This window comes from Gobio gobio (assembly GCF_949357685.1).
Source record: "Gobio gobio genome assembly, chromosome: 6".
NCBI lineage: Eukaryota > Metazoa > Chordata > Actinopteri > Cypriniformes > Gobionidae > Gobio > Gobio gobio.
The window spans coordinates 27,614,025-27,742,166 of NC_137102.1; the positions used below are offsets into that span (position 1 = coordinate 27,614,025).

The 128,142-nt window shown below is 39.1% G+C and overlaps 1 protein-coding gene across 4 annotated transcripts; it reads right to left on the reverse strand.

The window, feature by feature from the left end:
* Nucleotides 1–11,074: 11,074 nt before the first annotated feature.
* tnk2b (tyrosine kinase, non-receptor, 2b) lies at nt 11,075–118,162 on the reverse strand (the record flags this gene model as incomplete). Of its 4 annotated transcripts, none has more annotated exons than XM_079820281.1 (14): nt 117,975–118,162; nt 74,245–74,422; nt 66,349–66,419; nt 58,526–58,738; nt 44,833–44,985; nt 44,251–44,528; nt 43,810–43,936; nt 35,462–35,703; nt 28,736–28,930; nt 26,204–26,292; nt 18,064–19,460; nt 16,697–16,792; nt 12,912–13,039; nt 11,075–11,752 (listed from the first exon to the last, which is right to left on the reverse strand). In XM_079820281.1, exons 2-14 carry the CDS (start codon nt 74,405–74,407, stop codon nt 11,746–11,748), a joined length of 3,159 nt encoding a protein of 1,052 aa, XP_079676407.1. In that variant the 5' UTR covers nt 74,408–74,422; nt 117,975–118,162. The 4 variants fall into 4 exon arrangements, with proteins under 4 accessions (XP_079676407.1, XP_079676405.1, XP_079676408.1 ...); XM_079820279.1 differs by lacking the exon at nt 117,975–118,162 and adding an exon at nt 87,977–88,231; XM_079820282.1 differs by lacking the exon at nt 117,975–118,162 and having other exon boundaries at nt 74,230–74,258.
* Nucleotides 118,163–128,142: the final 9,980 nt, after the last annotated feature.

The window sequence follows — 128,142 nt, forward strand, 5'->3', positions numbered from 1 at the left end:
ATTCTGCCGATCGCCGAGGATTGCGGATGCCCTAAAAGGCCAGGGCTCAGGTGATCTTTTGTATTATTTTGGCTCATTTGAGTGAAGAGGCCATTTGTTGTTTTCTAGGCCCCAACGCTCCCCAGCAACGTTACAGGCCTGCAACGGGGTGGGTGTGTGTGTGTGTGTGGGCCCACATTTTGTATACTTTTGTGACTGTCCTCTATTGGTTCTCTCTACTTACCAGTAGTAAGTGAAGTTTGGCGTTTCTTACTGTTGTTTGGTGTTATTGAAGCGTACTAAGTGTGTTATGGGGTTTTGAATTCTTTTCCTCATCTCTTTAAAACAGTGTCTGCTGTTATTTCATTTTGGTATTTAAGTACTATTTGATGTGAAAGCCCATCATTTGGGTTATATGTAATTTCCCTGAGATTGAAAAGTCTTTATTGAATCATTTAATTCATTTATTTAATATTTTCCATTTTTTGTATAAATAAACCCCATTGTTAACTTCTTTAAACTTACTTTTTGCCTTACTTGAGGTTATTCTGGGTTGGTTTAATTTCCACTCTGTTTAAGAATATTATTTTAGGAGCATACATATATTTAATCTGGTTTACAGTAGTTGTATAGGGTAATAGGAGGAATATTAATATATAGTCGGGAGACATCTGTCAGAACCCGGTGCTCCGCCTTTTTTATGTTTTATGGGGGCGCTACACGTGTTTACACGGATATGTTTATTATGTCATGATTAAGTATATCACTTCCAACACACAATTGTCTTCTTTAAAAGAAAGGTTGGGAAAATTAAAATGTTAAAAATAATTACGTGTTACTTGGTCACTCTGCACTTTTTTTTCACTTTAAAATAATGGTCCAGATCACTAGTAGTTGTTGAAGAGTGATAGTTGAACACAATTAATTAGTGATGCATTTTATGACCACGTTGAGAGTAAAAAAAAAAAGACAATTGCTCACATCTCAAAGACAATAATGTTATGATTAGTGATTAGTAATTCTTTCTAATTTGTCGGAGTGAGTTATTAGTTCTTAATGAGGCCAAAATCATACAGTAATTATTGATTACCTAATAAGGACCTATCTCAGTACTAAATTTGATATTACTTACTTATTGGTTAATCTTGTTTCCATATTAGTAAATAGTAAATTGCATCCGGAAAGTATTCACAGCGCTTTACTTACACATTTTGTTATGTTACAGCCTTATTCCAAAATGGATTAAATTCATTATTTTATGCAAAACTCTACAAACAACACCCCATAATGACAACGTGAAAGAAGTTTGTTTCAAATCTTTGCAAATTTGTAATTTAAAAAAAATCACATGTGCATAAGTATTCACAGCCTGTCATGACACTCAAAATTGAGCTCTGCTGCATCCTGTTTCCACTGATCATCCTTGAGATGTTTCTACAACTTGATTGGATTCCACCTGTGGTAAATTTAGTTGATTGGACATGATTTGGAAAGGCACACACCTTTCTATATAAGGTCCCACAGTTAACAGTACATGTCAGAGCACAAACCAAGCCATGAAGTCCAAGGAATTGTCTGTAGACCTCTGAGGCAGTATTTTTGTATCGAGGCACAGACCAAGACCCCGATAGTCATGACAGCTCCAGCGTTTCTCTGTGGAGAGAAGAGAACCTTCCAGAAGAACAACCATCTCTGCAGCACTGCACCGATCAGGTCTGCATGGTAGAGTGGCCAGACGGAAGCACCTCCTCAGTAAAAGGCGCATGACAGCCCGCCTGGAGTTTTCCAAAAGACACCTGAAGGACTCTCAGACCATGAGAAACAAAATTCTCTGGTCTGATGAAACAAAGATTGAACGCTTTGGCCTGAATGGCAAGCGTCATGTCTGGAGGAAACCAGGCACCGCTCATCACCTGGCCAATCCCACCCCAACAATTTACAGAGACATCCTTGATGAAAACCTGCTTCAGAGCGCTCTGGACCTCAGACTGGGGTGAAGGTTCATCTTCCAAAAGGACAACAACCCTAAGCACACAGCCAAGATAACAAAGGAGTGACTACAGGACAACTCTGCGATTTTCCTTGAGTGGCCCAGCTAGAGACCAGACTTGAACCCGATTGAACATCTCTGGAGAGATCTGAAAATGGCTGTGCACCAACGCTCCTAATCTAACCCGATGGAGCTTGAGAGGTCCTGCAAAGAAGAATGGGAAAAATTGCCCAAAAATATGTGTGCCAAGCTTGTAGTATCATACTCAAAAAGACTTGTGGCTGCAATTGGTGCCAAAGGTGTTTGGCAACAATGTATTGAGCATAGGCTGTGAATAAGTTTTTTATTTTTAATAAATTGTCATTATGGAGTATTTGTAGAATTTTGAGGAAAACAATTAATTGAATACATTTTGGAATACGGCTGTAACATAAAATATGGAAAAAGTGAAGCGCTATGAATACTTTCCGGATGCATTGTAGTAGCTAAAGTGTTAATGTAGTACTACTCATTCGTCCTGCATTACTTCTTGCATCGTGTATTAATGACGGACCTTTATTCTAAACTGTTATGAGTTTTTATGATAGTGTACGTTTTTAAATTAAAGATAATTCAGTAGCTAAATTTGCTTGCAAATTACTGAGCTTGCTATTAGAATTGATTGACAGAGGGAAAGTGAGATTACACAAGTCTGTTACCACTCTCAAAAAATGCAGAACAGCAAAAACTTATTTCTCAGGGGTTCGTCTGGGCATTCTGCAAATAAGATGGTTTGTGCATGCTGTAATAATCAGGATGACAGGTATTAATAATTTGCTGAGGTGTTGGGACATTGGACAATAGCCCAGAACACAAAGATGAATGGTCTAAGGCTCTGAGAGTTTGGTCAAGAGCAGCCAGAGCAGAATATGAACAGAAACAAAGAGCAGAGAAAAGGCTGTCTGCTACAGATGCATTTTAAAGGCCGTTTCATACTTCATGTGGGTTCTTCTGTTATGTACAGTGTCAATCATACAAGTATTGATTTCTAATTTCACAATATTCTTCATAAATACCAGTTTTTCCCCGAGGATTTGAGCAGGAATTTACGATAAATGCCACAAAAGTAAAATGGTATGCTTCATACAGCATGTTCTTTACTCCAGTGATCAATGGCTATTTGTTTTAAAGGCATAGCTCACCTAAAATGTAAAGGTAAAAAACACAAAAGGAGATATTTTGAAGATATTTTTGTTTAAAGGGGGAAAAATATGAATAAAAAGTATTTTCATTTGTGTTGCACAGAGGAAAGGAATTCCTACAGGTATGGAATGACAGGGATGGGTCAATGATGACATAATATTAATTTCTAGGGGGAACTATCCCTAAGACCATCAGTTTTCTTGAGGTTGTGTGTTGTAGTGACTTGGGGCTTGAAATCAAAACATTGGTTTGAGCCATGAAACAAGCAACATGAGCAACCACCATTGCCCCATAGCATGAAATCAGAATCGACCCTATTCACTTTGATAATGCACATTACTAGTCTTGTGGTGAACTATTCAAAAAGTTGTAGATGAACTTTGTGATAATAGGTTTAATGTGTGTTTTTCCACAACCTTAGAACCAGTTACATTACAAGTAACTTGAGTTACGTAATAATATTACTTTTTCACGTTACTAGTAAAGTAACGCATTACTTTTCAAATTTACAACAAAATATCTGAGTTACTTTTTCAAAAAAGTAACGCAAGTTACTTTTTCACATTTATTTGACTGACAGCTCTCCTGCCCCCATGTTGTGAAAAATAAGTGGAAAGGCGTTGTGTGTAAACATGATGGTTATTGTAGTTCTAGACTAACTCGCACAATAAAGATTCTGTACTCCTCAAAATGAATAAAATCAGTCAACAAAATCAGAGTACTCAAAACTCAAATATATAAATGTTAAATAGAACAAATATTTTTATGCATTTAATCTACCTCTATTGACCAATGTCGTGCTGCTGACCTTTGATGATTCAGGTAAGCCATGAGCAAAAATTACTAGATCTTTTGTTTTTTTGGTAAGACGTTTTTCTCCTGCGTCCTATTCTTCCATAATCCAGAATGGCAGCACATTTATACCTCAGCCTGAGGCCTATTATTTCAATTTTGGTATGAAGAGGTCTTTACATTAGCACAAAAAATGACTTTTTTTGCTATTAAAAAACAAAACTAAAAAGCAAGCCCAGCCCAGGTGAGAAAAAGTAACGCAAAAGTAACGCAACACATTACTTTTCTTAAAAAGTAACTAAGTAACTCAATTAGTTACTTTTTAAGGGAGTAACGCAATATTGTAATGCATTACTTTTCAAAGTAACTTTCCCCAACACTGCTTAGAACACCTTTTCTCCCTCTAGTCTCAAACATTCGGCTCCCATACATCTATGAATGTGTTTTTCTTTTAGAAATCACATGGCATAGCATGAACCACAGAAAGAAGGGTACATCATGGAAATAAACACTAACAACATGTAAAATGTTCTCCCATCTACTATAAACACAGCAGGCTGTATGGGCAATCAGTGTGGAAGTGTGGCTTGGACACTCTTCCTGATATCTAGCGATATCTACCTGATATCTAGCGACCAGTGGGGCTTGTGAGTCTGAATCCTCTTACCTGGACTGTCAGTGCTTTGTGGTGACGTGTCACATCCATTTTTTAAGTGTCATGTGGCACCACAGCACATGGCCTTGCTTGAGGTTCTGGAGATATCATGGGCACAGATGTAGTAGTGGTGGGATAGTTTGATTCAGTTGTAAAAGGTGATGGCCGTTCCTTGCATAAGTCTTACCATTAGACTAGACAATATAACGGTTGGGTTGGAAGGCCTATCCAGAAACTGTGGCCAATTTGTCAAACCGACAGGCAGACTCCATCCTTACTGTCTGCCCAGGCTCCAGAGGCAATAGGCTTCTGGCAGATTTGTCATGGCTTAACTTTCCTTTTCGTCTGAGTGCGAACAAAGCAGCCTGAACATTAGTCTCAACTCTCGGTGTGAGCTGGGATTTTACCATGGAGATCAGGGTCCTGGTGTGTCGTGACAGAAAACGTTGTGCTGGAGAATGCATGCCATCCCTAAGTGTGTTGCGCAGGTTGATCAAGGGTGCGTAAATGTCAGAACCATCACGTGTATCAAGATACAGTGATAGCGCTGAAGCTTGAGCATCATTTGCTGGATGCGTACCCAGGCTGTGTGCAGAGGCTTTCTCAGTATGACTATTTCAAATGGCTGTCTAGAAAAGAGCTGTTCCATAAATCTCTGAAAGACTTCACATCCAGTTGAAATCCGATCTGGCATTTGTAAAAATGTGTACCTTCCGAACGGGGTTCAGTCAAGTCAAGTCACCTTTATTTATACAACTATACAAATGAACCAAAAATCCATCAGGTGATAGAATGGAGAGAAAAAAACCTTGGGAGAAAACAGGCTCAGTCGGGAGGCCAGTTCTCGAAAACCAGCGAACGAAAAGTGCATGATTATGAATTAGGCAACATTACCGGTCAGAAGTCAGATTGGATCGGAACATTCAGAATGTTAATCCAGTTCCATCTGGTTGAAGATCGGAGTCATCACACCGGAGATGGGTTTGTTGAGGATCAGTGCCAATGAGGCCTTCACAGGGCAAAGTCTAGTTGACACAATCTCTGCTGACACTTCAGGGATGCATTGTGGTCATGTCTAGGCGCAGGTCTACCATCTGATCTGGATACGGCCCGGATCCAGCTCACTATATCATGCATTGTGGTCTCGTCTAGACGCAGGTCAACCATCTGATCTGGATACAGCCCGGATCCGGTCATAAAAGTTGTGAGTTTCGATGATTCCTCATTCAGAAGGATTTGCCAAAAAACACACTTTGCATCTAGAATGCTAAAGATCTTTGCCTGTGGCATATCAGCAATCACTTGTTCTAAGGTCTTTAACTGGTGATGAGGCCTCAGGAGAGCCTTATTAAGATGCACAGGGTCAATGCATATGCGTACATCCTTTTTTGACTGAAGCTGCCATGGCAGACACCCAAGGGGAAGCCTCCTCCACTGGAGAGTTCGAGATAATGCCCTGTCTGGTCATCCTTTTGTACCATGTCTGTTCATTATCATGTTCCATATTGCATCACATTTTTTGAGTAACACATCAGGATCCTCTTTGTCTTGAAAGTGAAATGATTGAAAGTGAAAAAGTGAAGTATTGATCTAGTGCATCCCAACCAGTCCTACTCGACCCGCTCCAGGCGGGATTCGAACTGCCATCTCCAGCTTGGGAGGCGGGCAAGCTAACAAGGACGCTAAAGACCACAGCCTCTAGCGTCAGTCGCTAGAGCACCTCTTGTGGCCAAGGGAGTGAGGTTTAGATGCACAACTCTTACTGGCTTATGTCAAGTCAAGTCAGCTTTATTTATATAGCGCTTTTAACAATGTAGATTGTTTCAAAGCAGCTTTACAGTGTTAAACAGGAAAATAATGCAGCATAATTTTATTCAGCTGTATAGCCATTCTGGAAAAAACGCTGATGTCATCAGTTCATTTCAATTATCATACAGTGACAGTGTGGGTTTCCATGATGTACCCTTCTTTCTGTGGTTCATGCTATGCCATGTGATTTCTAAAAGAAAAACACATTCATAGTACAAGATGGAAGTACTTAGATCAATAATTAGATCAGTAATTTAGTTTAAATGGTTAATTTAGTTTATTAATTAGATTTATTTTGATGTTTAGTTGAAAAATGTAGTGTCCCCAACTGAGCACGCCAAGCCAGAGGCAACAGTGGCAAGGAAACCAAAACCCCATTAGGTGACCTAATGGAGAAAAATAAACCTTGGGAGATACCACGCTCAGTCGGGGTGCCAGTTCTCCTCTGGCCAATTAACAAACAGCGTATTATTATTATTCTGGCAGCTTTAGAGCTCAGAGGTCATAATAGATCGGAATATTTGAGGGACCGGGGGTAACATGCTGGAGACGGGTTTATTGAGGATGATGTTGATTAAATAATTATTAAAGTGCAATATTGTCCGCCACTGGACTCTAGGGCAGTGGAGAGGTGTTCTCTGAAGTGATGAATCACGCTTCTCTGTCTGGCAATCTGATGGACAAGTCTGGGTTTGGTGGTTGCCAGGAGAACAGTACCTGACTGCATTGTGCCAAGTGTAGTTTGATGGAGGGGGCATGTTTTTCAGGGGTTGTGCTTGGCCCCTTAGTTCCAGTGAAAGGAATTCTTAATGCTTCAGCATACCAAGACATTTCGGACAATTTCATGCTCAAACTTAATGGGAACAGGTGGCCTCTTCCTGTTCCAACATGACTGCACACCAGTGCACAAAGCAAGGTCCATAAAGAGATGGATGAGCGAGTTTAGTGTGGAGGAACTTGACTGAGTCCTTACCTCGACCCAATAGAATGCCTTTGAGATTATTTAGAGCAGAGACTGTGAGCCAGGCCTTCTCATCCAACATCAGTGTCTGACTTCAGAAATGCGCTTCTAGAAGAATGGTCAAAAATTCCCATAAACACTCCTAAACCTTGTGGAAAGCCTTTCAAAGCATTTGATCTTCTCAAACCCGTCAGATCGTCTGTTCTATGTTTTGATTAGATTTCACGTGACAGACGGAACCGTTCATGAACGACTCATCACTATGGCAACATAACAAAAAGGTTAACGAACTTTCAGTCTTCAGTTTTTCTTAATTCTCTCAATACCACCATGGAGAAAAGTATAATTTGACATTTAAGCTGACAGTTGTCAAATTTCAAGCGTGGGTAAAGCTGGATACGGAGCGGCTGAAAAATTCCTTTAATGCTTGCGCGCAGACGTGCGCGTTTGTTTGTGTGTGCGAGGGAGAAGGAGATATATTTCATTAACTTCGGGATGTTATCCTTAGGTATGTGGCCTGACAGTAGCTTCTGATGGAAGCGAGGATCACCTTATCCATTGTTTCAAAGAGGGAGAGCCGTGCGCATCTGGGCGGGATCTGTTAGTGCGAGCAAGGCAGGCAGAGTTAGCGGAGGCTGGAGAGGGAGAAGTGGAGGAGAGCGACGAGAAGGAGGAATTCGCCCATGAACTTGTAATTGAGAATCGCGGGGATGATGATAGTGATGAATAGAGTAATTTTCTATCACATGATTGCAGTTGTTTTACAGGGTAGCCTCCATTCTTTCTTGTTGATGTGTTTCGGGCAACAAGTTCATACGCTCAATGGATTTTAGCGGTGACTTATATTGTTCTGCCCATTGCTGTTTCATCGTTTCGTTTTTTGTGCTGCCAATAATCTAAGACATTTCTTACATTAAATGATTTGTTAAACACATTCGAATTAATTATAAATAAAACGTAATATAATGTGGTAACCTCCTACCGTCATGCTTGAACATCTCAACACTAAATTAAAGGCCTGTCTCTTATAGACGCCCGTTTCAAATACAAGCCGGTGCAGTTCGGTGATTTGGGTAAATAGAAGCCCGGGCAATTATTTGAAGTTTTACGGTAAATTAACAATTTAGTGTGAATTCTAGTTAATGCATATATTTAACAGTATAATCAATATACTTGTTACACCAGCTAAATTGAGAAGTGTAAGCTTGCACCTTTTTTGGATTTGTCCTAAATTCCTGTTTTGCTGTACACGTCCCATTCCCTCTTGAATTGTTAGCGATGTCGTCATCAAACACAAGCGGTCCTATGCGTCGTAGATTTTGAGCCGGACACTATGTAGATGTGCCAAAAAAAAGTGGTTGATGATGCTAGATGAAATTTATTTTTCACATTAGAATTACAGCTTGTTGCTTGATCTGTAGATGTCAGACACTGTCAAAAAAAAATTGCAGTCTACCTTTGGTCACAAGACTGTGACAACGGGAGTCTTTGAACCTTTTTCACTGTATGATGTAGGACCACCGTTTAGGAGCCACGACCACAGAAATCACCATGATTGGTCATCTTTCATCTGGGACAGCCCAAACAATCTGACAATGTTGAGCTCGGTGAAGATGACAGATGGAGAGTGAGGATATTGTATTAAGTGTCAATATTTAAATATATTTCAAAATGTATTACTTCCTCCAATATTTATTTGTAGATAGTTATGTTTCACAGGGTACTGAATTATCTTAGATAGAACCTCTCAGCTAGCACATAAATTGTTAGTATATATTTATGTCTCATGTGAGTGACAAAAAAGTTTCTGCCTAAACAACTATATCTAGGAGCAGGTCCAGGTGGTATCTACCAACTTTCTTTTTTGATTTTGGAGAAAACATTTTTAGAATGGCTTTTAAAGGCAAATAACAGAGATGGAAGTACTACAATTCTGTCCGGACCACTTAATTTTCGGAGTGAAAAAAATCTTTAGAATGGATTTTAAAGGCAAATAACAGAGATGGAAGTACTACCATTCTGTCCGGACCACTTGATTTTGGGGAGGAAAAAAAACTAATCTTCAGAATGGATTTTAAAGGCAAATAACAGAGATGTAAGTACTACAATTCTGTCAGGAACTTCCAAGATGATTGACATTTAGCATACAGTTTCGATTGAGGGTATGGTTCTGTTCTGGGAAAGAACTGCAGCGATAACCCCCTTAGGGTAAACAGAAAATGTATTACAGATATCATTAATGTTTAATAATTTAATGTACAACATTATTCAAGAAAAAGAGGAATATAAGTAGGCCAAGTCCTGACTGTGGATGAGAGGAGGAGCTGGGGGTGGAGGAGGCCAACTTCTCCTGAGCAACATGATAAAGCTGCTGATAATACTGAAGACCTATATAGGGATGCTGTGATAGGCGTCATATTCCAATAGGTAAATTTGGATCAGCTGAGAGTCAGCTGATGCGAGCTTGACTGACATTACCTGCCAGAACTAACACTACGCTTGACCTCTGGGATCTGAAAGCATTAAAAAAAAAAAACTTAAATGAACACACAAGTGACATGGGATATGTATAACTGCAAATGCACAGTATGGACTGAATTATGAATATGTTTTACTCATGATAGAATATTTATATAGACAGCTGCCCACATGGGCATTAGAAAGCAAGTCAGTTTGAATACACAGCCCTGGTGCAGGACAGATCGACATACTTTCTAGTGCAGGGGGTTTCAAACTAGAGTTGGGTGGGCCATGAAAAATCCAAAATAAGGCTGTCAAAGTATAAGTATATATTTAGTGCCTTAATATTTTGGTATTATTTGGTATTCTTTTGCATCACAATCTTTGAAATGTGTTCAAGAGAACGAAAGAAAGAACATATGAAGACACTTCCATAGAAAAAGATAAAAAATAATCACTTTAATAAAAAATACATTTATATATTTATATTATATACTATAAATTTTGCATCATTATGCTTTTTACACAATTAGGATACCAATGTTCTAATTTGTAAAGCTATTTGGAAAAATGGAACTAATGAACATGTGAATGGGAACACAGGGTTATCGGGGCAACTCACTTCAGTCTTCCTAAAACTACAACAGCATAAACGTAAGACTAGGATTACCTTTCACTCTTGACTGAATCTTCAGATGATCAGCAGCAGGGTGCAGAATGGTGTTCCATCATGCACAACACAGAATTTGCCAGGGTAACAAATACTATAAGTCCCGTTCTCAGATTGCCAGGACAGAAGAGAGGAGAGGACAGTGGACAGCGTTCCAAGATGAACACAGAAGCAGCATCTACGTGATACCCACACATAAGATACGGAGCATTCACCAAGTAAGGGTGCTACAGTCAACACACAACACAGTTAGACTGCCATTCAGTTGTACAGGAAAAAAGGCTGTCTTACACTTTTAACATTGCTGTGGACTCATTTGCTGGTTTTGTGTTATTCGTTGGTCACTGTTCAAGCCGATCTATTTATGTAGACAAGCAGTTTAAAAAACCTTATCATGGACGTAAGATCTTTTGCATCTGATTGTTATGATGCAGAAAATGCCACAACATCATTCATCAAGTCTAGTGCTTTGCCAACCACATTGAAACCAACATGTTAACAGGTGTGCTTCGTAAAAAACGAACAAGAAAAGGTTCAGTCACTTAATTGTGCTTTGGAGGTCTCCTGATGTGTTTTCAAGTGTTTTGTCTTTTACTTTCAGATTGGAAGCATTGTGCAAAATCAACAAAAACAGTTTTGTGACTTCACTGATGACACCAGCAAAATCAATTGGCTTAAAATTAGTGATTCACCATACAAAAATAATAATACTAAAAAAAGGCAGAGAGAAGGTCTTAAGTCTGTCAGCATGGGGGACAGAGGATGATGGTTCAACATGAAGGGCTTTAACATATAATACATCAATTCAACATACTGAACATACAACATTTGAAATAGGTCGGGTTTCAAGAACTTACTCTGTAACAAGGGACCCACACAAAACAGATTAAATTAAAAAAGCAAATGTAAGAGAAAGAACAACTTGAATCAGATGCACATGTATAACCAAAACATCTGACAATATATACATACGTACGGCTTTTATAAGTTTATAAAATTATTATGAAAAATGACCAGCAGCACCTTGTTTTCCATCTGTTGCTATCAACTGGAAAATAAAAAGCGGGTTCTTTAAAATTTGACCTGTGAACTGTGAAGTATTGCACCCTAGAGAGATTTCTGGAGGAACACAGTCACACACACGCATGGTCAGATCTGGAGGTAAAAATGTACTAGGATAGAGTCCTGGTTGGCCCTCAGCATCCCCTCTGTGCTCTCAACAGTCTTTTAGAGGCTTTTCCAATCCATCATCGTCTGCAAAAAAAATAAATAAAAAAATAAATATATATATATATTTATTTGAGAAAAACTTAAATGGGTAGCAAAACTAATGCACAGGCAAGAACAATACAGGACTTCAATATGATATAATAAAAAAAGGGAGATGAAAAATAGACATTATAATTAAAGGGTTAGTTCACCCAAAAATTTAAATTAGCCCATGATTTACACACACTCAAGTCATCCAAGGTGTAAATGACATTCAGGTGTATATGACATTTATTTCAGACGAATAAAAATCACTTTTTTGGACTTCAAAAAAGATGTAACAATTCACTGCCATTATATTGCTTGGATTAGCCAGGACTTTTTAAATATAACTTTTTAAATTTTATTTGTCTGAAAGAAGAATGTCATATACACCTAGGATGACTTGAGGGTGAGTAAATCATGGGCTAATTTTAATTTTTGGACTAACCCTTTAAAAGCTACACAAAAAAAATGCAAGGAAAGCAACTTGAAATGCAATCCTGCAGTAGTGTAGTGAAGTAGTGAAGGTCTACACCTTCTTTTTACAGGCAGCAATAAAACAAAATGTGCTGACTTTGGAATAATACACACACACACACACACACACACAGGCGCGCACACTGATTTTTTTTTTACAGCAGAAATATCCAGAACAGATGGAAATTGAGGATAGGTAGTGAAATTGATTAAAACTAGGATGAGCATTCCCTGGGGCACAATTGTTACATTTAAGGTTATTGACTGAAATAAATTTAGAGTTAATTAAACATCTCTGTACAGGTATCAGAAAACTGCTCGAAGGCTCAGCGAACAAAATTTTCCCTATCCTGGTTGGAGGGGCTGATTTCACCGTAGTCTGACCACAACACACTCAAATGTTGTAACTAACGGCGCATTAATTCCATGAACATTTTTAAGCAGCAAGTGACATGATGTTGGAAAGCATCACAAACTGTTTGATGAAACAGAATGAGCAGTTGTGAGGTGAATTAAATAGAATAGGCCTGGCCCATCAGGAAAATATAATCAGTGTATGGCAAATTAATTTTGGTCATCTGCTCAATGGAAATGGAAGAGTTTGGAATTGGGTAGTATGGACAAAAGCTTTCAGCTTTACCAGTAGGGGGCGGCACAGAACAATAAAAGAGAAAATCTGTCCTACCTCAGCTTGACTGAGCCATAGGAGTCCAACAGTTGTGTACTGGCTAACTCCAGATTCCAGTCATACATCTCTAGAATCTTATGACACTCCACCCTCGTCTTCAGCCCCAGACAGAAGAGCTGCTCCACCTAGGCACCAAAAAGGGAAAAATGGAAAAGAGTCATTTAAGTCTTTAGGTTCTAAATAAATGGACTATACTTTCCTAGCTCTGTGTTATAAACATGCCAAAGACAGAGAAGAAGTGTCTTTTTGTGCCCAATTACTTATATTTTCGATTACAATTAGATTACAACTAACCAGCCAGTGAATAATCCGTGTATCATTCGTTCAGTCGATTTTTTATTGAGTATTGAAAGTTGAAAAATGAGAAAACAGCTTGTTTTTTTTTAGAAAAACAAAAATTTTCGCAGCATAATAAAAGTCCTGCACTGCTACAGCTGTAGCCTACGGATTCTTAACGCGTTTATTGCAGCTATATTTCATATTTTTTCTCATCAAACAACCAGACTAACGAATGGCTCGACACAACCCGTACCGGGGCGGGGCAGAGCCTAGACAGGGCTTTCGTCTGTCTAGACCAGCGGTTTTAGTCCAGGAAAGTGCAAGGGTTCTGTGAAATAATTTGCTATATCCTACCGTATTTACCGTACTGTAAAGTCACATTTTTTTCTTCTGTAAAGTCACATGCAGTGATTTATTCCAAAGTGACTTATATAATGCCTTTAACGTCAAATAATCGAAATGTTGACTTTTTAAAGTAGACGCGTCCAGTATTCACTGTATTTTAGTTCATATTTCTGTTGTGCGTCAGAGATATGTTCATATGAGACAGAGACGCGCTAAAGCAGCGCATCCTGTTGGTTTCTTAATTTTTCAAAGGCATGACATTTTGTAGTAATTTTAAATGTACACAAATAAAGTGATAGCGCCGGCGACTCGCAAGATCACATAACGTATCAGTTCTGGCATCGCACCTGAGACCAAACATATAAAAAGTTTGGTTTAATTTAATTTGTCTGCTGTACAATATTAAGGCTGTGCAAGTCAGTAGGCTACTTGCTGTTATTCCAAACTCATACCTCTGCATGTGAAGTTGCCGATTTAGCCTATATGCGTATGGGACTGGACTGAAATATGAAGCCTTCTTTACATAAATAGTATAATAGCATCTAAATGTTACATTGCAAATATGGAAACTTTTGACCGAATGAAAGATGCACGAGCGACGAGCCCAACGACGATATGTTTCAATTCAAATAAATTAATTTAGGCTTGGTGTTTAAACTAAATGTTGTTTGTAATAAATGGCATAATATATAGGCTAGGCTTCTATGTATATTTTTATTATATGGCTACTTATATTTTTCATTCTTGTTGTTTTCTGAATAGGCTACCATTAATTTAAGGATTTGTCACTGATGGGAAGTAAAATAGCTTACACATAGCATCCGTGTTAATAGTGTTTATAATGTTAGGCCTAATGTTGTATTTTATTTACCGGTATTTTTCTGAATTTATGCCAATAATAAAATGCAGATTTTACTACAATGTAACGTTCGCATGTTTCTTTCTCAACATGACCCGGCGTCATGTGAATTACACGCGTTATAGGCTATACACTGTGTTAATTATCCCCACCCACAATAACTTTGGGCTTAATCACTGTAATGTCCTGTTCGCATTTGCTCTTTTTATTTAGGCCTATTTATTTTTTAAAGTGGATGCAAATATATCGTAACATAGCCTAATCCATATATGCAACTCGTGCTATATATTCCAAGCGCTCTGAAGGTATACTGGTTTGAGAAACAAACCGAAATAGCAAGTTATTACAGGCTTTAATGAAAATCTTTTGAGATCAATTTTAATTAAACATAAATCATAAAAAAAAGAAGAGTATGTTTTCTGGTTGCAACGCATTATTCTTTCCTTTTTGCATTAGTGTTTTATATAATATTTACTTAAAATAGGTAGGCTATGACAGCCGTCATATACTGCCAGCTGATGCAAAGAGGTGAATTGCACAGACGAAAGCCCTGTCTAGGCTCTGCCCCGCCCCGGTACGGGTTGTGTCGAGCCATTCGTTAGTCTGGTTGTTTGATGAAAAAAAACATGAAATATAGCTGCAATAAACGCGTTAAGAATCCGTAGGCTACGGCTGTAGCAGCTCAGGACTTTTATTCTGCTGTGCGGAACTGAGGAAGAACCGATTAAAGGGGGGGGGAAACACTCAGTTTCAGTCAGTCTCATGTCAATCTTGAGTACCTATAGAGTAGCACTGCATCCTGCATATCTCCGAAAAGTCTTTATTTTTATTATAATTATAAAAGAAAGATGCGCTGTTCCGAGTCTTTCCGGAAAAAGCCGTGCGGCTGGGGGCGTATCGTGTGGGCGGAGCTAAAGAATGTCGAGCGCGCGCCGCTGTTACTGTGTTGAGTTCGTCTGAAAGCTGCGTCATCCCTAAAAGCGGGGAAAAACTTTATTCAACATAAAAAATGGCTTTTAATCGGATACATCCATACATCTATGATCCGGAATCAGACCCAGAGGCTGAAGTTGAACAGGAGCAGCAGCAAAAACGACTAGAGCAGGACGTCGACTATGTGGTATAAGTTACACTAACTATATAATATGTTTAGCGGCTTGTGTTATTTAGAACACCATGTCAAGCGCGAGTGTTACAATGTGTGTGTGTGTGTGTGTGTGTGTGTGTGTTTACGCGTGGTTTGTGTAGCCATGATTTGTAGTAAGCGGACTGGTTTTGCGCGTCAGGCTAGTGTTTACATAGAAAGACATGGAATAGTAGCGCATTTGAATGAAGAACCGCGCTTATTTAGTTCAACATATTTCCCCATTCTTTGTGTATTGTTGTTTGGAGTGCTTTTACAATACACAAACATACACATATAGTGGCCAGCTAAACAAATGTACACACACTATACATCGCATGCTCCATTGATCAATACGTGATCATGTTTGGGCTACTTGATGGGCATAGGCAAAAACAGACATTTGAAGCAGTCAAACCTGCGGTTCCAACGTTGGGACCTTTATCGTTGGGACCGCTCCATCCTTCAGTATTAGCGATCTGAAAATCCGGCGTCGAACTGGGCCTTGTTTATAAAACAATCGGCACCGAAATGCAGGGAACAGACATAAATATTTGCGCAACTCAGTTGTTGATCCGGAAAAGCAAATTCCATCTGTACGAGCCAGCGCTTTGATGGGCGTAGCCTATTGCTTTCACGCTCTCTCTCTCTCTCTCGCGCGCGCTCTTCCGGTAGAATTGTCCGTACGGCCCATACAAGGAAATTCAGCCCTGTTGACGTCAAGCGGACCCATGATCGAAAAAAACTTTCCGAAACTTATGACTAACAGGAAGTACTAATTTTGGCAAAGAAATACTCCCATCAAACGTCCACCTTAGCTTATGAAACGGTGTCCATGTTTAGCATGGGAATCCAAGTCTTTAACAGTGCAAAAAGATCAGTATGCATGAAACAGCATTTCACCCCCCCTTTAAGGAATTGTTTGAACTTCGGCTGACCAATCAGCAGAAAGGGGCGTTTAATTCCCGCCCACGTGTAGAAATCGAATATTCAAACTGTTTATTCATTTTTCTACCTCTGAACGAAAAATTTATTTAGTCAAAATTTCGTTTTTCTAAAAATAAAAACCCGAAAAATGAGCTGTTTTCTCATTTTTCCACTTTCAATATTAAATCAAAAATCGACTGAACGAATGATACATGGATTGTGAATCAAGGCAGCTGTGATGGCTGTTACCTTCAAGTAGTGTACAGCCTTCTGTACATTCCAGCTGTGATTCTGTAAAGCCGCCTGACATTCTTCAATTGTTACTCCATGGACAGCCTCCTGCACCTAAAGAGGGCAAATCCAATCTATGACTATAAATACATAGATGAATAATGGGAGCCTAATTCTAGTTAGTAATTGTCTAAAAACCTATGAACTGCTTTTCTGTACTACAGCCTACACTGGCAGACACTAAGGCCATTTCACGAGTTCACACTTACATATAATCAGATATAGTATAAAATATGTGTATTGGCGTGCTGTCCGAGGAGAGGGCTCTGAGCTCGGAATTTGGCCCAAACCCAGAGCACTCTCTCCCCATCCCTAGCTGGGATAGGAATAATCGAGAGTGATGAGTTGGGGAGGACGAGAGATGCTGGAAAAAGGTGGAAGGTCGTGGAACAGAGGTAAGTCGGCTCTATATATAAGCCTCCTCTAATGCTGATTGGCTAGATTATCTGAACGTGCTCCTGCCAAACCTTTTAAATAAAACATCAAGTAACTGAATCAGTGACAGATGTGGAACACTATTTTAAAACAAACTAATTCTCACAAGCACAGGAGACTAAACTCAAGGAAAACTGACTGCATTAACGTTTAACATTAGCATGGCTAAACTAATGATGCAACATGCAAAACAATACACATCAAAACAAAATCAAAATTAATTTAAATAAACTTGCTTACATCAATAGTGGGTATTGAATTTAATAAAGTAGGTTGTATTTACACTAAGTGCAAATAGCTTGCCTCATTGGCAAAGGCTATTTACACAAACTCTGCTCACCATTGTCTGGTTAGGACAGACAAAATAACAAAGAAACTAGTTTGACCACCGGTAGAGTGGTGTGAAGAGTAAAGACTGTATTTAGCTTTTGACTCGAGTTGGAATCTGCACGTATGAATACTGAACGCATACAGCCTCTTCTTAAAATATAAATATCTTCTGCTGTCTTGAATACACTTTCTCATGGAGCTCACTGCTATACATTCTGGGATTGTCTTAGATTGATATCTTAGATTTTGCCCTAAATAAGCCTTCATGATGGAGAGTTTTTTCCCCTTAATTAAGTTATCATGTAGAAAACTCACTAGGTTTTGGAACAGAAATATAGGCCATCTGCATGTGGCACTATAATAAGAGAATAATTACTATGGTCAAAAATCAAGTTCCTGCAATTACAACCCCACAGACAGCCCAAGTCACTCATGAATCACTATTCAGACATATAAAGAACATGACTGCTTATGTTGGAAGCACACAACCTTTTCTGAAAGTTCTGAAAGAAAACCACTAGTAATAAAAAGGATGCATTTATGATCTCCAAATCTCTCACCAGTCTGACTCTGTCGTGGTTGCTTGTGCTGTCAGCCCTGTTAAATGAGCCATCAGAGCTTACTCTGCACAAGCTGAGAGAGTTCTTCAGCCCACCTCTAAATCCAGAGCCTGCCAGGCTGCTGTTGTTATTGGAGGAGAAATTGGACTTGAGCTCCCCTTGTTGATGAACCATGGGCTTAACAGTGGCTGTGTTTATCTGCTTCTTCTCCTCGCCGCTCTCTGCCTCTTTGAAGAACTTATCGTAGCGGTCCAGATACGGAGGCCTCTCAGGCAGGAGGTAGTAGTGTGTATTGCTGACCTTCTTGCCGTCACGTACAATAGGCAGAATGCAGGGCCCTTTGGCTTGCTCCTTATCTTTGCCCTGTGCCTGGATAACCTTTGGAGCAGCATATTTAGGATCGGAGGCGAAGCTCTGAGTGGTTGGCATGAGTTTAGCAGGTGAGGTGGAGAGGTAAGATGGGCTGTAGATGGAGGCGGCTGAGCAGAGACTACTGCGAGTCTGAGGGGAGCCCACGTGTGGACTTGGTGTGCGTGAGTCTGGCTGAGAGAGGGGGTCTCGTGGGGGAATCTGGGGTGGACGCTCCTTATCCTCAATTCCTGAGACTGGGGACAGCTCACCAGACCAGCGGGCATAATCACCACCTGCACGCTTGACTGGACGGGGTGGTATGGGGATGCGTGGTGGTATCTGGGGTTTGTCTTCAGAAAACGTTAGGACAATCTGGCGGTGTGGCTCCAGACCAGGGCTGGTAGAGTTCACAGGTACATTGAGGTGCCTCATACACTCCTGCTGCAGCTCTTGGAAGATCTCAGCAGACTGCAAGAAGGTGCAGGCATTACTCTGCCTGCAGGGCAAAAATAAATTGTCTTCTACATGAGGTTTGCACTCTCCTGTTGGAGTGTAGGGCGTACGTGGAGAACATGGTTCATCAGCTCCTTGTTCCGCACTGTTGATAGAGCTCACTTCAAAGTCATCTTCATCTTGTGCTACATCGTCATAGGCTGGGGGTGGAGGAAGGGGCCGGGCGTCCCAGTCCACCACTGGGGTCGGGTGAAGGGGGCAGGGTAGAGAGCGTGAGGGGCTCTGAGGAGCAGTTCTATCCAAAATGTTCTCCGCTTCAAGTGCCATTTTAGCAAGGGTTGGGATCTGGATTTCCATCACAGGAGAGGGTGAAGGTGTGACCGATGGAAACTCTTCTCCAAAGTCTATGAGAGAGACTTCTGTGGGAGTGCTGCCCCCTGGAGTCTGCCCACCATATGTGGAACGATCACCTAATTTGGTAGCAGAGACCCAGGCGGCTGGTTTGAGCTTAAGGCCCTTCTTCTTCAAAGAGAGTAGCCGCAGACCTGATGAAATTTGGTCCTCGTCCTCAGCAACAGCGTCATAGCAGGGTTCTGGTCACATGACAAAAACACAAACAAATGTCTATATGATTTGGTGAGCTTGAAATGTAATTTAATGTCAGAGGAACTGTAAAACTGTTACAGAAAGATAAATACTGAGCATACATGATGGACAGTCATGAAGGGACAGTATATCCCACATTTCCTTCAGAGAAACTAATGAACACCAACATGTCTCATATCCCTTTTTCACCAATATTTGGACAGGAGCCAGCACTAAGCGATTCTACCAAGGGTCTAGGTTTTGCAGGTTAACATTGTCTTGTTGCACAGGTTCCTACATAAAAAAATGGCAGTTATGTGCTGAAAATATCAGTTCCAAAACGAGACCAAAGGTGGTCTTAAATCAGTAATAAAAAAAAACTAGGACCAAATGTAATGCACATTCAGTCTTCATTCCACCTGCTTTTTGCCACATCTACTCCAGACACATGTTCAATTTACAAATTATTATGCTTAGTAATAATATATATGAATTCAGGGCTTTTTTTAATTATATATTTAATGATGAACGGCTGTTACAGCAAAGCTTGTGATGGAATTACAGCATCTTTATGCCATTTTTTTCAGAACTAGGAGTTCTCATAAAAACGGGCCAGGTCAACACTAAATACTTTTTTACTGGCACGGTCAGGCCAGTGGTTCACATTTTTACTTGCCTTGTCAAAAATGTCAAATATTTACACCACATAAAAGTAATAAATAAAATAAAATAGTTGTCTATGAACCATGTCACCTTGTGTTCTAATAAATAAGGTTATGATACCAAAATTTTAGATACCAGTGAAATTTCACAATTCTTGATTCCAATTTCGAGAGATTTACAGATCCCCCGTTGAGCACCAGCTCCGTAACCAGCATTATTTTGGTGAAAAATAGGTATCATGGGATCAAACGTTTCCCAAAAGTCATATAAACATGAGACCACAGCAAATACACAAACAGATAAAAACTAACAAGATGGAGCAATTGGGATAGCAGAGGGAGGAAAAAGAGCAACAAAAAAGCATACAATACAGATGTGCTGTACCTTTGAGGAGGGGTGCTAGCAGTGAACAGAGAAGGTATAAGCAGTGCTTAAACTAAACTGAGGGTCCACACTTACTCTTAACCAGCAAAGATGGCTGAGGGGGCCGAGGGGGAGGCTCCTCTGTAGAGCAAGCAAGCAAGTGAAAGATAGAAAGCATATGCAAAGAAATTTAGCAGGTTGGAAAAAGTAAGTTAGAGTGCCCAGGACGTGAGAGGATGTGTATTAAAAGAAGTTAACTTAAAAGAGAAAAAAAAAATTTGTTTGCGAGTTTGAGAATTGAGTTATTTTAGATTTAATATTTTTTAAGTAGGTTTTTGGATTATTAAGATACCGCTTTTTAACCAACATAATTCTTTCTAGTAATTTATGATTACTGGATAAGGATTTTTTTTTAAATTAGAGACAAACTGATACACCAATAAACCATTCAGATCTGTTTATGTGCTGCTTATGTTCTGGAGTTAAGCAGAAGATTTCATTGCTTTCCGTTTATCACTATTTCTATTTATCTGTTTGAGTGGTAATCAGGGCTGCATCTGGAAAAACAATACTGCACCTGTTTTACAGTAGATTAATTTAAAGGCGTTTGTTTTAATTATGAACTAGTGATGTACTGACCCACAGATTTTGTAGGTACTAGGGCTATTGGTCATTCTTTCTGGCTTGAACTGCTTCCTCAACAAGAGCAATTTCAATTTCACAAAAAAACATTCGAGAGTTTGCTGAAAATTGAGGTGGTCTCATTCAGACTTTTGGTGCGGATGCGAGGACAATTGCTGTGTTTACGTATGCCTACACAAAATTGAAGAACACGTGCACACACACTAGTCAAATTGTCCACACAAACCAAGAGTGAAAATGCTCTCAGACCGATTTGTGAACCAGATTGTTGAAGACCAGACTCAAAATAACAATTTTCTCCCAAATTGTACATTAGAATGGATAACAAAGTAGTTTTACTCTGAACACTATCCAGCCAATGATTTGTTTGTGTGCAGAGCATAATAAAACAACAACAAAAACAACAACCTTCAAATGTTATGGTTCAAATGTTGGTCGAAGTCTTATATGCTTACCAAAGTAGAATTTTTTTTTTATTAAAAATACAGTAAAACCAGTAATATTATTAACTATTATTACAATATAATATTAATATTTAAAAATAACAGTATCCCATTTCAATATATTTCAAAGCGTAATTTATTCTTGTGATGGCAAAGCTGAAATTTCAGCAGTCATTATTCCAATCTTTAGTGTCACATTATCAGTGTTAAAAAAGTTGTGCTGCCTAATATTTTGTGGGAAACGATACTTTTTTTAATAATTTTTTTGTTAAGGTCTCTGATGAACAGAAATTTAAAAAGAACAACATTTATTTGAAATAGCTATTTTTTGTAACAATGCAAGTCTTTACTGTCTTTACTACTGGGTGGTTGCCCTGCACTCTTAATAAATTAATTCCAGCTGGTCCAAAATTCAGCAGCTAGAGTTCTTACCATATTAGCCTGGTTCTGTCAACACTGCATTGGCTCCCTATTAACCCCTAGAGGTCGGTGGTCGCACCGGTGAAACCACCTCACTTTTTTTCTTATCAGTGCGAAAGAGACTCAAAACACTCAGTCGATTTTGGTCATACAGAGAAGTGTTATACATAATTTGAATCTGTTAAGTTTCTACTTTTATTTGTGTACACTCACAATAAAAATTAAATGTTCTTTTTGCAAAATAAAGAAAACAAACATGATGCGCGATCTGCCGCCTCTCTCTCAATAAAGTCCATTCTGATACTTGTCAGAAAATGAACTGTAACTTAGCGAATACTTGTCACACAAACATGACACATATGTCTAAAGCAGTGGTTCCCAACCTTTTTTCCTCGAAGGGCCCCCTCCTCTCTGAATCAATACTGCAAGGACCACAGACACCGCCAACTATATTTGTATCTCTTTATACCAACGATACTATATCTCGTGCCACGAGATCTTGCGAGACTAAACTGTGACAAGATTTATCGTTGAGGTGAAAAGATGTCTCGTGTCATATTGTCATGACCTGGTCATGCCGGAGTGTGAGGGTGAAGTTACGATATAATATGCCAACGCTACGTTTACATTACGCCTCCACTGTAGTTTTGCTTTATAAAGAAAAAAAAACAATTTATTTCAGGTGGATAACAGTCGCTTCAATTCCATCAGCTCTCATCCAAAACGAGTTTACCTAGTGCGCAGCACTGCCAATGATCACATGACAAAAAGACATTGAGCGCGTGTTATGAGTGTGTGTTAGTGCAGCGCTCGCATTGAGCGTGTGTTACGAGTGTGTGTGTTACATGTTAGTGGACTGGACCGTGGCGGTCTGGCGGAGGATTCATTGCACAGCAGACTTATGCGTTAGACTTATATTTTAAATGCGCGTTCAGCTCCCTATTCACAGAGTACGCACGATCGCAAAGTGAAAAATAAACGGGAGCGCGCATTCAAGCACGTATGCAATATGTTACTGCTGTTTGAAAACGGCTCCCTGAGGCATGCAAATATCTCCTAATATAAAAGCCATCTCGTTGTAACCATCTCTTAGCTCTGTATCATGCTCGAAGAAAAATTCAATTGGTCTCTATATGCACTTTGAATATTGTGTAGGCTACTTTGATTATGGTATTATGGTTATTGTTTGCACTTAATATCTATGATCAATTTGTGGGAAGGAGTTCAATTAGGAGGTCAAAAGAAGCTCATGTGCAGTTCTAAGGTCTGAAGAGACAATCATTCAAGAGAGAAGCCAGTCAGTTGAGTTTTTGGTAAAACCTTTACAGTGCTTGAGTATTGTTGTCTTTTACTGCATATGATAATTCATACTCAGAAAGTAGAACTAAAATGACATGCATTACAAGATGATGAGTTAAAACATTTCAAATGCACCTGCAAAATGTTTTCTGGTCATGTATTTCATCATTGAGGATTTCTTAAAAATACTATGTAAAAATCTTGTCTCATCTCGTTCTCATGAACCCAATCTCGTGAAATGAGTGTCTCGTCACACCCCTACAGAATACGTACGAGAGAGGTGGTTCTTTGTTGTAATTCATATTTTTTTTATTTATATAATTTAAGGTATCAATAATACAATTAATGAATTATATTAATATATTCAAATTAATTTTAAGTTATCTCGCGGCCCACCCAGAGGATCACTGAGGCCCACAGGTTGGGAACCACTGGTCCAAAGAAACGTTGAAATGTCAGGTTTTAAATAATGTAAATCAAATCGAAAACAAATATTCTCTGTTTATGTAATCTGTTTGAAAAGAGAGAGATGTTAGTTGTTCGCGAGCACCTTCATTATCTGCTAATGCGCCCACGCCCACGGAGAGCGCATTCTATTCAAAGGCAAATTCTGACAGGGTCCATGCAAGTATATCACCGCCCACATCAACTTGAAAAAAAAAAAACTCATCAAGTTTATTAAGATTCATGTACTTTGCAACGTTTTCAGATGCGGTAAGGAGTAATCCTGGAGTCATTTTGAGTGGCAAAGGATCCAGCCGAGGATTGTGGGGCACGTTTATACTGTAAGTGTCTGTTTAAATATGAATCCATTTAAAATCATGGTTTTCTATTTTAATATACTGTAAAATATAATTTATTTATGTGATGCAAAGCTGAATTTTCATCATCCATTAATTAATCCTGAAAGAATCCTGAAAAAAAGTATCACAGGTTATAAAAACATTAAGAAGCACAGCAGTTTCCAACATTGATAATAGAATGTTAGAATGATTTCTGAAGGATCATGTGACACTGATGAATAATATTACATTTGTTTCTGTATTTTTGATCAAACAAATGCGGCTTTGTGAGCATGAGACTTTTTTCAAAAACATTGAAATGTCCAATCTTTTGACGGGTATTGTATATAATTTAAAATATAATAGGCGTATGCAAAATTTTGTATTTGTATTTTTTGGCTCTCACTTTATATGGTTATTCTAAGCAAACTTCAATTTTTATTTTGTCTTGGTTTGTCCTCATTTTTTTTCTTATAGTTCCCTCTCACATACCTGACTCAAAGGCTCATTCATTATGCGTTTCTTTGTCTTCTGAGGTGTGAATCACAGCATTATTCATGATCATTCACGACACTTCACATATGGGCTTTGTAAACAAAAAAGTGTCTTACAAAATTTAAATATATGTGAATGAGTAGGCACAATGCTTTTCACATCATCTTGAAGCAAAAACTCTAGGCAACATCATTAGTCAAAAGTCTTGTGAACATATATATATATACATTTTGTGGCCTTATTTCTGTGACTTACATTTTTTTGTTTTTGCAATAACCACTCATAAACGTTATTCTCTCAAAAATACAAACGTACATACATGTCGCTGACATACTATGGTAGCCCAGTTTGTGTTGAATACAGTGCAATGGCACTTACACAACAAAAAACCCCACAAATGTCAGAGCATGTCAAAACTTCTAAAGGGCCCCAAAACTGTCTCAGACCTGTAGGGGTTAAACATTGTATACATTTTAAATTACATTTTAATTACTTACAGAGCACTAAATGGTTTAGCTCCCCACTGCTCGAACAAGCTCTTAAGGCATTAAAGTGCTTTACGTCTATTGCGATCTCAAAACTCAGGCCAGTTGATATTACCTAGAATATCAAAATCAACTGCAGGCGGTAGATCCTTTTCCTATTTAGCACCTAAACTCTGGAACAGTCTTCCTAGAATTGTTCGGGAAGCAGACACACTATCAGTTTAAATCTAGACTAAAAACACATTTTTCTTTAACCTGGCATATACATAGAACATGATCAATTTCTATTATTCAAATCAGTTAAATGATTGTTAGGCTGCATTATCTAGGTCTCTCGGTTTATCCCAAGGTTTACAGTAGTCTGTTGGATCCAGATCAGATATTGGACCTGAGCCAAGACACGACCACAATGCAGCCCTGAAGTGTCATCAGAGACCATGTCAACTAGACTCTCCCTTGTGAAGGCCTCCTTCACTTCTCCTCTGTACAGATTAAAACATTATCGGAATTTTCGAAACTACTAAAAAACGCTGTATTATGCAATGCAGCAAAGTAATTTGGTGGTCATTTCGAAAAATAAAGACTACGCGCCTGTGCACATTTGTATTCAGACGTGCTTGCCTATAGACTAAACACGTAATGCATGCCGTCACCGTTCTCACAGACTCACATTTTTGAAGTTTACATGGAGATGAGAATGGCATCGTTTCAAAACTATTTCAAAACCATTTCAAAACCTGTTTCGGAGTTTGCATTCTCTGGGCTCCGGCCCCTGTTGCCATGCGGATGAGCGCCCGGAACGCATTGAGAGTTTTCTATTTTGGTTGAAAATGCTGTTGTGTAAGTGGCCCCAAAGTAAATAACTAATGTTTATTTACAACGGAAATTAATCAATCAAAAACTTACTTTAGCTGGACAATAATTTTTTTGATGTAAAAAAGTTGAGCTGAAGTACAGCCAGAACAACCTCTCTTACATACGTTTCCTATTAATCACTGTAAAGCTGCTTTGAAACAATCTATATTGTGAAAATCACTATATAAATGAAAGTGACTTGACTGACTAATGTACAATTTTGGAAACAATTTTAAAATGTCTTGACTGTGGAAACCCTGTTTATTAATATTTAAACTTTTCTAATAGATAGTCATTTGCTTACTCTTACGTCCAGGGAGTTGAGTTGGTCTGGCAGAGTTCAAATGTACTCCTAGCACATCTGGAGGATCCATGGGATTCCCGAGATAAAGACTGAAAAGCAAAGGAATGACAAGCATTTAGCAGCCCATCAGTGTACAGGTGCTGGTCATATAATTAGAATATCATCAAAAAGTTGATTTATTTCACTAATTCCCCAACTAAGTATTGAGTGCTGTACAAGATCATACTTTTCATGTTCATACTTTTCAGTAGGGCTGAACAATATATCGTTATCGTATCTATATCTAGATATGAACTTTCAAGATATTACTATCGAAAAAAGCAATGATATAGACGATATAGATTTCCCCTCTCCGCGCTCGCCCTGCATACAACTCTGGCAGTCACAACAAACATCAGTTTTACGAGCCCTTGAATGCACCGCTAAAGCCAGCGCGCACACACTACCAGGGACGTGGGAACTATATTGTGAGGGGGGGGGGGGGGGCGTTTCCATGGTGACACGTCATTGCTTGTCACGTGACACACCGCAGCAGCAACAGCGCTGAATGAATGATGATCTGCTTTTATGTCATTTTTTCCTTTTTTATTCAGAATATTCACAAATGTGTTAGCTATGGCATGAAATATCTGATATTCCGATTGTCAAATACATGCAAGTGGAAGTATATTGTTGTTTAAACACCTTTATAACGATCGCGTTAGTTGAGCTGTATGCGCGATGGGCGCCGCCGTGTTAGTTTGTGCCGCAGACGCAGTTCAGAGAATCGGATCTGTTGGATTTACAACCTCTATGTTTACAACACGTGAATTCATCCACTTCTCCCGAAATACTTAAAAGTAAATGGCTGGTGAACTGGGAATAGAATAGAGTAAACTATGAAGTTACTTACACAATGTGTATCTGATATGAATAAAACGTGTCGAATTATAATGGAAAGGATTATTATTACCTCTTCCATAGACATCAGTGTGTATTTTACAAACTCTAAATGTATTTTTTTTAGTACTTGTGTGAATTTATATGTTTGAAACCTAAAATAAACAGTATGTGGTTGAAAACACTGAAAAGTTGTGATATAATATGACAGCTCTGAGCGCGCCTGTCTCTGGCTAAATTCAACATTTGAATTTAGCAGTTGATCATGTGATGCACTTGATCATACGCTCCAGGGACCAGCCTAGACTGATTACACCTGTGTGATCGTACGTGCGAAAGGCTTAAAAACAACACTTTGTGAAATGTAGGCTCAAATCAAACACATTTTAAATCAGATTCTGGTTTTCACCGAACACGTAGTCATATCGCATTGTATCGATATCGAGATATCTGGCATGAAAATCGAGATATGAAATTTTGTCCATATCGTTCAGCCCTACTTTTCAGTTGGCCAATATCTCTACAAATCCTTTCTTTGTATTGATCTTAAGTAATATTCTAATTTTCTGAGATACTGAATTTGGGATTTTCCTTAGTTGTCAGTTATAATCATCAAAATTAAAAGAAATAAACATTTGAAATATATCAATCTGTGTGTAATGAATGAAAATAATATAAAAGTTTCACTTTTTGAATGGAATTAGTGAAATAAATCTACTTTTTGATGATATTCTAATTATATGACCAGCACCTGTTTATACGAGACCATTTCTTAAATGTAAGTTCACAAAAAAAACAGGCTCTAGAACCCTGCCAAAAGATGATTTAATGACACTGTATACCCAAAGTTGTAAAGACATTTCAGATTTTAACAGCCACCCTTATATTTCACTGGATGTTTTATGGCGGTATTTACAGCAGTGATATCAGTTAATACAGACAAGTTTATGTTAGAGACCGTGTACAGAAGTTGTTTTCTACTGCCACCTTGTGCTGAAGCAGCAAAGTGCTTATATGGTGTCATCATGTGCAAAAACATGGGCAGTGACTCCGTCTAAGTGAATGTGGCACTTTACTTTACTTATTGACCATGACAGAAGCATCTGTTATCCAGCGTGTGATCTGCAAGGTTTCATCTTTGCAACTTGAGAATTTACACTCAAGCCCACTAAAATCTAATGAGTATTATTTCCTCATTCACTTTAAGGAGCCTGACAGATCTATATTAATGTAGCATTCATTAAAATGTGATGTGGTTACGTGAACAGCTATAGTAATGAAAAGAGAAGCATGATTCTGTGGGAGGTTAGCAGAACATGAACCTATTTGGTAAGAACACTGAATAAAAATACATAAATAAACGTTGTCACCGTGATACAGACCAACATTTACACTGTCCCAATTAAACAAACCTAAAACAAAGCCGATAATCATATCTGTGTGGCCAATTAATAAATGAGCTCCCCAAAACTTGAGAGCTCTCCAAAACATACATCATAGGATAAGAATAGAGTCTAATCTTTAAATAGTTATATAGAAACAGTGCCTTTTTAAGCCATTGGGGGAAAAAACACTGGATAATCACCTATTAAAATGTATATTTCAGAGAAAACAACATTGAGAAAATAAAGGGTGCACATTTGAGAGACTTACTCATCAATCCTGTCAGGAAAGCCCCAGCAGCGGTGAGGATTGGTGTCTCCATGGCCTGTGTGAATGAAGCTGTTCTTCAGTGGACGGCTTATGTCGTGGGCAGAGAGACCTGCAACTGACGTGACAGTGTTCCTGGGAAATTGACCAACATTTAGGGTACGCTTGTTCTGACCTCTCCACCAGTAGTTCTCTGCCCTGCAGGACACACAGAGACTATTTTTAAGACAAGAACTGGAAAGCTCTCATATTTGGCTGCTTCATTAAAGAGATGCAGATAGGCTTGGGAACCGAGAACCAGTTCTTATTTCAAGTTTATTTTAAAATATTAGAACCAACTGTTGATGCAACTGTACTGTGTACTGTCTGATTCCTGAAAGAGTGAATCATATAAGCAGATTCTTGTTAGTAAATCAAAACATTTATGAATCAGTCTGAGAAGTTACTTAAAGGTCCCATTGCGTGGATTTTTTAAATTATTTTATGTTTCCTGAGGTGTACTTATATTGTTAGTATGATTTTTACATCATAAAATGTCATAATTTAGAAATAATTGGCATTTTTCTATTCTGATATTAGCCATCTGGCTTGAATGCTCTGTTTCAAGGGCGTGTCTGCTGTGAGGCTTCAGTGAAAGCACCCATTGTTGTGATTGGCTGACATCTTTGCATTTGAAATGAATATTAGAACTTGTGGCGGAGGGGGCGTGGTTTAGCGATGTCTGCAAGCGCTGCCAGAGAGAGAGAGACGGACTGGGCACTTGTAGACCAGAAAGATGAGAGCTGGAGGAAGATTGCTGAGAAAAGTTATATTTTACTGAGTTGTTGAGAGCACAAGTTTATTTTGTTTGTATCTGAGAGTTCTGAATAAACACGAGTCCCAGCCCTCTCGAATACTTTTACTAAGTTTTTTACCATTACAGCTGTCAAGCTTTATTTTTAGATCTTTTCCAATCACATGAAAGGCTGCAGTGACAAGCATTGAGTACACTGACAGTCTGTTGATCGCGTGAATGCTGTGATCTCGTCATTGCAATGCGTTTTCTCTCACAAAATGCTTTGACCACAACTAACAGCAAACACAACATCGATATGAATACAGTAAGAGCCTCGTTGTGCAGCATAACAGCGTCATTCATTATGACGGCAGTTTGGACAAGAGTGCAGATACACTCGCAACGTGTGATTGACAGCTCCGAACATTATAAAGAGAGTGTTCTTTGATTGCTAATCTAGCATCTAAACACAATTTAAATAACAGATTTGTTTCATGCTACTAAGAGAAACGATGTGAAGTTGATCGTTTAGTCAATGGCTTGATTCATGGACGCATAAACGATTTAGAAAGAAAGTCTGTGTGAACTTGAATATTTAGCTACACATCAGAAATCACTGATCACAGATCAGATTAATTAACACTTTTACTCACTGTTTGTGGCGGTGCTGTCGAATTCATATCGTAAAAGCCTGTGCTGACATTGCGAGTAAAATAAACAATCCATTTTCTCCTAATTCTCTGGGCGGGCAAAGCAGAGGAAGGGGAGGTAACCTTTCCCCGTATGACGGCATACAGGGAAGATTCCAGATCGGCTCATCTGAGCTCTCATTTTCTCAAAGGCAGAGCAGGACAGCCAGAACTCGGTTTACACCTATTGAAATTTCTAGCCACTTGGGGACCATATACAGGCTAGGTGAACTCATATTAAAGGGTTAGTTCACCCAAAAATGAAAATTCTGTCATTAATTACTCACCCTTATGTCGTTCGAGACCCGTAAGACCTCCGTTCATATTCGGAACACAAATGAAGATATTTTTGTTGAAAGCTGATGGCTGAGAAAGGCTTCAGTTAGGCCTCCATTGGCATTCAGTACACTTATACTCCCAAGACCGATAAAAGGCACTTAAAATGTCATTACAAAGTCCATCTCACCACAGTGACTCTACAATAATCTTACGATGCGACGACAATAGTTTTTGTGCGCAAAAAAAAATCAAAATAACACCTTTATCCAGCTTGTTATTGCCTTCCGCGTGTGCCTCCACGACGCATGCGCGAGAATATGACGTAGCGCCGGGGCTCGGGATTCCATGAAATGCACACTCTAACCCCATTTTGAGCACTACGCCGAGACCTAAAGCACGATCAATGTAGAATCCAACAGCTGAGATACGCGCGTCTTCCTCTGATTGTAAACAAATCACTTCTGGGTCATCTGTCCGAACGCCGGATCTGCGTCATATTCTCGCGCATGCGTCGTGGAGGCACACGGAAGGCAGTAACAAGTTGGAAAAAGGTGTTATTTTGATTTTTTTTGCGCACAAAAACTATTGTCGTCGCATCGTAAGATTATTGTAGAGTCACTGTGGTGAGATGGACTTTGTAACGATGTTTTGAGTGCCTTTTATCCGTCTTGGGAGTATAAGTGTACTGAATGCCAATGGAGGCCTTTCTCAGCCATCAGCTTTCAACAAAAATATCTTCATTTGTGTTCCGAATATGAACGGAGGTCTTACGGGTCTCGAACGACGTGAGGGTGAGTAATTAATGACAGAATTTTCATTTTTGGGTGAACTAACCCTTTAATGTTAAAAAACCTCATAAAATGAAATTTTCATGCCATGGGACCTTTAAAGCCCACTGAAGTGCCTTGAAACACGCAGCATTATTCAATGTGTTGACGTAATTTCCCCCGAAAAGGCTCCAGCTGTAAGCAGCTCCTCCCCTTTTTTAAAACAGCCAATACAGGGTTTTTCCTGGGTCAAAAATGGTCTTCGGTGGTGGCTGACAGTCATCCATACACACATACACACGCACAGTAAAAAAGTACCCTACCCACGTGATCTGCAAGCGCAATACTGACAATACATTTTAAATAAATTCAAAAAAAGTTAGTAATTTTTGCTTATCTTATTTTGATACCTTGATGTTTGTTTTTGTTCCTAATTTTTACACTATTTACAGATAATTGTTTTGGTATATAATCATATCAATATTAAAAAGTAGTATTAAAAAAATGAACAAATAGCCTAATTTTCTGCCATTTACAATTTCATAAAATTATCAGCTAGCTAATAACAACTTTGTTCTGGGTTCACCTCACTCCAGTCTAAACTAAATGATTTATAGGCTATTTATTTTACTACACATTGTGAACATAAGTAAGCTGAAATACTGTTGATAATTAAAACTAACTCTTACACCCACTCTTGCTAAATTGGGTAAGCACACTTGTGTTCTCATTTCAGAAGTGTTCTGAGTAAATGATTAAACTGATTCGTGAGTTCAGTGTTGGACGGATCAGTCGTTTTAACCAGTCGTTAAAATGATTCGGTTCAAAGGAGCCATTATGTCGCAAATCGGACATTAGCAGACGCGTTGTGTGCAAATCCCGTCTGTTAGAACATCGCAAAAGATTTGCCAACACACAAAAAACACTTCATAACCAGATAGGATTTGTTTCCCGTTTATTGAAAGTATGGTTTATGTCAGCTGGTCAGAGAAGAGTCAATGTTTTTTGAGCGCAATTCACACTCAGCAGTAATGAAAGGAAAACATTGTCTGATAGCACCACGTGCAACATGGATTCGGTCTTCCCACCTTTTGATTTTGATTAACGTAATATGTGAAATATTAGAAAGCTAAGAATGCTTATTTTGAAGAAAGAGAGAGTGCGAGCGGGGGAGGAGCTCTCTGATCGTTCTCTCTGTCACTCAGTTAAATCTATTCTACATCACTCATAAATCACAATAACTGATCAAATAAGGCTTTGGCGGGACAAAAATTTTATTTGGCGGCTGCCAAAAAATTTTCAATGTAGGAAAAACCCTGGAATAGAGTTTCGTTAATATCACAGTTTGATTACAGCCTTTCTGTTTAGTAAAGCCATAGTTTCCTCCTAATCTCTAACCGTTTATCATCATAATCTCCTCCATATCGCTTTGAAATACAGCATTCTGTGCAGCATTTAAATGTGTCCGATATCTGCGCAGACTCGCGCATATGATCCGATCTGCGCTCTCGTGTCTCTAGTCTAGACCAGAGCCGTGTGTGTGTGTGTGTCTGTGTGTGTGTGTGTGTATATATGTATGTGTGAATGCAGCTGCATTGTGCGTGAAACTAACGTGACACTAGACTTCATTCACCTCAACTGAAAGCAAATTTACACTGTCTGAATCATTTCCTATCGCATATATAGTCCACTATGTGCCATTCACCAGGTAGAAAATAGTAAATGTGTGAACAACTGACCGATTTCACAGCAGCCTCAGTGTGTATTTATAGTGTAGGAAGGGGGGTGGGGCTTCAGATTCTAGAGAGCATTTGGTTGGACAGATTTGATGAGAAGGTGCGATGATGTCATAAAAATCTGTGATCTATTTTAATGGAACTGAGAGACTGTACATTTTGACTGCTTATATCTCCTAAATGTGAATTTTGTCATTGTTTTGGAACACACCAGCTTATTCCTAACCTTAAGGCTAACATAGTCATACTAAAAGCTAAAAAATTCCAGGGGGCCTTTAACCAGAACATTTAACCCCTCCAGGTCTGCACGGTTTTGGGGCACTTTTGAAGTTGACATTTGTGCTTTTTTCAGTTGCTTATAAAAATATCAAATGGCAAAAGTGTCATTGCACTGTATTCATCACAAACTGGGCTACCATAAAATGTGAGCAACATGTATGTACGTGCTTGTATTTTTGAGAGAATAACATTTATGCATGGATTTTGAAATAAAAACAGAAATGCAAGTCAATGAATTAAGACCCCAAAACGCACAGTAAATATGTGTCCAAAAGACTTTTGACTAATGGATGATTTTGTTGCCTAGAGTTTTTGCTTCAACCTGATGTAAGAATCATTGTGTCTACTCGCTCATATAAAACAAAGATGTTTGTTTACAAAGCCCATGTGCAAAGAGGCGTGATCGATCATGAATAATGATATGATTCACACCTAAAAGAACAAAATAACACATAATGAGCCGCATAATGAATGAGCCTTTGAGTCAGGTATGTGAATGAGAAAAGATTGGACACATTACTATTTTTAATGTTTTTGAAAGTCTCATGCTCATCAAGCCTGCATTTATTTGATGAGAAATACAGAAAAAACATTAATATTGTGAAATATTAATACAATTTAAAATAATGATTTTCTATTTTAATATACTTTCAAATATCATTTATTTTGGTGATGAAAAATTTTTTGCGAACAAAAGCTTTATTGATGTGACATTAGGCTTTTTTTCAGTAAACACTTCATAATCTGTCCAAAACAGGCCAAATAAATCTTGTCTTACGTCTATGACTTTTTATGTTGCAGCAGGATTCATACCTCTTAACCTGCACCCCTATTTTTGAGAATTTTCTGAAAACGACATACCCAAATGAAAATGTCTGCAGCTCTTAACCCCTATGGTCTATATTCATGAATCTGGTCTTATTTTAAACTAGACACTTGAAATGTTGCTACCCAAGAGTCACAATAACTCAAAGTAATATGGGAACAGAGTAATATGCATGTAAATATATATAAACTTATTTTATTTTATTTATTTATTTTTTCACTTAGGGAAAAAAATATGAGAATTTAATGTTAAGAGCCTGAAAATAACTTAAATATAAAACTGAATGTCTAATCATGTCATGATTCAAATATGAGGATGATTCTCTCAGAAATGTAGCTTCTGTAAGCTTTTATGTCAAGAAAAGTCTAGGCGTCCTTTCAAAAATGCCATTTATTTCAGAACATTTGTAATTGTAAAGAGTAGTTTTTCATTCAAATAAATCTGCAATAAACTGCAAATTATAATGGATAAACAGTTACCGAAAAACTAAAGCAACTATTTACAGAAATTAAAAAGTGTAAAAAACTAATTTAGATGATAAAAAGTGTCAGTCAGTCTGCGCGCTCCACTGCAGTTTCTGCCCCGAACACTGGCATGCGCGCGCCGGTGTTATGAAAGCCTAAGCACATTACATAAAATGTGCAAGATAATGCCTTTTGATTGGTTACTAAGTCCATCAATCAAACCTTTGTTGGAAAGGCATTGGCTAGGCACGAGTGCCTTTATCCAATGAAAACCATGGGCGCAATGATTGACAGCTCACCAAGCCTGTAAGGCGCTTCCTCTATATGATGCATCACAGGAGAGACTCTGATTGAAGGAGAGAGACGAGGGAAGGTTTATATTACGGGGAAGAGACTATTCTTGCAGGGGGAGTTTGCCAGAAACGGATTAGAATCGATATTTCATTGAAAATGGACATGATTGATTACTCTAACTCAGAACTCTCTTGCAAACAACAGAGGATTTTTTGTTTTTTCCCTATTTTTTTGTTGTTTTGGATTAAAAAGTGGGATGCATTTTGAAGAGTGGACTCTTACACGGACATGTATGCTGGTGTTTTTTGGATTCGTCCGATCTGATCTGAACGACAGGGGATGAAAGAAGAGTACTGCGTTTATTATGCTAATGTTTACATAGTCGGCCTTTAGCATTTAATTTAACCCTTTCCTCTCTGGTGTATTTATTGCAAAAACAAGTTCAGAACATGAATCTTGAGTGTTTTAGCTTTCAAATGATGCATAGTTTTTAGATAGTTGATTGAATATTTTGTATAAAACAAAAGTAAATAAAAGTACAGACACGCCCACTCACGCCTTTCTTATTTTAATGCACCCCCTCAAACTTTTTTTATACATTATATGGTATAAGAGCTCACCTGCCCTCTATGATGGTAATGACATCATTCATCTGGATTTGAAGCTTGTCAGGTTCATCAAAGTCCTGCAGGGCCCTCATGTCTGTAGGCATGGTTTCCACTAGAAATTCCCTTAGAGCCACAAAGGTGGGCCTGTCATCTGGTTTTTGAGCCCAACACTGCATCATGACATTATAGATGTCCTGAGGACAGTCCTCTGGTTTAGGCAGCCTTTCACCCTCCTTATCTATTTTGTGGAGGATCTGTCAAAAACACACATTTGATTTTTTTGGTGATTGACCTAGTAAATGAAATGCAATAATGGCAGGGTTACTATTAAGAAGTAAATCTAATATTAGGCTCTCTAAATATCTGCTTTTTGGGGTAAGGGCTGTGTGATGAATTGAAATCGAGGCTTCCAACGATTATGAAAATACAATCATCAAGATAAAACAATTATTGTGCCCCAATCTGTCTCTTTCCAGCGGCATGCTTTCACTCCTTAAAATCCCAAACTTAACATGCAAATCAGTAAAATCATGTAACGTGACTTTCACAAAATGGGACGTGCTTAATACTAAAAAGAGTTATTAAAAGCGCAAAAGAGAACTCGCACTGTTCCTCAGGCTTCTTTTTGTGGTCGACGGAGCAGAACACAAACAATGCCTAAACAGTCAAATACATACAAAAATATGTCAAAATGTCAGGCTTTGCGAGTATTCAATTAAACTCAGTCGGTTATGTCCAGTGTTTCCCACACATAGACTAATTTGGGGCGGTGCGCCACAGAATCAACACAGGCCGCCACATATTGCGCACATATTTTTTTTAACGCTATTTAAAACACGCAGCGTATTCGTTCAGCTGCACTTCCTTTCCCTGCTCACCCTCCGTCTCTCTGTCACTCACGCGCGTCTCTCACCTTTCAAATGGCCAAACCTGCTTTTGTTATTAAACAAATTTTTTACGTTTTAATATGAAATTCAAACAATAAATAGTGTTTTGGCGCTAATGTGGCATAACAGTTAAAGGGTTAGTTCACCCAAAAATGATAATTCTGTTATCATTAACTCACCGTCAAGTCGTTCCAAACCTGTATACATTTATTTGTTCTGCTGAACACAAAGGAAGATATTTGGAAGAATGTTTATAACCAAGCAGATAGTGCAACCATTGACTACCATAGTATTTTTTCCCTACTATGTTAGTCAATGGTTGCTCTATCTGCTTGGTTACAAACATTCTTCAAAATATCTTCTTTTGTGTTCAGCAGAACAAAGAAACTCATACAGGTTTGGAACAACTTGAGGGTGAGTAAATGATGACAGAATTTTCATTTTTGCGTGAACTATCCCTTTAACCCTCAGGTATTACTTACTAATTGGTCACACTCATACTCATTGGTGGTCAAATGTGACCATATACACCTTAACTATTTTTCAATTAAATACTAAATGTTCTATATTTTAGTTTAATAATATTTATTGAATATTTTGAGGAGATCTTTTGGCACTAAATAGGCCTACTATTTGTGCAATAATTATGGTTCATTAATGACCATTTAATTAAAATATTTTTCTTCTAATATTTTTATTATTTATATTACAATTAATGTAGTAATTAAGGTTAAAATAGAGAATTCCAATGCAAAGAGGCAAATTAGAGTAATTTTGTGGCTGGAAAAAGAATACATTTCACTTGTAATGCCATTACCCACTATAGGTGCCTGTATGGCTCTTTAAATATACATGTATCTAGTTGCTCAGATCATATTAAGTATTGCAGATCATAACTTCTTACTTATTTTTAGGTTTTGCATTTGAATACATTTAGACATGATCAAACACTAGATTTCTTTAATTGTGAAATTTTAAAACGTTAAAAACTTACATCCTAATATTTTTAATGATACTTATATAAGCACACACAAGTGAATATTAATGAATGCGAGCAAATGTCATTTAAAATAGTTTAAAATAGAGCTAAAAAGGCAAACTTGTTTTTCTTTATATGTACAGTAGGCTACATATGAATTGATACTGAATCAAGATCTAATTCGATATTTGTGCCAATCACCAACCCCAAATACCCTACCCAACCCCCGCCCGCCACCACCACAAATTGGTTTCTAATCTGTGGGAAACACTGATGTCTTAAGTGAACGTAAACAGTTGGGTAGGGTTGCCACCTTCAGTGTGGCAAAACACCCATTCACGACAATATAAAATATAAAATGTTATATTATTTTACATTTGATTATTTAATTTATTTCTAAAGAACTCTTTAGTAGCCTATTTGGTGCACTTTAAAGGGATAGTTCACTCAAAACTAAAACATTCTGTCATCATTTACTCTCCCTCATGATGTTCCAAACCTGTATGAGTTTCTTTGTTCTGCTGAACACAAAAGAAGATATTTTGAAGAAAGTTTGTAACCAGGCTGCTTTGGGGGCACCATTGACTTCCATAGTAGGAATGAATCTTCCAATGTGTTCAACATAACAAATAAATGTATACATGTTTGGAACAACTTGAGGGTGAGTAAATGATGACAGAATTTTCATTTTTGGGTGAACTGTCCTTTTAAGCAGTCATTCTGAACCAGTAATCACTTTTTTGACAATTCTGAAATTCAAAAATGTAAATTTTATTAATTTACTTAAATTATGACTATATTATTTTGTAATTCCATCCATCCATCCATCCATCCATCATCTTCCGCTCATCCGGGGCCGGGTCGCGGGGGCAACAGTCTAAGCAGAGACGCCCAGACTTCCCTCTCTCTAGCCACTTCCTCCAGCTCTTCCGGGGGAACCCTGAGGCGTTCCCAGGCCAGCCGGGAGACATAGTCCCTCCAGCGTGTCCTAGGTCTTCCCCGGGGCCTCCTCCCGGTGGGACGTGCCTGGAACACCTCCCAGGGAAGGTGTCCAGGAGGCATCCGAAATAGATGCCCGAGCCACCTCAGTTGGCTCCTCTCGATGTGGAGGAGCAGTGGCTCTACTCCGAGTTCCTTCCGAGTGACTGAGCTCCTCACCCTATCTTTAAGGGAGCGCCCAGCCACCCTACGGAGAAAGCTCATTTCGGCCGCCTGTATCCGGGATCTTGTCCTTTCGGTCATGACCCACAGCTCATGACCATAGGTGAGAGTAGGAACGTAGATTGACCGGTAAATCGAGAGCTTTGCCTTGCAGCTCAGCTCCTTCTTCACCACGACAGACCGGTACAGCGACCGCATTACTGCAGAAGCTGCACCGATCCGTCTGTCAATCTCCCATTCCATCCTTCCCTCACTCGTGAACAAGACCCCAAGATACCTGAACTCCTCCACTTGAGGCAGGAACTCTCCACCCACCTGAAGCGGGCAAGCCACCCTTTTCCGACTGAGAACCATGGCCTCGGACTTGGAGGTGCTGATTCTCATCCCAGCCGCTTCACACTCGGCTGCAAACCGTCCCAGTGCACGCTGAAGGTCCTGGCTCGAGGAAGCCAACACGACAACATCATCCGCAAAAAGCAGTGACGAAATCGTGTGGTCCCCAAACCGGACACTCTCCGGCCCTTGGCTGCGCCTAGAAATTCTGTCCATAAAAATTATGAACCGAACCGGTGACAAAGGGCAGCCCTGCCGGAGTCCAACATGCACCGGGAACAAGTCTGACTTACTGCCGGCAATGCGGACCAAGCTCCTGCTCTGGTCGTACAGGGACCGAACAGCCCTAAGCAGGGGTCCGCCGACCCCATACTCCCAGAGTACCCTCCACAGAATGCCACGGGGAACACAGTCGAATGCCTTCTCCAAATCCACAAAACACTTGTGGACTGGTTGGGCAAACTCCCATGAACCCCCCAGCACCCTGGAAAGGGTATAGAGTTGGTCCAGTGTTCCACGACCGGGACGAAAACCACACTGTTCCTCCTGAATCCGAGGTTCCACTATCGGCCGAATTCTCCTCTCCAGTACCCTGGCATAGACTTTCCCGGGGAGGCTGAGAAGTGTGATCCCCCTATAGTTGGAACACACTCTCCGGTCCCCCTTCTTGAAAAGAGGGACCACCACCCCGGTCTGCCAGTCCAGAGGTACTGTTCCCGACCGCCATGCGATGTTGCAGAGGCGTGTCAGCCAAGACAGCCCCACAACATCCAGACACTTGAGGTACTCAGGGCGGATCTCATCCAACCCCGGTGCCTTGCCACCGAGGAGCTTTTTAACCACCTCGATGACTTCAGCCCGGGTGATGAACGAGTCCACCTCTGAGTCCCCAGCCACTGCTTCCTCAACGGAAGACATGTCGGTGGGATTGAGGAGATCCTCGAAGTATTCCTTCCACCGCCCGACGATATCCCCAGTTGAGGTCAACAGGTGCCCATCTCCACTGTAAACAGTGTTGGTAGGGCACTACTTCCCCCTCCTGAGGCGTCGAAAGGTTTGCCAGAATCTCTTCGAGGCCGACCGATAGTCTTTCTCCATGGCCTCACCAAACTCCTCCCAGGCCCGATTTTTTGCCTCCACGACTACCCGGGCTGCAGTCCGCTTGGCCTGCCGGTACCGGTCAGCTGCCTCCGGAGTCCCACAAGCCATCCAGGCCCGATAGGACTCCTTCTTCAGCTTGACGGCATCCCTTACTTCCGGTGTCCACCACCGGGTTCGGGGATTGCCGCCTCGACAGGCACCAGAGACCTTACGGCCACAGCTCCGAGCGGCCGCAGCGACAATGGAGGTGGAGAACATGGTCCACTCGGACTCAATATCTCCAGACTCCCTCGGGATCCGGTCGAAGTTCTGCCGGAGGTGGGAGTTGAAGATCTCTCTGACAGGGGGCTCGGCCAAACGTTCCCATCAGACCCTCACAGTACGTTTGGGTCTGCCGGGTCTGTCCAGCTTCCTCCCCCGCCATCGGATCCAAGTCACCACCAGGTGGTGATCAGTTGACAGCTCTGCCCCTCTCTTCACCCGAGTGTCCAAGACATATGGCTGAAGGTCTGATGACACGACCACAAAGTCGATCATCGACCTCCGGCCTAGGGTGTCCTGGTGCCACGTGCACTGATGGACACCCTTATGCTTGAACATGGTGTTCGTTATGGACAAACCGTGGCTAGCACAGAAATCCAATAACAGAACACCGCTCGGGTTCAGATCAGGGGGGCCGTTCCTCCCAATCACGCCCCTCCAGGTGTCACTGTCACTGCCCACGTGGGCGTTGAAGTCCCCCAGTAGAACGACGGAGTCTCCAGTCGGAGCACTTTCCAGCACCCCTCCCAGAGACTCCAAGAGGGCCGGGTACTCCGCACTGCCATTTGGGCCGTAGGCACAAACGACAGTGAGAGACCTATCCCCGACTCGAAGGCGCAGGGAAGCGACCCTCTCGTTCACCGGGGTGAACTCCAACACATGGCGGCTGAGCTGGGGGGCTATAAGCAAACCCACTCCAGCCCTCCGCCTCTCACCATGGGCAACTCCAGAGAGGTAGAGAGTCCAGCCTCTCTCAAGAAGTGTGGTTCCAGAGCCCAAGCTGTGCGTGGAGGTGAGCCCGACTATCTCTAGTCGGTACCTCTCGACCTCCCGCACAAGCTCAGACTCCTTCCCCGCCAACGAGGTGACATTCCACGTCCCTAAAGCCAGATTCCGTGTCCAGAGATTGGGTCGCCGGGGGCCTCGCCCTCGACTGCTGCCCGATTCACAATGCACCGGCCCCTTACGCTCCCTCCTGCAGGTGGTGAGCCCACAGGAGGGCGGCCCCACGTCACTCCTTCGGGCAGAGCCCGGCCGGACCCAATGGGGGGAGGCCCGGCCACCAGGCGCTCGCATACGAGCCCCAACCCCGGGCCTGGCTTCAGGGTGGGGCCCCGGCTGCGCCATGCCGGGCGACGTCACGGTCCTTGGTGTGGTTGTGGACATAAGGGTTTGTGAACTGTTCTTGGTCTGGCCCGTCACCAAGGACCTGTTTGCCTTGGGAGACCCTACCAGGGGCATATAGCCCCAGACAACATAGCTCCCAGCATCATTCGGGTACTCAAACCTCTCCACCACGATAAGGTGACAGTAATTGTCATTGTTTTTATCTAAATATTCTTTTAATAAATGTCAAACTTTATATGGCAGGATTATTTATTATGTATGATTAAAATTATACATTAATAATAACATTAATTAGGCTATAATCTAATTAACCTGTCAAAAAATATATAATAATTATGTCTGCCAAGCTCTGATAATGTATGGAATATTATATAAATATATTATCCATTTAAAAAAACAATAGGCCTATATCTTTAGAAGCACGGATGTGTGTGTCACCGCTGCTGCTTTAAGTCAGCCAGTCTAAGCAACTGAAATGCTACTCTGCAAAGTGTGCAGTTCGCCTGAGGTTCACACGAGTTACTGGACAGACCCATTGATACCTTTTTTTCTATTCAGCCCTATATATGGAGATCCTCTTGCGTTCAAATGGTGGACGCGACGCACGCTCGATATGTTTTTAAAAAAACGTGCAAGTTTACAGCGCATGTTCTCGAGACTCCGCCACTATGGCAACAAAGCCGCTAAAACGCAACCACGTGCAAATTAACTTCTCTACTACTTATTGTGAAATTGATTTCTTTATATTTGCTCTCAGTATTTTCCACACTGCAAAATCCTTGTGTTTATTGAACTATGTGTGGACCTGTGTAAAATACGGGACAAATCGTGTCCCGTATTGGTTTGATACGGGACGCGTCATTTTGCTTGTAAATACGGGACGGGTGGCAACCCTACAGTTGGGAGAAAATAGAATGTTTAGATCTGTGCATTTTGGTCTTAAAGTGACAGCAGCTCAATAAACCTGCTGCCGTCTGTTTTCTTCAGCTCAAAGTATACTTCGGTTTTTACACGTATGAGAGGGTAAAGTGCTCGTGACACAAATTTCATCACCAGAATTGTATGTGTGCCGTGCACATGCACATTGAATTGTTTTGCATTAATCAGTTGTTCCTCAAGGTGGCAAAACTGTCCCGGGCCATTGACTCGAAAGTAGAAAACTAAACTAAAGAACAATGAAAACAAATAAATACCGGAGACTGGAGACTGTTCACAATAAATGAACAAAACAACCAAAACAAAAAAAGTGCACTTGAATAAACGGCTGGAAAACTGCAACGGATGATTGTGTTTTAGATAGTGCTGGGAATCGATTAAAAAAAATTAACTAATTAATAAAAAAATGTATTCTGTAATTAATCACGATTAATACGTTTTTAATGTTTTGATATTGTAATAATTTCAGTTACTCTCCAAATTAATGTAGAAACAATTTATTGACAGCATATTTTAAATGTGTTGTATTGTCATGTTTTTAATGAATGAAGGCCAGTATTACTGATAATGTCTCTATGAAACATTAATGACGTTACATTACAGTATAACTGAAAGCTACCAATTTCAACTTTTATTAGGCTTTAAAAAACAACTTTTAATTTAAGTGAACTTAAACAATCTTTACATAACCCCATTATAATAAATGTTATTTTTACCCATGGCCTTCCCTGATAGACATATACACCTTTATTAACTGAATAAATAATAAATTAAATATAGATTAATCATCATTAAAGCTACAATTTTCTCTGTTCCTGTTGTTCTTTGATGAACATTAATGACAGGCATCATCAGTGCTCCGGTCACTTTAAGAACAGCTCTGCCGAACATGACGCGGATCTCACGCGCTGTCCCGCACATCTCATTTCCTCACAACTATTTAAGTTCATTTAAGATGTATTTAACTAATTTAAGACTCCTAATATGAGAATACTCAAAATTCTCTGTGTTGTTGTTATTGTTTGTTTATGAGCAAAAGAGAACTCGATGTGAGCAGGAGACTGACGCGAGTCTGTCTGTGCGTCAAGTGTGTGTGTGTGTGTGTATCAGAGTGTCCCTCGATTAGCTGACATGAGACACAGCCACACAGACAGGACATTGACATACAGCGCATTCTCTTGTGTCTTGTCGCGCTTAGAAGCATTTACATGTATAAGAGCGTGATCATATGATGTAACGCTCAGCAAAAATGGATATAAAAAAGGATGCTGGAAATTATCGCGGTCGTAAAAATTATCGAGCTCATTTTTTTTTATTGTGCGATTAATTGATTTATTGACTATCGCGACAGGCCTAACTCTCGTTAAATAAATTACTCATAAGGTTTCGGTCATGTGGCCCACTCATAATTGTGTTAAATAATCATGATTACAATATTGACCAAAATAATTGTGATTATGCTTTTTTTGCCATAATCAAGCAGGCCTATTTGGGGTTATTAGTACATATCTGTCCGAAAGCTAGATAGATGTTTATTATGACTAACTGATACAGATTGTATGAGGTGGGGGTACCTGACTACCATTTAGGCCCAGCCAGGGCTCCTGACCATAGGTAAACATTTCCCACAGTGTCACACCGAACATCCATGTGTCTGTGGCATGAGAAAATGTGCGTGTCTTCAGGCTCTCCGGGGCACACCTAAGTGGAAAGAAAAACACACCATGCATAGACATTTGGTCAGTAGAATAAAATGCCTTTAAATTAACAATTCACCAAGGGGCTAAAATGAAATGAGGATCATGCACAGTTCATTTAATCAAAATAAGGGCCACAAACAATGACCTCATTTAAATTCACTCTTAATCCTGGGCTCTGGCGTGTCACTGCATATAAACAAAATCAACCAAATCATTTAAAGCTCTCCCTATCCCTTCTCGATAGATTCAAACCACATGCAAACACAAACTCTTCCTTAGAAATTATATCCAGCCTCTCCAACCCTTTCCCCTCACCAGGCGAAAGGGACTTTGCGATGCTCTTGCATGACATAATGGTCATCGTTCTTAGGCAGTGCCCTCATCAGTCCGAAGTCTCCGATTTTGATCTGCTCACTGGAAGCCAGCAGGATGTTTCTGGCGGCCAGGTCTCTGTGGATGAAGCGTTTGGACTCTAGGTAAGCCATGCCATTTGATATCTGGATGGTGTACTGACACAAGGTGGAAATGAGGAAATGGCCCAGGGTCTTTCGCAAACGATCCAGCATGGAGCCGAGAGGTGCAAGCTCAGTCACCTTAGAGAAAGAAAGGTGATTAGGTGGGTCATTCAGGCAGGGGGAGAAATGGGGACAATATTAAGTTTCATTTCATAACAACTGAAAACGTATTCTGACAAGAAGCATATTGCCACCAGAGACAATGAACACTGCCAATCAAGAATAACTTCAGAAGTCAGTGTCAGCAAATAATGAGTCTGAGAGAGCATGCAAATGTCAGGCCTTATTTTAGCCCACCCCTCCCTTCTTAAGACCTTGATACTTTAGCACCCTGTCTTTGCCACCAATTTGATTTGTGATGTAAACACGCACACTCACTCACCATCTTCATGGGGTGTGTGAGGACGACTCCGTAGAGACGGATGAGGTTCTGGTGGTCGAGGGAGTGCATGGCATTGACCTCACAGATGAAGTCGTCCAGAGCATCTGGCTGGTTGAGCACGTCTGTCTTCAGACACTTCACTGCCACATTAAGCTGAAGGGGACATGTTGAAAGAACAACGTTGAGGGCCAACACATCTGTCTTTGCTGGGGAGAGCTCACAGCAGCTGGACTGTTGCTAGCCAGTACACATAATAATCCCACAAAAATGCTAATGACCGCCTCTGAGACCTGCGTCTACACTGTTGCTGGTCATCACTGAAGTTCAGAGCATAATCACAGAGCAACATTATTCCATGTGCACCTGTTTAAACTCTGGTGGAAGTTCCATCTTATGGAAAGAAATCATGTAACATCTGAAATTACTCAGACTGACTAAATTATGACTAGGCCCATCTGCATTGCTTCATGAGTTTATTTTAAATAGATCTTTACATTAATCAGAAAGAATTGTATGTGGTGCACTTAAATTGAGTCCATCGTACACCTGAAGTTCAAAGTAGGTGTCAGTCCAAAATTATTATCTCTCTCAGATCAGTTTGTGCAAATTTTCTATAGGCTACAGGTTTTATTCAAACGAAACCAACTGTCAAACAAAAAAAGACAACAGAAATTCCCTAAACTGTCTATAGACCAGTGGTTCTCAACCTTTTTGACTCAAAAGGCCTCCCACCAAAGAAATTTCAACAACAAAAAAAGTCCACGCTTTCTAACCCTTCTTAAACCTAAAATGCCACATGGGACACCCTACGGTCTTGTGGACATGTGAACCGACACACGCACACGGCAACCATTGTAAGTCCACAAGTTCACATGAAGTGTACCATTTGGGATAGGGCCCAAGTGGGCCCAAGCCCCCTGGTTGAGATCCACTGATATAGTCTCTTTTTTATCAAGTGTGTCCTTTAATAACTATACATTTAATGTAAAACTGAGTAGCGCAGAATATATTTGATCAGACCCCAACATTGTAGCTAGTAGAGTTTCTGCAGTGTGCGTACATTGTCCATTGATCATTGCGTACAATTTCTTGTCTATCCACTTTAATAGTCTGCCAGGTGAAAACTGTCTGATGAAGTCTGATCTGAAAAGGTCTGGAAAGGAATAGCCCTTTCCTCAAATCACAAGTTTTGAAGAATCATGCATGTCTAGAGCACAAACAATGTGAACTATTGCACCAAGGGTCTGGGGTTTGTTCAAATCCTCATCTCCAAGTATGAAAAACATTAATAGTGATGCTTGCCTAAAAGGTTATAACCAAGAATTTGGATGAGAGTGTCTCAATGTCCCATGTATGAAAAGAGCAGTTGATATAAATCTCAGCTCTGCACTGTCATTGTAATGGACCAGTGTTTGATCAGCACAGATGGCCACAGGAAAGATGTTCCCACTCAAGTCCCTTGTGGAAAGAACCCTTTGGTGTGCAACACACACTATCACTACAGCCTCCGGCTCAGTTCACACGACATCTGACCCCTCATCAGGTCATTAGAGGCCCATCTCTCCCACCAGCCTACTCTAGAGAACACAGCTGCTACAATGACACATAGAGATCAGCTCTGAAACAGGATGTTCACATGGAGTCTTGGAACACTTGAAGGCAAAGGTGGGACCACAAGTGTCTGAAAGCTAATCTTGTGTTGATCTCATTTTCTGATTGCGACAAACAACGTTCCTGCCAAAAATGTGCTACAGTCATTAGTTTGAGATAGTGTCGCTTGTGATGGAGATACAAAAAAAAAAAAATAGATATACATATCACTCAAGAATCAATAGCACAACCTGAATCCTCATCTTGAATAGTGTCCATTTCGTTAATGAAAACTATGACGAAATTTTTTCGTCAACTAGCTTTTTTCCCATGACTAAGATGAGACGACACTAAGGTCATTAATCGATAACTGTGACCAAGGTTTGAAATTAACACCCGCCAACCCGCAACATGCAGGTAAAAATCAACAGTGGCGGGTAACGCTGTCAAATCACTAGCCAATTTCGCAGGTTACTTATCATGATTACTCACTTTGCTGGGGAAGTTTGTGTAAGACAAATCTGCACAGATTTAGCGGAAATACTCAACTCGTGAGTCATGATATATTAAATACAGCGTATTGCGCAGAATTTACGCATTTCTGGCTTACTTGAATATACACATCCCTACACAACAAATAATGCAGCGTTTGTTAATTTGCACTGAAACAATAGCAAATATATATTTTTAAACATAATGTGGCATTTGTTTTGTTCAGCGTGTTGGATGTTCTTTGTACTGTGTTGATCGGTCCACTTAAAATACATTTTTGGTGAAAAGGATGAGGATGAAAGAGGAAGGGCTGTGTAGCGAATTAGCTCTGAGGGGAAATTATTCATAACTCATTATGATTATTCATTATGATTAATTATGAATATTTGAATCAGTTAAATAGATTAACTTGATGTAGCTACATTAACATCATTCAATCAGTTCGTCCTAAGGACTTTCAGTATTGATTATTAATTTAATTCATAGAAAAGGATATTTTTCAGGGCCACGGAAAAATAATTATTTCTTTGAATTTACCTAAGCGCTTAGAACGCATAGCAAGATCGATCATTTAAGGGATAATATGCTTGCAGGCACGGAGTCAGGACCACAAACTTTAATAACTAAATCACGGAACAAGACTACAACTAAAAGAAGACATACATTACATACACAATTCATACATGACAAGAGGTAAGGTTAAAGTGGTTGGAGGGAAAAGGGTCAGAACAGATTGATGAAGTTGCAGAAAGTCTAGAACCTTTTGGAAGAACCACCATTAATAAACTTCTTTGTCTGAACAAAGAGTTTACAGTTTTACTAACTACACAGCGATTTCTGTTTCGTACTTTACTTGCATTTAGCCTGAGCTGTAGAAGACCGTCCGAGGTGAAATCTCAGGAGAAAGTTTGTTGGTTCCGTCCGATGGCATTGAAGTGGCCATCAAGTTCTTCTGCATCAATTGAAGAAGAAATGATGAGCTGACGTGGTTGCTTCGACTCGAGGAGGAAGTTGCACATGGCATGCAGAGTTTGGGCCTTCTGGTCCCTGGTCTTGTGAGGCCTTTGGTTCGGTGTGTGTGGAGGCCTGCCATGTGGGCCCCTACACAGTGTGTCGTGTCCGCGAAGCAGGAGAAGAAGAGAGAAAAGAGTGCATCGCTCCTTGAGAAGTCTGCAGGAGGTCACCACCTCCTGAAGTAGACTTGACCAATGAGATTTTTGGGATTTCCAAGCGGGAAGTTCCTTTGGATATTTATGGCCCTTTGTTTAAAACATGAAATCCAAAGGGTCTGTGCCCATTTATACTCTAATTAATGCAACAAACTAGGGCTGCCACTAACGACTATTTTTATATCGATTAATCTATCGACTAATTTATCGCAATAATTTTCAACAATTTTACTTTTTTAATTTTACAAAAAAACATTTAATTTAACTTGCAACGTTGGCCTTCAGTAGTGTACTATAAAAAAAGTATAAATGAAAACAAGCCCTTGACAAAATGTAAAACTAAAAGAGTAAAAATTTAAAAAGGTAAAAATATGTAAGCCAACATAAAAAAAGAGAATATCAGCAAATACTTTTTAATAGAATAGTGTTGTCACGATCAAAAATTATGACTTCGATACGAAACCAGACTAAAATACCTCAATACAGATACTGAATCAATACCATGGCAAAAAACTGTAAAAGTAATTTAATAATATGACAGAACTTACTATTAATTTTTTTTTATCATTGTTTTAGGGTTAAAAAAACCCCTAAAAACTCACTTGGCCGGCATGTTCCTGCCCTGCCCTGCTTCACACAGAATATTAGGTCCACCCTTTAAAGGGGTGGTAAACCACGATTTCACTATTCTAACTTTAGCTAGCGTGTAATGTTGCTGCTTGAGCATAAAAAACATCTGCAAAGTTACAACGTTCAAAGTTTAAAGCAAAGGGAGATATTTGCTTTTAAAGAAATCAGTTTCTAAGAACTACAGCAAACGGCCAGTAGACGACTACACACATTCCTCCAGGGTTGGTGACATCAACAGGCTCAATATTTACATAAACCCCTCCTCCGAGAATATTAAATAAGGGGGGGTGAGGCCATTCACCTGTTGTGGTATAGTAGGCTGGAGTGTTGTTGCCGCGATGCCGAGGAAACGCTGTTATTTTCATCCGGATTGCAGGTCTGGGGTACTTGCTCTGTTCAGCCTTCCTTGGGACGGGGGTGCGTTGCAGAGCGTTTAACATACAGCATGTTATATGCACGTGTGTTTGAGTCAGCGGGGAATCAGGCGCGCGCAGGGCTCCCTGCAGAGGAGATCTAACATCTAAGCACATCTAACAGAGGAAAACATCCACCGTCTTCGCGATTTCAATGCCAGATTTGCACAACGTCAGCTGCGTGAAAAAAACACTGCCAGTGCGTGGATGCATGACGCGCGCGCTGCACATTTCACGGAGGACAACACAAACTTCCACAAACTTAGCGAGTTCAATACAGGATATGCACCACGGCTTGTCCTGAAAGCTGGATTTACAAACAGAAGCTGTTTACGGGCCACAACCTGTAAGTCTGATTTATTTTTCATCGATGTGTTTTCCTGTAATAGGTTGTACATTGTAGCAAGGAAGTAAACAGATGACAGCGCTGTTCTGCAAACCAGTCTGTTAAATGCTCATTCATACTTAACGTTATCCGACGAACACCTAACGTTACAAACACTAACGTTAAAATCTCAACAGCGAACCTGGCATTAGTGTAAATGATTCTTTGATTAGAGCTTTTATGTATTGTTTATCTACAGGCATGCTAAACATGCTTCTGTGTGTGATTTGGCTAACTTACTAGTTAAAGCCAGTGCTTAGTGTTCGTTTTGGGTTAGTTCTTGCGACAGATATTTGGCTATAATCGTTCTAAAAATACAAAAGTTAAAGTGCCATTCAGTAGCGATCATTATAGATCTGCAGTCTTTACTCTTGAGGACTGAACAGGTTCTGCTCGATCATCTTCACTCAAATGTTCTGGGTCTGATTCGGGCTCATATGGTTTTATTGACGCCGTTGTTTCTATGACCAAAGCACAGCCTCCGGTAAGGGGCGTGACGTTTCCGACAAACGTACACTAGGCGGTTAGCGAATCACAACACACTGGGCCAGCTAACCAATCAGAGCCCACTGCGTATTTTTGAGGGACTGGCTTCATACAACCCGGAAAGCATCAGACCGTTTTACAAGGAGGGACAGAGCAGTGTAGAATAAAGGTCAAATATATGGCAAATAAGGCAATTTTTTTTAAAACGAAGCATGAACACATGTTACAGTGCACCCCACAAACACAATCAAGCCTTCAAAAGAATGTGTTTTACCACCCCTTTAAGAGCTGCACGGACCAAATTCATTGTATAACCTGATTTCTCATTCAACCCTGTATACGTTCACTAAAGACATATCCGACTGTGTTTACCCGAATACTCGCCAGGACGTGCATTCTAACAGATTTTTTACCATTCAAACCCAATAATCCGCGGAACTGGCGTCGCGATCTGTCTGAGTAAAAGGCGTGTGCGCGGCTGCGCGTGCTTCAGGTCAGAGTCCGGCCGCGCGAGCGAGCGAGCACGCACTTTTCTGTTGCGTTCTTATTCCTGAGCTGCGCATATATATCTGACTGTTCTGCTTCCATTGTTTAGTGAACGGTGGAAGCAGAGCTCACACACGCGTCCTCACTCCTGCAGTCACACATCGACGCAAATTAAGAAATACTGCTCTTTTTAAAGTACCGGTACTAATACAATTTCATATCGAACCCAACTTACCCAGTCGACTAAAAATGTTGACATCGACTAATTAACAGCGTCGACGTAGTCGATTGTATCAACCAATTGCGACAGGCCTACAACAAACACATATTGCCTCCTACGAGAATGTGACATACATGAAAGTGTAAGTCGTGAAGCGAGCATTAATTTGATAGGAGACACGACATATATGAGGTTACCTGAAATAGTAAGTTATTCATAAGACATTCATAAGTGACATACAATGCAACGGACCCTTTACAAGACAGTTATGTGTGTACATACAAGGTCCTAGGGTGCTTTTTCATTTATAGACGGTTTGTGGGTGAGCGGGTGTTTTACAGGTTTTGTGTCTTTCCCCTGTGGACTTTCCATGTGGCCACATTCCTTTGGGGTCGTAAAACGTCTTATCAGTTTTGTTTCCAGGGTAACCGAGGATCCTTCTCTGTTGTGTTGGGGGAAGGTCTGTTACTAAGCACAAAGTATTTAAAACATATTTGTTCAATTTAACAATAATAATAATTAATAATAATAATTTGTTACATTTATATAGCGCTTTTCTAGGCACTCAAAGCGCTTTACATATAGAAGGGGGGAATCTCCTCAACCACCACCAATGTGCAGCATCCACCTGGATGATGCGACGGCAGCCATATTGCGCCAGAAACATCACCACACACCAGCTTATTGGTGGAGAGGAGGCCGAGTGATGAAGCCAATTGTATATATATGGGGATGAATAGGAGGCCATGATGGACAGGGGCCAATGGGCAAATTTGGCCAGGATGCCGGGGTTACACCCCTACTCTTTATCGAAGGACATCCTGGGATTTTTAATGACCACAGAGAGTCAGGACATCGGTTTAACGTCTCTTCCGAAGGACGGTGCTTGTTACAGTATTGTGTCCCCATCACTATACTGGGGCGTTAGGACCCACACAGACCACAGGGTGAGCACCCCCTGCTGGCCTCACTAACACCTCTACCAGCAGCAACCTAGTTTTCCCAGTTGGTCTCCCATCCAGGTACTAACCAGGCTCAGCCCTGCTTAGCTTCAGTGGGAAACCAGTCTTGGGCTACAGGGTGATATGGCTGCTGGCAGGGCCGGACTGGGACACTATTTCAGGCCGGGAAATCCTACACCCATCCAGGCAAAATTTAGAAACACGGATAACCCTATTTTTTCCCTAAATAATTAAAGGCTTTATCTTGAACGGTACCCTAACCTTTTCTTAATTTTCCCTAATATCTCTCTGTCTCTCCCTTCCACCAGGATCATCAGCCTCATACAATAAAGAGGAGTACTAGTGTTATTGGAAATTTAAAATAAAACATTAATATATGTACGCATGTATAAAGTGTGTGTATTTTTCTCGTACCTGTCTCTTCTTCACATTAGGGCTGTCAACGAATATTCTAAATTCGAATATATATTCGAATAGTTTTTAAAAAACGAATTTCGAAGGTGAAAATTAATATTCGAATAAATAAAAAAATGTGGGGGAAAAAACGCCCGCGGTAGTAGAGGCGTGGCTGTCTGCTTTGCGAGTGGGCGCTAGCGCGCCTGAAGCCTTGTGTACTTTGGCCCGTCTCCAGAGCGCGAGCCTCCGCTGACTGCGCGCGCTCCTCCCCAAACGGACGAGGCGTTTATACTTGACACGCTCGCCGTTGTGCTTTTCTTTGAAACGACAGATGGCGACTCGGAGTAATTGTTCTATAAACTATCAGGAAAAGCGTCGAGAAGAAGTGGGCTGATGTACACAGGTGACGATATTTATTTTAGTACACTTCACCGAAAACCACACTACAAAAGAATCATGTAAAACAGATCAAAATAAACCTTGATATTACTTGTGACATGAGAACAAAATGTATGTAGAAATGTAACGTTAACTTATACAACTCAATTTATGATATCTAAATGTTTCCTAATTTCACTAAACACTTTAGGGAGTTTTCACTTAGTTTCGTGAACTTTTGTTTATTAAACGGGCTTTTTTATGCTTTTGTAGGCTCGTTTTGTAAATATAAGCAACTAATTTGTATGTGCAAACTGGACCAGCCTTACTTTGCATCGCCCGCCACAAGCTCTCTGTCTGCAACACGCGAGGCCATAACGCAGAAATTAATTTAGTTCATTTGTAAGGACATGAGAGCGATCAGTGTCGTGGATGGGGCAGGCTGGAGTTCTGTCAAGCAATGGAACCGAGGTACTGACTGAATAGATATTGCATGAATAAAGGATAAATGCACTGCTTCCATTGGTTTGATTATTTTCCGTTTCATGTCAAGGAAAAGTTCCATGTTTACCACAGCACAGCTCGCTCGGAGCGTTCAATAATATGCTGTAAAACTTATATTAATATTTGTTTCAATCACTGAATGAAGCCTGCTATATTTGGGACAAGAGTCGCAACCTTAAATTGCTTGCACAAAACTCTTGATCAGCCTCAAAATGTGTGTGTGTTCATTTAACCCGTTATGCGCAGAGAGGGTGAGGGCGAGAGAGCGTGAGGTCTGCGGTCTTTAGCCATTAGTGATTTACTTGTTTTTGTGTAGGTAATACGTTGTCAAATATGTTTAAACTTAAATAGACTACCTATATAAGTAGTTATGTGTCTTTGTATTCATTTGTCCTGTTATTGACGTAATGCGCGTCATTGATAAAATGCGCAACCAGATGTTCGAATAGTTCGAATATTCGTGCTTTTTTTAGAGGGAATATTCGAACGTCATTTTTGAGCAATTTTGACAGCCCTACTTCACATGTCACTTTTTCTCCACCTTGGTGAAAATCAACCACCTTATAATGTTTGCCCAGAATCTACATCTATTTTAGTAAAAATCTAAGTATTATATTAAGACAAAATTTAGTTATGTTAAAATTGTATTAAATATCCAAAAATGTAGCAAAACTATTTTGCATACAACATGTAAAAAAAGAAAAAGTTTCTTATTTTGCTTCTACTCCCTGCCTGGCTGAATCTGATGTGTGATCACTGCACCACAGCGGGTGATAGTTTGATTATCTCCACCTTCATTTGATTAAAAAAGGGGAAAAAGTTTTAAACCTCACAAATGGGCAGACATAGGGTGTGTCTCAATCAGCTCCCTAGTTCAGTAGTCAGCCCACGGACTGATTCCCTGAACAGTGTCCTGACTACTGAACTAGGGAGCTGATTGTACCCATAATTTTCTAAATAGTCTAAATGTCAAAATGTATTCGGTAACACTTTATAATAAGGTTCATTAGTTAACATGAACTAATAATTAAAGGGTTAGTTCACCCAAAAATGAAAATTCTGTCATTAATTACTCACCCTCACGTCGTTCGAGACCCGTAAGACCTCCGTTCATATTCGGAACACAAATGAAGATATTTTTGTTGAAAGCTGATGGCTGAGAAAGGCCTCCATTGGCATTCAGTACACTTATACTCCCAAGACGGATAAAAGGCACTCAAAACATCGTTACAAAGTCCATCTCACCACAGTGACTCTACAATAATCTTACTATGCGACGACAATAGTTTTTGTGCGCCAAAAAAATCAAAATAACACCTTTTTCCAACTTGTTACTGCCTTCCGTGTGTGCCTCCACGACGCATGCGCGAGAATATGACGCAGATCCGGCGTTCGGACAGATGACCCAGAAGTGATTTGTTTACAATCAGAGGAAGACGCGCGTATCTCAGCTGTTGGATTCTACATTGATCGTGCTTTAGGTCTCGGCGTAGTTCTCAAAATGGGGTTTAAGTGTGCATTTCATGGAATCCCGAGCCCCGGCGCTACGTCATATTCTCGCGCATGCGTCGTGGAGGCACACGCGGAAGGCAATAACAAGCTGGATAAAGGTGTTATTTTGATTTTTTTTTGCGCACAAAAACTATTGTCGTCGCATCGTAAGATTATTGTAGAGTCACTGTGGTGAGATGGACTTTGTAATGACATTTTAAGTGCCTTTTATCGGTCTTGGGAGTATAAGTGTACTGAATGCCAATGGAGGCCTAACTGAAGCCTTTCTCAGCCATCAGCTTTCAACAAAAATATCTTCATTTGTGTTCCGAATATGAACGGAGGTCTTACGGGTCTCGAACGACATAAGGGTGAGTAATTAATGACAGAATTTAGATTTTTGGGTGAACTAACCCTTTAACTGCACTTATAAAGCATTTATTTATCTTTGTTAATGTTAATTTCAACATTTACTAATGCATTATTAAGATCTTGTTAACATTAGTAAATGCACTGTGAACTAACATGAACAAACCATGAAGAGCAGGATTTATATAAACTAATTAGAGATGCTCCGATCAGCATTTTTGGGGCCGATCACCGATTACCGATCACCAAGATCATGATCTGCCGATTGCCGATCACTGCCGATCACAGAATGGCAGGGGAATGGTAATCTTTTATCTATAATCTTGCAGTTTGCACCATTTGTAGAAATGAAACTAACTCTAAATTAACTGAGTCAAGATCTTGAAGAACCACCAAGTGTTTATTTTAGAAAATGAGATAACTTAAGGCTACTGTAGGCCATCTTTCCCAAATAAATGTATATAATAAATGTATATAATTATCTCACCTAAATATTTGATCATGCAGTGCATTTTTGTTTTTAAAAACAAATTTTCAGGTAGGTCTAACATTAGTATTGAGGTAAGAAATACTAAAGACATTTAATAAGAAATCAAATGTAAATTAATATTGGTCTTCCCTGAATAAATTAAATTAGATTAATCCTTACACTTAAGGTTGCAAAAGGTAGTCATTCAAGAGCAGTGAGTGTCATAAAGGTTCATCGCGAGTCACGACGGGGTTTACGTGCATACTCGTCAAGACGGTAATTTAGTACATACATTTGTGTGTATCTGACCATTTCAGCGCAATTTGTACTCGCAAGGTTTTTGTGAGATGGCCTGTGTGTGTGTGTGTGTGTGTGTCCAGACCGTGCGCGCGAGTGCGGTTTGAACACTGGCAAGACTTAAAAATAAATGTAAATGATAAACTTTAGTGATGATGCGACACTGCCTCGATTGTGCAAGTGGCAAATCCTGTCAACAGTGCAGCTCGATTTTAGTGCAGATGCGATGCGATGATGTGAAGCCATTTGAGCATTTTGAAAGGGAGAGAGAGAGAGCGTGCACGCGGTGATTCACACGCGCTGTTTGTGAACCTACGTCCCACAGAACGTTTTCAAATGACTGCGTAAGTTATTTAATATAGAAATATGAATTGTACCTCACCTTCAGCATTATAATTATTTTACCCGCGCTGGAAAGAGAATGAGACGGTGTCGCTGCATATCATGCCCTAAAGCCCCGTTCACACCGCCAGCGATGATGTCGCTGCATGTCGCCAGCGCCAGAGATTCATGTCGCTAGTGGGCGTTCCCACTACGGGTTGCCTATAAATGTCATTAGCAGATCACCCTCGTCCTTCCATGCATCATCATTTTCTGTATGTACACAGAGACACATAGTAAAGAACAGGGAAATTGCTAACATCTAAAATCAACTTCTCCATCTTGACACGACACCGCAGTAGCTGTACAGCAGATGGATCACGTGCACTCCACTGACTTCACTCCTATAGGTTGTCGCTCGCGAAAATCGCTTCTCATTTGCATAAAGTTGAAATTTCTGAACTTTTGTCGCTTGTCTCGTGTCGCTTGACACGCCCATATTCTGTTGCCAACGGTCACTGTCGCTCGTGTCGCCGGAAGTCGCCAGCGCTCCATTGAAAAAAATGGGATCGTGTCGCTTTGTCGCTGCGTGTCGCAGGCGGTTTGAACGGGGCTTAACTCTCACTGCAGGCGCGGGGTTTTATGTGTCGTCAGCATGCGATCGGTTCATGAGATCGGCCTTTTTGGAGACCGCCGATCAATCATCCCAAAGCGATTATCGACCGATCGAGATCGGTTGCCGATCGATCGGAGCACCCCTAAAACTAATGTTAACAAAGATTAACTAATGCTGAACAGAGGTGTTGTTCATGGTTAGTTCATGTTAACTAATGCATTAACTAATGTTAACTAAAATACAACCTTATTGTAAAGTGTTACCATGTATTCAATAATAAACTTCATTTGGACTGTATCTATTTAGAAAAATCCTAATAAAATGTAATTGCATTATTTTTTGTTGATGTCTGCACTATCACTTCTGTCTCCCTGCTCCCAGTACCTACCATATAATTGTGAATATTTATCTGCTAAATTACTAATGTAACTTTACACTAAATAATATTAATCTCCTTTAGCATGCAGTATTTTAAGTGACGATAGTAAAAGGGGCGCTACCGCTAACATTCGCTAGCAGTTCAATAAAAGTACAGTATTTACAGATGAAACTGACCTGCACTTGAAGTCCTGAACAGGTCAGTAATTTTGCAACGTTTCGCTGCTGCTTCTAGGAGTGCTGTCTTTTTCTTTGCCCTTTCCCTCTCTGCTCGACCTGGCCGCTTTCTCTCCATCTGGTGCTGCTCGCGTTTGGCTGATTGTAGCAGCCTTGCCAGTCAGGTCAAGACTAACAGATTTTTATTATTAATAATAATTTTATTGAATACCGAATTCGAAAATTATCACTTTAGTAAAGGCAATAATATAAAATAATTATTACTATTTAAAAAATAATAATGAAAAAAAAAACGCTGGCTGGCAGCAGGCCAAATTAGTAGCCAGGCCACCGGGAATTCTCTCGGTGCTCCCGATGGCCAGTCCGGGCCTGGCTACTGGTAACAGGCAATTATGTGTATGATTTGCCTCAGTCACTACAGCTGGATGACAGGATTTTGTTTGAATAAGAAATTTATGAAATCCAAATTTTATAATATATATAAATAATTATTAATCTGGTTTCTTTCTCTTTTTTGGCTAGTAGAGGTTCTGAATGGCCGGTAACTTAATTTAGTAGCCAAATTGGCTGGCGAGTGAAAAAGTTAATTTCAAACCCTGATTGTGACTATATCAACATGCAATATATTTGACGAAAAATAAGAGGAGACTAAAATGTAATTAAAAAAATAAAAACTTTACTAAAATATTAAAATACTGCTTAACAAGCCACTAGTATGAGCGTTCATGTTTGCGGTTGCCAGATGTCAGGAGTTTAAATCTTCCAAACAGAGGTTTTCTGTTAAAAGGATACATTTTCTATTCAGCATTTTACTTAGTCTTTGCAATCTAGCAACCATATGCACGCACTGTACAATTTGCTGTTGTTTTAAAAGAAAAACATTTTTGGAGTTATTGGAATTACTTTCAGGAATTTCACCATTTCTTGTTTTACCAGTTTTCATAATGTAGACAGATTGTGTTAATGTATATGATAAATAGCCTATACTAAATCAGTACACTAGGGCCTGGTTTTACAGACAGGGCTTAGACTAAGCTTGGATTAGGTTTATTAGGACATTTAAGTAGCTTTTATAAACGTGCCTAAGAAAAAAAAGCATCTTGAGACAAAACAATGGCACTGACATATTTATAGTCAGTGCAAGTTGCTTTCAGTTAAAACAGCTCAAACATGCATTTTATTCTGGGACTAGGCTTTAGCCTCGTCTGTGAAACCGGGGGTAGATGAGGTAAAATAAACCATGCGTATGAGTTGACATTCTCCTGATTTGTACTTATTGGTGCAATAATTCTTATGAAATGTAAAAAATTTAAATTTAAAAATAGCTGACAAATTTAACACTAATCTTGAGTATGCCCCAGTGCATGACTGAGCTGGTGCCTGAATTCTGCAAATCTGGTGTTTTCAACAAAGCCCCCTCTGTTTTTCCGAACACTTTCATCCTTTCTCCCCTCTTCCACTCACCACTTTTCCATTTGGCGTGAACCACTCTCCGCGCTTGACCACGCCGAAAGAGCCATCGCCCAGTTTCTCAAATAGGGCAAGGTCTTTCTCGCTGATGAGGCAGGTGAGGGTCTGCTGCTGGGCGTCCACTGGTGGAGGTGTGGGGGAGGGTTTTCGGAAAGTACTGGCTGGTTGGGGATTAAAGTCTCCTTCTGGTCTCTTGCCACTGAACACCTGAGGGATAACAACAACAACAAAGTCAAGATCTAGAGGTGACAAATAAAAGCCCTCATCAACACCTGGAAACAAAACATATTTTAATTGTGCACAGCTGGAAATGCATTGAATGTGTACCAGAAACTTGAGGAGTCCCTGGCTAGTATATATTCCATTGCAGTAATGAGAACATCTCTAAACTAAAATGAAGGACAGCAGTAGAAATCATAGAGAGAGAGAGAGAGAGAGAGAGAGAGAGAGAGAGAGAGAGAGAGAGAGAGACCGCAATTCTAGACAGAATTAGTCTTTCTAGATGCTTATCAGCTCTTGAGGCACTTTGTATGAGTAGCCTGTGGGTCGGCCGAGGAGAGCGGAGCTATCAAGAACCAGGGTGTGGGCTGAGGAAAACCAGAGGCTGCAAACTCAAGGGACAAGGAGGACGGGCAGGAACGGAAGGTGAAGGAGTGAGAGATGACCCTAACCTTAACCCATTAAAAACTGACAGATTAGAGGGAGAGATGACACTGAAAAAAAGAGAACACAGAAATGGAGAAGGATGGAACTCAATGTCTGTAGCCTTGAGAGTGAGAGCCTGGATTTGACGGACAGGCTGAAAATAGAAAAACTGAACAGGGACCAGAATGAATATAGAGGATCCAGACAGAGCCTTGAACCCCAGACTACCGCGTGATCGTACACATAGCAAAGATACATTACACACTGACAAATGCCTCAATGAGTAACAAATCCAAACGCATCTTTCTATCATGGTTTGGGACTTTCCAATGACTTTTATTGTTTTAATACAGAATCAATTATATTTTCTGTCCCCTAAACCAAAAACCTACCCCTCACAAGACCTTTCTGTCATTTTTACATTTTCATAAAGTAATAATTAAAAAAGCTGTTTGAAAGTGAGAATTGTTGGCTGCTCTCCTCAAATATAGATGTATGTATTTTTATTATATAATATAATACAATTTTATTTTGTTATATCATTTTAAAGGCTTAGGTCTTTGCTTGGGTCTCTATTTTTATCACAACAAAAAATATCAGATTACTCAATTACTAAAATAATCATTAGTGACAGCACTAGTTTATTTAGTGCTATAATTAGTAGTAAAGAAAGAGAAAGAGATAATGTGCGCATGAACTGATGTGGCTACAGCGAGTGATCTGTCACGCTGTATTGAAGAGCACCAAAACAACATTTATTGAATTTCGTGAAAATCTACAAAACTTCAAAATTGAGACTTCGTTTCATGTTAAAAGTAACAAAGCACAAAGCTTATTGTGATTATAAACAGAAAACAGTACAGAATAAAAGACCTTAAGATCTTAAGATTTAGGAATCCATATCAGTATCGATTAAATATCAACACAGCCCTAGAGCCCACACAGCTGACACGTTTAACTGCTGTAGTTTATCTATGTTGTGTGTGAAAAATAAACCCTATTCGGACGGGATTAGTTTTACAAGGGTAGATGACAGGGCTCTACATAGCGACCATTTTGGGCGCATTTGCGCCTGAAAATTACTGCGTGCGACTGTGAAAAAATATTTAGGCGCACTGGTGCGAGTGACCCGATCGATTCTCATGAATAAATGTAGCCTATAATACAATCGGAATAAAAACTACAACTGCCAAAGTGCATCAACACTGACTGAGCAACAGTTGCGTTTCGTTCTGCGATCGACTGCTTGTCATGACTTCTGTCAGCAGAGTATGTGCAAAAAACGTGTGCGACGGACTAAACTTCATAGATAGTTTACCAGGTGAAACGGGTGTGACGCGGCCATGCACACTTACCAGACGCCTCGCGCTGATGTTTATTTGCAGCCAAATCCAAATTAACTAGAAATACCACATTTGGATTATCATAAACAAGGTCGGAAATTATCGGGGGCTTGGGGCAAAAATGCCACCAAAAATGAATTACTAAATAATAATTTAAAAAATCCCCTGTATCAGTTCTTGATTTAATCTTTAGGCTATCAGCTTCAGTCCACAACTTTTCTCGTGTTTAAAAAATACTAGATGTATATATGAATGAGTACATCATGAATCCATTTTCCAAACCGTGTTTTTATCTTACCCTGAATCACTACGGTACACATATAATACGTGTTTATATTCTGACTATTTTATTCCAGTTTGGTTCGCAGCGCTGCGGAGGAGCACAGTCCCTGTGTGACTCGCCATAGACACACACAGAGAGAAGTAGCTCCGGCTGCAATGTTCTTCCGCAAGACGTGTGCAGTTATGTTTATTAAGCGCCAGAGCGCCTAAAGTTTATGCAAATGTTATACTGACCTTGTACAAAAGTCCAATAGACAAGCTGATGTTAAGTAACAACGTTTTAGCCACAATACTGTTTATTTCGTGAAAATCAAAACTACACCAGAACTGTTGCGCATCTTCAAGCTGTTCGATTCGAATGAATCTGCGTTTGAACGATTGAATCAATGATTCACGCATAGACTTGACACGCCCCCTATTGACGGTTTTATTTTTTCATATTTATACTTTGCATTAACTTTTTATTTAAAATATCAAACTTTTAAAGTTGAACTTGTACATAAGTAACATAACCCATTTCTAAATTCAAAGACTTATATTTAAAACATTCATACAACATTATTTACACATGAGCTGCGTCTTCTTAAACAGTCTAAACACCACTTCAGATAGAGCTGCTGTGCCACTTTTACACTGCAAAGATGGATCTTTTGATGCTGATTTAATTAGATTGGTAACAGTCTGATTGTGTCTTATTGCTCTAACTGAATTTATTTTTTAAATTAACATTTTAAAAACAACTTTTTTATTTTAATTGAAGAAATTGATAAGATAATCCATGTATTTAATAAGATTAGAAAAAATTGCTCTTATAATGGTAAAAATGCCCCAGGACATTAATTTAAAGGGACAAAGATAGTCCTGTAATGGGAAAGTTATAATTGGAATGCGTGTTATTGATCAGAAAGTGCTCCTAAATTTTTGACTGTGCTCCTAATTTTTTTAAATTAGGAGCACAAGTGCTCCTCAAGAAAAATGTTAGCGTAGAGCCCTGGATGGGGTAATGCAATTTTACCACAGGACATCTGTAATATTAATGTCCAATTCGCACGGGATAAGAAATCTCAGTAAAACTAGCAGAAATGGGAGGGGTAACTCGATTTACGCACCGCCGTCACCTCCCTGTCGTCATGTGCGTATAAAGTTGCTTCCTGATATTACGTGCTCAAACACATTTAATCTATGTATAACCTATAAAACAGTTAGGTCAGGTCAAATGATTTATTAATTCAATTAATTAAATTCTGATTGGATTCTGTTGGTAATAGGCACTTATCTAAAGCTAAAAGAAGTTGCGTGCCTCTAACAAGTGCTTTCAACCATTTTTTGATCTGAATGATAAACAGAAAACACTTGAGACTGGAACGCAACTGAATGCTTTTTCAAGCCCCTCCATATTTGAAAAAACACCGAAAACTACTTTTAAACAGGAAATAACGGAATATTTACGTACATATTTACAGCGGGTCTATTCGCACATGATTAGTATTACCTGAGGTAATTTTTCCAGACCTTTTTCCAGAAGGTAAAAGTCGCCGCAATCTTTACTGATATTGTCCGTAATGATTACGGAGATGGCACATTCGGACAGGACTAAAATCGCTGAGAAGCAATGGCAATAATTATTTTACCCCACCTCTCTATGTTAAACTAATTCTGTCCGAATAGGGCTATAGACACTGAACAGTCAAAGTGCGCCATTGGAGATGCTCTAATTAAGCGCCACTGTTTCAGTAGATGATTTCGGCCCGAAATTGAAAATTGCTGTTTCAGCTAGGGATGGGTCGATACCATTGTCCTTTTGAGCTTGACAGTAACAACCATGGGTAACGCTAACACAGTATCAAATTAGGATCGGTCCCATACTGACCGATACCCGATCCAGCAAAAAAGGTAAGTATCCTTATCTGACCAATACAGAAACTATCGGATTGTATCGGATTGCCGCATCCCTAGTTTTGGCCAAACATTTTTGGTTGCTAAAATGTAGGTGTCCGTTAGTTCCGACCAATTTGCATATGTACTGCTGTTCACAACACTAATCAATGGCAAACCACTTATGTTTCTACGCTACGCTCATACTGCTTGGAAATGATGATCACACAAAATGTTCTGTTCACACAACAGCTTACTTAGCGGCTCAAATCTGAAAACTTCACATGACACAAAGCTTGTATCTCCGTCTTTTACACTGTATGATGTGACAGACTAGCTGTCCAATCCGGTTCACACAGTAGGGGTTTGCATAGAATATAGTTGTGACTTCCAAAAATAACTTGTGTGTGAAACCATATTGAGGAGTCAAATACAGGGCTCACAAACATATTCTATTGCTAATGCGATTATTCTATTATTTATGCTGCTCAGGTGGAAACTTGAAAAGCCCTGCACAATTAATTCCATAATGAAACATGTTATCTATTGTTTGTTGCATTTTTACAGTTGTTTGTGAATCTAAATCAAGTTATCATTATTCAAATATTATTCAAAAAACATGTTTTAGTAAACTACTAATAATAGTAAAATATTAGTTTTTGCATTGGCTCCTTAAAAAAAAAGCATTAAAAAAAAGGAGTTGAAAAAAGGCTCCCGACCCCTGCTATATAGGTATCCATACATATTTAAATGAAAGCAACATTTGAAACAGGAGAACACTTACTGAGGATATGTGTCAACTAAAAGTATGCCCCCACACACTAACAGTGGAGTGAGGAGGCAGATTACTCAGTCTGCTCTTGGTGCCAGGAACGGAAACAAACAGGTGTAATTTTAGAAAGCTCTCATCCTCTCAGCCACTTCCTGTAGACCCAGGCCAATGCTGCAACTAAAGCCTCCACACAAGGGAGGAAATCTGTGTGTGTGTGTGTGTGTGTGTGTGTGTGTGTGTGTGTGTGTGTGTGTGTGTGTGTGTGTGTGTGTGTGTGTGTGTGTGTGTGTGTGTGTGTGTGTGTGTGTGTGTGTGTGTGTGTGTGTGTGTGTGTGTGTGTGTGTGTGTTTGTTTCATTATTTGACATGTATAAAAGAGCTGAGTGGAGGTTAATTGAAAATTCACATTTTGAATGTATATAAATCAACCTGAGTGCATGTGCTACTTTCTGAGTGACTTTATACAGATAGTAGAAATAATGATGTACACTCAGATGTGCAAAATTTTTACCTTTAGGGGTACAACAGTACCTTAAAAGGGACAACTCTGCACCTTATAGACCCTTGAAATGTTCATAGTAGTACCTTAAGGATACACATTACTACTCAAAGGTACTAATATGTAATTTTTAGGGTTAAATAAGCTACAAAGCCCCAGTGACAAGTTGTTGTACCCTGAAAGGTATGATTTTGTCACTTTTTTTTCTAACAGTGTAAAGGACTAGAGAATATCTGTGTGTGTGTGCTTCAGTTAACACAAGTGTGCAGTTTCTGGTGCCAAAGGTCAAGATGTCCTCTCATCCCACAGACAGAGGAATTTGGCCTGAACGCTGATGGTTTAGACACAAGCAATCATTCGTCCGACCCTGCGTGTATATCACTCCCATATACACACTTCCGTTCAAAAAGGCCTTAAACCAGCACAGACAGTCTATCATCCTTAAATGTGTTTGGGAATAGGAGATTAATGATGTGGCATGTCAAACAGAGCAGAAAGAGACAGATTCATTCTGCGGTCTCTCTAATTCTTGTCTTGGATCTTTGTACACTGTTACAAATGGGATAACACTGAAGCACAAACACACACTTAATACATAAGACAAATACAGACACAAAAACATTGTAGTGGTATTAAACGAAGCAGAGCAGATCAGACCAACATAAATAAACAGAAATGAATAAATGTGTGTTATGACTACAAAAGCATTAACTGCTGTTGCTATTTACTCAGGTTAAAACCGACTCTGGCTCCAGTGAGGTCTTTGGTCAGCACCAACCAGACATCTAGCCCTTGGAAAACAAGTCTCAAACCAGGGTGACGCTATAACCAGCCACACAGAAACAGCTCAGAGCAAACAATACATTTATTCTGGTCAGTTTATGGTGCGTTATAAAAATATTTTGGGCATAACAAGCCGCACATTTACACAGGCTGATATAGTTTGTAGCTTTATTTTTCAGTGCAAACCAACATTTAAGGGTTTGCCAACCCTAAAAACAGGCCTTTTTCTGAAAAAAATCTGCTATTTTTCAGCCTTTTAGCAACGTATGATATACATTTATTATTTATGCATTTACTCTGAAACGACTTATAAATCAACGGTTTAACGGTGTCCCCGGGCATGTTCCCTTTTACACATTTTACACATGGGGGAAACCAATTGTTTAGTCAGTAATTCAAGGTCCTTACCTTAAAGATCTTAATTAGTTCTTATAATTGTTTAACTATAGCATGTGTTACAATAAGGATATAATTACAGATTCAGAATTTACCACAATAAATACAATAGAACATGATACATTCTAGTAAAGGTGGTCCCGAGTAGTTTAAAAAGCTTTCTAATTTATGTTGGTGCAGGAAGATGTTTTCTCGTCTTTTCATCAGTCTTTTTAGTTTATGTGACTGTTTTAGCATCATGTTTGACTTTCTCCATAGTGTTTTAAAGTGATAGAGTCTCAATAGAATTCAAGTGGGTTGCACATTTTATCATCAGCATCACGATAGGAGCAGCTCGCACAAATCTTATCGCACTTTTGAAGCATGCTGGTGAATGCATCTACGGTGGTCTTCGGGAAACATATTGGCCAATTAAAAAGGTCTTTTAGTTTCAGTTCAATATTTATGATACAGGGTTTACTTTATATCATCAACAAAATATTGTACAAAAATTTACAAAATAAATAAATGTATCATCTAAAATACACCATCAGTTATTTTGGCAGAATGCAGTAAACTATGCTGCATATATTTTAGTCTGTCCTACAGAATCAACCTCTAACTTAATTTCCTCCGAATTCTGAATCTATCGTCAAACACGCTCACACACTCAAATGCACACACAAACCCCAGAGAATGACCCACATTGTGCCGATTTATTGCTTGTGACTGAGGCCAATTTGAGGCTCTTCCTGCAGCATTTGATGGACATTAACCTGGTTAGTGCTTTAGTGAATGAGCGGCAAGCCTGAGTGGACACTTCCTGCTTTAGCACTCAGTGACCAACTACATCAGAAAAAAACACACATAACACTTGTTAACAGGACAGAGTGGACTCATTTCCTGAACTGCTTGGCTCCATGAACAGTGAAGCATCTAAGAAGCATCATGACTGACCTACTTGACATAAGTGATCGCGTAGGCTATTTTGTGCAAAAGATGAAAGGCTACTGTAATCGTCTAGGTCAAGTGCTTTAAATGTTTATTCCTTTCAGGTTCAATAAGACATTTTGCAAGTGAGAGACTCTAAAGTGCTTGAGGGACAATGTGAGCTGAATGACCAATGACTGAGGTGAAGCCCTTGTCCGGCTGTGTGTGTATAGATGTGTGTTTGTGTGTTGGACCTGACCTTGGACTGGAAGTCATTAATCTGTCAGTACATGTGAGGAAGGCTGATGACATACCTTGCTCATCCAAGACTTGCGCTTGCACATGGTTTTTCTCCTCTTCACCACCTCCCACAGCCGTCTTTGCCCTGTCAAAGAGAGCAACCAAGAGAATGTTGTTTTATAAACGTTGCAGGTTCAAAACAAGTTCAGCTTTATTAACAGTGACATCTGTGACATGCTGTCAATTAAAAAGAAATGACTTACTGTATTCTTCAAATCAACCAAACATTGTGGTTACATTAAGAGACTTACAATGTGTATGAAGCAAACAATGCACTTGAATAAAAAATAAAATGAACACTTTAGTACTAGTGCAATACATGGCTTACTACCTATGCAAAGTTGTAAGGCTGATACACCTTTTAATAATAATAATAACTTTATTTTTATATAGCGCCTTTAAAGCAGCTTCTCAAGGCACTTTACATAAGATAACAAGCAAATGAACATACAACACACACAAAACAGTAACAAATTAAATATATATATAAAAATGAATAAATAAATAAAAAAACAACTAGGATATAAAATCAGGACAGGCAAGAAAAAATGAAAAAAAAATTTTTTTAAATAAGATTTAAAAATACTTAGATTCTGTGCATCTCTGATATGAGGAGGGAGTGAATTCCAAAGCCTAGGAGCGTAGGATGAGAAAGCCCTGTCCCCTACAGAATGCAACCGTGTCTGTGGGACTACCAATAGACCAGCTTGTGAGGAGCGTAAATTACTCTTAGGTGTGTATTGAGTTAAAAGTGTATACAGATACTCAGGGGTCAGACCAAGCAGTGCCTTGTATGTGAGCATAAGGATTTTAAAATCAACTCGGAACCTGACCGGGAGCCATTGCAAAGACTTGAGAATTGTTGTAATATGCTAATTTCTCCTGACTTCAGTCAGGATCATATCAGCTTAGTTTTGCACACATTGCAGTTTGTTTAGTGTGGTTTTAGGAGCCCCAGCAAGACGTGCATTACAGTAATCAATGCAGGAAAAAACATTATTAGGTATTAATAAGCATTTCAGTCACAGAGAGGGATAACAGAGAGTCTAGCAATATTTCTGAGATGAAAAAATACTTTCTTGGGGAATTCCTCAGAAAAACTTCTTAACAGTGTACTGCACATGAGAGTCAAAAGACAAACTTGAATATAAATATAACTCCTAAATTTAGTTTGTGACTCCAGAACAGAGCCATCTTCATTTAAAACTAGTGAGCCAGCTTTACAAAGCTGATGAGAGGAGCCAATGAGCAAGATCTTATCACTATTAAGAAAGAAAATTTGGGGACATCCATGTTTTTATCTCCGAAATACAATGTGTTAAAAAGGGAACATCCAAATTTTGCCCAGGCTTAGAGTGAATATAAAATGTTGTCTGCATAAAAGTGATAATTAAGCCCAAGTGATCTTAGAAGCAATCTGAGTGGAAATATGTAAATACTAAAAAGTAAGGGGCCTAAAGATAAGATCTGAGAGATGCGATCTAAACCAGGTTAAAACAGTCTCAGAAACACCAAAGACAGTTTCCAGACAGTTGAGCAAAAGGTTGTTGAGCAAAAGGTTGATCTTAGCTGCACTAAGATCAAGAAGGATAAGAATAGTCAAGAGAACCAGAACCTGAGGCTATTAACAGATCATTGGTGACCTTGATCAAGACTGTCTCAGTACTATGACATTTTCGGAAACCAGACTGAAGTGGCTCAAAAAGATTATTTACTGTAAGATGACTGTGTAGCTGCAAGGTCACAACACGTTCTAGAATTTTTGCACAAAAAGGAAGATTTGTGATAGGGAGATAATTATTTAGGTTTTCCAAATCTGCATTGTGCCTTTTTAGCACAGGTGTTACAGCAGCAGTCTTCAATGACATTACCTTGTAATGTCGCATGATATGTGCAAGGACTCTAGAAAAATCCACTCTAAGGAATTACATCTGTAAAGTATTATCAGAAATCTATCTACATAGAACAGTAGTCTCAATGATAATTTTGACAACTTTACAGCTAACATTTTTGTACAAGTTTAAACCAAGCCTGCAGCACTCCTGTTACAAACTGAAGCCTATGTGCCTCAATTGCCCCCAGGTGGTTGGTCTCAGTATAGTTCATAACCCCGCCCCTCCGTGTATTCTAATGGACGTGAGACAAACGAAACGATCAAATTACACTTCATATAATTTCTTTCCCAAAGTTGGTTTCTGTCATTTTATGCAGTTATCATCACGCTGATTTCATTTCAAGTGTTCATTTTTTAAATAAGTTTGGTTTTAGTTAGTTATTTGATGCTATAAAAATGGGGGGTGTTACGTCATGATTGACAGCTGAGATTGACGGCTTCTCTGAGTGAAGTTGTCACTGAGGCACCAACTGACTTTTTTCGGGATTTTCAGGAGGAGATTGGAGCTTTAGCTTTAATTTCTACATAACTGTTTATTTCACACCAACATAATTAATTGTTCTGCATCTGCGAGAGTGTGGGCGGGCTTTTGATATCATGCCTCTACTTCCTGCTCTCTACTGCGCAGACTCAGGTCCCGAGGTCACTACTGCAGACTCTGTCCCAAATCTGCGCAAGATGTCAGCGCCATATTTGGACCTCCAGATGCTTCACTTTTCTTCAGCGGAAGAGAATGAAGTTGCGTCGTCCATATTATTTTACGGTCTATGGTTTAAACCCTCCAAAATGTTTTGTCCCATGGAATTCCATTATAAATAAGTGATTTTTCCTTGATTTGACAAACTTAAGAATGAGTCAAATCAGCCTCTATAATCAATATCATGCCATAGATGCTGTCAATAGAGTTTTAATCCTGAAAATATATTTAACCCATAGGAGTCTGAGCTGTTTTGGGGCTCTTTAGAAGTTTTGACATGCTCTTACATTTGTGTTTTTTTCAGATGCTTATAAACACATTAATGGCAAAAGTGTAATTACACTGTATTCAGTACAAACTGGGCTACCATAATATCTAAGCAACATGTATGTACATGCTTGTATTTTTGAGAGAAAAATGTTTATGCATGATTTTTGAAAAAACAAAAAAAATAGTTTTAAATTTGAGGCCTCAAAACACACAATAGATATGTGTTCAAAAGACTTTTGACTCCAGGGTGTATTTGCATTTGGTTCTTGCTTCAAACTGATGTGAGAATCATTGAGCCTACTCATTCACATAAAACAATACACTGATTTAAAATTTGTAAGACAGTTTTTCTTCACAAAGCCAGTATGCGAGGAGGCGTGATATGAATATGATGAGTATCACCTGAGAGGACAAAAGAACATAATAGCCCGCTTAATGAGCTGCATAATGAATGAGCTTCATACCTGACTGAGAGAGCAAAAAATGCTCTTCTTATTTAGTTGAAATTGTACTTATCTAGTAAATGCATCTTGATTTAAGAATGTTTAAATATTTAGACTAGAAGAGCATTTTTTAAAAAACATTTTTTGTACTATTTTTTGTTTTTGAAAGTAGACTCATGCCAAAAAAAAAAAAATAAATAATAAAAGATACAATTTATATAAAACAATTTATATAAAACGAAATTCACTTTAAAGAAAGCAATTCCCTTTCTACAAAACAAAAAATCCCTTTCTACAAAACAAAGCTCCAGAATCATATCTGACAAACTTTGATATTAAATTAAAAAAATACCATTAGGCTATTATATTTAAAAATCAATATGAAGCAAAATACGTTTGACTGGTAGGCTACTATATTTATAGCATATGATCAGACATTTGCGAATAAAAGCTTTATTGATGTGACACTAGGCTCTTTTACACGTTATAATCTGTCCAAAACAAGCCAAATAAATCTTGTCTAAACAGTCTTGCGTGTATGACATTTGTTGCAACAGGATTCATATTTAAACTGTCTTTTTGCATTTAATATTCACAGATGCTAACAGAATAAACTGACCTTACAATCAGCCACGGAATCCTCTTAAAAATGAACAGCTTTGCATGATGAGAATAAATCCAGGATTATTGCTCAAACGCGTCTCAAAACAATGTAGCTGAGGTAATGTTACAGCGCTCCACTAGATGTGTTTGTATGAGTTGATGTGTGGGCGTTGATGCAGGGATCGTCAGTATTTGAATCTCAATAGAACGCGCGATCCGTGGGCGTGGTCGCATTAGCACTAATGAAGTAGCTTGCGGGTGACTGACATGTATCGCTTTTCAAACAGATTACATTAACACAGAATATTTGTTTTCGATTTGGTTTACATTGTTTAAAACCTGACATTTCAACGTTTCTTTAGACATATGTCTCCTGTTTGTGAGACAAGTATTCACTAAGCTAGAGTTCCTTTCCAGAAGACTATCTGAATGAACGTCTTTGACAGAGAGGCTGCAGATCGCGCATCATGTTTGTTTTCTTTATTTTGCAAAAAGCAAAACATTTTGTTTTTATTGTGACTGTACACACAAAAAAATAGAAACTTAACAGATTATAATGATGTATAACACTTGCCTGAATAATAAAAAACGACAGAGTTATTTGAGTCTCCTTGGCACTGATAAGAAAAGAAGAGAGCCGATTGCGAGGGGGTTAAACACTTTTGACTTCGAATTTCAAATCTATTTCTGCGAACCGTTCCTGTTGAGTTAAAAAAATTAATCAGGAAAAGAAAAACAGAGTGAGAAAAAGCCGAAGAGAGGGTAAAATAGGACGTTTGCCATAAAAGAGAGAAAAGTGAGTGGAAGAGTCACTTTTGTGTAATTATTATTATTATTATTATTATTATTATTATTATTATTATTTTGAGATCGCTTGAGATGGGCACTAATCAGGTCTGCTTAAGGGAAATTACACTAGCACAGTTTACACTTCATGCGTCACACAAAGGCTCGATATTAAGTGTGGACTGACACACTGATTAGACTTTTAAAGATTCTGCTGGGTTTACCAGTTTAAAAAATCCCTGATCTTTACAGTGAGGTTACATCAATCTACACTGATTGCTTTCTGTTGTATTAAAAAGTCTGTGTATAACCAAATCTTGTATAACCTTTGACAAGATTTTATAACCTGTTTACCTGTTTCTCAGCCTCCCCGGGAAAGTCTATGCCAGGGTACTGGAGAGGAGAATCCGGCCGATAGTGGAACCTCGGATTCAGGAGGAACAGTGTGGTTTTCGTCCTGGTCGCGGAACACTGGACCAGCTCTATACCCTCTACAGGGTGCTGGAGGGTTCATGGGAGTTTGCCCAACCAGTCCACATTTGTTTTGTGGATTTGGAGAAGGCATTCGACTGTGTCCCTCGCGGCATCCTGTGGAGGGTGCTGGGGGAATATGGGGTCCGGGGTCCTTTACTGAGGGCTGTCCGGTCCCTGTATGACCGAAGCAGGAGTTTGGTCCGCATTGCCGGCAGTAAGTCAGACTTGTTCCCGGTGCATGTTGGACTCCGGCAGGGCTGCCCTTTGTCGCCGGTTCTGTTCATAATTTTTATGGACAGAATTTCTAGGCGCAGCCAAGGGCCGGAGGGTGTCAGGTTTGGGGACCACACGGTTTTGTCTCTGCTCTTTGCGGATGACGTTGTCGTGTTGGCCCCTTCTAACCAGGACCTTCAGCATGCATTGGGACGGTTTGCAGCCGAGTGTGAAGCGGCTGGGATGGGGATCAGCACCTCCAAATCCGAGGCCATGGTCCTCAGTCGGAAAAGGGTGGCTTGCCCACTCCAGGTTGGTGGAGAGTTCCTGCCCCAAGTGGAGGAGTTTAAGTATCTAGGGGTCTTGTTCACGAGTGAGGGGAGGATGGAAAGGGAGATTGACAGACGGATCGGTGCAGCTTCTGCAGTAATGCGGTCGATGTACCGGTCTGTCGTGGTGAAGAAAGAGCTAAGCCGTAAGGCGAAGCTCTCGATTTACCGGTCAATCTACGTTCCTACTCTCACCTATGGTCATGAGCTTTGGGTCATGACCGAAAGGACAAGATCCCGGATACAGGCGGCCGAAATGAGCTTTCTCCGCAGGGTGGCTGGGCGCTCCCTTAGAGATAGGGTGAGAAGCTCAGTCACTCGGGAGGAACTCGGAGTAGAGCCGCTGCTCCTCCACATCGAGAGGGGACAGCTGAGGTGGCTCGGGCATCTGTTCCGGATGCCTCCTGAACGCCTTCCCGGGAAGGTGTTTCGGGCATGTCCAACCGGGAGGAGGCCCCGGGGAAGACCAAGGACACGCTGGAGGGACTATGTCTCCCGGCTGGCCTTGGAACGCCTCGGTGTCCCCCCGGAAGAGCTAGAGGAAGTGTCTAGGGAGAGGGAAGTCTGGGCATCTCTGCTTAGACTGCTGCCCCCGCGACCCGGCCCCGGATAAGCGGAAGAAGATGGATGGATGGATGGATGGATGTTTACAACTGGTATTACAAGTAGACGAGGGAGACACAAACCGTTTACACCTGGCGTATTAATCTGTCTATTTTGTCCACTTTCAACTACTTCTGTTCTGATTTCTTCGACGAGAGGGTCTTTGGGTGGGTAAATGTATGGGCTTTTTCAGATCTTTCAGACAATCTAATGGACAGATCTAATGGACAAAATAAGCTTGCACGATTTACATATGAACGTGATTGGAGACGACAGAAAAACATACGGTGAACTGCTGCTTTTGTTTCTGCTCTGACAGCCACAAGATCACGCCGAACACTGTGAGAGTGTATTAGAAATCAGGAATGGTGAGAGAACATTGTGCTTGGTACATTTTTCATCTTCAAAATAGGGATGAAACGGTATGGAAATTTCACATCACGATTATAGTGACCCAAATTAATCACAGTTATCAATATTATCACAGTTTTCTTCAAATTAGATGAAAGTGTTCAAAAGAACAGATGCACACACTTAAAACATTTCAAAAAGTTTTATATTTGAAAAAACAACAAACAACAAACAACAAATAAATCAAGCAGCTCTATGCACTTTTTTAAGCTAGATTCTATTCTGTGGGATTTCCTTCTTAATGACCGTCGTCAATAGCAATGCATAACGCATAAATAATAATAAATTGGTGTAAATATAATCTCTAATATTATCTCTGTAAATATATTCTCAAGCAATCAGTGTTCTTTCAGCTGTGACGCATTTAAATCTAGCATATTTTGTGTAAGAGCCCAAACAGTATCCTAGTGAAATAATGCATATTTTCATATGATTTTACAGTTTATTTGATTAAATATCAAACATCCAAAAGGTGTGCATTATACACCTAGATGAACACTTTACAGTCAGTTTTATGACTGCAAGTCATTCTCTTCAAATGCTATTGAAGTTCGAAATGTGTATACAAATCTTGTATGTAACTTTAGAGACAGTCCCTAAATTCGCGAATCTCGAACGTCAAGCCGACTTTATGATCATATCATATCAACACAAAGGAAGATATTTAGAAGAATGTTTGTAACCATAGTACCATAGTAGGGAAAAAATACTATGGTAGTCAATGATTGCTCTATCTGCTTTGTAACAAACATTCATCAAAATATCTTCTTTTGTGTTCAGCAGAACAAAGAAACTCATACAGGTTTGGAACAACTTGAGGGTGAGTAAATGATGACAGACTTTTCATTTTTGGGTGAACTACCCCTTTAAATGGAATAGAACAAAGCTTATTAAAGCTACTAAACGCATTGAGACAACGCTGATTTGTTTTGTTTTCTTCAGTGTTGCTGTGTCAGATCTATAGTCTGCATTTACATGACTCACGCACAATGCTCAGACCTAATAGGATATCATTTTTCTTCAGTCCATTACTATGGTTATCACCATGTCAATCATCAAAATTAAAATCAAAATTTTTTTGGATTGTATCTCTGCATAAGTGTTGATGCTGGATCTCTGTGAGAACTGCCTTGTGGAAAGTATAATTTGTGATAAAGCTACAAGCAAAACACCTTGGTTGGACTCACCGGGCCGGCCCATACCAATTTTCTCCAGGTCCTCATTCTTCACATAGTCAAAGTGTGAGAGACGTGTAACGTTGAGCTCATCCCGGATGCGCAGGAAGTATTGCTGCAGTTGAACTTCCATCAGCAGCTCCAGCAGCCACTCAGTGCCCTCCTCACACTGCATACTGCTTCCCAGCTTCTGCACAGAAAGAGACACACCAATTAAGTCCACAGAGCTATTCCCCATAGGCAATGAATTTCCCAAAACCCTAGAAGCAAACATGTTACATTTTCATGCCATTCCCAAAAAAATAAATTCCCTAACCACTAGCCAAAAATAAAAAGTTGTGTCCATCTAGACAGCAACAAGTGACCATGTCCAAAAGTGTCTAAACGTATTAAACGTGATTCAGCTCAGAGTATGCAGCAACAACAAATAAATAAATAAAAAATTAACAGTTGGCTTTCAACTGTTCAACCGTGGTGAACATCTGGTAAGCACACACACGCACACAGAATGAACAAGCACACCTGAACTTCATAAAACCCAGATGGCGTTGGCCCTGGCCCAGGACACATGTGCAGAGTCGCTCTCTAAGCTTTTTAATTCCTCCCAAAAGGAGCATCTCCACACCTCCAAAATGAACCAGCTAACAGGCCTTACCTTTCCACAGCAGCTGCTGCATCTCTAATTCCACTTCTGACCCAATTAAAAACAACATTTCCATAAAAATCATAAGCACTCCATTCCCAAGTCCAAAAGTGCTTATCACCTTTCAAGCAATGAACAGCCACGCTCCCTTTAAGCGGTGTTTTGTAATAAGGGGAACAGATGAATGGAAAAGCAAATGGATGGAAGAACTCTGGCATTGGTGCTTGGAAGCTCTGGGACAACTAAAAGTGTGCTACTGTTTTCCATAGTCTGCTTTTGTGCTTGTTCTTTTTTCTGTTGGAGCGTATTGGACATCAGCTGCTTTCAATTTTCAACCTCTCCCTCCCCCTGCACTCCTTCACACTGGTGTTCTTTCTCTCTGACACACTTTCCTTCTCTGGAGGCCTTGTGGTCAGTCACGTCTTAACAACATTAAGTCAATAGGGAGGAAGCAGAACAATCTTGTGATCAGAGATAATGCAGTACCTCCTCGCCCTTTTGAATGACATTGTGTGTGTGTGTTATCATGTAACTTTTACGCTTTTGTTCTTGACACTTTCACACACAATGAAACTGCATATGGTGTGTGCGGCTAACTATAACAGGCTGTTTAGATTGTATACTGTAAATGCCAGATTGATTACAGTAGCAATTAGGGATGTAACAATACATCAATATAAAAATGCGACGATATGTGTTGTTGATGCAAACTATATGAGTTGCAATATAGTTCGTTTTAATCCAAGACTCACCTTACTTTATTTATAAGGTATAATCTCTGTCATCATGTACTCACCCTCATGTTGTTTCAATATAAGATTTTCATTCAACTTCCAAACACAAATAAAGATTTTTTTTAATGAAACCTGAGAGATTTCTGTTCCTCCATTTAAAGTCCATTCCTCTAAAACTTAAAAGATCCAAAAAATGTCATACAGGCATCGTAAAAATAATCAATCGAGTGGTCTAATCCAAATCTAAGTCTTCTGAAGAGACACGATGGCTTTAAATGATGAACAGATTTACAATGACGTGCATGCTGTAATAGCCTAAACACTTGGGCTGTGCTCAGAATATCGATACATCGTCATGAACTCCTGACAATGCGCGTATCGATACAGCAGCTGCCGTATCAATACTGTGTGCTTTTGAATGTAACCAAGGCGACGCAAGCAGCAGTGCAAGACATTCAAAATGGAGAAGAGGTTTTCAGTTAATGAATGAACGGAACATTGCAGCGCGCCTCACATCCATTAAATAGCAATACTCTTCGTGCTTTGTTGCTATTGATATAAAACAAAGTTTCAGATTTCAAGTTACGTCCATTTTATTACGAAATTCAAAAACATAAATACCGTTTTGGCACTGTGGCGTGAGATGAATATCTGAACGTGTGTTAAAAGATAGAGTACAATTTACCGAAATCCGTATCATGTCACATGGAAGAACTCAATCAGTGTTTCAAACGCGGAAAGGCGTCAGTAGAACAGCTTGTAAACAATGTCATGCAACGTCACATTTACCTCAGAAAAAAACATATCCAGTGTCCATAAACTCATTAGTCAGCCAGAAAAACTGACTCTAGAGAAGAGCATTTTGCTAAATATATGCACCATATTCCATATTCATTATAATTTGTAATGTTCTTCAATATTTAATGCATGTTTGAATTAATCTGGCAAGTTTTTATGACAGCCACCATTTAAATATTTACATTTCAAAAAACGAATTGGAGTAGAAATATGATTATGTAATTTGTAAAGTTAGTATTATAACTATTATTATAAAAAAAACGTAATTGTGTAAATTATGTAATTTAAGTGTTTGTACAAATCCGTTCATTTTTACTCTTAATATTATAGTACAACTGACTCCCATAGTTTACATCATTAGTTAAGACATTTGTTTTCCCAAATTTGTTTTAGATTTTACATTTATCGCAAGATTTGTTTTACATTCAAAATTTTGCCATGTATTGTACCTGATATACATCCAAAATAATCAATATTGGACCAAGCCTTTCTAAAGTTTTTTTGTGACAATTTATTTATTTCATTTAACTCATTGTTTTTTTAATGACAAAAACAAAACAGTGATTCAGTTATCACAACTGTTATAACACTGGTTATTCAATAAACAGATATTACTGTTACTAAACTCAAAATAAATTTAATTCCAAATTGATCCATATTGTGATGCGTATCTTATCATGACTTCAGTATCGTGATGCGTATCGTTGTGACATTGTTGGTGATACACAGCCCTTCTAAAAAAGGACGTTCAAATGATTGTGTGATGGGCAAAAACAACATATGAGAGAGTAAATGCAGAATAAAAAATGTTTGATTAACTAACCATTTACAGTTTGGTCATTTTAAAACACTCATGCGATTAGAACTGTGATTGATTACATTGATCATCTGAAGCGAACATGCTGGAACGACACTCCTCAAAGTGAAAGCGCAAACATCATTTAAATCACCATATCACATTTAGTTTTAGTAGTATGATTATTCAAAATGTTTTAGATGGTTTATTCTTATATGTGTAGTGCATTTATAGCGGGAGATGCGGGTCATAGCGAGCGAAAAAATTTAAGTTTACAGAGTTTCAGTGACATTACTACTATATCTATCTACTATAAATAATGCTGAATATAATTTATAATAATTCAATGAGGAATTAATTATGGGTCCTGATAATAATAAAATAATAATATGTTAATAATAATTAAAAAATTATTTGTTTTAAAATACCACGTTTGTATCATATCGTGACATGAGTGTATTGTTACACCCTTAGTGACAAAACAATTGTAAACATCGGTTTGTGCTTTGATTTTATTGCTAAATCCATGTGGGAAATCCATGTGGGCCGTCTGGGACAAATTTTGCAAATCCTAAAAGATTCCTCTGATCCTAGGCTAAAATCTGACGTCTTTGATCGTTAGTTTGACTTGTTCACCGACAACCGATGAAATTATAGCAGTGTCAGAAGATTTGGCCCAGTCCTGAAGTGTGACTTCTCCTACGACGATCGTCAAATTGTCTTGATTTTTCAAGACGCGCACGTTTTTAATGCGCCTTGACTATCGTACAGTCTCTGACATTAATGACAACTGAGATCTTACAGTGTGACATGGCTTACAAGCAACAGTCTGACAAGCAGCAATCGTAAAAGACTATCATAAACATTGCACAGTGTGCACCCGGCTTTAGACGCAATCACTCAATCTGCAATGCATGAACAAGCAGCTGTGAAGGATTGCAGGGTAAAGTTTCTCTTGATGTGTTGAAATTAGGGCTGCAAAACCAATTAAAGTTTGACTAAAAAAAATAACTGTGGAAGAAACAAACATCTAATAGAAAAAAAGCATTAAAAGTCAATATATTGTTTGTTTATTCTATCACTGCTCACAATCCAATCAACTGAGTTTATTCAATTTGTCAAAGTTAGACTAAGAGGCTGTTCACAAAGGATGTGTCCTTGTGTTCTGTCAATGCTCTTTTTCAAATAGTTGGTCTATGTGGTCAGTCTTCAGATGTTGCACACTTGTGAAAGAGGCGGAAGCTTGCCAAGATATGTGTGTAAAACAAGGGGTTACAAAGTCGACAGGTTTCTTGAACGAGTGTCAAAAAGGTTAGAGAGCATAAGTTGTCTTTTGTGCCAAAAGTTCTTCCTGTGTTGACACATGAAAAATCATGGGTCATAGGGGTCAGGGCCTTTTTGACATTAATTTGACCATCAATAACTTTCAGAATGTAGTCACACACTTAAATTTCTGTAAAGTTCTCTCACGCTCTTTCATTCTTTCTTTAACTACAAATATGAGCAATACTACTAGTAGGGACCTATGATTTCTGTGATGCAGCAATCTCTAAAAATGTAATTTACTGTCTGAATGTCACAGAATATGGCAAATTTTGAATTTAAAATCCAGTAAAAATTAAATTGAAAACACATAAATAGGGCCCCAAAATAATCCCTCCCCCAGACTGAACTTCCTAGCAACTTTTCTCACTTAAACTGGGAACAGATACAATGTCATGTCCAAATATGGCAATATTTCCTGTCTACTTTGCTTGCTTGCAAACTTAAGGGTCTTGAAGTAAAAGTTCAGATCTCTGAACTAGGGATGGGCGATACTGATAGAGGTTTTGGACCATCTTGTTGCGGCATCACAAATGATTTTTGACTATCTTGCTGCGCCGTCTTTTTGAATGTGTTTTTAAGCCTAAAAGGCCTGTTTTATTTTTATTTTTAATTATACTTTTTATTTTTTTATTATTTTTTATTTTGTTAAGGCTTTCTGGGTGGTAGAGGTTGAGACACGGGGTAGCAATAAATCGAAATCCCTCCGGTGCGGGGACGATCCGTTTAGATCTGCTCTGATGAATAGATCTGTATAGCCTTGGTGGTAAGAGGAAGGACCGTGTAGATCCGCTCTGACGGTCGAACAAAGTATAGATAGCCCTGGTGTTCCTGTCCAGGAAGATTTGTCTGTAAGGGTAATGTTTAAATGCACAGTTACCTGACAAATATTTTTTGAGTACTCCCTCTGGTGTGAGGAAGACCCATTTAGATCTGCTCTGACGGGTAAAACATCTAGAGAACACCCTCAAGTTAGGCCAAGAAGATTTGTCTGTAAGGGTACTGTCTAAACGCACAGTTACCTGACAAATATTTTTAAAGTAAACCTGACTCTCCATTTTCTTCCACCCCAGATAGGGGATTTCATCTTTATTTTTTATTCTCTTTTAATTCCTATTATAACTGTTATACTATATATATATTTCTATTTTATTCACTTATGACTATTTTTACTTCATTTCTGTGTAAAGCACTTTGAATTGCCACTGTGTATGAAATGTGCTATACAAATAAACTTGCCTTGCCTTACAAGTTATAACCGTAAAAAAAAGGTTAAAAAGTTCATGTTTGAGCAAAAGAGAACTAATTTCAGTATATGCGGATTCTGAGTGCACACACCTGAAACGCACACCGAAAGCCGCTGCTCATAAAGCATGTGAGTACTGAACAGAATTATTTTTGATGCCTCATTGGGCTTGAACGGTCAAATGCACATAGTATGTGAGGAGTAGTTCACTTTAAATGAAAATTACCCCATGATTTAACCACCCTCAAGCCATCCTAGGTGTATGTCTTTCTTCTTTCTGATGAACACAATCAGAGTTCAGTCATGACAACTCTCTGAATAGTTTGAACACAGTTTTATTAAATGAATAATGTTGCTGTAGATGTAAATAGTAGTGCTGTGCAAATTATCATGTTAACGCAGGCGATTCTTTTTTTCAGTTTAACGCATTAAAAATATTTAACGCAATTAACGCAGCATTCGTTTTTATATCCATTTTTGCCTAGCGTTACATTATATGATCACGCTCTTATTCATGTAAATGCTTTTAAACCATCCAAGCGCGACAAGACAGAAGAGAACTCGCTGTATGTCAGTGTCCTGTCTGTGTGGCTGCGTCTCATTCAGATCCCTAGTTCAGTAGTCAGGGCACTGATCAGGGAGTCGGCCACATTCATGTACGTTACACGATATACTGACTCACCACCTAGGAAGATAGGGAGCTGACAAACACACACACACGACGCACAGAAAGATTTGCGCCAGTCTCGTGCACACATTGAGTTCTCTTTCGCTCTTGAACAAACAATAACAACAACACAGAGAATGTTGCCAAAATGCCCGTTTTGTCGAGCATTCTCATAATAGGAGTCCTAAATGAGTTAAACAACGTCTTAAATGAACTTGTGAGAAAATGAGATGCATGTGACAGCGCGTCAGATCCGCATCATGTTCGGCAGCCGCCGATCTTAAAGTCACAGCAGTCAATAATGATGTCTGTCATTAAAAGGTCCCATGGCATGGATTTTTTTATTATTTTATAATGTTTCTTGAGGTGTACTTATATTGTTAGTATGGGTTTTACATAAAAAAAAAATTCATAGTTTAGAAAAAAAGGCATTTTTTCTATTCTGATATTAGCCCTCTGGCTTGAATGCTCTGTTTGAAGGGGCGTGTCTGCTGTGAGACTTCAGAAAAAACGGCCACTGTTGTGATTGGCTGACATCTTTGCATTTGAAATGAGTATTAGATCTTGTGGCGGAGGGGGCGTTGTTTAGCGAGATCTGCAAGCGCTGCCAGAGGCAGAGAGAGACGGACTGGGCACTGCTGGACCAGAGAGACAGAGAGCTGGGCAAAGATAGCAGAGAAAGTTTTATTGTACTGAGTTGTTGAGAGCGCAAGTTTATTTTGTTTGTATCTGATAGGGGTGTGCCGGTTTCAGAATTGGTGATGACGGTTATGATGCGAGTCAAATGTGACGGTTTGTAACATAACCGTCGTCGGGGTCGTCTGTTATAGGACAACTTAGTTTGAATAAACGAGCAGACACTGATTAGCTACTTGCTATAAGTTTATTTATATACACACAGTAAACAAATCCTTAACAAACAAAAAAAAAAAAACCTTTGCAATGAACACGTTTTGTTTTAAATAAATCACACACAGTAAACTAATCCTTTAAAACAAGTAGGCTACTTAAATTCTATAAGAGCTGCATAAAAATGAATGAGTAGCCTAGGCCTAAATTACAAATGATAAAATCTACATACCTTTATCAAAGAAAAAGAAAAAAGTCGAACAACGACTGTTGTGATAATACCTTAATTAAACTAACTAAATACAGGAAACAAAAAAAGTGCAATGACATTTTAAATTCCTAATCTTTTTCGACTTCCAAGTTCCGTGACAGGAACACCAACATGTTCACTTTACTCGGTTTTAGTGACGATCTGACAGGGGTAGCTATGTTGCCCGCAGTGCTAAAAACTCGCTCTGATGCTGTGCTTGTAGCACAAATACACATGTATTTACGTGCCAATTTTGCTAAGAGCGGATAGCGCGTTTCATTGTCTCTCCACAATGCTAGTGGATTAGCCATAGAGTCAATTGGTTGTTCTTGGAGATAGCGGGTTAACTCCGTGTCAGTGTGCGCTCTGATCGGTAAAGGGGCAGAGATTTCAGACCTCCGTTTATTAAGGAGATCTCCAAGATTTCTCTTCTTGGTAGGGGGTGGTGCACAGACCTCTCCCGAATCATCTCCAGCAGTAGCAGCCTCCGAAGCACCACTAACTCCGCCTCCGTTTCCCTCGTCAGCTGAGGGAACCTATCTAAAAAATTAATTTTTTCTTTTTTTTTTATGTTTGTAAAAAATATTTTAATAACACGGTTTTGGCGGTTATAGAGTTCTAATGACGGTGTTTAACTATAACCGTCGGTCTCACGGTTATATACTAACCGTCACACCCCTAGTATCTGAGAGTTCTGAATAAACACGAGTCCCAGTCACGCAACCCTCTCTTCTTCCTCCTTATTCTACGAACTTTGTCACATGTGGAACCCCTCTAAACTCTGTTTTTTTACCATCACAGCCATCGAGATGAACGAATCGTCAAAGTGTTGATTATAGCATTATTTTTTAGATCTTTTCCCATCACATGAACGGCTGCAGTGATGAGCAGTCTTGTTGATTGCGTGAATGCAGTGATCTCGTCATTGCAACGTTATTTCTCTCACAAAATGCTTTCAACACAACTTACAGCAAACACGACATCGATATGGATACAGTAAGAGCTTTGTTGTGCAGCATAACAGCGTCATTCATTATTACGGCAGTTTGGACAAGTGTGCAGATAAACTCGCGACGTGTGATTGACAGATCCGAACATTATAAAGAGTGTTCTTTGATCGCTCTCTGTAATCATTTAAATAACGGATTTGTTTCATGCTACTAACGATGTGTAGTTGATCGTTTTAGTCACTGGCTTGATTTTTTTTTTATTTATTTTTTTATTTTTTTTATAGCGCTTTTAACAGACCAATGGCCATCCAAAGCGCTTTACACATTGCCTCACATTCACACCTCACACATTCACACCTCACATTCCTGATTCACTGATGCATTACGCTTAGGGCATCAAGACGGCCAGCGGTGGGACTAGGGTCGGGTATCGTTTGGGTTTTTTTCGATACCAAACCGATACTTTTAAAACGGTACCGGTGCCTGAACCGATACTTAAAAAATAAAAAAGAGCCACAAAACGAGGTGGATGACATTAAAGGGATAGTTCACCCAAAAACGAAAATTTGATGCTTTTCTGCTTACCCCCAAGGCATCCAAGATGTAGGTGTCTTCGTTTCTTCAGTAGAACACAAATTAAGATTTTTAACTCCAACCGTTGCTGTGTGTCACTAATATAATGCTTGTCAATGGGGTCGAATTCTATTAGAGTAAAAAAAACATGGACAGACAACTTCAAATTAAACCCTGCGGCTCGTGACGACACATCGATGTCTTAAGACACGAAACGATCGGTTTCTGAGAGAAACTGTATCTGGCTAGTTGCCAGCCAAAGCGCAAAAGCACGTTTCATTTGAACCGAAATGAGGCACCGAAATCTGCGTTATGATTCAGTCCGGTTACATATTGGTTATATAGGTACCGGTGCCAACCCTACTGCACACTGTTCATGAGCTAATCTGAAGGCCAAACAAAGTTTGGAGGTCTGTAGCTATTGACTCTGCAGAGAGTTGGCAACTTCTGCGCCTCAGCATGCACTGACTCCACTCTGTGATTTTACGTGGCCTACCACTGCGTGACTAAGTTGCTGTTGTTCCCAATTGACCTATCGGTAAGCCCTGCCCCCGTTACGGTTGCTAACTCAGACGAACAAATGGAGTTGCTAACTGTCTTACAATGACAGCTGTCAGTGTGAAAACCTTATCCCAAGATGTTTTTGGACACAGAATGTAGCAGACCATGTCCAAAGGATGGCTAAACTTTACTGATGGTTTATAAAGTTGATGTTCAAATCGGTTCTTTGTGTTTCCACACCCATAGCCCCAGTTCCGAGCCAGAAAAAGTGGTTCTTAAGTAGCACCAAAACATTGCTGGGCTAGAACAGGGCTAGAAGTAAGAACCGATTACGTCAGGCGCTGGGGGCGGGGTCAACAAGACCAACACAAACTTGAGATCCGCCATTGTTGAAATAGCAGCTAATGGAGCTAACAGCTGCTGCTCGTTTGTAATCTCCGTCTATACAAATTACGGCGAACTGCATGAATGCGTTGGATTCGCTGTGTTTTCGTTGTGTTTTGATGCCGATGTAGGATCGTAAAGCCATGTGAATCAATAGTAACGCAACGTTTGCATTGTTGATGGAAGGCTTGTTCGCAGCGTTGCTGTGCAGACCGATCGCTGTATGATAACGAGTCCAGCGAGAGCACACGACTCCTTATGCTTTTGATTCACTCATGCGTTTTTTTTAAATATCATACGTGGATCGGTCTGCGCAGCGCCGATGCATCTCGCAAGCCTGGTGTGTTTGTGTTTCCCGCAAGCCTGATGTGTGTGTGTTTCCCGCAAGCCTGGTGTGTTTGTGTTTCCCGCTGCCCGGGATTGCCAGGTTTTCACAACAAAACCCGCCCAATTGCTACTCAAAACAAGCACAATCGCGTTTCAGGGGGGCTTCCCCGGTAAAAATCACATTTGGGGGTAAAATGTGTTTTTTTGGCATGGTTGCCTACTAAAATTCGCATTCCCGGGGCTAAATATCACATAATTGGGGTCGCTTCAACCCGCGGACATGAAAAAACAGCCGCGGCAAAACCGCAGACTTGGCAACACCTCGCTAGCGTTGCTGAGAGAGATGAGACGTATACAGTGACGTAAGACATGGCTCTGTTGTGGCTCTCAGCCCGTGGAAAAGCAAACGGTTCTTAGAAGGCTTCTCAGTCGAACCAACTATGAACTGGGACTAGCTCTGAACTAGCTCTAGCACTGCCTTGGTGGAAAAGGGGTATGAGTGAAGTTGTCACTGAGGCACTAACAGACTTTTTTCGGGATTTTTGGGAGGAGATTGGAGCTTCAGCTTTAATTTCTACATTTCCATAACTGTTTATTTCACACCAACACAATTAATTATTCTGCATCTGCGAGAGTGTGGGCGGGCTCTTGATAATCGCGCCTCTACTTCCTGTTCTCCACTGCGCAACTCCGGTCCCAAGATCGCTACTGCGCAGACTCGGTCCCAAGATGTCAGCGCCGTGAGCGGGCCTATGAAAGCTTCAACTATGGTCAGCGGAAGTCAATGAAGTCGCGTCGTCCATTTTTTTTTTCATATATGATGGCGAGTCACACAGGGACTGTGCTCCTCCGCAGCGCTTCTGGAATAAAATAGTCAGAATATAAACACTTATTATATGTGTACCGTAGTGATTCAGGGTAAAATAAAAAAAAACGGTTTGGAAAATGGATTCATGATGTACTCTCATATACATCTAGTAATTTTTAAACTCGAGAAAAGTTGTGGACTGTCTGCAGCTGATAAAGATTAAATCAAGAACTCATACAGGGGCTTTTTTCAATTATTATTTATTAATTCAATTTTGGTGGCATTTTTGCCCCAAGCCCCCGTTAATTTCCGACCTTTTTTATGATAACCTAATCCAAATGTGGTATTTCTAGTTCATTTGGATTTGGTTGCAAATAAACATCAGCGCGAGGCGTCTGGTAAGTGCGTATGGCTGCGTCACACCCGTTTCACCTGGTAAACTATAAAGTGTAGTCCGTTGCACACGTTTTTTGCACATGCTCTGCTGACAGAAGGCATGACAAGCAGTCGATCGCAGAACGAAACGTAACTGTTGCTCAGTCAGTGTTGATGCACTTTGGCAGTTGTAGTTTTTATTCCGATTACATCTATTCATGAGAATCGATCGGGTCACTCGCACCGGTGCGCCTAAATGCGCCAAAATGGTCGCTATGTAGAGCCCTGACATCCATAAATTGTCTTGCTCAATTGTGATTTTGGACGTGTGAGTCTGATCCACCTGATCCTGAGATTGATGTGTGGTCAAAGGCTGCATCCCAGCACTTTTTTTTCAATACATCCTTACAAGTAACATGCTAAATAGTAGGGATGCCACAATTCTCAATATAATATTGAACCGTTTGGTAGCTACAGCATTCACGGTTCAATATGCGCTTGTGAATTGCATTCGGTTTTGCATTTAATTAATTATTTTTCTACAAATTCTATAATTAGCCTCCATCCCAATATACTGAACAACGTGACATACATTAACATCACACGTTAGTGGTAGAGTTATACTCACGGAACACTATAGTTATTCACAATCGCGAAAGTTCATTATTTGCATGCATTTTAAAGCCTTCATTCGCGTGCATTTGCACTGTTTTAGCATGCGCTTTTCCGCTCGCGCGCACTAAACGCCTGTCAAACACGTGATTACTGGACTAAGTAGTCGTCTTACTGCGCTAATACTGTCAAATACACACAAGGTTAACATAAACACAGTCGGTTATGTCTAAAGTGAAAGTAAAATTGGCGTGTGTCTGTATATCAGATGCACGCAGGTCTTAAATTGACAGCAGTGCAGTTAGTGAACACGCTGTCCTTAAAGGGACAGTTCACCTCTAAAATTATGTAATATTTACTCACTCTAATATTGTTCCAAACGTGAATTAATTTCTCGATGACAGAATTTTCATTTTTGAGTAAACTATCCCTTTAATGTTAATACAATAACAAAAGACAAAAGACAAAGAGAAAATCAGTCGCTACTCTTGACTGAAAAACTTTAATACAGTAGCTTTATTAAGAATCAATGTATATTTTATAGTGAAGTCTATGTAGTGTTTTATTTTTACATTTATTTATTCAATTTCATACTTAAATGCTGCTGTACAGCTCTGAGCTGCCAGTGTAAATCTTTATATACATTTATTTTATATTATACAATCCACTAGGAATGTGTACAAGGGTTTTTTTAAGTACATTTTTAAGTTTAAGTAAGGTTTTTCAATTCTTTTAAGTAAAAGAAAGAAAGAGTATTGCAATAAAAAAAGTATTTTTCCTCCTTAACCTCTTGCTGTTCCTGTCGCCTAAGAATAGAATAGCAGATGTGACAAGCCATCATAACCGAACAGAACCGAAAACCGTGGTTAAAAACCGAGGTATGTATTGAACCGTGGACAAACTGTATTGTTGCATCCCTACTAAATAGGAATTGCTTTTTGTCTTGATACAGAAATGACTATTGTGATGAAAGAAAGGCAGTATCCAGCTAGATGCTGGAGTAAACGTCCTTCTGATTCTGTATGGATTATTACAGCAGATTTGTTTGCTTTATACAATTTTCAATTGGCATAAAATGAGCATTAAGTGGCAGTTTGCATTCTTATATTCCATCTGTGCAATTTTTAACCACTGGTCAATATGCTTTGCATTTTTAGATGCGGCCACATTAAAAAGTTATTTGAAACACAATGCTGAATCTCAGAATGTGGTTTTCACTTTGTCGTGCCCCTTTTTGTGTCCTGTGTTTAGTCTTCTTTAGTATAAGCTACAAGTGCCCGAGTAGTGCATGTGAGAATATTAGCATACATTAATATTCATAATAATATGCACCATCGATTTATTCTTTTTTTTAAATACTGTGCCGCCGCTAGGATTCCAAAGCTTGGATATCGTGGCATTACGGAAGCACAGGTACATTACAACAAGTTAAGCTTGTGCAGTGTGAAGTAATGCATATGGTGTTAGAAGGTTGTAGCCGCTAATCCCAAGGGAACTATTGCCATGGCCCTTGGACAAAGGCCATAAGTTACAAACCAAGAGTGGTTACACCCTTCACAAAAACTTAAGAAAGAACATTACAAGAGTGAATTAATAGATGCACACTGAATAGTATATACATGCCAAACCAAACAAAACACAGACACCTGACTGCTGACAGTGCATACATAAATAAAGGGTGGACAGTTAGGACAAGTTATGCAATGTGAAGGTCTGATGTATTGTTGGGATAAGGCTCTGGTATGGTCTGATGATATCCATGCACACAGCTAAGCTCTGGCACATGTGTAAAGGCATGGTGCGGTTTTACACCAACACTCATGCACGTGTCAGTCCAGAAATTCCCAGCTCCTGTCTTCATACTGAAACCCAGCATGCTCTGCACAAGAGAATAAAAAACAGACTTACTCTGTACACATGGAAATGAGCAAGAAACGGGAAGGATTTTTTGAGCTTGTCAAAACGACGCATCATGAGTTCTATCAGACAACCCACAAAAAGTCAAGCCAAGCGTCCTTGACTGTTTTGCTGGAGAACAGGATCCCAGATGAAGATGAGACCACTCCAAAACTGTGAAAGTCTCTCCAGTTTGAAGGTCTCCTGAAGTTGAACAGCCCATGTAACAGCCCAGTCCACATTAAGCCCCTTTAACCAAAGATCAGTGCTAGCCTGGAGAACTTGTATGCGGGGGGACCGTGTGGGAAAAGGCAAGAGAACACCAGAGAGAGAGGTTTGCCAAAAGGAACTGTTCATTTGGCAGCCTAGTTAGAACATCCAAAAAAAAAAACAGGCTTTGCAGAAGGAGTGCAAGGTGAAGTCCTCTTTGTGGAAAAAAGATTGTGCAGAATGTACTGGAGTCAGTTTCCTCAGTTGCCAATTCCTCTAGTCCACCAACCAGCTATTATTAGGACAGTTTCTTCTATTCCCAAATCCCTCACTCAGATGACAGCCACAGTGGAAGTGATAAGAGAAATCAGAAGAGCTGCAAAGCCCAGACAAAGTCGTCCCTTAGTGCCTCTGTGGTCTGCTTAGAAGAGGTACTGGCTTTTTTTGTCTTTTGGCATGTTTGTGTCAGAGGGGACGTGTTGTTCTGGAGCAGGAGGAGCGTCTAGGACTCTCTCTTTTTCTCTCCCTCTAGTGCGTGACTGTGTAATTCCTGCAACTCGCAAACAGACGCTGGGGAAGTGCCCCTTCTCTTTCCCTCCCTCTCCCTCTCCTCCCTCCATCAGCCTGTGCCCGGGACAGAGACTCTATGGTATTCGGATGGAGGAGCATTTGATCGGGAGCCAAAAGGTCAGATTTAACTGCAGGATGGAGAGCTCATTTCCTGTGTTACTCCCATATGTTGGGCTTTTAACAAATCCCCCTCCTGAACACCACCATATCCCCTCCTATCTCTGGCTCTCACCACATCTTTCCTTTATATTCACTCTCTCTCTCCCACTCTGCTCTCAACTCCCACATGGCCTGACTTTTCTTCTTTATTTGGTTCAGGGCTTTCTCCTTCCTCAATCCCTCTGAAAACTTTGTCTCAACCTCTTGTAAACAAACACATTCAAATTTGTCCCCTCCCTCTACGCCCTCTGAATGTAAAGGGGACATTTTGGCTTCACCACCCTAAACCATGTTTTATTTACATCCTTTCCCCCTCCCTCATTCCCCACTCATTCATCAAGCCCACAGAGTAAACCAGATGTGCAACATTTTGAGCGATAAACAAAATGTACAATGCTGGTTGAGCGGTGTTGTTTTTTTTTCTAGGAGCAAGAGGGAAGATGAGGTGAGCAAGGACAGATGCAGTGAAGCAGGGCCCTGCATGTCATAAACAGTCTGCCTCCAATTACAGCCCTGACACAAAGAATTTCCAGCACCGCCTCAGACCAAGCAGCTAATGCAGCAGGAATTTTCTGGAGACTTATCGAAGAACGCGCTTTATTTATGCGAGGGAATGGGAAAGAAATTGGTAATGCTAGCACAGCTGTGAATGGGGTGAAAGTGTGGGTCCCTGTGACTAAGAAATTTGCTAGAACATTTAAACCAGCTTTACACTGTAGGTGTCGTTGTGTCTAGTCAATTCATCTTACAGAATTTTTTTATCCTTGCCAAAGTGACCTGTGACTTACTCATTGGGGGGGGGGGGGGGGGGGGGTCATTAAGGCAACATGGACACACTTTATATTCGGTGGCCTTAACTACTATGTACTAACATTTAAATTAATAATATGATACAATGCAATTATTGTGTACATACATGTTTTTACACTGTACTTACATTTTAAAAATGACCTGCATGTAATTACATCTGTAATTAATTTCTGTAGCTACATTTATAATTATACTGTTGACACTTCCCTTACACTTACCCATACCACCACACCCGTATCCCATCTCAATATCAGCAAAAGTGTTTTGCAATACAATATGAACACAATAAGTACATTGTCCTTTTTTTTTTATGTAAGTACATAGCAGTTAAGGCCACCTAATATAAAGTGGGACCATTCAAAAGGATAGTTCACCAAAAATTAAAAATTTTGTCATGAAATATGGTAAACAGAATCTCAAGAACAAATCACACTGGGTCTCATGCATCAAGGAAGCAAGTTTGAGTTTCGGTTACCATATTTGATGCACTCATTGAATGCATTGATCATGCATATTAAATGCGAATAAAAGACTAAATTAAATCTGTTCATCACATAAAGTGACCATATCTCTTCAGTACACTTGGGTTAAAGTACTTTATTCATATGGATTACTTTTACAAATGTTTTATTAACTTTTTGAAAATTGAAAATTTCAAATGGATGGATAAAAATTTATTTGTGTTCTGAAGATGAACCAAAGTCTTATGAACAAAAGACAGAATTTTCATTTATGATGTTGAAACCAAAGTAACGAGCCGATGGTGGTGTCATCAATGAACACTTTCTTCTATGTGCATTTGTGTGTCCAGTATTTACCACTGCTTTGCACATTTGGACCGGATGAGCCAAGCTCACACTACACCTCCATATGTAGCACAGAGAAGACAAATCCACCCTTGCTCTAAAGTCTGCCTGCAGCATTCTATGATGGTCCATGTCAAAACAGAATCAAACCTGATTAATGGAATAGAGTCCTACTCTGTTAAGCCCATAAGACTACTGTATTGCTTGTTCTATTTTTTTTATACAAATATAATAATTTCTTGGTCAGATGGATCACTTGTTTACGGGCTGCAGAGTTCTAATGAACCACCAGAGGGCAGCAATCACACAGAAGTGCTAGTGACCTGTGGCATTTGACTGATCCCATATCGTCCACACTTCAGACTTAGAAGATACTTTACATTTACTCATAAATCAGCTAAATCCATATGACAGATAATGCTTTACATTCTGCATCCCAATTGCATACATAATGTAGAAGGGACCCCAGATTCATTAACTCACCGCCCAGAATGCAGATGAAAAAGGCTTAATTTTCTCTAAAGTCCAAACTTATCTGGAAATGTCATGCAGGCAGAAGTCATAAAAAAATAAACTAATTGAACAGCTAAAAAGACAACACATGCTTCTGTTTACATGCTCCAATTCAGCTTTGTGTGATACTGAATATGCAGCTCAATACTCCAGCACACTACTTTAAAAGACATGAAAAAATATTCATAAAACATACATTTCTCAGAAATTCCATACAGTATTTCAGAGAGAAACACTATTATGAATATTCTGGAATAAATGTAGAGCATGACTTGATTATACCCACTGGGATTTATTTGGACCGAGCAAGAAAATTAAAGTACTGAATCTATCAACAGAAGAATGCAAAATAAATATAAATTATAGTTACTTGTTTAATGGCAAGATTAACACTCTCTTTCCAATGAATTGTCTTCACAGACAAACACATACACCAATTCCCCTGTAATGATCCCTATATAGTTTCCTTGACACATTTCCATAAAAGGTATACTGTCATATAATCACAAATAATCTAACTACAAGCAACAGCACAAATAAATAAATAAATAAAATAGAGCAAAGATACAAAAAAAAAATAAGCAGTGCTTTTCAGGTTTTTCAGGTAGGTCTAACATTAGTTTTCAGGTACAGAATTTGAATAATGTAATCAAATGTAAAATAACATTGCATATTCATCTGTATAAATTAAAGATGAATCCTTATTAAATTTACCATATTAAAGTTATTTCCTTGTCTTTTGTTGTTTGATTAGAGATGAAATGTGCCGAACGGTGGGTGGAGAACGATATTTTACTGAGAACCGTTACACCCCTAGTCAAGGCTGTAACCAGCTATGAGGTCAACGTTATTTTTTCCTATTTAAAAATAAAATGTCAAGCTCTCTAAATGACTAATAAGCCGTGTGAACCACCTCCTATAGGCTCATATGAGTGTTTGCGATTCATGTCCCTGCGAGAAGAGTGAACAGGACTCGAGAGCTTTTTGGGGATGCCGCCGTGTTGCCAGATCCAGTTATTATAAGCGGTTTTGGACTCGTTTTTCCCATTAACGTGACACTTTAGGAAGTTAATAAAGTGGTAAGTTGCATGTTAGGGTTAGTGATATATTTATTTTATTTCCAAAACACAAGCTTTTTAAAACTTATTTCGGATTATATTGTTTGTTGGTTTTTGTTTTTGCTTGTCTTTCGTGGTAATATCTGGCAACACTGCGCCACCAGCATTGATAAAAACATGCCCCCCCCCCCCGTAATCTACGCCCATGCGATCTGTATAACAAGTAGGTTACAGAATTTCCTTGTCCTCTCAGACACTCTTGAATTGCACGCGCAAACGCGGTGGATCTCACTTGATTATAAATAAAGCGCAAAATAAACTACGAGCATGCAACAATGCATGTTAATTAGTAAGTCATGAAAGGACCAAAAAGTGCCAGTAAATTAAATTTAGTAGCCTATGTGAGCTACGAATGATTTACATGCAGGTTTATTATGTTGTCCATTCATCCTCAGCTCAGGATCAGTGTTTCATTAACAGTTATGTTAATATTGTGTATTTACCATGGTAACTGTTGTTTCCGTAACCTCAGAATGCCATTTTATTTTTTACTTTGGTCTCTCATACCAACTTACAACTAACATTATTGTATTAACAAAATCTCGTCTGGGACTTCTACCTTATACCGTTTATTCATCATCAGTAGGCTATGTTTCATATTCTTAAATTTTTTTGTGTAGGCTCTCTTACAGTATTTTTCAATTGCTAACAAGCATTGTTCAATACTGAAACCACATTTTCAAAACTCTTCATACAGTCTGGATTTCCAAGATTAATTTTGGCCAAACAGTTAATCTAACCCCCAAAACTCATTCAGACCAACAAAACCACCAATCACTGGCAACAAATTCTCCTTCAGAAAACATGTATGTCACTCATAACACACTAAAAAACCTAAAAAACACTAGCAACAGGGAGCTAGATTTTCTATATTTCAAAATAATTTCAGCAGAAATGCTTGAAATTTGCCATCATTCTGATTTGATTGTGCTTTTATCAGTTTTGAAAGCAGTGTGTTAGTATACGAAAAATATCCTGCAAATATATAGTTTTTTGCAGTTTGTGGAGTATGAATGACAAAAGTGTTTGTGGATTTTGAAAAATGTGATGACTGAATGCATTTTGTCTGAAAACAATGAAAAATGATTTACAGTTTTGTCCGTATACACTTGTGTGTCGCTGAATGCTTAGAAAATGTGGTTTCAGTATTGAACAATGCTTGTTAGCAATTGAAAAAAACTGTAAAGGGATAGTCCCACCCGAAGATGCACAATTATTATAGCACAATTCTTAACACCCCACCCCAGACCTCACTCATTTTCAAACTCTGGTTACGGCCTTGCCCCTAGTTTACACAGATGCTGGGATTAATCCCAGTAAAGATATTTGGGTCTGATTCTGCATTAAAATTAAAACAGAATTTTGGCCTGCATTCACACAGAAAGTGCTCTGTCAATTTGAAGGCAATTTTACAGAATCAAAGCTCAGAGGTAAAAGACAGAAACAGGAAAGAGAAAAAAAAAATTTGACAACTGAAGGAGATATAGCCAAAGACCGGTTTGTGTATGGGGGAAAAAAATACAGAGAAAATTATGACAGAGGTGTGAAGTCAGTTTCGTTTTCGCAAGACTACAAAATCATCTGGGTCTCTCAAGGGGGGATGAGGTAGTGCTAAGTGTGAGAAAGTGAAAATCCACCAGACAACAAATAAACAGTGTTAACACACACACACACTAAGATGGCTCGGCCATCTTAATCCTTAAACTTGTGTATTCTTTTTTTTTATGCCTGCGTTAATTATAAGTAAAAACATCACTTCATCATTGTGTATCAGACATTGCCATCTTAAGGAATAAAGGTTAATTGCATTTGTTGACTCATCAGAGATGCAATTTTCTTTGCACAGAAAAAAAAAAACGTTAATTATTACATACCTTGGGTCGCTAGTGACCCTATACACTTTTACAAAAAGAACTTCAATGAGGGGGGAGGTAGTGAATAATGTCCTCGGTCTTTAAAAAAACTGAGTTATGCCTTTAAGAGTTAACAAGGACTTGAGATAAAGCTCAATTGTAAAACATATCCCTAAATTATTCACATAATTTGGTGGGTCGTCTCACCAAATCACCAAGTCTAAAGGCAGAGCCGAGATGATTCTGGAGGTCTCACGAAACCTGATTACAGTCTAAATAAAATAACAATTTGTCCTTTAAAATGTTGTGTTAACACTTCATATTTGTTTTAAATTTATTGTTAGTGTTACAATAGTTCACAGTTCACATGGGTGAAATATGTCATGTTTGGAGAAAAGACCCTCAAACCAACAGTGAAGCACGTATAAGTGTTGTTGATTGGGCTTGTTTTGCATCTTCAGGGCTCAGCAAAGGTTCGGTTGGTTAAATGTCTCTCATTTATTCATTTGCTCAAAAATTACAGCACAGACAGTGATAGTGTGAAGCATTATTAAGATTTTAAAAAGAAAAGTTTTCTATTTTAATATATTTTAAAATGTATTTTATTAATTTAATGGCATAACTGAATGTTCAGCATCATTACTGATGTCACTTGATCCTTTAGAATGTTGATTTGATGCTCAAGTAACATTTATAATAATAATAATAATAATAATAATAATAATACTACTACATGTTTTCATCCTGGAATATGACCATAATGTGTCTTCCTAAATGGTTGTTTAAGAAATGAAAAGCTATACACTCCAATTAGGGTTAGAAGAACTGAAGAACTGTTGCAAACATATAACAGGCTAGAAACATAATCACTGCAATAATGAACCAATCATAGACTCTTAAGCATTTGCCTATTTAAATCCAAACTGCAACTTTTTTTTGTCTGGGCAGTGTACATATACACTATACTAGCACAGCATAGCACCACCCAGAGCAAACAATGCCATGTCAACACACAGATGCTGTTGTTCAGACTAACAATTGACAACAACAGCAGATCACATGCTTTGTGGCCAAATACCTGTGTGTGTGTGTGTGTGTGAGAGACAGGAAAATGAAAATTCAGGGCACCCGCCACCATGCTAATCAGAGTGCACATCACGTGATGAATCATCCACATGTGGGTTACTGTAACGTCTTAGAGACACACTGACACACTTACCAGAAGTGTGTGTCTACTTAGTGGTTAGTCAGTGTTTATCCACCTTTGACCATGTGATTCTTACTGTACACAGATGCAATAAGCTGAGATGTGTAATGGACATTAAAAACTAATTAAAATAATAATAATAATAATAAATATTCAAAATTGGTAACACAAAAAACTGTTATCAGTTATCTGGACAGTCTGACTCTGTAATACCTCATCCTCATCGCAATCGCTGGGCAGACGCTGGTATTCTGTCACGTCCCCCATGTTAAGGTCAAACAAAGAGTCCAACTGCGTTGCTCGACCGCAATCCAGTTCAAATCGACATGGACGTGGCCTGATCCTTGGCGCACAGGTGACACCACTGATTTTTGCTCCTCATAACAGGCTGCTGCTCCTGGTTCCTTGATATCTGGTCAGTGTTTATTTGTATGTGATGCCACACTGTCAGTCCATCACATCCATAAGCATTTCCCAACTCTATTGTGTACAAAGCAGATCGCACATTTTCTCTCACTCAGCTGTATTTCAATTGGGCTCCTTCATCTGAAACGCTCCATCCCTCCTTCTCTTCCTTTCACAAACAGCTGTGTGCGGTGGGACTTTTTTAATGGAGTCCTGACGGCTCGGCTGATGACATGGGCTAATCCCATGTTATTGTTGTCATGTTTTCATCTCTAATTTCTCCCTCCATTTCTTTCCCCTCGTTCTTTAAGCCCTGGCTGCCGGTCTCCGCTGCTGCAGTAAGCGGTTGCCCCCGACAACAGTGGCTACCTCGTTCAAGTGCACTCACCAGTGAGCAGTGAGCTAGAGGCTGTCAGCCAATCAGAATGCATGCAGATGCTGCTTGATGAAGAGGCTTTAATCCGGCAGGAGGGAGAGGGAGAGAGGGAGAGAGGGAGAGAGGGGGAGAGGGGGAGGGAGAGGGAGAGAGGGGGAGAGGGAGAGAGGGGGAGAGGGAGAGAGGGGGAGAGGGAGAGGGAGAGGGGTAGCCTGACGTTGTCATACTCAATTCTAGTCAGAATATGAGTCTGATACTGCTCCGTTGGGCTGTGATTATGGGGCGTGTTTCAACCGAACCAGGAAAGACCTGAATTGGATAGACCTACAACCAATCAGAGCAATGGAGCAACGCATAACGTTAGTTGTCAAATGTCAACAGAACTCAACTGCACTGTGTTGCCATGTCCGTGGGTTGAAGCGACCCCAATTATGTGATATACAGACCCAGGAATGCGATTTTTAGCTGCCAGCCCTGCCAAAATAACACATATTTTACCCCCCAAATGCCTTTTTTCCCGGAGACTCTTTTACTCTGTTTATTATTATTATAATCATCAGCTACAATGACCCTCCAATAAATGAAAACAGATACGTTTTTATTGTACATTGAATGGTACAATATATATTTCAGTTATTTCTTTGAGCTAAGCCGAACTTTTATTGTGACAGGTTGCACTAACCAACAATGAGTTTCAGTCAGTGTATTTGATGATTATTCTTTATAAAATTATAAAATGCTCATTAAGTTCTCTCTCAGAGCAGCTCTGGATATATTCATGCGTTCACATATAGTGAGCAAGACGGCTGACGCTTTAAACACCATGATGGTTCTCAAGTGCACGCGCACTTGAGTATGTACTACTAGACGAAACGGCACTGCTCATTCACAAACATATTAGACAAGCAGAATATAGATTCACAGTATATAGCAGTCTTTTAGCGCTGTATATTCATAGACAAACGCATATCGCGATCTGATTTATTGTAAGGCAATATTTTTTATTTATTCATTCATCTATCAAATCACGCATACGTGACATCAGTGTGATACCTAAATTCCATTTTCATGACTGGATTTCGGGATTCAACCTGCATCACGGAAATAAAATGGCCTTAAGTTATAAACAGAACAGGCTACCTTTATCTTCATAGATGGATGGTGTTCACGAATATGGGAGAACATGTTCGACGTAATTCCTCCTTTTGCAGCCACTCTTCGTCCACATTTCTTGCAAACTGGATAATCATCTACAAGGACAACCCTGCATTTGTTTTTCGGATCCCAAAATATTCCCATACTGCAGACTTTAACTTTTTTTTCAGCGGGGATAGAGATTAGAATTTGTAGCCTCTGGCACTGACATTTTCTCAGCTGTACATGTATGAGTGGAGTCTAAGCAGTCATGTGGAATGAAGTTGCATATGCGCAATAGCGCAAGTGAGATCTGCTTTCACCCCACCCCCCAATCACCCCACCCCCCCACCCCCACCCCCCAAAACCGTGTATAAGCAAATGCTCACGATATGATAATCGTACATGTCAATATCGCAATAAACCGTCATACCTGGACTAGGGTTGCAACGGTATACCAGTATGTTTTTTTTCTATTGAGGGCATTTCATCTAGGCTTCCTTTGTAATGTTTTCCTCATAACAGAATTGTCAGGGTCACACGCTGCAGTCTCAGTGCTGTAAGCTATGAGAGAAACATTTTCCACCCAGGTGTGAACAATATGGTACACTCTGTTCCTCTGACAACCATCACTGACACACTACCAAGCAAGCCACTTTCCATTTCCCTCTCATCTAGCCAGAAGTTTTCATATGTAAATATCTGCGTCCTGCCTTTCCCAGGAAAGCTCATTTGAAACCACCCCAACTATCAGTTAAAAAATTGGTCAACAGGATGCCAGCAACTGGCACTCATTCCCATGATTCTTCAGTGCAGTTGTTTTTCTTTTTTATAAAATATATTTTCACTAAAGGCATGGTTGAGACTGTGTGCTGGCCTGTGACTGCCCTTCCCATATACACATGCTAAATTACATACTACCAGGGCTAGAGGTAAATTTACTGGGGGGGGGGGGGGGGGGGGGTCTCTAGTTGGGAATATTTGCTTTTATATAGTTTATCTTACACTGATCAGGCATAACATTATGACCTAATATTGTCTTTTGGGATGTCTGCCTTTACATGCACATTAATTTTAAAGACATTACATTCTTAATCCATAGGGATTAATATGGAGTTGGCCCCACTCTTCTGGGAAGGCTTTCCACAAGGTTTAGGATTGTGTTTATGTGAATTTTTGACCATACTTCTAGAAGCGCATTTGTGAGGTCAGGCGAGAAGGCCTGGCTTGCAGTCTCTGCTCCAATTCATGCCAAAGGTGTTCTATCGGGTTGAGGTCAGGACTCTGTGCAGGACAGTTCCTCCACACCAAACTTGCTCATCCATGTCTTTATGGACCTTGCTTTGTGCACTGGCGCACAGTCATGTTGGAACAGGAAGGGGCCATCCCCAAACTGTTCCCACAAAGTTGGGAGCATGAAATTGTCCAAAATTTCTTGGTATGCTGAAGCATTAAGAGTTAATTTCACTGGAACTAAGGGGCCAAGCCAAACCCCTGAAAAACAACCCCACTCCATAATCCCCCCTCCACCAAACTTTAAACTTGGCACAATGCAGTCAGGCAAGTACCGTTCTCCTGGCAACTGCCAAACCCAGACTCGTCCATCAGATTGCCAGACAGAGAAACGTGATTCGTCACTCCAGAGTACACGTCTCTACTGCTCTAGAGTCCAATGGCACCGTGCTTTACACCACTGCATCTGACGCTTTGCATTGCACTTGGTGATGTAAGGCTTGGATGCAGCTGCTCGGCCATGAAAATAGGGCTGAACGATACATCGAATTTTCATCGTCATCGCGATATGAACTCGCTCGATGAACATCGCAACAGACAGCCTGACACGATGAATAAGGGAAAACAGTTTATTACATGCGTCAATCTGAGTAACGTATTCTGAATACTTGGATTACTTCCACATTGAATTGCATTTTATAAAAGTGTAGGAATGCGGCCATCAAATCCTGCTTACTAAACATATATTATAAAATATTTAGCTAACGTCAAACGGGGCCAACGGCTCTTGGGCTTGTAAATCAGCACATAGGAGAATGTAAAGTTGCACGTCAACTAAGCAGGAGCACCGGCGGTGGTCGGCCAAAACACTTTTTTTTTCTATGCAAATGCTGTTTTACGTGAACATTATGACATGAGTGAAGCACAAACTTTATTTACAAAATAAATAATAGGTTCGCAAAAACATCACAGCCATGGAAACACCGAACGAGAGAGGAAGCTTTGTGTGGTGAGCCAAATTTATGTTTGCTTGCGTTTTGCGATATGGTCACATGATTTTCCATGAATTTAACAATAGACTTACTCCATTTTATTCTACTGGACATGGAATCTCTTATTTATTTTCCCAAATCCTCATTTACGTCTCTCACAGGGGATTAAACGTTTCTTCCTTGTTTGATTTATTAAGGAGTAGGCTATATTCGCATAATTTACTATGGTAAAGTAGAAAACGGAGTAGGACAGATACATTTTACTTTAAATTATTTAACACAGTTTGTAAAAGCCTAAAGGTCTTGACCCTGCAGAAGATAATTTCGTTCTTCACATTTTACTACAACTATAAGTTTTGGAACATCAGGAGAAAACATGAAGATATTAGAAAACGATGCTTCTTTCCTGCATGTGTCATCCCTTTCAGCACAAAGAGGCCTATAGCGCACGTCTATGGGGAAATATAAACTATTTTTTTCTTTAACTAATATTAAATATTTAAAAAAAAATATAATATATATATATATATATATGTGCGTGCGTAGCCGCCACCCCCAACCACTGCGCCACTGCACAGTTGCACAGCAGTGTTATATTTCGTTCTCCCTTCTCTTTCTTTAATATGAAATGCTGTTTAAATTTCCAAGATAGAAACGCTTTCTTGCCCTGGCTCTGTTGTTCTGGCTCCATCTCCAGCTCTACCTCTAGCTCCCGCTGCTCCTCTTCCGACTCCATTGTGACTGATCAAGCAAACCATGCATTTTTTCGTTTTCATATTGGGGCTTCTGAGAAATGCATTGAGTTGCCTTAATTTATTTAGAGAGTAAATAAACTAATGAAACAGAGGTATCGTAAATGTAATCAATTGATTTCAACAATGTAACTGTATTCTAAATATCAACTATTTAAATTGTAACTGTAACGGAATACAGTTACTCATAATATGTATTCTGAATACGTAATGCCGGTACATGTTTTCCATTACTGCCCAACACTGAACACGACCTATTAAAGCACTAAGACATGGGAACAGTATAGCTAACATTCACATTTGAATATTTAATCGCAAGTCATATCGTCATCGCAATATTAAACAATGTTATCGCACATTGCAGCTTTTCCTCATATCGTGCAGCCCTACATGAAAACCCATTCCATGAAGCTCTCTACGCACTGTTCTTGTGCTAATCTGAAGGCCACACAAAATTTGGAGGTCTGTAGCTACTGACTCTGCAGAAAGTTGGCGACTTCTGCGCCTCAGCATGTGCTGACCCCACTCTGTGATTTTACGTGGCCTACCACTTCGTGGTGGAGTTGCTGTTGCTCCCAGTTGCTTCCACTTTGGTATAATACCACTAACAGCTGACCTTGGAATATTTAGCAGTGAGGACATTTCATGATGGACTTATTGTGGCAACCTATCACGGTATCACGCTTGAATTCACTGAGCTCCTGAGAGCGACTCATTCTTTCACAAATATTTGTAGAAGCAGTCTGCATGCCTAGGTGCTTGATTTTATACACCTGTGGCCATGGAAGTGAGTGGAACACCTGAATTCAATGATTTGGAGGGCTGTCCCAATGCTTTTGGCAATATTTCAGTCCTTACAGACAATTTCTTTCATAGTAAATCAAACAAAAAAATATACACCAAAAAAATACATAAATACAGGCACATGAGAGGTCAATAAACAACATGAATTTATGAATTGTGTGTAGCACAAACTCTTCATTCAACAGAATCTCTGCTTGCAGATAATTACCTGTGTACATTTTGGCCAAATTAAAGATACGTTGGGTAAGAATCTGTATATGTGGTGCATGCAGAATTTAACAGGTCACACAAACCTTTTAAATACATTCATCTTCAGGTTAAATAAAAACTGTAGAATGTTTTGGATGGTGGCCACTCAGTTTAGTGCTTTGATCAACCATTATTAAACTTCACTTGTTTCATTACTGGATGAATCAGCTCTTGAATGAATGATTCAAAGACAAATGCATTTTCTAAAAGGTCACTTGTTGCCACCTACTGATTTAACAATGTAATTGATACAATCTATTTGAAGCGTCAAGTTACTTTCAAAAGGTGATTTGCTCTATTTTGATCGCTACCATAGACATCATTGTTTATATCCGAACTATAAACTTCTATCCCAGTACTTCTGTGATTGAATTACTCTGTAACAGAAATAAATTATCATTATAGAAATAATGATAGTATAATGATACAAAGTACAATAAATAGACTGAAAATGCAGTACAGATATTATCATTAAATCAAATCTTCATCCTGGTCACCCCCATCTACACTCAAATAAAAAAACAGAAGCTGTATTAGTGCCAGGTCAATATTCTCATCGGTCTCTTTCGGCATGTTTCTAAGCTTTGTTTGCAATTGCATCAGGACTTTCTCTCTCTCGGAGCAGATGGCTGAAGCATCAACAGCAATGTCATTAAATCCCACTTCACCCACATACCCTCCCCCCCCACCCACTGTTAGGGGATATTCTCCTGTTGCCGGGCCATAACCGCACACGTCAACGCGACACACAGACCAGCGTTCACCGCTACACAGTCTTCATTCATAGACAAAATCACCACCACACAAGCACAGTACTATTTTTTAATCGAAATCAGTCCAGTTAAACCCAGCCTGTTGATTCAGAGTCATGGACTTACAGAAGCAACGAGTCTTAATGACATGATCAAAGTCACAATTATTTAACAAAAAGCCTTGTTACACAGCTCATTGTTTAACACCACATGAACTCCTCACCTAACACCAAGTAGCAGCTGAAACAAAGGGGAAAAGATGAAAGAAAGTTGAGAGCGATGGGAAAGAGAGAAAGTGGGTGTATGTTGCAGTCCATCACCATGGTGCTTTAAGCATTCTCTCAGATCAAGCTTTAAAACAGGGCTATATGATATCCCACAAGACCACTCACACAGGTATGGAAAATGGATTTAGAGCCTATAGCCTGACCTGCAAACTAAACAGGGACTGTTACAGCTATGCAAAGACTAATACAACATCCACACTCACATGAAATCTGATTTCCAGAGGCTGCATGTTACAATGGAGATTCATTTTCTATATGTAGTCGTGTATATTAAAACACACACATGCAAAATCAAGCCCCATCCAGTGGAGAGGAAAGGACTGCTTTTTTTGATTACTCCTCTGCATATGCCACAGATGAGGCCAGTGGCCAGATTGTTTGCTGATGATACTCAGCAGCACAATTTTAGATGTCTTTGTGTCAGTATCACCCTACATGTACTGTACTGCACTTCTACTTCATGCCACTTTGCATCTCTAATGCTGACATGCTTTTCTCAATTATTACCACTGACTGTATGCAGATGTAACTCTGATGAAACCCTTTACCTAACCGAGGCTTGTATTATTTTTCCTAGCAAATAAAAAAAAATTGGCTATCAACAACTACTGTACCTAAACAGTAGTTGAGGGTACAAGTCAACAGTCACTAGTAATGAACGGAAATTAAAATTCTTGGCCAAAAAAACAAAAACAAAACAGAATAAAACAAAAAACAAAATATGGGACACATGAGCATATCTCATAAACATAACCAATAATGCTTCAAATAAAATTAAAAATGACTAAAACTATATGAATATTATAATATTTTACACACTTTTTCCTTCAGGAATTACTACAGTAACATCTTTTGCAATAAAGGAACTCACATTGTGTGTTTTTTAGTCATCCCATCATGATTAAAAAAAACTCTCCATATGAAAGGTGAATGGAGCCATCTGAGGCAGAGATGTTAAACAACCCATCACCATCATCATCATCATCATCAGAATATCAGAACATCTCTATCAGAACTGTTTTTTAAGAAGAGATAGCTACTGTAGAAACACAACTGAATAATAAGCTTTCACCTAGATTATTCACTGACAATCAGCAAGATGGATTATTCCAACTCTTGTTAACTAGGTTAAAGAATTTGACAGTGCAAATTCATTCTTAACACTTAATGTCATAGGAAACAGACAGAATCACAGAATACATACTGTTAGCTTAGAATGACATTATGGGGCTGTTCATGTTTCAAAAGATCTGTGAACTTTTTTAAATTCAGATCTAAAATTCACAGACCCCCAATGTTTTACTAAGGTTAATTGTTGGTCTATGTATGAATTTGTCAGACAGATTTTTTTAAATGTCTGTTTTTCAGCATCTTGCATCAGGCACTTCATGTTTATCTTTGCATGCTAAGTATCATCATGGTACTTTTGGAAAATACTGTGGCACCGCCACTATTTTGAGGCCCCGTCAAGAAAAGTCCAGACTTAAAAAAAATCATGAATAGATCAGATTGGAAATCAGAGTAAATGATGTGCCCCCAATGTTTTACTAAGGTTAAGGTTAGTGGTTAGTATTGTTATGACCAATGAAATCAGCTGCAGTGGAGGGTTTGCTCTTTTTTGTTTGGGATTATACTGTGAAGCTGTATTGATTATTCATGTAATGTTGTAATTAGGGCTGTCACGATATCAGATTTTTCACACTAGAGGTGGTGGCCAAAATAATTCATGGTAATGATATAAATCGCAATATCTAAAGAAATTCAAAAACAAAAAAACAACCAAAGTGAAAACAAATCCACAAATGTATAAAAATAGATTACACTATAAATTCAGAACATTAATGAAGTGATAAAAGTATGCAAAACCAAGCAGGAGATAAAACAGGTCACCACGTAATAAAATCCATTCTTAAAATAAAGAATGACTTTTGACAAAGGGACCCAGGGGAAGAAGAAAAAAATCCCAACAACCAATCATAGCCTAACACGACCCATTAACCCTACTTCCCCGAAAGCTTTACAGTTACCTTTAGCCACAGACAGGGGTGCATGGGATAGGAATCCAGGATAAACACGCACATTGTGAGTGTGTGTGCAGGCAGGCTGACTAATCTCTGCTTTTGTGGCATCTTTCTAGAAAGCCCCGTGCAGCCATGTGAGCCAGGCTGGCATCAAGGCAGTGTGTGTGTGTGTGTAACAGGTGTGGTTTAAGAGGGTATGCGAGGCGAGAGGATTACTGATCTCTAGTGAAGAGTGGAGGGGACAGGGTGACCCAGGTGTATCCTGGGGTCATTAAACAAATCCACTGAGCCTGGAGTGATGACATCCAGCTGCATCACGCTTGAGGGCAGTGAGATAGTGTCAGAGCGAATGACAGACTATTAGCAATGTACTGTAAAAAAATGGCCTTTAAAAAACATAGTTCATTCTATTGCAAATGTTTAGTTGCAGTCCAGAGCACTGCAACACTTGTTTTCTCTAGCCTGAGAAAGGTTGACAGCCCTAACATTAGTAACTGACAGGAATGAAAAACCTGCAAAGCATGCCTCATGTCAACAGGACTACACACTAACTAGTTGTTGACTGTGGTTCTGTGCATACAGTCTCGCTCTCACTCAAATTCAGTTGTGAGATTGAACATTTAATCTTAATCTTAAATTACTTCTTTAATGACCAAACTATATTGAACATAAGTATTTTAGTACTACAAATAGTGGATAATGATAACTGCTGTACTTCAGACAATTGCCTGAAGGAGGCAGCAAAGCAAAATGAAACAAGCCTAAAACAAGTTAAGTCACCTTTATTTGTATAACACTTTATACAATACAGATCGTTTCAAAGCAGCTTTACAGTGAAAACAGGAAAATTTTGAATTTCGGCTGTTGTTCAGCTGAAGTAAATTCAGTGTTTATTCAGCAAAGGGCTGTGAAGTTTTATACTGTCGGAAACTGTCAAGACTTTTTTCCATAAAACTTCTCACAAATGTTAAGATGTAAAAGATCTTTAACAAAATCTATATATCTTACATGTGATTTGGTGCTTTGTTACTATGTTATATCAATACGTTATACATTTTTAATGTGGCTAATTCCATCCAAAAATGTAACTGTGGTGTGTTTCACAGGAAATAAAATACACTCACACACAGGCACTCACACCTGTGAAATACACTGAATCACAGCTAAGCCTGTCCTAAACTTGGGTGTCAACCAGGCACATTCTAAAAATAGATAATCAGTAAGACATTAGAGGCTGTTACACTAAAATCTCAATTCAGGGTTTGTAAACCTCTGGGGTAGGGATGGAACGATTACCGGTTTCACGATAAACCACGATACAATGTACTGTTGGTTAGTAATATCATTTAAAATTTAATTATCATTAAAACCGTGTTTGATTGTCACGATTTTAAAAACTTCCGGTAAATTCTGTCCAGTCAGCATCAGTCTAGCGAAGGCGCAGCGCGCAACATTGTTTTTTTTTAATGAGAAGACATGGTAGAAGGCGGTGACAGCGCCGGGAGATTTTTCAGCCCTTGTCATATTTTGGCTTTTACAAAAGTCCTGAGGGAAACTTAAAGCGTTAGTTCACCCAAAAATGAAAATTCTGATTTATATAGTGATGACGATTTCAAAACACGGCATCATGAAGCTTCGAAGCGTTATGAATCAGTGAGTCGAATCATGATTCGGATCGCGTGTCAAACCGCCAAACTGCTGAAATTTAGCGATCCAAACTGCTGAATCGACTCACTGATTCATTACGCTTCGAAGCTTCATGATGCCGTGTTTTGAAATCGTCATCACTATATAAGTCGTTATTTAGGTTTTTTTTGCGCACAAAAACTATTCTCGTCACTCCATAAAGTTATTGTAGAACCACTGTAGTGAGATGGACTTTGTAACGACGTCTTTAGTACCTTTTAAGGGTCTTGAGAGTATACCGTGCATTGTGCCAATGGAGGCCTTTCAGAGCCATCAGATTTCAACTAAAATATCTTCATTTGTGTTCCGAAGATGAACGGAGGTCTTACGGGTGTCGAACGACATGAGGGTAAGTAATTAATGACAGAATTTTCATTTTTGGGTGAACTAACCCTTTAATCGAGGATGGTCACCCCAGTCTGCAGAACATGCAAAAAATAAAGTCACTGCTATAGGGGCAAACACTTAAAATCTGCCGAATCGTCTTCGTGACCATCACACACTGATGTATAGCGAACGCCAGGCAAGTGGACTTTGACCTCAATACCAAAACTACGTCTGGGAAGTAAATGGACACAAAGTTTTGAGTTTAAATATTTTAAATCACACTCACTTGAAATTAACGTGAAGCTTCCGTGAAGAAAAGTTTGCAGCAAGTGGCTTTGAGCCAAAGATGAACGAACAAGTTCAGATAAGACTAGGGTGACATTTAAGGGATAATAATGTATATTCATTGTACACTTATTACACAGATTTCCTTTAACACATAAACAATTACGGGGACATATTGAATTGAGATTAATGTTTTACATCTTACCTGTTTATAAATCCATTTTGTACAGTGTACAAAACAATCGTCCAGAAAAGATGATTTCAAGAAGTTATAGCAATAATGGTAACACTTTTCAATAAGATGGTTAACTGCATTAGTTAACATGAACTAACCATGAACAACACCTCTGTTCAGCATTAGTAAATCTTTGTTAACGTTAGTTCAAAAAAATACAGCTGCTCATGGTTTGTTCATGTTAGTTCAGTGCATTAACTATTGTTAGCAAGATTTAATAATGCATTAGTAAATGTTGAAATTAACATTAACAAAGATAAATAAATGCTTTATAAGTGCAGTTCATTATTAGTTCATGTTAACTAATGTAGTTAATGTTAACTAATTAACCTTATTGTAAAGTGTTAACGTAATAATTATAGTAGTATTAATAGTAAAGTCCTCTGATTTCATTTTCAAGACAATCAAAAACAGAGACAAGTTGCATTTGAATGAAACAAGAGAGTGTCCGTTGTGATGAAAGTAAATAATTTAAGTAGGGCTTGATGCTTCTAAAAGAAAATTGTATGTGCTCCTTGGGCAAAAAGTGGAGTGCATAAAAAAAAATTAAGGGGAGACATTTAAGAGCAAAAAGATTCAATTGAATTACAAAGACTACACCGTTTTTAAATATTTTTTGCTTCAAACTATTAATTATAGAATTATGTATATTCTATAAGGGTGGGTGATACAGCTAAAAAAAAATATCATGATAAAAAAATTTATATCAGTTTATATCAATAATTATCACGATAAATGTCAAATTTTTATTTCTTCCAAGTTTAAAGCCAGATTTTGAAGTGAAAGATGTAGAAACCAGACAGTTAATTGTGGTTTTATCATCAGAACTAGACTGGGTAAACCCAGCCTGATCTGCCGGCGATATGATTTCGCCCTGCAACTCAGTCTGGAAACCTGTACATACATTTGTACTGCTTCTGTTACACTTTTGCGGGAACCAATTACAGACTGGCTTATCCACCTGGTGCGCTATTGGCAGGTTTAACACGATGACGTTGATCACGCCTCTTGTGGTCTGATTGGTTGAAGGACTATCAAATTGCATACAGAGTCATTTGAATTTTGCTCGTTTATCACATATCTTGAGGTCTGATTGGTTGAAGGACTATCCAATTGCGTACAGAGTCATTTGAAATTATGCTCGTTTATTACGCCTCTTGTGCAGTAGAAAATACAAAGCAGACTCCCCAGACCAATGTTCAATCTTAAATTGAGCTTGGTCTGGTGATAGCCAGACAACATCAGAACATGACAAACGTGCCAAACATTTCAAATGTTTGTCTGTTAGAAATGCACATTTGACAGTAGCTTGAGTTGGGATGCAGATAAATTTTTTCATTAACAAAAACCGTAACAACCTAATTTTTACAGGGTAAAATTTGGTTTTCCATTGTATTTAGAACTTGTTAACCGCAGGTAAAACCACACATTGCACCTTATCATTATCATTTTAATCGCCAGGCCTACACTTCCAAGATCCATGAAAGGCACTTAAAACGTTGTTACAAAGTCTATCTCACCACAGTGGCTCTACAATAAGTTTACGATGCGACGACAATAGTTTTTGTGCGCAAAAAAAAAAATCAAAATAACACCTTTAACCAACTTGTTCTCGACTTCCGTGTATGCCTCCACGACGCATGCGCGAGAATATGACGCAGATCCGGCGTTCGGACATATGACCCAGAAGCGATTTGTTTACGAGCAGAGGAAGACGCGCGTGTCTAAGCTGTTGGATTCTACATTGATCGTGCTTTAGGTCTCGGCGTAGTTCTCAAAATGGGGTTAAAGTGTGCATTTCATGGATTCCCGAACGCCGGCGCTACGTCATATTCTCGCGCATGCGTCGTGGAGGCACACACGGAAGTCGAGAACAAGTTGGTTAAAGGTGTTATTTTGATTTTTTTTTTGCGCACAAAAACTATTGTCGTCGCATCGTAAACTTATTGTAGAGCCACTGTGGTGAGATAGACTTTGTAACGACGTTTTAAGTGCCTTTCATGGATCTTGGAAGTGTCAATGTACTGAATGCCAATGGAGGCCTGTGTGAAGCCTTTCTCAGCCAGCAGCTTTCAACTAAAATATCTTCATTTGTGTTCCGAATATGAACGGAGGTCTTACGGGTGTCCAACAACATGAGGGTGAATAATTAATGACAGAATTTTCATTTTTGGGTGAACTAACCCTTTAAATGAATTCAATTATAACTAAAAGTTTATTGGAGATATTGCTTTAAACTATACATGGAGCCCTTACTTGCACATTACTATTAAAGGTTAACAACAGAGCCCAAACTATTAGCCTAAATCAGTTGCTATTCATTTTTAGATATAATAATCAACTCTCAAATAACATATTGTATGCAAACATGTAAACTTCACATAAGGCAGTTTTTGCATTAACTTCTAAATCTAATAATGAAATTTGTTTTTCTCCAATTTGTTGTTGAAATATAATCATTTATACACAGTGCCTGTCAATTTCATGACAGATTTATTTAAACATACAAGACAAGACATCACTAACAGGTTAAGTAGAATATAATATATTGGCTAATATAGGTCATATATTTAGCGAAAGAGTTCGTCGCTCTACTGAACACACAGCTGTGGACATTGAATGACTTCTGAGGTAACGTTAAATGTGATGCTACGTGACATTGTTTACAATCCGTTTTGTTGTCTTTCCGCGGTTGAAACACTGATTGAGCGATTACACGACCTATGATATGTTTCAGTAAGTTGTAATGTATCCTCAACATACCTTAAGATATTTGATTCATGTTTATTCTTTAGGAAGAGATGATCGCATTCACAGATGATCGCGTTCACGCGCTGGCGCTTGAATCGATCCGTCTATACAGTGATCAGTCACATCCCATTAAAGAGCGTCAAAACGGCATTTATCCTTTGAATTTTGTGATAAAATGGACTGAATACTTAATATGTTCGTATGGGAACTAGGATTGAAGTGTTCTGCGCTTAAAACAAGCCGACTGTGAACTGTTAAAGATTGCATTCGAAACCGTTTCGGTACACGCGTGCACCGAACCGAGAGCCCTGTACACTGTAAAAAATGTATAATCTTCCCAACTCAAAATTTTCTAGTGACTGGTCACATCTAAAATTTTCAATTGGCCAAATTGAATTTCTGTGAATTGAATTTTATCCATTGTGGCAGCAGCCTGTTAACATGGGCTCAATTAGAAATAATATGTTGAGCCAATGGAAAAATGTAATTTACCAACACTGTAAAAAATGTCAGGCCTCTCCAATTAAAAATTTTCTAGTGACCGATCACATCTAAATTTTTCAATTTGGCCAACTAAAAAATTTAGATGTGATCAGTCACTAGAAAATTTTTAATTGGAGAAATGTTTTACAGTGAAACTGTGTGGTTGGTCCAATTAAATATTTTAAATTGTAGTAACAAATAAAAATAAAAACTAACATTAATGACAAAGCTCCCCTGCATCACATCTGGCAAGAGACAGAACAGAAGTTTCTTCATTATATAATGAGGATGAGACGAATGAATGGACATAAGAAAATCACGAACTTGACGTGTTTGATATTAAAAGGCAATAACTTAAGCCCTGAAAGAGGCCGACGCCAAACACACAGTGTTCAACAGTCGCATGCCGCGCATATCACACAAATGACTTAATTTCCTTATTATCTATTGTTTTAGACATAGAAGACATGAGGAAAATAAAACTATTAGCTACAGGCTACCGTTAGATAATTATGTGGTAAACGAGAACACACTCATGAAACCAATGAATGCATGAACTCGTGATTCTACAAAATGTCTTTTAAACTTCATACCCGGTCATAAAGCAAAACTCTGTAGAATAATTTCAGTGCTAAATACTCACCAACGTCTTTGTGAGATGAATATCTCTCTATTCTCTTGGGAATGTCTGTTTCGGTCTTCAGCACCTGCTGGTTCGGCTCCGCTCGCGCTGCCGCTCCCGCGTCTCCGCATTTGAAATCGCCACAGGAACGGTTTTCTTCAAGTGCATTTTGCGCATGCCTATACCGTTTTTCGGACGTAGGACTTGTTCAGCCAACATGGATTTTTCACTTCGACTTCATAGATTGACTGAGCACAATTAAATATGTTCGGTGAATATACAATTTTAATTTTGAGTGAAGACCTTAAGCTATGATTAGTACAATGCATCTTTTTGCATGGCGATAATTATTTGGAAGTCATTTATTGGGCCAATATGTAATGATCAATTTGCACAATTTTTCACCCCAATTTTTTTTTACAGTATACCAAAACGGTTAGATACGAATACGTGTACCGTTACACCCCTAATGTTGAGTATAATAGTATTTAAGATGTATGCAGAACATAATATAACACTGTTAGTTAAATGGAACTACTCAAGTATTCTTGCGATTAAATCTTAAGTAAGATTAACTAGAATTGGCATTTAAACTAACTTGGTATTACTTAATTCACTTTATTGAGGTGTTAGCTTTCTTTACTTTTAGCTGAATATTAAATTAACTTTAGTTTTCCCTTTAAGTTTGCTTTGCAAAAATAAGGCAATCGGTTTCCAAACTTTTTTCAAGTAAACTGAACTTGTTAGAATTTACAGTGTATTTAATACTGAAAACGGAAAACATTTTAAATATCCACAATAAATATTAGGGCTGAACGATTAATTGCATTTGCGATAATATCGCGATATGATAAAACACGATTTCCTAACCGCAAAGGCTGCGATTAAAGTCTGGTCACGTGACACGCGAGAGTAAAGTCTGCAGAAGCAACTTGGCACGTTACACATGCCTGGCCTAAAAGTGGAAAAAAACTGTTTGTGTTTGATCTATCTAATATTGTGTTGTTCATACTATAGGCTACAATAGAGGTGGGAGAAAAGATTCTTCTCCAATGATTCTGGATCGATTCTGAGCTTAGATTTTAACTGCAGGTGCGTGGTGGCGCTGCGTGTGTTTTAGAAACACCCGTATTCTGATTGCTTCCATTATCTCTCTCTTTCTCTCTCTCTCTCTCACTCTCACACATACACACACACACACACACACACACAATCACACACGAACCATAAAATAATATTTCATAACGTCCGGAACGGTTGACGGCGCGAATCGCAATGACATTCGCAGGCTTCTTTGCACAGGATATGCGCTGTGAGAAACTTAGCTTTGATGTCACGCTTTCAGAGTGTGTTCTCGCCCGCCGGTATTTTCCTTACAAACGCTCAACGAAGGCTTCATTCATGTCGTTAGGAATGCAGTGTGCTTGTATATTAAAAAATAAGTAACTCACTGACAGAAGGTTTTCCATTTCAAATGCTCACGCGGCGCTTTGTGAAGAGTGCTCGCGAGCACGCGTCTGTGCGCGTCTCAAAATGCTTTTATGACGCAAAATTAATGTAAACACCGTCAGTAATGTCTTAATGAATTAATCAGACAGGGCAAAAACATCTTATATTTCAAAAGAGATCTGCATTAGTGTGAATGCAGGTCTCCCGCTGTCTATGATGATGTCATGTTTAAAGGGGTGGTAAACCACGATTTCACTATTCTAACTTTAGCTAACGTGTAATGTTGCTGCTTGAGCATAAACAACATCTGCAAAGTTACAACGTTCAAAGTTTAAAGCAAAGGGAGATATTTGCTTTTAAAGAAATCAGTTTCTAAGGACTACAGCAAACGGCCGCTAGGGACTACTACACATTCACCCAGGTTTTGCTGACATCACCAGGCCCAATATTTACATAAACCCCTCCTCCGGGGAATATGAAATAAGGGGGGCGAGGCAATTTTGTATCGCCGCGGGGAAGCGTTAGTAGGCTGTGTTTTTGCCGCAATGCCGAAGAAACGCTGTTATTTTCATCCGGATTGCAGGTCTGGGGTACTTGCTCTGTTCAGCAGTCCTTGGGACGGGGGTGCGTTGCAGAGCGTTTAACATACAGCATGTTGTATGCACGTGTGTTTGAGTCAGCGGGGAATCAGGCGCGCGCAGGGCTCCCTGCATCCACCGTCTTCGCGATTTCAATACCAGATTTGCACAACGTCAGCTGCGTGAAAAAAACACTGCCGGTGCGTGGATGCACGACGTGCGCTCTGCACATTTCACGGAGGACAACACAATCTTCCACAAACTTCGCGAGTTCAATACAGGATATGCACAACGGCTTGTCCTGAAAGCTGGATTTACAAACAGAAGCTGTTTACGGGCCACAACCTGTAAGTCTGATTTATTTTTCATCGATGTGTTTTCCTGTAATAGGTTGTAGCAAGGAAGTAAACAGATGACAACGCTGTTCTGCAAACCAGTCTGTTAAATGCTTATTCATACTTAACGTTATCCGACGAACACCTATCGTTACAAACACTAACGTTAAAATCTCAACAGCGAACCTGGCATTAGTGTAAATGATTCTTTAATTAGAGCTTTTATGTATTGTTTATCTACAGGCATGCTAAACATGGTTCTGTGTGTGATTTGGCTAACTTACTAGTTAAAGCCAGTGCTTAGTGTTTGTTTTGGGTTAGTTCTTGCGACAGATATTTGGCTATAATCGTTCTAAAAATACAAAAGTTAAAGTGCCATTCAGTAGCGATCATTATAGATCTGCAGTCTTTACTCTCGAGGACTGAACAGGTTCTGCTCGATCATCTTCACTCAAATGTTCTGGGTCTGATTCGGGCGGTAAGGGGCGTGACGTTTCCGACAACCGTGCACTAGGCGTTTAGCGAATCACAACACACTGGGCCAGCTAACCAATCAGAGCCCACTGCGTATTTTTGAGGGACTGGCTTCATACAACCCGGAAAGCATCAGACCGTTTTACAAGGAGGGACAGAGCAGTGTAGAATAAAGGTCAAATATATGAAAAATAAGGCAATTTTGTTTTAAAACGAAGCATGAACACATTGCACCCCACAAACACAATCAAGCCTTCAAAAGAATGTGTTTTACCACCCCTTTAATAATCAAACAACAGTAAAGCTGAGAAAGAGAAAAATCACTCACAGTTCAGACACTCTTAAATACTGAAAGCACTCTTTGTTCATTGCTTGTAATATGTTTTTTGTTCCTCTTTATGATTTACTAGCTTATGTTTTGCAGCTATATTAGTTTATATATTTAAAATTATTAACATGCAATTGTTTTAATTAAAATGTTATGTCCTAGTTATTTTAAAAAGCTTATAATTACATATATCATAATAAAAAACATTTCAAGTTTTTAATAAATTAATAAGATTAATTAATAAGGAAAAAGTTCAAGAATTGTTTTGGAATCGGATCGTGACTCCCAGAATCGGAATCGGATCGTGAGGTACCAATTAAAGATTTCCACCATTACTATACAATGATGTATTGTTGAATAATACATAAGATAAAGAGTTTAAAAAATAATCGCATATTAAATCGCAATATTGGTTAAAAAAAAAAAAAAAAAAAAAAAAAAAAAAAACGCAATTAGATTTTTTTCCAAAATCGTTCAGCCCTAATAAATATACAAAACAACCAAAACAAAAAAAGCAGTGGACTCTCAGTCTGTTAATAAACAAATGCACTTGAATAAACAGCTGGAAAACTGCAATGGATGATTGTGTTTTAGGTAATGCTGGGAATCAATAAAAAAAAATTTAACTAATTAATCGATTTTTTTTCTGTAATTAATCACGATTAATACGTTTTTAATGTTTTGATATTGTAATAATTTCAGTTACTCTCCAAATTAATGTAGAAAAAAATGTATTGACAGCATATTTTAAATGTGTTGTATTGTCAATATGTTGTTTTTATGAATGAAGGCCAGTATCACTGATACTAATGTCTCTATGAAACATTAATGATGTTACATTGCGATGTCAGCACAGGCTTTACAAACAGACTTTTACCATATGGATTCGACAGCACCGCCACAAACAGTGAGTAACAGTGTTCATTAATGCCTGATCTGTGATCAGTGATTTCTGATGTGTAGCCAAATATTCAAGTTCACACTGACTTTCTTTCTAAATCGTTTATGCATCCGTGAATCAAGTCAGTGACTAAACAATCAACTTCACATCGTTTCTCTTAGTAGCATGAAACAAATCTGTAATTTAAATTGTGATTAGATGCTAGATTAGCGATCTAGCATCTAATAGACAAAGCTCTCTGATTACTGTAAACCATTTTTTCAGATTAAAAATAAATAAATACTGGCTTATAGATATTGCCTTTTGGTATATTTTTGTTACATTTTTATGGTAATTATGTAATGTAAAGAACTATTGTTTTAACAGGGTACTAAATATTCACAAATTATTCATTATACAGTGAACATTTCTGCATAACAGTATGCATATCAGGATACTTAATAGGGATGTATTTTCTACGTTTTTCTATTTGGATAAAAAAATATATATATATTTATTTTAATAATAATATTATTTCATTTCCTGCCCAATGATGTCCTAAAAACAATGTTGATATTGAAGGCTATAAACAAATACAGTAAATGTAATGTAGGCATGTAATAATAATTTTGTTTTTTAATTACTAAAACTAGAAAACAACTAACTAAAAACTAGAACTAAAAATGAAAACAAAAGCATATTAGCCTATATTTGATTACCCCATTATAATGGTCACTTCCATAAAAACATACATACATACTTGTAGGTTTAAAATTCCACATATGGCACATTTATTGTCCAATAACAAATATTTTAGAAATATGTATACTTTAGTCAGAATCACAACAGTGGGCGTTTTCACTGAAGTCTCACAGCAGACACGCCCCTTGAAACAGAGCATTCAAGCCAGAGACCTAATATCAGAATAGAAAAATGCCTTTTATTACTAAATTATGACATTTTATGATGTAAAAATCATACTAACAATATAAGTACACCTCAGGAAAGATAAAATATTTTTTAAAAATCCACGCCATGGGACCTTTAAAGTCTCAGCAGGTTCTTTAAGGGGTTTGGTTGACAAAAGTCTAATTTCAAGCAAAATACGGTTGTTGACATATATGTGAGCTCGCATTTGTGACTGTTGAAGTTAAAAGGCAAAAGCAGCACTGTAACTATGCATGAGTGTTAAACACACAAGGATGAGCTCATGGGCTTAGTGTTTACTCGACTGAGTTAAACCAGGTCCTTAGAGACACACCAAGGCAGGTGAGCAGACAGTCAGCTGACAGGAAGTGAGGGTTAGAGAGACATAAAAGGTGACACAATGTGAAGGACAAAACTTTGCATATTATGTTGAAAAGTTTTTTTCCCTGTTACTGTTGTTTTTAGTACTTTAACATGATTTTGTCTGTGGTGCATAGAAGGCATGAGTGCCACTTTTATGAATGGATTTTTGACCGTGTGGGTGGCTATCATTGCCATGTCATACTATATACAAAGTGGCTGTGTGCATGTGTGTGTAGGCGTGCTCTTCTGAAAACAGAGGTGTTCTCTGTAAGAAACCTGGCCTATTGCATCATCTCCTGCTCTGTTATGTGACACACAGCGAATTATCTTATAATCTGAGACATGCTCCCTTCCTCCTGACGTGATGCTGAAAAAAATTTGAAATAAATTGAGCTATTGAATTTCTCAGCCCAGTTTTTGAATCTCCTGTCTGGTGTCATAGATTTTCATCCTACATCCCAGTCTACCAAGGACCACATTATGAGCACTCCAGGAAGCCTTGTCACCACTGACATATGTCCTTGAGGTGGGGGAACTGTAATGCGATGCTGGTCCATTTGAAGAAGTGGACAGAGAAATGGGGTAGGGGGTGGACATGGGCAACACACAGGAAGTGACAGATAGAAGGGTTAAAATAACATCATCCTCTGGGCTCCTTCCTCATACCTCCACACAGAGCCCCAGAGTTGTCGGTCTTGGCTCTTCAGTCTCTCCAGGCATTCGCAACACCACTCCACAAGAAGCACGCTCGTGGCTATTTCCGCACACACAGACATACACTTCCTATGAGGTAAAAATAGCCACACTTCCCCTGATGTGAGCTAAACCCCCCAGCCTCTGCGAGCCTCCCTTCTGTTCTAAAAAAAACCCTCTGGAACATATTCTTATCAAGAGGCAGAGATGGTGTGAATGTCACTGATTGAGTTCATCACCTCGTTACAAAAAAAAACAACCCTAAGACCAACACTTTATCAGAATCAAAATCCCTATAAAAATGGGTCGAGAATTCCACTCATAAGCCAGGAGACATGAACTGTGCGACATATGCATAGGGTCTCAAATGCTCACACACGCCAAAGGCATTTAAGCAGGTGTATGTCAGAACAGCTCCACCTCCAGAGAAAAATCTAAAAGTGTCAGTAATGAACTCTGTAAAACCCTGTTCTAATTATAGTGCCGTTTGACTGAGATGGGAGCCATGCAGAGCAGATAAGCGTACAGTAATTACACTCAGCCAGAGATAATTTCCTCCCAGCAAACAGTGCTGAAAGCACAGACTGATGCTTTTCAATGACTGCAAAACTTTTGCACCATGACGATATGCCAAGCACTCGCTCACACACACACACACGCTTTGGGCTTCTCAGCCCAAAACAGCACTGTGCAGTCTTTGTGGTGTGTTATAAATAGTCAGATATATAGGACTGACATGTTTGCCTTCTGTTTATAAAGAAAACAGACGACCACAGTATTTTTTTTTGTATGACACAGAGTCACCATTATGGCCTGCAATAACACGACAAGCACACCCTTGGGTATATTGGCACAATGGAGGAGTGTAGTTCATCCAAATCAGGTAAAAGAGACGGATCTCGAAGCAACTACAGGGAGGCTTACATGGGGAGGCAGGTCAAGGCTACAGACCACACGGAGGGTGTTTGATTCTGGATAAAACGGACGAGCAGAGAGTCAAATGACGGAGTTCCAGGCACTTCAGTGCACAGTAATAAGATACAGAGCACTCACCTTCGTTGTCCACTTGACCCTCCGCACAGCTAATGATGGATGGGACAAGGGTAGAGAGCTGCGTGGCATGTGCGCAGTGCAGCGATACATATGCAAGAACACACATGCAGAGACACACAATAGTGCCTGCTGCAAATGCCAGTTCTCTCATAACTGAAGTCAAAACCAGCTTTCATTCAAAAACAAAATCGCTACAACAGAAAATACCCCCTAGACAAAAAACACACACCAACTCATTTTCAGGTAACGCACCTTTATGATGACATGAGCACAATGCAGAGTGCACTTACCAGCTGTCCGCTATGTAGGACGACTGTTGGTTACTTTAGCTTTATGGGCAGTGTGTGTGTGTGTGTGTTGCACAGCAATAGGTTCACACACAGCGCGCAGGCAGGCTGTCTGTGCAGTGGCTGACTTCACAGGCTGCTAAATCCATCACACCATCGTGCACATCTCCGTCCATGGGGATCCACTGCAACTAAAAAAAAAAGGATTAATACAGGACTCCAGACTAATATTTAAGGGCAATGGCACTGGTGTCACAAAATTCTACAGCACCTGATTTGAGAGCACCGAGGTGGCAAAGGGGGTATTAATAATATTACATATTTGTCTCTTGAAAATACAGATTTGACAGTAGCTTGAGCTTGAGTTGGGATGCGGATGTAAATTTATTTTCATTAACAAAAAACAGTAACATCTGTAAAAATTAACAACCTAACTTTGAAAAAAAATATGCTGACCGAGTTAGGATTATATTATAAAATTAACCATTGGTTTTCCATAGTATTGTACATTTGTAGATCATAACCCCAGGTAAAACCACGCATGGCACCTCATTAACATGGCTAACCTCGTGGAACAGTAGCCTAAAGACAAACCCAACTGACTGGCTTCTCTCCTGTATGATTTCACACGAGTCTCTTCAGATCTTACTGTACATGAATTATGAGTAGAGATTCACCAAATTAAATTTTCTTGGCCGATTCCAATTTCTTTGCAAGTGTGACCTGCCGATACAGATTTTTGCAGATTTTGATTTTATTTCAAAGAACTATAATTGACAGCATATACAAACAAAAATCTACTTTTCTGCAATGCAACATTTTATTTTCAATAAAATAAGAACAAATAAACACATTTCAACCAGCACAAATAAATGCAATACAAAAAGGAAAGATATGAAATAAACAGATTATTAATTTGTTTACAATAATAGGGCCCTATGAAATTGTGTCGTGTATTTTAGTTTTTCTGGTAATCAAATGAAGGCATAAAACATTTTTATTCAAATGAAATTTAAATAAACATTCCATTTTTGGCAAACAAAGTGCTGCACAACAGAGGTTTACTGTTAAAATTAAAACATGGAAGAAATATTTTGTGATATATTCCTTTAAAAATAAAGTTAAAATATTATTAGGCTAGTATTATATTAAAACAAGCATTATACTGTATAATAGAAATACAATAGTACATAGTACTATACAATAGTAATAGGCCTGTATTTCTGTCACAAGTTAAACCAATTAGTGTTTCAACCACAGAAACACGTCAATAAAACAGCTTATAAACAGTTTTACGAAATGTTATATTTACCTCCGAAAAGCCATTCAATGACCATAAACTCATTAGTCAGCTAGAAAAATGAACTCTAGAGAGCAGCATTATGCTAAATATACTATGCTCTATATTACATATTCTCGGTTTACTCGCTGACCGGTCTCTATTATGTGACTACTATACATCACTGTGTGATCCAGTGAGAAGCGTTTGAGTTCTCTAATACAAGCTAGAAATGTCTCAGTGAATTAAACTTAAGTTTCTTGAAGTTTCTGTGTATATGATATGACACTAGTTTTTCTCAAATTGAACTGTAAAATGTTCATAAGGTGACTCTCAGAAAAGCCATAGAGAAGTTTGTGTGTTCATGTCTTCATACACCGCAAGCCTTAAGCGTGCTTTGCGTGTTATACAATCCTTCCAGAAAAATGCGGCTTTTTTTTGTGATTGTTGCGGGCAAAAATCCTTGATTATGCGGCACGTTTTCTTAAAAAATGCGATGAAAAATGCGGGATATTTATGCAATTTTATGCGATAAAATTGCGGGAACTTGCAAAAACTGCGGTTTGATGAGAAAGAGAAAAAAGCACTACATCACAGAAAGTGCTGGAATATTTAAGTTCTCATCTTGTTTTATTGAAGACCTTAATAATGGCTCAAATTTACAAAACATTTAGTCATTAATGACTTCCCTTTATGTTGTTGGACACAAATTAAGATATTTTAGTTGAATTCCGATGGCTCAGAAAGGCCTCCATTGGCACAATGTACACTCTCAAGACCCATAAAAGGTAGCCTACTAAAGACGTCGTTACAAAGTCCATCTCACTACAGTGGTTCTACAATAACTTTATGAAGCGACAATAATAGTTATTGTGTGCAAAAAAAACTAAATAACGACTTATATAGTGATGACTGATTTCAAAACACAGCATCATGATGCTATGAATCATCGAGTCGATTCATGATTCGGATCGCGTGTCAAACTGCTGAAACACGTGACTTTGGCGATCCAACCCGCTGAATCGACTCATTGATTCATAACGCTTCAAACCGCTGAATCAACTCATTGATTCATAACGCTTCAAACCGCTGAATCGACTCATTGATTCATAACGCTTCAAACCGCTGAATCAACTCATTGATTCATAACGCTTCAAACCGCTGAATCAACTCATTGATTCATAACGCTTCAAACCGCTGAATCGACTCATTGATTCATAACGCTTCAAAGCTTCATGATGCTGTGTTTTGAAATCAGTCAGCACACAGGGAAACTGCTTTGGTCTTTTGCTGTTATTTTTGTTGGCCAATGGGAGTTTGTGCTTCATCATGGTTTCACCGGTATCTATGGTTTCTCCACGGGGTTTGAAGCTTTTCGATGACGTTCGCGTCGGGTAATCACGTCACTTCAAAACGTTCCCATGGCAATAGGCGTAAATGGCGGCTCTTGTGTGAAGTAAACAAACATTTTTCAACTTTCTGCTAATATATATGACTTTTTTTGCAACGAAAATGCGGGGATTATGAAATCATGATAGCCCCGCATATTTTGCACGCGGAAATAGGCAATTTATGCGGCGAAAGTGCGGCGTATTTGAAAAAATGTGGCCCCCGCATGAATATGCGCACTTTGGCTGATTATGCGTTAAATCACGCGATCGCATAATCGCGTTTTTCTGGAGGGACTGGTTATAAACGTATTTGCGCGTCTGCGCCATTCATTCATTCATTCACACACAGAGACACGCAGAACATGTAGGATTCATTTTCAAGACACTAGTCCATATTAGTGTTGTCAAAAATATCAATATTTCGATATGTATCGATACTGAAATATCTGAAACGATACGATACACATTTTCTACAGTATCGATACCAGCTGCACTCTCCTCTCCTCTCCGACCGACAGCGAGTTGACACGCACCCGCCTCCTCTCATTCAGTCCGGTTAACCCTCTGAACACGGCGAACGTGTGTTCTGCTGGATTTTTCCTTTTGACAGCGTGTTCTGGTCTGAATTTCGCACAGGATTGCCCATAATTCTACTCATTCACGCAGATTTCACGCTCGCATTTGGAGCGCACACACACATACCGTAATAAAGCCGCCTCTGACATACAAGTGCAAAAATGAGCTCCTTTTTCCAGCTTATTAATGGTCAAATACACTCAAAAAATGTCTCAATGCCCATCAGTTCACAGGAACAGTGTTTGGGATCCATGCGTGCGTCAGGCCTTAAAGGGACAGCAGTTATTTGTTATTCAAACTACAAAAAGACAAACGATCAAACTGATTAACTTGTGTAACTCTAATGCAGGGCTCCAGACTAACTTTTTTCACTAGGAGCACAGTGGCCCCCAACTGAAAATTTTAGGGGCACAACCAGAAATTTTAGGGGCGCACACCGTAAATCAACATGCTAACCAAATCTACTAATTTCCACTGTATTACTAATAGGGATCGGTATCGTTAAGGTTTTAATGGTATTACTACTCTTACAATACTGCTTATCGATCCGGTACTTTAACAGAATTCTTACCGGTTCTTTTTATTTTACTTTATTTATTTATTTTTATATTAAAAACAAACATAATTAAGAACATAATTAACATGGCTTTATAATCTGAAAAGTAAAATATCTATAGCAAAAGAAACCGCAAAGTTTGAACAAAAATATAAAACATCTATGTGTAAATGGACCAGAGTGCCGGCATTCGGAAGGTCTGCTAACATTAATATTACAGTAAAGAACAAACCTACAAAGAAATCTAATAAAGTAATGAAATGTAAAATAACACTGCATAGTTTTCACTGTATAAATTGATAGATCAATGCTTATAAAAGCTAAAGTTATTAATTCAAGAGATGTGAATATTTTCTATTTGCCTTTTGTTCGATTCGAATTAATGGCTCAATCGTCAGCAGGTTTATTAGACGCTGCCCCTTTAAGACCGATCGAATGTAGAACTAATAATATCAAATTCTCCTATTTCTACAAACTATTTACGCCCATTTAAGATATAAATTGTTAAAATAACTACTCTCCAATCCGGTCATTTTGACACCGGCTATTTGTTGTTTATTTGATGGTTTAGGCACACGAAGCCTAAAATGCAAGCCGGTCCATTTCGCAGCACACACACATAAGCCGCCTTGAAGTTGGAAACAGCGTCTCTTGCGCGGATTATTGTGCATTTAATAGCTCTTTATTATCAAACACATCCCGCAGTTTAGCAACAGTAGAGACTGCAGTTTACAACAATCACTGAATCTGACGTTTAGTTCAGGTTTAAGGAGAAATGTCAGCGCAAGGCTGTGAAGGGAAGGATGAGCCCGACGAACATGGCTATAGGAATAGTTTTACCTCATTCCATCTTTTTATAATTCTTGGAAGCCAAAATCGAAAATAAAATTAGATTAAAATCACAGCACATACCTAAAGTTTAAGCAGACTAAACTTTTGTTTAGTTCTCTTGGCCATCGTCACTCATTAAGTTGACTGACGTGTTGTGTGCGCTGTAGCTCCACGTGAGAGAGCTCGATCGCTTTCTCTCTCTTCTGGATTGCGAATGGCAAAAATGCATCACGGACAAATGGTTTAATATTATCTCATATAGAAACGGCTGGGAAAGATAGAATTTGCCAGATATAACGTCTATCAATTATAATTAGTAAGTGTATTTTCTTACTTTCTCCAGTATGACAGCAGGCAAATTTACTGGTCGCACATGTGCGACTGGATGTAAAATTCAGTCGCACACTCTCAAATTTTAGTCGCAAAATGCGACCATTTAGTTGCACTCTGGAGCCCTGTAATGGATTCATCTGTATTAAATTTTTTACAATGAAGATTATCCAATGTTATTTTAAATTTGATCACTTTGTTTTTTGAATACTGAATACTATTAGACCTACCTGAAATAATGCAGTCTATTTCATTTGTATCTTTATTCTATTGTATTTATTTGTACTATTGTTTGTAATTTGTTTATTTGTTTTTATTTTATTACTGTTTACTCGTCTTTTTAAATTCAATTTTAAATCAAGCTTCCTTGTGCTGTATGTAAGCTATTGCAACACAATTAGTTAGCACATATTTGTGAGATAATTGTAATGGTAATTGAATGTTTATATAAAGCTTTATCATATAAAGTGACCTCTTCAGAAGAAATTTTTAATTGCCTAGACTTTTAATAGACAGACAAAAAAAATTAATTATATTAAAAATATCTATTTGCAGCGTTTTTCCCTGTGGTATCGAAAATGGTATCGAATATCAATACTTTTTTAGGTATCGTATCGAAGTTAGAAATTCCAGTATCGTGACAACACTAGTCCATATAGCGATGTGATTTAAGTTTACTGACCTACTTTTGATTTATTCATCCAAAATTTGACAAATTCTGTCACATTCCACGTTATACAATAAATTAAATTTTTTGCCATTCCGTGTTTTCTGCATCGCAAATCATGGAGCCCTGGCTTATGTGCGCTTCACTTATATCAGTGGTGCGTGCGCTTTTAATATTGCGACTTCGAAACCTGCAGGAATTAGTAAAATTATGTGCAAAACAAGCACTATTTAACCAGAGCGAATGAGAAGAGTGAGTGAGAGGACGCGGGTGTGTCACTTCGCAGACAGAGAGAAGAGAGCGAGAATGCGCAGCTGACGTTATTGCCTGTGCCACTGGCAACAAAAACCAGCTTGGAATCGATAAGACGTGGACTACGCCCTGTCACCGATCATGCAGAAAATAAGCCGATTCCAATCCCTGGCCGGTCGTTTGGTGCATCTCTAATTATGAGCTTCCAGAACTTCTGATTGAGGCTTTGTGCGGCATCCTAATTCAACTCCTTTCCGCAAATTGAACATAGAAATAAGAACAGTAGAAATAAAAATAAACAACAATTTTTTCTTAATCTTAAGTGCAACCATAATCAAAGTACTCTCTCAATATTCAAAGTGCAAACAAAGACCAAAACAGAGACCTGGGCCTATACCATGAAGCCAGTTTAGCTGGCTAGCCAGATATGTTTAAGCTTAGTTTGTGCTAATCCTGGGTTTTAGGTACCATTAAAGTGGTTTGGCTTTTAGCAGTGTTCATCACCACAGTGACTTATGCTCCACGGCTAACCTGCTCCAGGGCAGGTTATGTTCTGGATAAGAGATCTCAAAATGAAATTTCACCAATCACCTGTGAGCAAACACATCTCTGATGCAGTTACGTCACTCCCCCTGTTTCTACTCCAAATTAAAGGTCACTACACAGCAAATGGCTATTAAAGACTAAAGCGTATGGCTTTTAACAATGCTTATTTACGTATAATAATAATAATTTTGAATGATTTAGATATCATTTATGTAATTATTATACCCTTAATCAATTACACATGTATCATATATATTCTGCAGAAGAGAGAAATGAATCTCGCTGCTGTTCTCGCGAGAAGTGAATCTCAGTTTTACTGGCTGTTCACTACTGACGTCACAGCTAAACTCCTAAACTCAGTATCAAAGCCTGAGTTGACAGAGAAAGCTGATGATCAGCATCATGGGACCAACAAAGCCTGAATAGATTGGTTTGGTTTTGTCAACTCAAAACTAATCCTGTAACCCTGAGTTTGTTAAACTACCATCATGGTACAGGCCCCAGAGCTAAGAGGAGGTACACAGCCCAGCCTAAGATAGCTTTGATATTGGGACTGTAAGAACCAGTTTTTATTGTAAAAACTGAAATGTCTGTATAACTTGAACATTAGGTCGTTTTCATAAACACTTACCTCCATAATTTGTTTTTAATCAAATTAAATAAGCTCATCTCTAGTGTTTTTTATGGCTAACTAACAAACTGTGAACATTGGATAACTTTCCTGAGGTAAATGCAATGTTAAGCGACATTGTTCTCAAGTTGTTTTATTGAAGTCTTTCCGCAGGTGAAACTCTGAATCAGCTATTAATTTGCGTGAATCACGAAGCTTGTTTTTGCTTTTGCTTTCGTTTTTCTCTGTGTATAGAGAGCGGCGGTGCTGAACGCGCACTCCACAAGATAATACATTTATCAAACGCTTAGGCTCTGTTGCGTATGAATCCTCCGCCATGGTCCTGTCAATCATCTCACCTTACTCTCGTCATGTGATCAGTGAACTGCAATTTCGGCTGCACTGTGCGAGACTCCACAGCTCGTACTGGCTGAGCTGAGCTGACGTTTACAATAGTTTACAATTGAAGCGACCGTTATACAACTGAATTAAATGTTTTTTGTTTTTTATTTCTATAAAAAAAAAAAAAAGCAAAACGATAGTGGAGGATGTAATGTAAAAGTATGTCATGTAAACTTAGTGGTGGCATATTCTCGTCACAATTTAATCTCGCAAGATCTTGAGGCACTACATCTCGTCACACCCCTAGTCTCCAGTTTTCCACATCAGTGTTGTTGAAAATATCAGCGGTGTTTCATCTGGCTTTAAACTAGTTTAATTCACTGAGACATTTCTAGCTTGTATTAGAGAACTCAAACGCTTCTCACTGGATCACACAGTGATGTATAGTAGTCACATAATCGAGACCGGTCAGCGAGTAAACCGAGAATATGTAATATAGAGCATAGTATATTTAGCAAAATGCTGCTCTCTAGAGTTCATTTTTCTAGCTGACTAATGAGTTTATGGTCATTGAATGGCTTTTCGGAGGTAAATATAACATTTCGTAAAACTGTTTATAAGCGGTTTTATTGACGTATTTCTGTGGTTGAAACACTAATTGACCGATTACATGAACGTTTTAATATACCTTTCAATATACCTTCTGATGTTAATTAAATGTTTATTTTGTGCTGTAACTAGTAGTAAAGCGTACTTCACTTAAACTGCTACAGCGATCTGTCACACCACATTAACCCTAAAAGAATAATCAAATATAACCCAAGTTGCTTCAGTCCATGAAATGTTTCTTACATATACTTTATAAAAATCATTAAAGACTTTACTTGATTTAAAAAAAACAACACTTTGTTGTAATACACATTGCCAAACAAGCATTATTTTTCCAATTAATTTATATCCCCAAAAGGTTGACGTATCCTGAGGGATACAAACACTAAAAATAAGAGTTGTGTTTTTATAAAAATATTTGAAAATATTTATGAAATAAATTAAAGTATTATTTGTGTCCTAATAAGATAGCAATATATAGCAAATACATTTTCTGATTTCGCTTCATGGTCCAAAGCAGAAACAATTGTTTGAATATCATAATAAAATGGACAGTCGCAAGCTTATTTGTATCTGAGAGTTCTGAATAAACAGTCCCAGTCACGTCGACTCTGTCTTCTTCCACCTTATTCTACGAACTTTGTAACATGTAATTTTCCCTCTACAGCCGTCGAGATGAACGAATCGTCAAAGTGTGGATTATAGCATTATTTTATTATCTATTCCTATCACATGAAAAGCTGCAGTGATGAGCATTGAATAGACAGACAGTCTGTTGATCGCGTGAATGCAGTGATCTCGTCATTGTAACGCGTTCTCTCACAAAATCCTTTCACCACAACTAACAGCAAACACAACATCAACAGGGATACAGTAAGAGCTTTGTGCAGCATAACAGCGTCATTCCTTATAACGGCAGTTTGGGCAAGTGTGCAGATGCACTTGCGACGTGTGATTGACAGATTGATTGCCATTTGCCTCCGGTAACCTGGACTAACCACAACACAAACAGACCGCAACCATAGACAAAACATAATATGCCGATAAGTCCAATAAACATCTATGGATTAATTTATCTGTTGTCTGTGTGTGTTTATAAAGGGGATTTGGAAAAAGATGCGATAATGGTGTGAATATGTGTGTGTTATGTGTGCTACTGAAGCGTTAACCTGACCCTCGTGTGCACCCAAGGGTTAGGAAACAATAAACCAGGTGGATAATGGATCAAATATGCGTCTAAAATGTAGTGCTGCCGTGATCATGACAGAGCCCTCTGTCACACGAACATTATAAATAGTGTTCTCTGATCGCTCTCTGTAGTTTAATCACTTAAATAAGGGATTGGTTTCATGCTACAAACAGAAACGATCGTTTTAGTCACTGGCTTGATTCACTGATGCATTAGCTTAGGGCATCAAGACGGCGATCATTAAACGATCTAGAAAGAAAGTCTGAGTGAACTTGAATGATTAGCTACACATCAGAAATCACTGATCACAGATCAGGCATTAATGAACACTGTTACTCACTGTTTGTCGCGGTGCTGTCGAATCCATATTGTAAAGTCTGTTTATAAAGCATAAACTGAATCCATTTTCTCCGAATGCTCTGGGCGGACAAAGAAGAGGAAGGGGGAGGTAACCTTTCCTGGTATGACATCATAACAGGAAAATTCCAGATCAGCTCGTCTGAGCTCTCATTTTCTCAAAGGCAGAGAAAGACAGCCAGAACTTGGTTTACACCCATCAACATTTCTATCCACTTGGGGACCATATACAGGCTAGGGGAACTCATATTAATGTTAAAAAAACTCATAAAATGAAATTTTCATGCCATGGGACCTTTAAAATTAATTTTGTAATATAATTGACAATTTGAAAGCGATTTCTTTTTTATCAAAAGCAACAAAGCACAAAAAGTATTGTGATTCACTGGATGGGAGTAGTGCTACAAAATAAAGTTTTGATCACACATCAATTGAAAACAGTAGAGACTAAAAAAATCAATTCTTAGGATTTAAAGACCCCTGTCGTGAAAATCAAGTTTTTAAATGTTGTTTATATATTTATGATGTGTTAAGACAAACCATGTGCAAATTCATAAGTCATTGCTGAGTACATTCTCCTTAAGTGAAAATAAAAAAAAATGTTAAGGTCTCAAAAAAACCTTTTGAAGTCGCAGA